The sequence below is a fragment of the Filicampus tigris genome, chromosome 13, assembly GCF_054856515.1.
Source record: "Filicampus tigris isolate MCC_2025a chromosome 13, RoL_Ftig_1.0, whole genome shotgun sequence".
Taxonomy (NCBI): domain Eukaryota; kingdom Metazoa; phylum Chordata; class Actinopteri; order Syngnathiformes; family Syngnathidae; genus Filicampus; species Filicampus tigris.
In genome coordinates, this window is record NC_141229.1 from 5,199,400 (window position 1) to 5,321,917 (window position 122,518).

At 41.9% G+C, this 122,518-nt stretch overlaps 9 protein-coding genes and 2 gene segments (V, D, J or C); 9 read left to right on the forward strand and 2 right to left on the reverse strand.

The window, feature by feature from the left end:
* arg2 (arginase 2) overlaps positions 1-3,645 on the reverse strand; it is an 8,020-nt gene extending 4,375 nt beyond the window's left edge. Inside the window, exons 1-2 of the mRNA XM_086049895.1 lie at positions 3,256-3,645; positions 3,080-3,152 (exon numbers count right to left, since the gene is read on the reverse strand). Coding sequence (XP_085906021.1) covers positions 3,080-3,152; positions 3,256-3,369 — 187 coding nt within the window. The 5' untranslated portion in view covers positions 3,370-3,645. The remainder of the gene's footprint in view (positions 1-3,079; positions 3,153-3,255) is intronic.
* A 2,638-nt stretch (positions 3,646-6,283) lies between these two features.
* On the forward strand, positions 6,284-17,296 carry rbm25a (RNA binding motif protein 25a). Of its 5 annotated transcripts, XM_086050470.1 has the most exons (18): positions 6,286-6,529; positions 6,791-6,914; positions 8,464-8,513; positions 8,592-8,750; positions 10,355-10,412; positions 10,540-10,700; positions 10,782-10,961; positions 11,045-11,128; positions 12,070-12,356; positions 12,813-12,924; positions 13,469-13,558; positions 13,637-13,710; positions 13,791-13,941; positions 14,347-15,049; positions 16,026-16,333; positions 16,413-16,511; positions 16,815-16,862; positions 16,936-17,296. In XM_086050470.1, the coding sequence occupies exons 2-18, from the start codon at positions 6,809-6,811 to the stop codon at positions 17,026-17,028; spliced, it is 2,763 nt and encodes a 920-aa protein (XP_085906596.1). In that variant the 5' UTR covers positions 6,286-6,529; positions 6,791-6,808; the 3' UTR covers positions 17,029-17,296. The 5 variants fall into 5 exon arrangements, with proteins under 5 accessions (XP_085906595.1, XP_085906598.1, XP_085906594.1 ...); XM_086050469.1 differs by having other exon boundaries at positions 6,284-6,529; positions 8,625-8,750; positions 13,469-13,710; XM_086050468.1 differs by having other exon boundaries at positions 6,285-6,529; positions 13,469-13,710.
* A 1,347-nt stretch (positions 17,297-18,643) lies between these two features.
* slc39a9 (solute carrier family 39 member 9) lies at positions 18,644-24,488 on the forward strand. The gene is made up of 7 exons (XM_086050489.1): positions 18,644-19,239; positions 19,434-19,542; positions 21,233-21,457; positions 21,694-21,762; positions 22,530-22,615; positions 23,085-23,219; positions 23,985-24,488. The coding sequence occupies exons 1-7, from the start codon at positions 19,144-19,146 to the stop codon at positions 24,210-24,212; spliced, it is 948 nt and encodes a 315-aa protein (XP_085906615.1). The 5' UTR covers positions 18,644-19,143; the 3' UTR covers positions 24,213-24,488.
* Positions 24,489-26,030: 1,542 nt separating this feature from the next.
* plekhd1 (pleckstrin homology and coiled-coil domain containing D1) lies at positions 26,031-34,623 on the forward strand. 3 transcript variants are annotated; one of them, XM_086050486.1, is made up of 13 exons: positions 26,031-26,371; positions 27,361-27,454; positions 27,527-27,616; positions 27,750-27,826; positions 28,473-28,564; positions 28,637-28,689; positions 29,206-29,300; positions 29,926-30,019; positions 30,144-30,349; positions 31,280-31,412; positions 32,153-32,514; positions 33,314-33,512; positions 34,072-34,623. In XM_086050486.1, the coding sequence occupies exons 1-12, from the start codon at positions 26,217-26,219 to the stop codon at positions 33,471-33,473; spliced, it is 1,611 nt and encodes a 536-aa protein (XP_085906612.1). In that variant the 5' UTR covers positions 26,031-26,216; the 3' UTR covers positions 33,474-33,512; positions 34,072-34,623. The 3 variants fall into 3 exon arrangements, with proteins under 3 accessions (XP_085906612.1, XP_085906611.1, XP_085906614.1); XM_086050488.1 differs by having other exon boundaries at positions 26,035-26,371; positions 32,153-32,297; positions 32,371-32,514; positions 33,314-34,623; XM_086050485.1 differs by having other exon boundaries at positions 33,314-34,623.
* On the reverse strand, positions 33,810-39,513 carry ccdc177 (coiled-coil domain containing 177). The gene is made up of 3 exons (XM_086050473.1): positions 38,888-39,513; positions 34,740-37,402; positions 33,810-34,098 (listed from the first exon to the last, which is right to left on the reverse strand). Exon 2 carries the CDS (start codon positions 37,394-37,396, stop codon positions 35,048-35,050), a length of 2,349 nt encoding a protein of 782 aa, XP_085906599.1. The 5' UTR covers positions 37,397-37,402; positions 38,888-39,513; the 3' UTR covers positions 33,810-34,098; positions 34,740-35,047.
* Positions 39,514-39,819: 306 nt separating this feature from the next.
* On the forward strand, positions 39,820-83,169 carry smoc1 (SPARC related modular calcium binding 1). 10 transcript variants are annotated; one of them, XM_086050484.1, is made up of 16 exons: positions 39,820-39,893; positions 40,767-40,814; positions 55,480-55,645; positions 56,451-56,534; positions 59,243-59,355; positions 59,456-59,555; positions 61,409-61,459; positions 62,080-62,127; positions 63,902-63,991; positions 64,880-64,960; positions 69,034-69,226; positions 70,397-70,479; positions 72,340-72,445; positions 73,362-73,609; positions 74,503-74,536; positions 79,766-83,169. In XM_086050484.1, the coding sequence occupies exons 3-16, from the start codon at positions 55,618-55,620 to the stop codon at positions 79,872-79,874; spliced, it is 1,368 nt and encodes a 455-aa protein (XP_085906610.1). In that variant the 5' UTR covers positions 39,820-39,893; positions 40,767-40,814; positions 55,480-55,617; the 3' UTR covers positions 79,875-83,169. The 10 variants fall into 10 exon arrangements, with proteins under 10 accessions (XP_085906610.1, XP_085906605.1, XP_085906607.1 ...); XM_086050479.1 differs by lacking the exons at positions 39,820-39,893; positions 40,767-40,814 and adding an exon at positions 46,305-46,628 and having other exon boundaries at positions 74,503-74,556; XM_086050481.1 differs by lacking the exons at positions 39,820-39,893; positions 40,767-40,814 and adding an exon at positions 46,305-46,628 and having other exon boundaries at positions 74,503-74,556; positions 79,769-83,169.
* A 3,928-nt stretch (positions 83,170-87,097) lies between these two features.
* On the forward strand, positions 87,098-97,362 carry slc2a1c (solute carrier family 2 member 1c). 3 transcript variants are annotated; one of them, XM_086050231.1, is made up of 11 exons: positions 87,098-87,244; positions 89,637-89,678; positions 90,678-90,776; positions 90,842-91,002; positions 92,061-92,301; positions 92,377-92,539; positions 93,765-93,949; positions 94,784-94,885; positions 94,966-95,067; positions 96,301-96,504; positions 96,595-97,362. In XM_086050231.1, exons 2-11 carry the CDS (start codon positions 89,664-89,666, stop codon positions 96,772-96,774), a joined length of 1,452 nt encoding a protein of 483 aa, XP_085906357.1. In that variant the 5' UTR covers positions 87,098-87,244; positions 89,637-89,663; the 3' UTR covers positions 96,775-97,362. The 3 variants fall into 3 exon arrangements, with proteins under 3 accessions (XP_085906357.1, XP_085906358.1, XP_085906359.1); XM_086050232.1 differs by having other exon boundaries at positions 87,114-87,244; positions 89,605-89,678; XM_086050233.1 differs by having other exon boundaries at positions 87,127-87,244; positions 89,608-89,678.
* Positions 97,363-97,515: 153 nt separating this feature from the next.
* LOC147137305 (T cell receptor beta variable 5-1-like) lies at positions 97,516-99,674 on the forward strand. The segment is given in 2 exon segments: positions 97,516-98,743; positions 98,833-99,674. Coding segments are annotated over 2 exon segments (456 nt in total).
* Positions 99,675-100,936: 1,262 nt separating this feature from the next.
* On the forward strand, positions 100,937-101,819 carry LOC147137306 (T cell receptor beta variable 5-1-like). The segment is given in 3 exon segments: positions 100,937-100,979; positions 101,066-101,382; positions 101,805-101,819. Coding segments are annotated over 3 exon segments (375 nt in total).
* On the forward strand, positions 101,071-110,321 carry LOC147137307 (M1-specific T cell receptor beta chain). The gene is made up of 8 exons (XM_086050238.1): positions 101,071-101,189; positions 102,440-102,577; positions 102,678-102,734; positions 102,806-103,078; positions 107,100-107,450; positions 107,523-107,540; positions 108,930-109,036; positions 109,734-110,321. The coding sequence occupies exons 2-8, from the start codon at positions 102,541-102,543 to the stop codon at positions 109,761-109,763; spliced, it is 873 nt and encodes a 290-aa protein (XP_085906364.1). The 5' UTR covers positions 101,071-101,189; positions 102,440-102,540; the 3' UTR covers positions 109,764-110,321.
* Positions 110,322-112,569: 2,248 nt separating this feature from the next.
* LOC147137308 (uncharacterized) lies at positions 112,570-120,932 on the forward strand. 3 transcript variants are annotated; one of them, XM_086050237.1, is made up of 10 exons: positions 112,570-113,678; positions 114,386-114,436; positions 115,128-115,547; positions 116,715-116,782; positions 117,684-117,758; positions 117,865-118,030; positions 118,109-118,216; positions 119,267-119,315; positions 119,425-119,612; positions 120,188-120,932. In XM_086050237.1, the coding sequence occupies exons 3-9, from the start codon at positions 115,164-115,166 to the stop codon at positions 119,565-119,567; spliced, it is 993 nt and encodes a 330-aa protein (XP_085906363.1). In that variant the 5' UTR covers positions 112,570-113,678; positions 114,386-114,436; positions 115,128-115,163; the 3' UTR covers positions 119,568-119,612; positions 120,188-120,932. The 3 variants fall into 3 exon arrangements, with proteins under 3 accessions (XP_085906363.1, XP_085906361.1, XP_085906362.1); XM_086050235.1 differs by having other exon boundaries at positions 112,571-113,678; positions 117,862-118,030; XM_086050236.1 differs by having other exon boundaries at positions 112,571-113,678; positions 117,862-118,030; positions 120,194-120,932.
* Positions 120,933-122,518: the final 1,586 nt, after the last annotated feature.

Here is a 122,518-nt window from a genome sequence, read left to right on the forward strand (position 1 = left end):
ATAGTGCCCATATGGCGGCCCTAAGCTTTTAATGGACACCGCACTCCGCTAAACGTCAGGTGAATAAATGGCGAGGTTTGTTTGCGCTACGACGTGGCTTTACTGTTATCGAGAAGACCGCCACGACGTGCATACAGAAAAGATGTGGCATCTGCAAAGCTGATGTCTACAGCAGGAATTTGTAGCGGAAGTATTAATAAAATGTAACAAAGTGTAAGCATTTAGACAATACATCAATTCTAAATTGAAATTATATACAATAATACAAATGTAAAATTAACCATTTAAAAATCCTGTTATATTTTCAACATGAAAAAAAATCCACACAACCAAAACAAACAAAAGCTAGCCCTGGTAGATGCCTGGTGCTCATAGTGTAGATTTTTAATTTTAAAATAATATTTTCTATTACTGTAGTACTCTGTGGTCTCCAACTAGTACCATCTGCATTCTATGTTTTTATTCGCAAACAGTCTTTTCAAAACAATTGGATGGAAAAAATTAAAACATTTTTAAATTAAAAAAGTGTTCAATCTGATTAAAATTCCTCACCACCAAAAAATAAATACATAAAAATAATTTTTTAAAAACTAAAAAAAACGTACCCCATACTCCGTGCATTATAATTGTGTTATAGCAAAGTAGTTTTTGAAGAATCGTATTAAATGATTTTAAAATACTGAAATTAAATGTACTTTTATTTTTTGACCATTTTTTAATCAAAATTCCAAATGACTAAAACACAACCAAAAAAACACTCTACAACCCCGGTAGATGTCTGTTACTCTCTGCAAAACTTTTTTTTTTTTATAAGCAAACAAAATATTTTTTAAACTGATGAAAACACATTTCAAGACATCAAAAATTTTTCAACATTGTAAAAGTTCCACACCACCCAAAAATACCACACCCCCAAGTATAGGTCTGGTTATCTTCAATCATAATGTATTAAAAAAAAAATATGTATATAAAATAGATATTTTTGACAAGTATTTAAAAATAAAAACCAAATTCTGGAAATTCAAATTCCCCTTGATCAATATTGTTAAAAATTCTTCACCACCACAAAAGCCACCTCACTTCCAGTAAACTGCATTTGAGTAACAACCGCCGACACAATTTTAAAGCATATTTTTTTCAAAAACAAATATTCTCAGTGTACCATTCACAGCATTTTGGCAATGCTAAATTAAGATACCTACAGCACATGTTTATGTATACCATATATCACAATGTTAGCCAAGTTCACAGAAGTTCAAGCGAGTGCAGGCACGTACACACGAGAACGTACAGTCTGGCCTTTTAATCGGACGCATTCCATTTTGAGGGTAATAATAGCTACCGCACTTGTACTGTAATTTGGAACTCACATGTGCTGTACTCCCAAACTATTCCACTATACTATTAAGTTGCTTTTTGCGAGTGACTATTTATAAGAAACATTGTGTAAAATTAAAGTGTGAATAAGGGTGTTTTTTATTTTTTTTGTAATAAACTATTTTATTGGCATTCTGTTTGCCTTGTTCAACTTCACTTTAATTAAAATTCAATTGTGTCCACCGAAGATCTTAGCTTTTTTTTACGATTTCGATTCAGGGAGAAAGGTTTGAGGTTCTGTCACTAGTTATTACACTATAAAAAATGATGGGTTGTTTTTCCTAACCCACTCGCTGCTTAGCTGTGGATTTTGAGCAGACAGGGTAACTTTTACTCAGGGCTGAGTTAATTATTTTGATGTAGCAGATTGGGTTGAAGATTGGCTTTGGGTGGGTTTTAATATCAAATTTTGAACATTCCTAGAGCAGGTTGGTGGTGGCTGCATGGCTCAGTGGCTAACACCGTTGACTTCGCATCGCACTCTGGGATCGGGATTCAAGTCCTGGTCTGGGTGGTCGGGTTATGCAAGTGACTTGCTGTCGCAACCCGGCTTTCGTGGTAACCTGGTAACCATTTTTTGGTAGCTTTAACCCACCTGTATGGTTAGTTTTTACCCCTTGTTGGATCAAAACCTTGACCCAACGTGCTGAGTCAAATCTTCAACTCAATGTGCTAGGTATGAATAACCAAGCATTTGGTTTGTCCTATTTCACGCTCCTTTTGACCCAGCAGTTTTAAGAGTTCTGGTACCATTCAGGATGGAGTATTGGGGGCCGATTATGATATTTGGCAGGATAAAATCCAGATCAAAGAGATAAATAAAGATAAAAAATATTTAATTCAGAAAATAACTTGGTTTTTGCTTGTGTGGTTTTTGGTCCCTCTAAATAAAAATAAACACCACATTCCCTTCTTTACGCACCCCGCCCCCACTGAGCCATTCAAAATTGCATCCAGCTCTAGCTCTTCAGCGCACCCAAATTCATTATTCAACCCAATCTGATGGGTCGAAATAATCAACCCAATTTTAGTTAAAAATAATACAGTCGGCTCAAAATCCACAGCTATGCAGATAGTGTTTTAGGAAAACAACCAAGCCAGCATTTTTTTTGTGTGCAGCAGATACTGCATCTGCAACTGGCATGAAGGGCAAACGTGGCGTCATTTTTCCTAGGCAACATGACTTAGCAGATTTTTGAAATGCTTACTGTGAATAGGAAGAATTACGGATATCTGATATGCTCTTTTCAACGAGGCAACATTGAATTACAGATATGCATACTCTGTACCACTTATCCGAGCTGTTCAATGTTAAATCGGCCTACACTGCTTTTTTTTTTTTTTTTACCCGAGTCCGTAAATCCCCTTTATGATGTTTTTGCGTGCGTGGGAGTGGGACGTGCCGCGACATCACGTCGGACAAATTGCACAAAAAAAGCACACAGTGTCCTCTTGCAGACTTCGGATTAGGAAGGAAGGAAGGGTGCACTTCATTGTCTTCAGTTTCTGAGCATGCGCAGTGCAAACACGTGGTGATGAGACGCCATTGCAGTTGATTGAAAATTAAAATGAATTAAAACAGATTACGTGGATAGGACAAAATGATATTGTAAGGAGAGAGAGAGAGAGAGTCCTTGTACGTGTGTACGAATACCCTGATGAGGTAACTGTGCAAAGCTGGTTATGTAACGCCGGTGCTCACCTAAACCGGAGAGCCGCTCGATTAGCCCCGCATCCCTGATGACTTTAGGCCCGTGTTCCACGCCTCTTCTTTTCTGGACAAAATAAAACATGTCATCACATATTATTTAATAAACGTCACATTAGCCCTCTTTGTCAGCTAAATAATAGACTAATACAATGTTGTTTATTTTCTACCTGTCCTTGTGAGAAGGGAGCCCCCAGCACGGCCACCGACTGGGCTCGGCTAGGCTGGCCGCCTGCGAGCGCCCGAGTGCGGGCAAGTCTAAGCAGATGTCCCCTGAGAGCCATGATTCTCCTTTCCTCTCCTCTCTTGAGTCCCAGCCGTGCGTCTGACGAAACACCGGCGCGATGTTGCCTCTTGTTCGGATGCCAAACGTGACAGTCCCGTCACAAGTTCTGGTTGGAAGGAAGCTTACAGTAGCTACTTAATATTTATGAGATGAGTAAACGGAAGAAACTCAGGTCCGTCCTGTATTATTTGTCTTTTCCAGTCGCGTTTGCTGGTTATATCCCACTCGTACGTCAAAGGCGTTCTTATGTCCACACACTGAGCGCGCACTTCTTAATTCCACAACCGGTGACGTCACCCCGTGACACACCTTCACGGCGACCAATGAAACGCGGCGAAATAAGTGGGTTCGGGGTTTTGGGCGTGGTTTGTTCCGAGGCAGAGGGGACACAACGGTGCGTGACAGAGTTGAAGGTGGAAATTTCCACGGAAGGACGCAGCCGAGCGGAGATTATTTACATTGTGACATCTGTTCCAAGCGCAGCTTTTAATCACGTGCTGGTCAAAAACATTGGAACACTTAACACAAAACACGCAAACACCTGTTGGTTCACCCTCACGCACACATACAGTAGCAGGACGTTTATATTGATTTTGTATTACGTCAAGTTCCACATGATCCCCCCACTAGTTATTGTCCACTATAAAAGTGCTCAACCTTTGATTATTGATTATAACATGAGTGTGAGCCACTATTTCCACTGAGGGCCTATAAGACAAGTACTGTTTCCCAACCTTTATTTAGCCAAGGCTATATTTGACATCTGAAAAATCTTGATGGCTCACCACCAAACGAAAATGTGAAAAAGTGACAGCTGTCATTTGCTTTTTTTTTTTGCTTTGATTTGCGAGCATAAATTTTAGACACGAGCACTGTATAGTGGCAGTGATCTCAAATCAACTAAATTAATAAACAGCACTTTGATAAATAGTGAACAATTCTCTCAAAAAAGCCTTAAAGGGCAAGTTAACGCAAACATTTTTTTAAAAGAATATGTTCTATGCAAGCCCACTAGTTGAAACGGGGCATTCTGATAAATATTGCGTTTATGGAATAAGTGTTACTCCACTCGTTTTTAGCCATCTCTGGAGGCGGCCATTTTGCCTTCTGTTGACTGAAAATTAAATCACCACTGCTCACAACGACCAATCACGGCTTGGATTCAGAAAACACAGTGGTTGGTCATTGTGAGCAATTGTGATGTCATTTTCAGTGGACAGAAGACAAAATGGCCGTCCCCAGAGATGGCTAAAAACTAGTGTATTTTGCTGCTTAACTTATATTCCACACACGCAAAATTAATCAGAATGCCGTGTTTCAACTAATGGGCCTGCTGGGAACATATTCTTGAAAAAAATATGTGGGGGTTGACTTCCGCTTTAAGCTGTTCAATGCCACTCCCAGTAGAATCGTACTGTCAAACTAAACATAAAAAAAAGACAATTTCACATTGTCCATTTTAAACAACTACATAGATTTGCCTTACGAGAGTCCGTTTAGTTTAATGCTAACATATTTACATGATTATATACATGATTTTAGAAGCAACCGATATTTGAGCACAAATGGTGGAGCAACACGTGCACAGATAATGTGACAATACTCCGAGGTATATATTTATCCTCAACATAAAATGACTATTATTACTGCATTTTACTGTGTCATTTAGTTGTGGTACAAGATGATGATTCGTTTGTGTTTGCATGACTGTGTTATACTGCCTCCCGGTGGCCAAGGCAGGCACACCAAGATGAGCATCACAATGAATAGGATTGCAGCATTCAATCATGATGTACAAACGGTTTAATTCTTTACACTCTAGTTAATTATGTAATTGACTATGTGTTTTTATAAAGTTTAATATTATAGTGTGCTATTTTCTTCATAAAAACATTTGAAAAAGAGTAGGAAAAAGTAAAAAAAAAACATAAGAATGCAATTTTAAAATTGCAAATACTGCAGTTTATATATATATATATATATATATATATATATATATATGTGTGTGTATATATATATATATATATATATATGTGTGTGTATATTGTTTGTTAGAAATGAAATTGTAATAGTAATATAAATGCCTAAAAGACTGAAAGCCAAAGAGGTTTGTAAGTTAGCAACTCCAATTGATGTAGATAAACTTTCTTTCATATAAATTCATGGTTCAATTGCCTTTAATTTAGCATGTAAAATAATTATATTTAAGTTGATTCTTTTTCCCCAAGTTTGTAGCGCCCCCTGGAGGCCCCGGCGCTATTTGCATTTGCGTCTAATACTGAATTGTTAAAATTGTAAGTTTTTTTTTTTTTTAAGTCATTACAGGTTTTCCAGTTCAGCAGTAAAGGCGTGTGATGTTGTTATCAGAGTTAACTTCGGAGCATAACTCAAAATGTGAACTTTACAACAAGCAGCACTTGGGCAGATAGTGAATAATTCGTCAAAAAAGACAAGGCAAGGTAGCTTTATTTATACAGCGCATTTAATAAACAAGGTAACTCAATGTACCTGTACTTCGCATAATTACGAAAGAACATTTAAGGCAGCATTTAAAGGCAACAACAATTTGATATTTCAAAATAGACGAATTTAAAGCCAAGTAGAGAAAAGCAGTTGACTAAAATGACTAAAAGAACATACAGAGAACACTAAAAAAATATCATAGAAATGCTCTAAAAGACCGTAATCATATGTATGCCAAAAAGTCATTTTTAACCTAGATTTTAAAGCATTTGGGGCTAACTTCAGTTCCGTTGGCATTTTATTCAGCGTGCCAGCTATATGCTGCTTTACCATGTTTGCTTTCAACGCCCCGAGTGCACTGGTTTCATAGCCTCGGTTTATCATCCATTCTTTGCGATTTGAATTTAACCTCTCGGCTACCGTGGCGTGATCTCTCAACCAAGGCTTTCCCACGCCCACCTGCGAGACGACGCCGAGGGCATGACTGTTCCCTAATCTCCACTGTTTTCCCATGATCCTCTTCGAGAAGAAAAAGGGTCCCTCTATTTTCTTGTGTTCCTGAAGACTACCGGTGTCATTACAAACGACGAAGCCGCACTCGCGATACGCTTTATTCCTCGTGTACGTTTAATGGGCTTGGGTTCGGGCGAACGCGCACCGTTGCCGGTTCGTCCCTTTTAAACCTCCTTTTATAGGTGAGTAACTCGGAACGTTAGCTTCTCTGTCGCTAACGTGAGCTAGCAAGGCCACGGAGCTAACACGAGCTATCTGTGCTAAAGCTAACTAGCACACTTGTAACATGGCCGGCCGCGGTTTTTTTTGTCTTCTTTTTTATTGACAGAAGAGCCGTGTTCTTTCAAAATAAGTTTATCTCTTACTGTATTGACGCTAAAATGCGTAGTTTAAGCGTATCTATGAACGAGTTGGCGTTGAGCTGGAATGTCTTTTCGTCACAGGTTCCTGTTGCCCTCACGATGTCGTTCCCTCCTCCGCTTAACCGCCAGCCGCTGAGCATCCCCCAGTTGCCCCCCGGAATCCCCCCTCCCCAGTTCGGCACCTTTGGCCCGCCCGTCCCACCAGGTATCCTATTAGGAGTGTAGCGAAACACCTTTAGAGCCGTAGATATTCTTGAAACTGTCAGTACCTCAAGTGAGCGTTTCCAACCTTTTATTGAGCCGAGGCACCCATTTTAGATGAGAAAACTCTCAAGGAACACCATCCATCAAAAAATGTTACTAAAAGTATGATTATTTACATAATTATGGTTTCGTCTCAAACTTACTAATCAACTAATCAACATACTGCATGTAAATTCTGGGCGTGTTTAATTGAATAAAAAGCTAAAATTATGATTGGTTAATTTTTCAATCAGCTTCAGTAAAAAAAAGAAAACAACAGGCTAGTTTTTCAGGGGGGAAAAAAGCCAGTTGAAAAGGTGTAGGGTGAAGCTACATCTTATCAAGCTTATGTCCCCCCCTTTTTTTTTTTTAACATGACAACACATTTCAGCAAAGAAAATCATTGACCACAACACGCGAACACAAAATGTATCTTCTCAAAGAGTACAAGTCATGAAAAGAAACATTTTTTTAAATCTAAAACAAAACTTAAAACTACAAAGTTACACCCCTGTCAAGCGACCAAAAATGTACAATTTTTATACACTTTATTTTTTCTTTGTGCTTTGTTCACATATTTTGCCAGTACTTTGTTTAATCATTCTTTTAAAACAGTGATTCTTAACCGGTGTGCCATGGGACAATAGTGTGATGTGAGAGATTAGGTGTGCCAACGAAAATTATCCAATGAAAATTATTTTGCCAAAAAAAGTGATCTATGCCAACCACGTATAGTAACAGTTTAGTATCAACTAAAACAATGAAATACTCCTCCACTAGATGACTGAAGGTAGATAATGAACCTGTATATCCACTTTTTTTTTAAAATTGTTTCGCTAAGTGGTGTGCCATGACATTCTTTTTCTGTAAAATATGTGGTTTGGCCCAATAAAGGTTGAGAAACACCTTTTTAAAATAAGTAATTGAACTCTACATTTCAAATCAGTGTAATAATTACTACATAAGTTTACCCCTTCAACAGAGACACATCTTTGCTTTCTTTGTCCTTTTCTTGTTTTTTAGAGGACACCGGTTCCCTCAAGGCATAAGTCTCTATTTTCAAACAGCTTCTAAATACCGGGACATAGTAAATTATGTACATCATACATTATTTGTATGTATTTTATTGAATTTGACTAAGTCATAGAACAATTTTTTTTGGTTAACAATATATTTGTTGTTTGTCTTTTATTAGTAAAGTTTAGTTTAGGGTTATTCTGGTCATTATAGAGGTACTTGAGAGCAAAGTAGTTTTTGTGGTGGTACTTGGTGTAAAAGGTTTTGCCAACTACTGATAAGCGGCAGATAATGGACGAATGGATGGACGGACGGATGGATGGATGGATGATATACATTGGCTGGCTGCTCTGTAGCCAAACTAAATGGGCCAGTGCACCATCTATTTATAATATAAAAATATCACTTTCTGTGTGTATTTTGTGTGCGTGTGTGCGTGTGTGTGTGTGTGTGTGTGTGTGTGTGTAATTTTTTTTTTTTCTTCCCAATTTCAGGTACTCCCATGATACCAGTTCACATGGGTGTCGTGACCCCCTCTCCCTCAGTGAGTCACAGCAGACCTATGCTATTGTAAATTAGATGTTGTTTGGCTTTCTGTTTACATTTTGTTTGTTTCGGGCAGGTTCTTGTCCCAACCACAGTTTCTGTTGCGCAGAAGCCGATGCTCCCAAACAAGATCAACTTCCGAGCCAAGGAGCCCGAGGACGGCCCCACCACCACAGTGTTTGTGGGCAACATCTCGGAGAAGGCCTCCGACATGCTGGTCAGACAGCTGCTGGCGGTGAGTTCGAAGGAGAAACGCACAAACCTTAGTAAAGCTATGTGGGCGACATTTGCCGTGAAAAAGGGACTCACAAAAGAGCTCTGTTCACAGCCATTCTCTTGATTTGCTTCTGTGTTTTGGATCATTGTCCGATTGCAACACCCATCCTCTTTTGAGCTTCAACTGCCAGACAAGATGGCTTTAAGTTCTTCTGTAAAATATCTTGATGAACTTGGGGATTCATTTTTTGCATTGATGAAGTTGTCCAGTCCCTGAAGTAACAAAGCATCCCCAAACCACGATGCTCCCTCCACCATGCTTGACAGTTGCGATAAAGGTTTGACGTTGGTGTGCTCTCCCATTTTTCCTCCACACATGGGGTTGTATGTTCTTTTCAAGCAATTCAACTTTTTTCTTCTGCCATAGAATATTTTGTCACATGGAACATCAAAGTGCTCTTTTGCAAACTTGAGATGTGTAAAAAAATTTTTTATTTTTTTTTTTTTTGGACAGTAACTGCTTCTTCCTTAGTGTTCGCCCATGAACATTTTGAGTCTGGTACATTTGTCAACAGATGTTGGCATGTGCCAGTGATTTCTGTAAATCTTCAGCTGGCATGTTTGTTTTGGGTTTTTTTTTAACCTCATTGAGCATTCTGCGCTGTAACCTCCTATCATTATTGTTTCCCTAGAGTTACTGCTTTAATAGGTGCTGACCATAATTAGTCGCCGCGTGCGACATCGACTCAAAAGCCGCCCGCACATAGATGCCTCTTTTCCCATGACGCTGTTGTTCACATGTGGACGTTAGCATGTTTGAAAGTCACGGCTAACTAACTAGCATCTCAACAATTGCTCAGCTTGAACACAGTTTGGTTGATTTTGGCATCATGTTGAGACGGTGTCTCCCATGATGATTAGCATTCCGATAAGCATGCAGAATTTATATTAGTATTTCACAAAATGGTGGTCATCACTCTATTATAGATGCCATTGCCCATATCAAGACAAATGAGTAGCCCAACACCCCCATCCCCCTCCTTTGAATTGTTGCTAACCTAAACAGTTGCACCTAAGCAGTCTCAAATGAATTGGTGTGGCTGTTAATCACTATTATTCATTATTTTAAAAAACTGCCTTGTCAAGACAGTGCCGTTTGTAGTGACTAGTGTTCCAGTAGACGTGTGGTCGATCCACAAAGTTGTATGCCCAACACGAGCATACGAGTATTTTCCCAAATAGTGGTCGTCGCTCACTTTGATGCCATGCCCCCAATTAAGTTAATCGCCTTCAAATAGACAACTCCCTTTTCCCTCTCACGAAAAGCGAGTAGGATGAATCACCTCAGTGGATGGACACTGCTGTTTCTCACATGGACGTTCGACCATTTGAACTACATTCCTAAAACCAATAATAGCACGTTTATGGTCTCTCAATGGAACTCAAGTGTGGTGTCCAATCACAGTATGAGAGATTGTTTTAGGTCTAAACTCTTAGAGAGAGAAAATACAATTTGGAAGAAGAAATTGAAAATGTAATTTGTTTTTTTTCACATAGGTCAATAACAGTGACAATTCTGTCATGCTAATTAATTGTCATTTTGTTGTCTTTTTGCTTTTTCAGAAATGTGGAATAGTTCTAAGCTGGAAGCGAGTGCAAGGCGCCTCCGGGAAACTTCAAGGTAAAAAAAAAAAAAAAAAAAGAAAGAAAACACATTGAGCTCATTTCAGTGTATACGAAATGACTGTCCTCACTCATGTGGATACATTCGGAGTGTTGAACTTGTATTCCCTCCCTCCTTCCACTAGCATTTGGCTTCTGCGAGTACAAGGAGCCCGAATCGACGCTGCGATCCCTGCGCCTGCTGCACGAGCTGATGCTGGGTGACAAGAAGCTGCTGGTCAAAGTGGATGCCAAGACCAAGGCGCAGCTGGACGAGTGGAAAGCCAAGAAAAGGAGCGCCAATGGCGTACGTGCAACAACCTCACACGTCAAGGATATACTTCACTGCTATTCTGTCAAAAACAACTTCTTTTTTTTTTCCCCCCAGGGGGCAAGCGGCGATGGCAAGGACGAGGACGAGGTGTTGGACGAAGAGACGCTCCGCCGCGACCAGGCGGCGAGGGGCGCCATCGAAGTGCTCATCCGGGAGTATTCCAGCGAACTCAACGCCACGTCTGCGGACGGCAATGGGCAACTTCGCAAGAAGCGGAAAGACAAGAAAGATGAGGTACGGACCACATACTGGGCAACATTTCCTAGGCCTCTGCTGGTCACTCTTCAAGTGTTTATGGTGTTTTGGTGAATTGTCAGGATGACATCAACGCCATGGAGTTGGAGGACGACAAGAGGGACTTGATTTCCAGAGAGATCAGCAAATTCCGTGACACACACAAGGTGAGCTATCGTAGCGGTGTTTTTTATGCAGTTACAGGGGTGTTGATAAGAAATGAAATAAAAAGCGTAATTGTTTTCCATAGTGTCACTAAATTAGTTACTAAATATTTTCTTACAATGTGTGTTGTTAATGCAAACTGCAGCTATTATTTAATACTTTGTTAATCTTAAAAGTCAATTTGAATTTAACAATATTATAACTGTGGTTGTAAGAATAAATTAACCATATTATTTTTGAACACCTGACAATGGACATTTGACATTAAAGTCTTGAGGCGTTCTACATAAAATACCCTCAGGAAATGTTTTCCTAAGGTCTTGCCATATTTGATGTGAAATACCTTCAAGAAGAATTGTGTGAAGTGGAGGCATTCTACATCCAAGTATTAAATTGAGATATTCTGTATAAAACGCCTTAAGAACATCTTTGAAAATGCCTGCAAAAGTATTATCACTAAGGTATTCTACTCCAAATTTTAATGAAAGAGAAACTCTAAAAGGCCTTCAAAAAAAAGTCTTCAACATTGATGTTTACTTAAAATGCAATTAAAAAGTCTTGTGGAGGGGAGACGGGCTCTATATATAGTACCTTAATTAATGTGTTCTACATAAAAAGCCTGCAAGAAGTTTAAAAATTGACATACATATATTCTTTTAAAATGTCTTGAGCAGGGGGGGCCTACATAAAATGCTTTAAAATTGTTGGGAAAATGACTTGTTCGACATAAAAGATGGTACCTTCAAAAAGTCTGAAAGTGTCAATATTCTACGCGAAGTGTCCCTTGAGGGCACTTGTCTTTTAGGTGTGTAGTTTGAGCTGGAGAAACCTGTTGACCTGTTAGCTACTTGTTTACCAAATAAGGCATGAGCCTTCACTTAAATATGACCTTCAATGTAACTACTGGTAATACCGTCGGGTTTTTCCGCTCTTCCTCCCAAAGAAATTGGAGGAGGAGAAAGGCAAGAAGGAGAAGGAGCGACAGGAGCTGGAGAAGGAGCGGCGGGAGAAGGACAAGGAGCGGGAGCGCGAAAGGGAGCGCCGCGACAGGGAGAAAGAGAAGGAACGGGAGCGGGACAAGGAGCGCGAGAGGGACCGGGAACGCGAGCGCGACCGGGACCGGGACCGTGAGCGGGAACGCGACCGTGAGCGGGAACGGGAGAGGACGAGGGAGCGCGAGCGCGAGAGGGAGAAGAGTCGAGACATCAGCGAAGCCCGCAGCCGCTCCAGGTCAGTTTATGTCGAAAGCAAGGGTGTCCAAACGTTTTCCTCTGAGGGCGTTTCACAGCAAAATCGAAGGATGTGAGGCCCATTTTGGGATTCCATTCAATTTCACAGTATTTTTTAGGATTTTTCATTATTTTGGGTAAGGATGAGTACCAAAGTCGGTACTTGTTTTTTTTTTTAAATATTTATTTATTTCAGTATGTTACCAATTTGGGTCAGTACTATCGAGCACCGGTTCATGTGAAGCCAAAAGCAGGAAATGCAAAAAAACATTTTTGCCTCTGAAATGGAATTGTTTTTGTTTTTTTCCACGGGTGTTCTATGAAGACACGTTGTTACCGTTTATGTATGAAACTAATCATACCAAATTAGTTGCCACACACTTTTCCGGCTAAATCTTTTCACGCTTAATTGTATTGTATTGTATTTGTATTGTTGAATTCTGTTTAATGTATGCAGAGAGAGGACCAGAGATGACAAAAAACGGGACCGCGACGAAGATGAGGAGGACGTGTACGAGCGCAGAAGACTAGAGAGGAGACTCCGAGATAAGGAGGCGGCCTATCAGGAGGTAATTTAAAAAAAAAAAAAAAAAAAAACATTTTAAATGGAGCAATTCTCCATGACAAGGCCTTAAAAGTCTTAAATTAACATTCTTCACAGACCGTCTTCAAAATGTCACATTCAATGTGAAATGCTTTCATTAAGTCAACACAAATTGCCTTCATGTAGTCTTAGAAAACCGCCATTATATATAAAATTCCATCTTGAAAGACGATGTGTTCTACACGATAGCTACAAAAAGTCTTACATATAAAAAAAAAAGTTAATGAAAATGGGCATTCCAAATGAAATGCTTTCATAAAGTCCTGAAAATGCAAGTATGCTACATAAACGAAAATGCCTTCAAAGGTTCAACACGCACACACGATGTGCACAACAGAAATAAACATGACTGGATCCAATCGCAAAATGTGCAATTCAATTCAGTATGATTGTGCCGTGGTCTCCTCCTGTTAACGACCTCTGTCCACAATTGAAACAAATGCGGCGACTAGAAAATAATGCACCTAGTTAGTGCGTTAACGTCAAGTCTTTTGTTTCCTCTCCGGAAGCGTCTGAAAAACTGGGAACTGCGGGAGAGGAAGAAGTCCCGCGACTACAGCAAGGAAATTGAGCGGGAGGACGAGCGCAGCCGCGAGACTGTAAGACAAACTCAGTATTTAAATTGTATCATTTCACCGGTTGGTTGTTACCCAAGAGTAATTGTTGTTTGTTGTCAGATGAAAGAAGCCAAAAGACTAAAAGAATTCCTTGAAGACTATGACGATGACCGGGATGATCCCAAATACTACAGGTTGGTGTCTTTTTATAATGTATTGACATGTTGGGCTTTTTTCCATTTGTCATCTCCTCCGTCCAATGTCCTCCCTGCAGGGGCAGTGCTCTGCAAAAGCGTCTCCGCGACCGTGAAAAGGAGATGGAGATGGACGAGCGGGACCGCAAGAGGGAGAAGGAAGAGCTGGAGGAGATCCGACAGCGGCTTCTGGCCGAGGGTCATCCCGACCCGGATGCCGAAATGCAAAGGGTGAGTTTACCCTGGAAGTTGAGCTGGCCGATAATGGTCCTAAAATACAATGTTTGTTTTTTTTTTTACAAAAATCTGAGTTCCTTTTGCTTCTGACATTTCTTCTGATACTAAACAAGCTTTGAAACCAACAGGTATATTTTCCACAGAAAATATTGTTTTTTCTGTACAGGTCATGTAAAACTAATCTTACACCCAATCCTTTATAAATTACTAAACCCGACCCATATGGATTTTTTTTTTCAGGCTAATTCCAATATTTGGCAGGATAAAATTCAGATAACCGATTAATCGGCCGATTTAATTTAAAATTATACATGTTGTGAATACAGTAACATGCCTTGAAGGGAATTATAGCTCCTTGCAAAAAGTAGCTAACCTTAAAAGTGGGTTCATTGTGCGCAGATGGAGGAGGAGGCAGAGCGCAGACGGAAGCCTCCTCTAAAGCTGGAACCCGAGGAGAAAGTCAAGCAGGAGAAAAAGGAGCGAGAATCCCACCGGGAGTCCCATCGCGAGTCCCACCGGGACTCCCACAGAGAGTCACACAGAGAGTCTCACAGAGAGTCTCACAGAGAGTCGCACAGAGATTCGCACAGAGAGTCCCACCGGGAGCGGGAGAAGAGGGCATCGGCAAAGCCCGCTGAGCCGACGCCTCGAGACCCTCCGCCGCATTCGGAAGAGGACGAACAGGACGAGGTGGAGGAGCGGCGGAGGCGGGAGGATGAAGAGGAAGAGCAGCAGCAGCAGCAACAGCAACAGGAGCAGCAGCAGCAGCAGCAGGAGGAGGAACAACAACAACAACAACAACAACAACAACAACCACCACCGCAAGAACAACAACCGCAACAACAACAACCACCACCACCACCGCAGCAGCAACAGCATGTGGCCCACAATGGTGGGGATTCACCTGAGGCTAGGCTGCACCTCAAAGCCCTCATGCGACCAATCAACACCGCTCCCTCTGTGTCCTCTGCCAGCGGGAATGCCACGCCCAACACGCCTGGCAACGACTCCCCGCGTGGCATCATCATTCCAGGCGAGCGAACGCCTGAGGTGCAGCCTCTCGAGGAGCACCGGCCCAAGATTGGCCTTAGTCTCAAGCTGGGTGGGTAAACCATCAAACCAAGACCACCCTCGTCAGATGCACGTGACTTGGCTTAAGTCGGACCAATTTATTGGATTTGGGACTTGCTTGATAAATCTAACGGAAGACTTGACTTTGACGTGGTATTCACGAGACGTGACTTGAGTTGGTCCGGCCACACGCTGAATAGTGCAGCTGACCTATACAGAACTGGACAAGCGGACGCAAATTAGTCGGTGAATTTCCCGCTTTACTGGGTTTTGAGTCGTAGCCCTCCCCCTTGCGTCGGCGAGCAGGTGGCATCTGTTCCTCCTTCACTCGGCTTGTCGCTCTTTTTCTGGTGCCGGGCGTCTTTTGGCGCCTATAGTGGGCTGCCATTGTGGCGTCCGCGTCCTCTGCCTTGTGCGTTTTTCACTAAAGCTCTTGCATGATAGTAATTTACAAAAACAAAGGACGTTTACTTTAGTTATAGTTGTCGTTAGTTTTATCAATTTAAAATATAGTAGTTTATTTTTTTTCAAAATCAGTATTGATTTTATTTATTTGTGTTGTGTTTTTTTTTACCCCTCAGTTTTACATTTTATTTCATTCGTTTTTGTTAACTATGTTAGCTGCATGTGAAATTATCACTACCGTAAAGTGTTATTGTAAACCGTGTTAGTACGGCTGGGTGACGGCCAGCTGGATCTCGTACCCAGAAACGTAATTTACCCGGTACGTTGCGATAGATCATGTGATACAACAAGTCATTTTTGATTGGCTAACGCTGCGAGGCCATTCACCTGCGATTCAGAATAGGAATCGCAGCAAAGCCGCTTGCGGACGATCGGCCGCTTACTAAAACCCGTCGCAGAACCCCCACACGCCGCGCGACGGTTCGGTCGCGTCGCTTGATGTGTGGCCGGGAACTCGGGAGACTTAACTTATGACTTGCACATGTGACTTACTCCCTCCTCTCGGCCCTTTGTTCACATTTAACTCACTTCTTCTTCTCCAGGTTCTACTAACAGCCCCAGCCAGCTGCACGCCGCCAAGCGCAAAAAGTTGGCAGCCGCCGACAGCATCTTCAACAAGTTCAACGACGAGGAGGAGGCTGACGATCAGCCACGCAAGAGGAAGCTAGTGCCGCTGGATTACGGCGACGACGACAAGAGCTTGGGCCTGGACGGCGCGGACATGTCGAGCACCAAGGGCGGCGTCAACACTGAGGAGAAGCGCAAGAACATCCGCAGCCTCATCGAGAAGATCCCCACGGCCCGCCCTGAGCTCTTCACCTACCCTTTGGACTGGTCCATGGTGGATTCGGTATAGTAGACATAATCTGCTTGTAACAAATATTTAGTTAGGAACACGATTAACCGGTCGAAACTTGTTTTCACGGCAGACTCTGATGGACCGCCGCATTAAACCGTGGATCAACAAGAAAATCATAGAATACATCGGCGAGGAGGAAGCAACGCTGGTCGATTTCGTCTGTTCAAAGGTTTGACGTCGCCTTGTCATGCAGTGTGGTGGGTCTGCTTGTCATGCTGAAGCGTGCGGTAGAAAATAGGACAGAAAAAGACAGGAAATAAGGCTGGACCATATTCTCTGAGAAACTGAAATGACGAGCTGAAATTTGGACAGGATGGAATAGGGCTGAACGATTTTGAAAAATGTTAATTTTCTTCAATATTGTGATTACGATTTGCAGGATGAGTAGTGGCTGGTTTGCATGAGATTACATTATACAAAATTACATTACTTTTTCTTTTTTTTAAATTTTATTATCGTTCCTTCCCTACAGGTGATGGCACACAGCACTCCTCAGGGTATTCTCGATGACGTCGCCATGGTAAGTCAGACAGTTTACAACTTTTTACTTGATTCTACAAGATGGCCAACCAAACGTGTTTTTGTGTGTTTAGGTTCTCGACGAGGAAGCGGAAGTGTTCATAGTAAAAATGTGGCGGTTGTTAATATTTGAAACGGAATTCAAGAAGATCGGACTGGCAAAATAAACATTCTCTCGGACCGCTTAGTTCACAGTTCCAGCTCGCCAGCCCCGGAATGACGGGAGCTGTCAACATGGAGAGAAATGATGACATCACGATATTGCATGAAGAAACCTTAAGTTGTATTTTTGTTGAGGTTTAAGAAAAAAACAAAATCAAACCAAAAAAAAAGACAAACAATTGTATTTCCCCATCTGTTCTCCAGTAAATCAGTAATGTTCAAGCACTGCTTAGCTCTGTTATCTAATAAATACTGTAAGTTTTTTTTTAAGGACATACTCTCTGTTGTACATGAGGTCCTCGGTTTTGGACGGAATTCCCTTCCTGTCATAATCCAAATTTGTCAAATATTTGTCATCTGAAAAAGTTGGAAGATGCCATAGTCTATCCCTAACATATGTTAGCACAGTATTCAATTGATATGTTATGTTAAATGCACTTTTGGGCCATAAATATAAAACAATTACATGAAAAAAAAAACAGGTATGGCAGTAATTTAGCATTACAATCGTAAGCCGAGACTGCGATGCTAACGGGTCGAGAACAAACAGCTATATCATAAAAACATTTGTCTTTTGTGATATTAGTAACAGGTTTGTGTGACATTCCATTACAGCTGATCCGTTCAAAAATATGAAAACGGGAAGACAGGACTTACATTAGGTCACAGGTGGTAAACTCACGGCCCGCGGGCCTGGTGTGGCCTGCCCAATCATTGTATGTGGCCCACAAAAAGCAAATCAAGCGTGTCTATGTAATGTCTCTTGCTACATGGATTTCATTTTGGCAGAAAATAAGCAGTCGCTGATCCCCACGGTTTTCAGCGACATCATCCTTTTTATCTAACATTAACAGGCACGAGTCGCACTATGATGCGAGTGACCAAATGTCTAATTAATTTCGCTGACATTGTAACCCAGGGTGCAACATTCACCGCCACCAAAGGTAGCATTAGCGCTGGTCAACGCATTTTTGCTAAGATTCAGAATCTGCCCTTGTTTTTTTTACTCTATCAGATCAGGTTTGTATAATATATGTAATACATTTGGTAATATTTATTAAGGGTTACTTTCAGAAACATAGTCCGTCTGTAACCTGGTTACCCCGCCGTCCTCGTCCCCTCCGTCCTTATTCATCAAAAATGATCGTCCTTTTAATGCGCTTCCGTCCTTGCATTCCGTCGCCCCACCCGCCCCCACTTCCACTTCCGGGTCGTTTAAATGTATACGCTGGTCGAGATTTTTACGGTTTCAAGCTGTCCCACACAAGGACATACTTTGCATGCAAAGAGATAAGGTACTAAATGTTAACACTTAACAAAACAAAAACGCTATCCCGATTACACACACAAGACAGGCTGGGGGTGTTTCTAAATGGCGTCCTGACTCCTGTAGCACTATCCATGGTATTACATGTGTTGAACCACTTAGGGGGCAGAATGTGCAACGTCACTACTGGGAAGCACATGAAAGAAGGCGGCTTTGTAGAAGAGAACATGCAGTGGTCTTGATTTTTAAAAGAACACAACACGTTCAGTCTATACTTGACCCTTACCCCTAAATTACTTTGTTATAACATGTAGCCATTATTATAAGCAAATTAATCTAAAGTATATACATCGCATTGTACGCTCCCAGCAAAACTAAAAAGTACAGCTTTCCACAGCTGGCTTCCACCTGCAGTAGTGACGTGGCAGTAAAACATCACGTGACCCGGAAGCACTGTCGCACTGCTCTCCGAGAGGCTGTGCTAATTAGCATGGTTGTTTGCTCGCCTTAGTCACGTCTCGGGTGGAAGAAGTACATAATATATTTTTGGGGGGGACGGGGCTGATACGGACGACATGAAGCCTGGTGTGGCCTGCTTGGACGTCGACGCGTCGAGTCGCCTCGCTCGGGAAACGCCGCCACGGGCCGGACAATAGCCCCCTCGAAGCTAGTTAGCTTAGCCTAGCGAGGAGGAGGCCATCAATTAAAATCACACGTCGTCGTTTTGCTGGCTGCTTGCTAAACTCGTTTGTGAAGACCGGCGGTGAGAGCACTGGGTGTGTCTTTTGCCCCTCCAAAAGTTTTCCTCAATTTTGGAGAGATTGCTTTTAGCCGGAACGTTCCAAGTGCAGCCATGGATGACTTCAGCTCCATCAGCTTGCTATCTCTTGCCATGCTGGTGGGCTGCTATGTGGCAGGGACCATTCCCTTGGCTGTCAACTTCTCAGAGGTAAGCATCGACTACAAACTTTTTTTTCTTCCAAGGGCCACTTTGACATTCTTTGATCCACAATTTACTGACAACTATTATTTTTCAGACTCATTCAGCCCTAATACTAAGCTATTTTTCTGTTGTATGAGCGGCAACAGGTGGATCCACAGCTTTAATTTATTTCTCTATTTCCTTGTAACGTGTCCAATTAGGAGAAGCTAAAGCTGGTAACCGTGTTGGGAGCAGGACTCCTGTGCGGCACGGCCCTCGCCGTCATCATTCCCGAAGGCGTCCACGCTCTTTACGAGGAGATCCTGGAAGGTAAACAAACTTAAACACAAAATAGTATAAACAGTCGCTGTCAGAGGTGTGTTAGTAGGGGGAGGTGCAACACCTTGTTCAACCGCAGCGACGAGTCCAAATGTTCATGTCTTTTAGTGAAAAGACCAGACCAGAGCTGGGCACACGACCAATTTTGGCCCTCCACCCCTGATTTGGGTACCCTTCCGGCCGCGACCCTCCGGCCATATTCATAAACATTGTCGGCCCCCGCCCCCCAAAAAAAAAAAAAAAAAAGCGTCCGTGATTGACGTCGCTGCGGGAGAGACGTTAACGGCAGAGGCTTTTAAGGGTCATTCGCTGGCTAATTTACTATTCGAACCCGCTGTGGACACGCTTGAAATGCGCCAGTAGTATTTACCCAAATGCATGCTTCCTTGCATTGCGAGCCCCGGGGTTTGGATTTGTCGTATTGTATAATTATTTGGGTCCAATAATTTTAGAGTCGTAGTAGAAGAAGTCGCAGAAGTCGTAGTCAAGTTATTTATTTTGCACACTTCCCCTCCTTCCCGGCCTTGAAAATAAAAGCATACCAGCAAACCACTATACACTGCAGGTTTGCTATGGAGCATTTCCGGAAGTAGTGAACGCCAGAAAAGTGCATGAACTCCACCTTGATGTGCTAGCGTCTGAAAATGCTCGTGGACACAAATTGTTTTGAAACAAGTCGGGTGGGCGTCGCTTCAAAAAGACAGCGACAACAATGCATATCGTGCCTGCTGCAACCACAAAGGGATGACTAGACGATGCATTTAATTTTATTGCAAAAACGATTTGGAAGGTGGCGGCTAAGGGGGAATGTGGGTGAGTAGCTTGTTTACTTTGAGAAGATTGCCAGCTGTGAGGCAATGGGAATTTGAGCTTTTACTTTCTAAAAAAAAAAAAAAAAGCCTTTGTTTTATTAAGATAAGATAATAAATAAACTTTATTGATCCCACAGTGGGGACATTTTCAGTGTTACAGCAGCAAAGATATAGGTCACACAGAGACGGCGGCATAATGTAGCCATTCATGTATCACATTAATTGCAGGAAACGTGGACAGATTAAAGTCACAGTATCTACATTCAGTTATAAAAGGGTTGCTCTATTTTCTTTCCCTTTTTCCATTTTCTAACCCCCCTCCCCCATTATTTATCATTTGAAAAGTGGGCAGTGGACTCCTTCATACTCATGGTTTGGCACCTGGAGATTCACAGATTTTTTTTTTTTATTTATTTTTTTTTTAAAATGTCTTAATTTTTTAAAATTCTCCCCCCATGTGTATATTTAAAAAAACAAATTTTCTCAAAACAGTGTTTTTTTAAAAAAAATGTGTGTATGTGTGTGTGTATATATATGTGTGTGCATGTATATATATGTATGTATATATATGTGTGTGTGTGTGTGTGTATATATATATATATATATATATATATATATATGTATATGTGTATATGTATATGTGTGTGTATGTATGTTTTCATTTTTGTTATATGTTTTGTTCATTTCAAGGACAGTTAATAGTGAGAACATCGTTCACATTCTCATTTTTTGATTTGTATTTATTTATCATATTGTATCTTTCATCTTTATGATGTACAGCACTTTGTTACAACCATGACTTTTTCTTTTTTTTTTGTCTGTGTAATGTCTTTGGCTTAGAACACATGTTTCTTAACATTTATGCGCAGGGGGCGGGCACCACACCCCCAGTCAGGTGGGCGTTGTTTCTGCGGCGTCTGAGGCCAAGGGCGAGGTGGTGGCGGCGGCAGCGGCGGCGGAGCTGACCGCGGACAGCCACCACGAGCACGGCCACGAGCAACTACACGCCTGCATCGGCGTGTCGCTGGTGCTGGGCTTCGTCTTCATGCTGCTCGTCGATCAGATCGGCTCGTCGCACATGCACAGCGCCGAGGGTGAGACGCGAACGTGGATGGGGACGTAGTGCCGCAACGCTGAATTGAATAACACAAGTCGTTTGATGACAAAGAAGGTTGACACAAAATATCTGCCACACAGCTTTGAGGGGGGGTTATTTTTCCGCGTGGGCTAACATATGAAACTTGCAAACGAAACACAGGAAGGCCGGGCTGGATTCACAATTTTTCGTCGTTTTCATGTTTGTGTGATCGTGTGTGGTGTGTGTTAACAGACTCAGAATCAGCCAGAGTGGCCTCCTCCAAAATTACCACCACCCTCGGTCTGGTGGTGCATGCTGCCGGTAAGTCAACATGTGGCTCTTCACCTTCCAAGCGTTAACTAGCTCACGGGTGGGCCAACGTCAACGTTCAAAGGCCACGTTTGATTTTTTTGAGATAGACAGAAGGGTCATTCGTAGATAGCATGTGTTGAACTGAATTTGTTGTCACTAACAGCGCTAACATAGTTACTAACATATTCTCTCTTACCTGTATTCTAGGGTGATGTGGCCTAAATCACCATATATCAAATAAAACTTATTCTGACTGCTGTAGTAAACACCCTTTTCTCATTCTGAGTTGGCAGTGGGAGACCAGTACTTACTGCAGCTCAAAATGTGATCATCTGTCATTTGGGAATAATAGGGGACATTCAATTCACATTAATATCCACAAAAATCAGTAAAAACAGTATATATATAGCCGAGACATTGAAGTTCATCGTTGTTAAATTTGGCCACAGGATTATAGTTGTAATGTTTTGCAGATATATGCCGCATTTTAAAATATAAACCAGCGCTGTTGTTTACGCTGTATATCCATAATTGAACTGTGAGGCAAGTGCAGCTTTACAATTTTTTTTTTTTTTGTAGAATATCGTCAAATAATCGTTATTGAGTTTTAGGAAAAAATAGAGATTTTTTTTTTTCTTTTGTTTTTTTTTTTTTTTTTTGCTCCTATCGCCCACCCCCGAATTGGATCCCATTGTGACGTTCAGGTGTAGCTAATGTTGTGGCCGGTGTGCGCATCTATTTGGGAGCCGCTAACCATCACGGTTTGTCGCTTGCAGCTGACGGCGTGGCCCTCGGAGCTGCAGCTTCCACCTCTCAAACCAGCGTCCAGCTCATCGTCTTTGTTGCTATCATGCTACACAAGGTATCGTCGTCATTATTTATTATATATATCTAATTGAAATGGATAAACGGACCTTCATTTGAATTTTTCATGTTTGTTTACTTTAGTGTAAGACTAAGACATTTATGTGTAATAAACCTCGAATTGTAATACAGATTAAATTTGTTAAAAAAAATACGTGGGAAGAGGAACTTGAAAAAATAATCGGCTATTAAATTGCGATTATTGAGGGGGAAAAAAAACTTGCAATTAGAGAAGTTCTCAAAATCGTTCAGCCTTTGTCTGGATGCCATTTTGATTTAAACAAAAACCTATTAACTCAATCCCTGCCAGACATTTTCAGACCCCCTTCTACCCTATGTTTGGAAAAAAATATAGAGAAAAATAGTAATAAATTCCTCGGATTGAATGGCTGGACTGTGAAAAGACAAATAAATACGTCAATGGCAGTGAATGAGTCAAAGAAGATGTGACGACGTCTTTTCCACAGGCCCCCGCCGCGTTTGGCCTGGTGTCCTTCCTCATGCACGCCGGGCTGGAGAGGAACCGGATCCGCAAGCACCTCCTGGTCTTCGCCCTGGCGGCGCCCGTCCTGGCCATGCTCACCTTCCTCGGACTCAGCCAGGTACAACCCACCTGAAAATGAAGGCAAGATGGACTTGTAGACCAAATTAACAAATTGCGTAATCACCACACCGATGGAGAAGTTAGTAAAATTCCCTTTGTGACAAACCGCATCAGGTCGTATGTCAAATTAAAGGCTAACGTGAGAGCTTTTCATATCAGTCATTAATTTTGATTTATGACCAAATACAATGACCAAAAATCTGCTTAGTTGTGATAGGGACTGACCCCTACCGAAAAAAAAAGTAATTCACACCCTGGTACCCAGATTTTGAATATCCTATATTGTTCAAATCATAAATTTACCACAAACTATGATCCCATAGACATTTAATATATATGATTTTATTAACATTAAATTCATTGGCCTACTGATGATTAGATTTAAAAAATGATCACTTTTGCTTATAAAGCCACAAAATCAACTTATTAGTAATATACCAGTTAGTTAAATAACCATCTTGTTACTATTTAATTGATCGACTGACTGGTAAATATTTGAGTTTAATATATGATGGTAAAATTTCACAAGCAACGAGTCAAAAATCACATCTCAGCATACCACATTGTCACACGTCAAATTAAAGGCCATGACGAGGCCTTTACTGATCTTTCGTGAATTTGTCTGCCATTGTATGTTGACGCAATGACCCCCCCCCCAAAAAAGTGCTTTAAAAAAAAAAAAAAAAAAAAAAAGATATATATATATATGTATGCATGCTTGAATACATTACATCTTCATCTTCCTTCTTTTGCGCGTCCACAGAGCAGCAAGGAGGCGCTGTCCAACATCAACGCCACCGGCGTGGCCATGCTCTTCTCAGCCGGCACCTTCCTCTACGTGGCGACCGTGCACGTGCTGCCCGAGGTGGGCGGCGTGGCGGGCCACAGCCACGGGGCGCCGGGCGGCAAAGGCCTGAGCAAGGTCGAGGTGGGCGCCCTGGTGCTGGGCTGCCTCATCCCGCTGCTGCTGTCGGTCGGCCATCACCATTAGGAGGACGGTGAAAACGAAAGACTCGTAAACGTGGAACTGTTAATGGTCACGGCATTTTTTTTTTTCTTTTTTTTTTTTTTTTATATATATATATATACACTGTACAGATCTCTTTGACGCAGATTTAAAGTGACGTTCAAGTGCCATAGTAGCTGGAAATCAGCCACTTTTTCCGGGACACGTGTACATTTTGTTCCTTTATGGGGGAATTTCTCGATTAACAAAGGTTTCTTTGATTCCCCTGGCCAATTAAAGGGATATTCCGTCGACGATAAATCGCACCACTATTTCTGGACTCTGGCTAAATTCACTTTCATCTGTAAAATGCAGTCACAGGAAATCATGACATTTTCCCAATTGGGACTGAGGAACTTCAGAAACATTTACGGCAGTGTTTGTGTGTGTATATATTTTGTCATTCCACAGCGAGTCTGACTCATATTTGATGGTGCAAAGTGACTTGTAAAGCGACATGTTTTATGACTAAATTAAATGTCTTTTTCTTTTTTTTAAACTGGTGCAAAAAAAAAAATATTGTCACGCCTCACTTTACTGAATAGGCTCGAAATGCTTTTGTCTTTCCCTTCTGGTGATATGTCATGAAAAAAAGTGTCACGAAAAGTGTTCAGGGGGAGCACGTGTGTGTGGCGGGGGGGGGGGCAGCAGCTTTAGTCAAGTGTGAGTGGGTCGGGATGGATAAACCCACGAGGAGGATTTGAGTTGTCGCTTTCAGCTTGATGTCCTCTGCTCGCTTCTTTGCTGTTAAACGCGTCATTAAAACATGCACGCCCTCGCTTCTCTAAAACCACTTTTCAAGGCATGTTTTTTTTTTTTTTTTTTTGAACCATTAACATTGCCGTCGTAAAAGAGAGCAAGCCATTTTCAACAGTTGAGATTGGTCAGTCATTTTTATGGAAAGAAACAACAGATGTGTGGAGACTGACCAATAATCTTTCACCAATTGTGGGGAAAAATGGACTAAATTTGGACACAGGAGGTTCCCGCCCAGCAGTGACGATACATAGATTATATACTGTCATGACAAACAAGGGGGAGAAAAGCTTTTAATATTCTTAATGCTGAGCTGTCAACATGATCTGTAATCCGACATCACTTTGCCACCTTCTGACATGCAGAATGTGTTCCACAGGGTTTTGCCCATGTCCCACTACACTTTATACGTTCTAAACCAGCATTTCCCAGACTTTATTGTGCCAAGGCGGCTGTCGTACATTCAAAATAAAAAATGTGAACTCCGAATGGCAACAGGTGGATGCTGGACACACAGGTTTCTGTTTTTTGTACTTTACCTCCTCGCCATCTAATGGAAGAAGAACATTCAGTTGCTCTGGCGGTCACGATATGTCTTAGATGGACAAAGATCAATTTGTAATTAAATTTCAGGCAAATAAAGTGAAAGAGGAATGACCGAATTCTGAATTGTCTTGACACATTATGACAATTGGTTTCGACCCATTTTCACGTGTTTTTCAACTCGTGTTTTCATACTGTATGTCTTTGGGTCTGACGAGTGCTGCTGGCCGAAGTTTTGGTACAATAGGACAGAGATTCTCTGACCCATGTTGTGACATGTTTTGCCATGTTCTCATCCATGTTGTGAGCGTTAATCCCGACAGTGCCTGCGTTTAGCCTCAGCGCAGTCATAATGCTGCTCTTAAACTGCTCTCCCATGCTGTAATCTGAAGCGTAGCTTTTACTGGCTGGAGCCCAATTGACTTTCCAGCATCCATGCTCATCACCCCCCCCCCCCCCCCCCCCACCTCTCCACTCTATCCTCCCACCATGCCTCCAGCTGATGAGCGTATTGGCATCTGCATCCTTTCGCCTCACTGACTTATTGAGGATTTGTTAGCATCCACGTGTGCAGCGGGTTAATTGTTATCGACGATTTTCTCTTTCAAATGGACTCACGTATGTGATTCAGTTTCCAGCGCCTCCCTCCTCCTCTTCCTCCCCCCTTTTTCCCCTCTTTAGCCGGGCGGGATGTTCCCGTCCTCGTCCAGAAGCTCGGCGTTCTCGCCCTGGTCGTCCATGGAGCAGTCGGACTCGGAAGCGTTGGACATCAGCGCCAAGGTGCAGCTGCACGGCGTCCTGTGGAAGAGACCCTTCGGACGGCCCTCGGCCAAGTGGTCCCGCAGGTCAGAAGAACTTCCCACAACTATTGCATTCGTTTATTCTTGAGATTCAAAATGTTACAAACTGCTCTCCCTAGAATTTGTGATCGATTTGGTATCCGCTATGAAAGATTTTCCGCTCCGCGCGAAGCAACAAATACTTCAGTTCATGTCATAATTGTCAACATGGTGAGAGGATGAACGTAAACACAACATCCTGGTGACGTAACCGTTTAGACGTCACAGCTCAGTCAATTTGCAAGCCTGCTCTTTGGGATCGTTCGTGCGGGTGGTGAAGGTCGCAGCATGTTTTTTTGTTTTTTTCGTCTCACTTTGTGTCATGCAATCGCGCACTTTTACTTAAGAGACTCCATCAATTTAATTTTGTTGAGTGGGAAAGGGTTACAACAACAAAAAAAGTAGTGAGCTTGAAGTGTTTGATTTAAAACTATGTATATTCAAAGACAACCATCCTCCAATTAGTTTTTTAGGAAATGTTGCAATATTAAAACAAGGTGTTAAAGTGCAAATAATTTAAGTATGAATAAGAAAAAAAAAAATCCTCATTCTTGGGTTGTGGGACAGTTGTGAAAATCGTGTTTATTGAGCTCTATTTTGTTGCTGTAGATATTTTTCCCCATAAAGAAAGTTAATATTGCCAGATTAAGTGTATTTTTTAGGGGGAAAATTTGTATTAAAACATTAAAATAGTATTTCTTCCGCCTCCCCTAACATTCATATTGCCAGATTAGTAAAGTAGATGATTAGAGATCAATTTTCAAGATGGGGAAAAGTAATATTGCAGCAGTTCTCGTTAGCTCTCTCTGATTCAACCACCGCAGACACTTAAGAATCTTTTACATATCTATTTTAGTTTTGTCTGTTTTTGTTATTGTATGACTATTTATTACTCCATGTACAGCACTTTGTATCCATCAAACATTGGTTATTTTAAAGTGCCCTATGAATAAAGTTGGGATGAGTTTGAGTGACACTTGCTTTGTCTTGCAAAGATTCTTTGTGATCAAAGACAGCTTTTTGCTCTACTACGCCGAGAGTGAGAAGAGAAGCTTTGAGAGCAGCAGGATCTTCAACATCCACCCCAAGGTCAACTTCTGTCACCTTGAGGCCTCCCCTCGGGGAAATGCGCTCACTCATTGTGCGCCTTTGTTGTTTCAGGGAGTGATTCCTCTGGGAGGATGCGTGGTGTCGGCAACAGAGGACATGGGCATGCCTTTCGGCCTCGTTATCAGCCTGGAAGACTTCTCGGTGACTGCTTTTAAATATGATCAACAATTATAACCCCGCATTGGAAGATGAATAATAGTAACGGAATCATTTTTGAAAGATTTCCTTCGAAATTACGTCAAGGCGGAGAGTGTAACATTGTCGTGTCAACCAGGGCACTGTCGTGGTGGCTGCTGAGTCTGAGGAGGAGCAGCTGCACTGGATGGAGATGCTGCAGGAGTCGGGCAAAGTGTAAGAAACTCCATTACGTTCGTTATTTAGACAGCGTTGCCTTTAGATAGGAGTTTAATTTGTTCTGTGACCACCCTGGTAACTCAAAACACTCATTTCACAAATCATCTTTCCCTATTGAAATGAATGGGAATGCCACTCAACAGTTTTTGTGGGGGTTTCATAAGAGAATTAGCGCGCTATAATATTGTCGTATGAAAATGTACACTAATGACATATTTCAAGTGAATGAAAATAATTTTAAAAATGTTTACAATTTTTTTTTTGCTTCACTTCAATGGAGATGGTGCTGTGCACCTTAGCCACCTGGGGGCAGCATAATACAGATACTCATGGAGACAGTAATATTAGTGGTTCTTCGTAGAGGATAAAGACTATATGTGACCCGGCACAGCCAAATGAGTCACTGTCACCCATATTTAAATAAATAAAGTTTTGGCATAACCAAAAACAGTCTGATCCATTAAGCTAGCAGACCCTTAAGCTAAAGTTATGCGGTTGTTTTAAATACACAAAGTGTAATTCCCTTTTTCTTCCCTTTAGTTTGATAATAAACTTCAATTGAGAGTGGTAATAAACAGCTTGCTTGCACACCACTGTGCATAACTTTTGTGCTTTAGATGATTGCGAGTGTTTTTGTCCACAGCACGTGGAAGAACGCTCAACTGGGGGAGGCCATGATTGAAAGTCTGGAGGCTCAGGGGCTTCAGCTGGCCAAGGAGAAGCAGGAGTACTTAGGTCATTTGTGCATGTGTATGTGTGCATAAGTCTTTTGAAAGCATGTTGCCATTCATTGGGTTGCTCCTGCAGATAAGCTGATGGAGGAGACGGAGGAGCTCACCCACCAGCGAGCACAGAGAGAAGTAAGATTTTTGTTCTGAAAGCGGGAGTCAACCTAAACAGATTTTTTTTCAAGAATATGTTCCCAGCAGTCTCACTACTTGAAACAGGGCATTCTGATTCATTTTGCGTTGGTGGGATAAGAGTTAATCCACTCGTTTTTAGCCATCTCCGGGGGCGGCCATTTTGTCTTCTGTCGACTGAAAATGACATCGCAACTGCTCACAACGACCAATCACGGCTGACCTGTTTTCTGAATCTGAGCCGTGATTGGTCGTTGTGAGCAGTTGTGATGTCATTTTCAGTCGGCAGAAGACAAAATGGCCGCCCCCAGAGATGGCTAAAACGAGTGGATTAACACTTATTCCACAAACGCAATATTTATCCGAATGCCCTGTTTCAATTAGTGGGCTTGCATAGAACATATTCTTGGAAAAAAAAAAGGTTGCGTTGACTTGCGCTTTAATGATTTCTCTTTTGTGCAACCATGTTTATATTTGTGTGTGTTTGTGTTTTTTTTTTGTTTTTTTTTTAAACAGGAACTGGAGCGTCTCAATCAGGTTCTGGAGGAGGAGAAAATGAAGTACGAGGAAGTAGTGATGGAGCTCAAGACCGAGCAGGAGCAAATTAAACTGTAAGGAAGTTACAGTAACAGATTTAAAGACCCTGTCAAGTGAAATGGATTTATTTCTTAGTAAATTATACAGTAGCCCCCCCCCCTCTTGGCGGGTGATTTTAAACGGGAAGTAAACCCAAACATATTGTATTTTTTTTTTTCCAGAATATGTTCTATGCATGCGGTTTAATATTGTGTTGACAAAATGGCCGCCCCCTGAGCTAGCTAAAAACGCTTGGATTTCTCATATTCCACTAACACAATATTAATCAGAATGCCATATTTTGATTAGTGGGCATGCATAGAACATATTCTGGGAAAAAAATATGTTTGGGTTAACTGCCATTTTAATATATGGAGTTTTTTTGAGTGCAAGATTATTAAAAAAAAAAAAAAAAGAAAAAAAGTGACTCAGTATTGTGTAATAAAGTAATTCTCAAACAACTGCTTGACCTTCTTCTACCGTACGAAGGTACAGCAATACCAAAAATAAATACAGTTGGAATGAATCACAAAAACTCATTTGTAATATTTAGTGACAAAGACAAAAACACAATTATAGTTCTAGTTTCATAAAGTATTGTTTCTACTTGTGTGGATGTCCAGCAGGACAAAACTGGTCATTTGCTTTTGGTTCCGACAGCGACCTGGACGGCACGACTCAGTCTCTGCGAGGTGTGGAGAGTGAGAAGGAGGAGCTGAGCGGCCTGACAGTCATGCTGCAGAAGTCCATCGAGGTACGTGACAACTTGATTAAAAACAGCGACGTAACACGTTATCCAACAACGCCGCCGTGACATCATTGCCGTTCAGGATCAATGAGATCGGTGGGGAAGGAAAACCTCTCGGTTGTTTTGGCAGCAACTCTCCCAGGAGAAGCGGCGAACTCTGGAGCTGTTGGAGGCCGAGGAGGAGGAGGGGGAGGAGGGGGAGGAGAAGGCAGAAGATGAGGAGCAGGTGGTGGAGAGCAGGAAGGAGCTGGGAAACGCGGACCTCCTGCAGGATCTGCACCACATCGAGGAGCAGATGAAGCTGCTGCTGAAGGAGAAGGAGCAGGCGGATGAGAAGTAAGACATTTTTTTTCATTCGTATTGATTTTGTTTTTATGCCGTCGTTTAAAAAAAGGTTTATTGTAAATAATGACAATTATTATCGGATAAACATTTAATATTTAATTGTATTAAGTAGTTGGTTCGTAACTGATAATGAACTTGTAAATGAGCATGAATTATGACCTTTCGTTTAGCCGTGTTTGCAAAGGTTGGTTATTTAAAAATGTTTATTCATTTAGATTCATTCACCTCAAGAATTTGAAATGAGCGAAGTGATGTCTTGCAAATAATAAAATAATGAAAATATTTCACATATATACAACTCTTGTTTTTGTGTTTTCTTAAATCTACAAGCTACTGAAAACGTAACTCCTAAATTAAAATAATACCAAAAAAGGTCCAATGTGTTACTTTTGTGTCTTTCTTTTCTATTTTTTTTTCCAGGGTTGCATATTAAAAAAAAAACGTTTATACATTTTGTATGAATAAAAACAATATATTTACTTGAATTTTAACTTGAAAAAAAATCCTCTATGATCGATCTTGCCCTTTTGTCGGTTCTCAAAATCAAATGTGGTTCTTACACACAAACGTTCGCCCGCCCCTGCTCGAAATCTACAACACACGCTGCTAATGCTAATGCTAATGGAAAAAACGCCATTGATCGCTACACAAGCACAAGCATCGAGTGTCAGCTTCCAGGCGTGTTTATATCGATTGGGAAGCACTGATCATGTGTTGTTGTTTTTGCTGTTACGTGTTGTGCACGTTTTGTCGAGGCACATGAAATTTAACGCACTGGCGCTGCGTCAGCTGTTAATGTAAAATTGACAAAAATTGTATTGTCATATTTTTTTTGATAAAGCGCTTGTATTGGATGGTAGCATCTCGGCGGTCCACTGTTTAAATCTCTTGATCTGATCTCCTGTTTTTGTATTTTCCCAGACTGCGCGAGAACCAGCAGCGGGCAGAAGTCCTGCAGCAGGAGCGGGAGTTTTACTCGTCGCAGGCCAATACGCTGCAGCAGTCGCTTTCTCAGCTCACCGCAGACAAGCAGCAAACGGAGGCCGAGCTGCAGGTAACACACACCCTCACGCATGTACCGCTAGCACAGTCACGTGTTGCCGCTTTAAATGGTATGGTCTTCCTAAACTAAAATCCAATGGCCAAATAAATACCATTGAAAATATCTGGTAGTATACCCGCTTCTCAAGGAATGCAGTAAAGTGCAAAGAATTGCTGAAAAGAAATGCTGATCCTTTATCGAGTAGAAGTGCTAATACTTTGTAAATAAACTGTTTTTAAAGGTTGAATTTTAGACACGCAAGCTTGTTAGCTTGATCTGAAGGCCTCAGTGTAAACATTAGGGTCACCATGTAAAAGTTGGCTCTGCGTGCTGAGCAATGAATGAAAAAATAAATCCTGAGGAAAATAAACTACAGAATCCCCTCAATAGCAATGAGGAAAATCTAAAGATAGATGGACTACAGATGGGAATGATCTTTGTACTATCTGTGGAGCAAACATCACAAGTCTGAAAATCGATCATTTTTACACCGATGTGACCCGGATGTTGTGAAGTCGCCTGCCGCCATCTTGTGGCAGAATGTCTGAAGTTCGTAATTTGAAAAACTTCCAAGTTAGGGCACTTGTAATGCCTGTCACTTGTAAAATTATATATGTCCCCCCACAAAAAGGTGCGGGAAGTCAATTTCTAGCTGTTTTTTTTTTCTATTTGCAGGCATTGCCTGGTTCCTATCTTAACTGTATTGTTATTAATGACTTCTTCACCTTCACCTTTAAACTCCTCGTTGCCAGGCAGAAATGGAGTCTCGCATGGAGCTGGAGAAGAGGCTGAAGCAGGCCGAGGAGGCCCTCCAAGACCTGGAGAAAGGCCTGGACTCTCTGGACCGCAGCAGCGAGCGAGACCAGAGGATGAGGGGTGACGTCACTCAGCTGAGGCGTGAGTTGAGCTCGCCCGCGTCGACGACGCGCGTTGTGAACCTCCTTCTGACGTTGTCGCCGATGTTGGTCAGGCTTCTTCGAGGAGTGCATCTGCGCGGCCGAGATCGAAGCCAAGCTGCCGGCGATCATGAAAAACGCCGTCTACCTCCACAAGGCGGCGGCGCGCAGGATCAAGAGCTGCCGCGTCCAGAGGAGATCCTCAAGACGACACTGGTGTAAGTCATACACTTATCATTAAGTCTAAAATAAGGCACGCAATTGATTAAGGCCCAAAATATTCAAGTATGGTAAATTGCAGGTGCGTCATTTGCTAAATTGGCACACCGGAGTTGCGTCAGCTGATAAATATTGGATATGTAAATATGTAATTAAATGAAACCAATGGTGTGTTGGGAGTTATATTTGGCACAATGGAAGGGTATCAACCATTAAATATGGTGCGCTGGAGCTGTATCGGATATTAAATACGTAATTGGTACACCAGAGATGCTCCAGCTGAGCCAGCCGTAGTGAAGACATTGAATATGTAAATACCGTAGATGTGTTGGAGGTTAAATTTGGCACATTGAGGTGCGTCAGCTGTTAGATTTGCTGCACTGGAAGTGCGTTGGCTGTTAAATTTGGGACGTCGGAGGTGTGTCATATCAAATAGCTAAATATGGTATATAGAAGATGCGTCAGATGTTAAATTTGGCACAGAAATTAAGGCCTCTAATTTTTGTAGATAGTGCAAACCACCTGTTTTTTTTCTTTCTTTTTTTTTTAAATACACAGACTTGCGCATGTCTGCAAAAATACCAATACCCAGTTTAACACGCCACCGCACAGGTTTGCGCGGCGCACCGGTCACAAAGATTTGAGCCCTATATGTGTAAATACGGTGCGCTGAAGATGTGTCGGATGTTAAATTTAGCACACTGTGAAGGTGCGCCAGACGTGAAATATACAGTATAAATATGGTACACTGGTGGTGCGTCACTATTGCGTGACTATTTTTTTTTTACTTTCCCCCAGTGAAACACTCCAAGTCATTTGCCACGGCGAGCCTGGACGGCGGCGTGGGCAGCAGCATGGAGGAGCTGAGGGAGACGGCGCGCCGCCTCACCTCCGACAGCAACTTCCGGGAGAGCGTCTACAAGATCATAGTGCGCAAGGACGCCACCACCAGCTTTGACCAAGACTGACGCCGGACGGACTATTTCTCCAAATGGAGGTAGACGTGACCGCGTTTGTTCAAGACGCCGGGGAAAACACGCCTGTGAGGTCAGAACGTAAACAACAAACATGGCCCCGCGTTAGCATTAGGGTTACATTGTAGTGGATTATTCCAGTAGATAGTCTAAAGTAGATTTCGGATGTGCGAGGGCCCTTGGGCAGTCAGACAGAAAAACTCGATTACATTTGATTAAGTGTAAAACAACTGAACCAAAACATATTCTTGAAAAAAATATGTTTGGGTCGACTTCCGCTTTAAGGTCGAAAATTGCTCCGGTTATTAAGATGAGGCAAATTCATCAAAGATTTTTTTTTTCTTTATTCTTTTGATTGGATTGTATTCTTGCCGTGACTGATTCCGTTTTGAATTGTAGCCACTCTTGAACCGAACTTGTGTACACAGGAACGGGGAAGGGTCGGGGGGCTTAGGGGGACACAAACGAAACTGCCTTGATGCTAATAAAGATGTCTTTTGAGCCTCGCACACCAAAAAACCGAAGTATAAACATGGTTCATTTGCATTTGTTCAGTTTGATGAGAGTTCTTCTTTTCCCCAGGATGACTAGGTTCATCATCTCACGGACCTGAAATGACACACAGGGGAACGCTGTTAGCCGCTAATGTTGTTTTGTTTTCAAAGATACACAAATTTGCAATATTGTTGGTCTTTTTATTTTGTTAGGAAAATGTCATATTCACAAAAAGCCAAATTCTTTAAATTCACGCCATGTTTTAAGTTTTTTTTTTTTTTGATTGATTTTGATTGTCACATTGAGTCTGTGAAGTTTGTAGATAATAAGAAAGGTAAAAAATTCGGTGCGATTTATTCTAAATTTTTTAATTGAAGTCTGTCGACATTTTGTTTATAGTGGAATTGTACTGGGGTGTCTGATTGTTTGTACATATTTTTTGGGGGTTAATTTTGTTTCCATTTATTGTTCATTGTTAAATTGGCAAAGAAAATGTTATGGAATTGTTAAATGGAATATTATGTCAATAAAAATAAGATAGAAATAATAATTAAAAAAAAAAAAGAGGGGGCGAGATTCAAACGGCAGACGACACATTCTGAATTGTATTGTAGCGATTAAACCGCTGTCTACCAACGACCTAATCGCATTTTAATCACAGTTATGCACATCAATGCTTGCGCCCTGACCTTTAAATATTGTCACTACGGAAAAGTACAGAGATGCTTCTCAGCCTTCCCAGACAAAGTGGTTACCTGTAGCACTTAGCTCGTGCGCTTGCGCATGGCAGACCGAGCGTACGAGGGAACGATGGGGACGTCCGGTGATTCATCATCCGGCCCCGAGCGTTATTTCCCGGAAGAATTCCTCCGTTATTTATTGATTTAATTTTTGTCCCTGTCCTTTAATGATGTTCTGCCTGCGGGAGTTCCCCTTTCGAGAGCCTCCTCCGTCGTCGCGGAGGCGCGAAAGAGGGCCGGGCTGTAGTTTCTGATGATATGGGAGCGTAAACGAAAAAGATTTTTAAGGGGCGAGGGGAAGTTAAAGCTTTGAAGAAGTGGTCCTATTTGTCATCCAGGCCAGCTTTGAGCTGAGCTTCCAGCGCCATCTTGTCAAAGGTGCGGCCGTTGGTCTCCTCGCGCACTTTATCCCGCACGTGGAAGGAGGCGCGCGCCACCGAGCGAGCGCTCTCCAGCACAGCGCGCTTCTCCTTGAAGATCTGCTCGCTCTTCTCCAGCTTGCGCTCGATGGACTGCAGCAGCTCGCGCCGCCGCCGCCGCTCCTCCTCCTCCACGCGTTGCCGGTTGAGGCGCTGCAGCCGCTCCTTCTCCCGCCGGCTCTCCACGGCGCGCCGGGCTCTCTCCTTGGCGCGCTCCTCGGCCGCCAGCGCCGCCTGCCGGCCCCGCTTGTCGGCCTCGCGGGCGCGGGCCTCCAGCTGCGTCTGCTGCTGCCGCTCCCGTTTCTCGGCGGCGCGGCGGGCTCGCTGGATCTGCTCCTCCTCGCGCCTGGCCTTCTCCCGCAGCTCCTGGCCCCGTCGCTCCACGATGTGCTCGTAGTTCCCCAGGGAGCGGCTGAGCTTCTCCCGCGCCAGCCGCTTGGCCTCCTCGCACTCCTCCTGCTCGCGCCGGGTGATCTCCTGGATGAGGGCGGCGTGGCGCCGCCGCTCCGCCTTGTTCAGGCCCCGCCGCTCCTCCTGGGACTGGTGCTCCTTCTCCTGCCGCTTCAGCTCGGCCATGGTGAGCTTCTCGCGCAGGAGCAGGCGCTCCTGCTCCAACACCGCCGCCCGTTCCTCCTCCAGGGCCTTGAGGTTCTGCTCCTGCAGGGATTTCTTGTGCTTCTCCTCCCGCGCCGCCTGCTGCAACCTGCGCAGGCGCTGGCGCTCCTGCTGCTCCGCCAGCTCGCGCCACTGCTTCTCGCTCTCCTCGGCTTGCCGCATCTTGGCGGCGGCCGAGCGGCGCTCCTCCCGGCTGAGCCGCCGTTGCCGCGTGGACACCTGCGTCTGCCACAGCCGCTGGCCTTCCCGCACCGCCCGTTGCTTGGTGCGCTCCTCGTGCTCCCGCCGGAGCTCCTCGGTCCGCCGCTCGCTGTCCCACTGCAGGTGGGCCACGTAGCGGGTCTGGCTCATGATGTCCTCCTCCTGGTACCGGGCCAGCATCAGCGCCGCGATCTTGCGGTCGCGCTCCGACACGGCGTTCAGGCCCCGCCGCTTCACCTCCTTCACGATGCGCTCCACCTTCTGCGTGGTTTGCGGCGAGTGGCTCAGGTCGCCCAGGCTGAGGCTGCGGCCCATCAGGGAGTTGAACGCGGCCAGGGTCCGAGCGCGGGGGCCGGACGCTTTGGCCCAGTGGTCCCGCGGCCCGTCCCAGCTGTACGACGAGGCTCCCGACTCCGAGGAGGTGCAGGTGGTCGTGTTGGAGGCGGACGAGCAGACGGGCTCGGTCCGCCTCTGCAGGGACTCCAAGGAGTGGCTTTTCGCTCGCCCCTTGGGCTGAAAGTGGCCGTTGTGCTGCGAAAACAACGCTCTCGCCATGCCGTTGGGCGGCTTCGACACCGACGGCGTCAGCGCCGACTTGGCTCTGACGAAGACGGGAGCTTTCGCCGTCGCTCTGGGGAACGTGCTGGAGGATTTGCCCCCAGAAGACTTGCGGACTACCGGTGGAGGACCGCCTGGCGCCAATCGCGGATTTTTACCTGAGCACTGCTTGGGACCTGTGGAAACGACTTTGCTTGGTTTAGCTTGGAGCGACGGTCCCGGTTTCGGAGGCGGAACCGAATCACTAGCTGAGCCGGAGGTCTCTTGTGTCGGAATCTGAGTGGTGACTTTGTGCTGCTCCGACGCCGGCGCGCAACTGTTGACCGCTGCCTGCGTCGCCCGCCGCTTCTCCTCCCTGACGATGCGCTCCCGCTCTTCCCTGCAGTGGCGCAGCTTGGCGTGACGATCCCGCTCGTAGACCTCGTATAGACCCGTCGCCACCCGCATGGAGCGACCCGGCGCCTCGCGGGCGAAGTCGGAAAGCGGGCGGGACAGCAGCTCCACCGGTTTGACGCCGCAGCGGGCGCACGCCTCCAGCGAGCGCGGGCTCGTCAACACGTAACGGCTGCCCTCGGCCGCCGGGGAGTCGAAGTTGTACAAATCCAGGTGAAGCTTGGGCGACAGGTGGCCGTCGGGTTCCGGAGGCGGGGGCGGCGGCGGCGGCGGCGGCGGGACCGCCGCAGACGAGGTGTGGCAGGGGCTGGGCTCCGAGCTGCCGGTGGGCGGAGTCTGGAAGTCGCCAACGTCGCCTTCCTCCTCTGCAATGGCGCCATCCGCCTGGTCCGGCAAACGTTGGTCTGCGGTGACCGCGGTGGAGGCGCCCACTTGCGGGGCGATGGACTTGGCGGTCTGCTCCTCAGCCTCGGAGGGGTCCACCATCGTTGGCTAAGATGGAGGAACAGCAAAGAGGGTTCAATTAGGTGGTCAGCGGGGGAGGGGTTGCCTCCTGCATGCATGCATGCATGCATGCTTGCACATGTGCATGCACTCAAATGATTTTTTTTTTTTTTTTTTTTTTTTTTACTGCAGATGAGACTTTCTGCCTCCAGGGAAGTGACAGCCTCCATCCTGTAACAGAAGCTCTATTTTTGGCTGATTTACTAGGCCAAGTGAATCATGAAAAAAAAAAAGGTTTCATCCTGCCATACGCAAGCCATGCCAACCCAAGCAATTTAAAACGGTACCCCAGGTGTTTTAATACCATGTTTACACTATAAGAACTGGGTCAAAAATGGACTTTGGGGTTTGCATAATAAAGCCAAAATGGTGGGTAAAATGAAAGCTAAACTACAGAACAACCTAATTTTTTTTTGTTGTTTTTTTTTTTGTTGATTATTCATTCGACCCAATTCTTGGGTTAAACAACCCAAAATATTGTGTCAAATTAATACTGAAAAACAAAACAAAACATGGATTGTATTTTTACCGGTGGAAGCAGCGCTTCATGACCAAACCCGCTAATTTCCATGTCAATTAACGAACAGGATCCATGCATATGGCAGCGTAGACGTCACAAAATACAAAATCGCTTCTGTGCTGCTGATAATGCTAACAACACTGCAGCTCTGCAGCTTTTGTTTTTGACACAGTGGCGTTTCTGTGGACAGTGATCCCTTGCATATTTGTGGGTCAGCATTTGCAAATTTGAAGATTTTTTTTTTTTTGGAGGGGTTGGCTGAAATTTGCTGAAATACTCACCTATTTGCTGTTTTATGTGCAAAGGCCAAAACCATGTCTAGTATAGAATTCATCCTTTGACGCCATCTCGTGGCATTTTGGGGCCAAGCACTTCTATTGAACAGAGGCAAGGAACTTCATTTTGTCATAGTCTTGAGTAACAGAAAAAAGTGCTTTGCCGCTACTTTGTGGCATCCATAAGCAATTGCAAACAGCTTTGATTGGGCGTCAATTACTTGCGTATTTTTCTGTTTTGCGATAAGCCTCGTTCCCTATCCATGAAATTAGTCCAATTATGACATATGTACATTTTGGGAACTAGGCATTTCACTAAAAATAGTACACTAAAAAGGGAGCTTCACAGAGAATAGGCACTGACACACCCAAAAGATTTGTAATTGCCCATGGCGGCAAAGCACTACTTGCGTCCAAATGAAACTCCTCAGCGACTTAACGGAGAATAGGTTCAAGGAAAACCCCACAAAAAAAAAAAATCCACGAATAGGCGAATTCAGTGACTATAATATGTCCCCAATAGAGAGGCCTAGCAGACGTTACTAGAACCTGCTACAGCAAAATGAAGGCCTCGGACCCCCACCCACACTCCCACTGACAAAACATGAAGAGGACAGTACATTTTCACATTCCAAATGAATCTTCTTTTTTTTTTTTTTTTGAAACAAGTATGCTGACCTGCCAGTGTGCAAGACGTCGCTTGAAGCAGTGCTTTGTTCCCCTTTAATCCGTCCAGCGGGCCACGTTCCCCGCATAATAACATCAGCTGGCTGTCGGCCCTCTTCTCCCCCACCACCGCTGTGCGTCACGCCGCCTCAGCATCTCGACAACCGGACGCGCAGGTGGCGGCGGATGATATTAAATGAATAGTTCCAGCTGATGTTCCACTCGACAGCAAAAACAGTCCAGCCAAATGCGTGCTTTTTCTACGATGGTGTCCCGAGTCCTCGCTGGTGCTGAAGCATCTCCCCGCTTCGCTTCAGCCTCCGCGGTGGCCCCGCCTGCTCTTAGCTCAATATGCTCACAATAGTGACGACTCTGGACCAATGCCTGCGCGGCTCTTGCATGCTTTTAACATGCAGCTCGCTTGACGCGTGCGGGCGAGATTCTTCCTACAATCAGAGATCCTTCCAGAAGATGATCTCTTGCTTACGTTAAAGTGAGAAGAATTACTCCACGTAGAGACCATTTAAATGCATTTCTCAAATTATGTGTGCATGATATGTTATGATATGAATGGATCGAACGAAACGATCGTGAAAGGCAGCAGCTGTCGTCCATCGCGCAAGACAAAACAACGATAGTGTAATACACCGAATGGCCACTAGAGAGAAGTAGAACACTAGTGTACAGTGTTCTGATTCAGCGGCGAAACGCGTAAGTTAAATAAAAAAAATCCTCTTTTTGTTTTTAGTTGTGAATGTGTTTTGCTGTTAAAAAAATCTATCTATCTATCCATCCATCCATCCATCCATTCATCCATCCATCCAATCATATACTTAAATTTTTTTTTTTTAAATCTGAAAACCTTTACACTTAAACATCTGGTGTGCCCACCTTGGCCACGGGGAGGCAGTGCTGTATAATATGGTCATGTAGACACAAACGAAGAACAATAGTATTTTTTTTTCTTCTCTTCTTCAGTAAGTTTCTGTAATATTCGTAGGGGATAAAGAATATGACAGTGAGTATTATATTGTTTGTCTACATGTGGGGCGAAAACCAAATTAAAACAAATACTGTAATTGTCATTTACTCAGTTGGGTTATATTCTACTTTTGGAGAGTCATCAACATGTAAGAGTGAGGGGAAACTCCAAAAGGTTTGTGGGTACACAAGCCAAAAAAAGCTGGGGAACCACTGGCTTAAAGGGTATTAAAACCACATCTGTAACTCTTAACCATTAGCATGTCGATGGTATTTGGTATATGTTAGCATGAAACAACAAGCAGGTCGTTCTTAAAATGGCAGTAAAAAAAAAAAGTTGTATACAATATGTTCTATGCGCCCCCACGAGTCTAAACATGGTATTGTAATTAATATTGTGTGGAATATGAATTAAACAGAAAAAGCCACCCGTTTTTATCTATCTCGGGGTTGCCAATTTGCCTTGTACTGCCACTTGCTGTCGACTACAGATGACATCACACTCTTGCTAATGTCACATGACCAAACCCAGAAAACAGGTGAACCGTTGTCGTTACCTTAGCATCATTTTCATTTGCCAGTAAGTGGCAGCCCCCTGAGAAGGATAAACATGGGTGGATTTTTTTTTTGCCTAATTCATATTCCACATATGCAATATTACTCAAATTGCTGTGTTTTGTGTAATTCTCTGTGTTTCTGTGTGTTTACGTTTAATTCAAAAGTAAACTTAAACTGGGAGTGCCATGATGAAACACCTTGAAGCCTCATTGATGACATGTACACTCTTTGCTACTGTCAACTTATACTGTAGCACTTGTCTATCGAATCATTTTATTATCTTTCTCATCTATTTAAACTAATCCAATATAGCTGGTCTTTCTGTCAAACAATATTGTTTTTTTTCTTGCAGATGGTTAACAACAGTAAGAAGTTCTGCAGTCTTTGACAAGGAGAAGCCGTATGTACAAAAAGTTCATTTGAGTGCATTTCCGATATAATATACATTCAAAGTAGATAAATTACAAACACATTAATAATCGTAAAATTAATCCGCCGTGTATTCTCCAGTGAGGGCTTCATAGTGACCCACTAAACTTGTGACAAGCCGAGGGGAACAGTGCCACTTTAATTGAGTTTTATCAGCAACAGAGAACGTGGTGGCTGGCTTGTTACCAGGGCTGAGTGGAGGTCATAGGGGTCGGGTCAAGTTTTGTTGTTGTTGTCGTTGTTGTCTTTGGAAGCCTGGACTGGTGAGTTCATGCAGAGGTGAACTCCATACCTGTTTTAGTGTCTAATCCCAGCATTCACACAGGGTAGTAAATGGATTGACAACAGTAACTTTGGGTGTAACCACAGATATTTATAGAAAATTAGATACAACAGCGTGCTGTGGCAACCTGCTAAATGATGTGCTTACGTGGCGGCCACCTTGGTGGGGTCAACGTTCTCATCAAAGGCATTGCAGGTACATTTGAAAATAAATCAGAACTTGCGTGTTTCTCAACCGAATTTCATGAGGTTTACTTTGTCAGTGTCAAAATGTGTGCTGTAAATACAGAACATTTCATTAATAAAAAAAAAAAGTAACCTGTACATGTAGCTATTCTACTCTTTAAAAAAACAAAAAGAAAAACGACAGTGTAATTTGCATGCCAGGCCAATAGGCGGCAATGTCAAATTGTCAAGAAACACGAATTTAAGTACAATTGGATAATTTGTCAGATTTTCCCTAAAAGCAATGCACTCACTAATTAGTAGAAAAGTGTCATTTTGAGGGGGGGGGGGGTATCTGAAAATTGCGATCATGTATACTCAACGACGATTACGCCCTCCATTTTACCTCAAAACGAGCCCTGCTTGTGTCCGTTTTCAGTTACAGAATGGTCACTAAATGCTGAGTGCAGGTGTTCAGCTTCACAAATGCACTCTTTTAAGCACTGAAAAGGGCCAACGGGTCAACCTTTATTTACCCCTGCACCCCTCACGCCTTTCAGTCCCCCCGCCCCACTCGACCCACACTCTTTGTCCCCGTAGATGTTTTCTACTTGTTGGCCGAGACGGTTCAGCAGCTTGTGGAAAGCCTCAGCCGAGGCCTCGTAATTAGAGCTATTGAGCTGCTGGAATTGGCACAATTAGGGTCAGCGTGAATGATTGCAAGCAGCGGCAAGGGGGGGGGGGTGTTTGGGGGGCGGGGTGGCACTCAGGCTCACGGGGGTGGTGGGACCGGGACAGGGGGGAAAGACGGTTTGGAGATCATTTAATGAGGTGAAAACAGAAAACCATCTGGAATTTTCGTTGTGGGATGGTAAAGACAAGAAATCCTTTAATCCACGGATGTTCCCCTTCCAGTCTGAACCTGTACTATGCCACCCAGTCCCCACCTGGTGCCAGCAGGTACCAGGAGGAGTGCAAGAAATGGGGGGGGGGGGGGGACAGTTTGGAGATCATTTAATCAGAGGTGTCAAATCCAGGTCTAGAAAGTAAAAATCCTGCCGCAGTTTGGCTGTAGCCATAGGTGCTTTTACTCAACCGGCAGATAAATGACCGGTTGAGTAGAAGCACTTAAAGCCAAACTGTTTATCCCAAGACAGAAAATCATCCTAATTTTTGGTTAGGTTTGGAATTTTTTTGGGATGATCCCAAGACAGAAAATCATCCTAATTTTTGGTTAGGTTACAGGAGAGTTTGGAGTTTTTTTTGGATGATCCCAAGACAGAAAATCATCCTAATTTTTGGTTAGCGCACAGCAAAGATTAGAATCCGTCGTCAAAGGATGCTACTCTTCCTAAGTTTGAACCCCAACCGTGCCAACCCGTCTCCACCCTGTGCTGGCAGGATTGAGAAGGGGGGCAAGACAGTTTGAGATCCTACAATGAAGCGGAAACAGAAATCCATCTGCATTCTTAGTTGTAGGACGGCAAAGACGATGCTACCCTTCCGCAGCTAAACCCGCCCACTCCACCAGAATCCAGGGGTAAACCAGTAAAGGGGGTGCTGGATAGTGTGCAGGCTTTCGGATGAAATCTGGATTTGTGCTTGTGACAATAAAGACTAGAATCCTCCATCGAGGGATTCTCCCCACCAGTCCGAATCTCTACCTGGTAACATTTATGTTGCTGGAGTGCAGAGATGTTCTGCGACGTGATTATGAGTGCGGGCCAACAGGAGCGTCTGAAGGAATGTTAACGAGATCACCTTAAGTGATCCCCCCCCACCCCCGGTACCATCCGCCGCCCGGCCCCCACAGGGATGGAAGTTTGCCGGGTGTAAAGCTGTTGTAGGCAAAGCAACACTTGAGGCTAAAAACAAAGTGCGGCGTGGGAGGGGTAGCGGGAGGCGCGGGTGTGAACTATTGCACCAGCCAGCGTCAGCAGACGGGCCTGCACCTGCGCCGCGCTATTCACCGCCATGTTTACACACTGTCAGTCGCAATTAAAAGCCCCCGCCGGGTTGGACGAGGGTGCCCGACCCTCCGCAGGGCCCCCTTGCGCCCATACCGGGCCCTTATGGATGCCCAATTGAGCGTAGTGCTTGGCTGATTGAATTAACAGCTCCGTCTCGGCATGGGAGCGCCAGGGTGGGTAAAAGGAGGGAGGTGGTCGAAGGCGGGGTTTGTTGGTGTTTGGAGAAAGGGTCAAAAGGGGGAGGGGGGATTTGTTGAAAGTGTCCAGCAAAGCTTTCTGTTGGCAAAGCAAAGCTGGAAATGTGAACTGGGGGCAAGCAGAGGTCTCACTCTTCACAGGACCAACGCTGGACGCCGTCGTGGCGTCGAAGCACTTGAGAACTGTGTTTCCCAACCTTGATTGAGCTATACTGTATTTTACATTTGAAATATATCACAGTACACCACCAGCAAAGAATAGCGGATGGGCAGTTTAATTAGGTATGTTTTGCCATCTAGTGGAAGAGAATGTAATTATTCTGCCTGTCAACATACGTTGCTGGCATAGATAGATCCGTCATAAAAGAATAATAATTCAGACCAAATTTTAGAATGGACAGATCATGAAATGCTTCAATGTGGATTCTTTCAGTTTTAGTGAGCTTTTGACCTTGTATTACATTTTGAACAGGAATTTCACATCTTGTTTCAATATTACTGTACATCTTGGTTTATTGCCTTAAAGAGGACACAAACATTTTTTTTTCAAGAATATGTTCTATGCGAGCCCACTGGTTGAAACAAGGCAATAGGATTAATATGACATATGAGTGAAGCAGCAAAATCCACCCGTTTTTAGCCATCTGCGGGGGCGGCCATTTTGTTACTTCCGTCGACTGAAAATGACAACACAACTGCTCAGGGCTCAAGTAACGACCAATCACGGCTCACCTGTTTTCTGAAGCTTAGCTATGATTGGTCGTTATCTGAGCCCTGTGGGTGTGTGATGTCATTTTCAGTCAACAGAAGTGACAAAATGGCCGCCCCAGAGATAGGCAACAAAATGCACTTGTTTTTAGCTAACTCACATTCCACAAACGCAATATCAAACAGAATGCTGTGTTTCATCTAGTGGGCCTGCATAGAACATATTCCTAAAAAAATCCACGTTTGGGTTGACTTTCGCTTTAAAGAATATCTTACAATACAATGCAATACATTTTTATTCATACAGCGCATTTAGGGACATCGTCTCATTTTCGCTTCCTCTAGTGGTAGGTGAAAGAATCACTGTATTAAATGTTCACGTAATGTTACAGTGGTTTAAACTGTACATTCACATTTACCATTTTTTTAGGTAATTTTTTTTTAATGGAACTTTTGTGTGCAATATATTTTAATGGAATCATTATTTAACTACTTTTATTTGAACACTTCGGCCAACTTTGCTACTGTATTTTAATGTTGATCATTCTCCTGGTTCGGGTCCGTGTATGAGGCGCATGTAGCGGACACATCGCCGAAAACAGTTTCTCTCAACAACTTCGCTGAATATTCAAGTATGTGCCACTGGTCCAGGCTTCGCTGAAGAATGCCAGATCTTCCCCCAGCCTAGCTACAAAGAATTACTTATACAAGCGAATAAAACGTAAAAAAAAAAAAAAAAAATTACAAAACCGGTCAATTTGACCAGCAACGTTAAAAAACACACATCATAAATCCAGCGAATATGTGTGACACTTCATTGGCTCTGCAGTGCATTTAACCCCCACCTCCCCCCCGCCCCTCCACAACAAAAGTACCTGCATGCGATCCAAAATGCTTTTTAAGCTTTCAAGCCAAATAAACAGAGCTTTTTTAATGTCTCTTTTATTTATTTATATGTATAAAAAAAATCCACTGCACTGCTGAGTTTCCCGCGTGGAGCTTCTCTGTGTTTATGTCACACGATAGCCAACGTTTAAACAACAATCAGTTAAAAATGTCCTTGATGGCCGACGCTGACGTGCTTGCTCTTCAACCGCAACACAGACACTCGGAGCGGACCTCTGGCAAGGCCCGACTAGCCGGATCAGCACCAAATTGAACAACTTTATTGTTTGCAGTTGTTTAAATCAAAACTTGAACATAGGCCTGGGCGGTACACCTTTAATTCCCCCCCACAAAAATCGAATTTCTGATTTCAATTGATTTTAAACATGTATATTAGAGGGTGACACGGAAGTGGATTTTCACTCCTGTCCCGTCCCACTCCCACAGAAAAAAAATCCCATACCATCCCGTCCCGGTGAAAATGACTCCCATCCCGTCCTGCTCCCGTTCAGAATAACTCCCACTCCCGTACCGCTCCTATTTATATCAGCTACATACAAATATATATATATACATATAATATAATTATATACAATATATATTTAAAATATAATATATATGATGTTATATATGGACAGTTTTAAATGAAAAAAATGATATAAACAATTCATCAATTATCAAATATAAATATCTATTAATTTGAGTAACAAATAGTTTAGTCTAAAATATACAGTACATACACGTCATTTGAAAAAAAGATTTGCAACAAAATAATAATCAAAGACTGTGAATGTTTTCTCTAGCTTATTAGGCTACAAATATACTTTTCCAACCCACTTAAGATCAAATTGGGTTGATTGTGGCTCCTGAGCTAAAATGAGTTTGACACCCCTGTTAATTGGCAGTGTGGTATTGCCAAATGCTAAAACTGATACCAAACTTAATTCTAATGTCAGCTTGTTCATTACAACCTGCTAGCTACTAATTTGTGTTTGGAATTGAAAGATATTACATATCTCCTTGAATTTTCCGGTACTGGCTAAATGCTACATTAACCAAAATGTTAACATGACGCATTTAAATTGTTACCGCAAATGCTTTTTCGACAATGAAACATACAAATATCCAATGTGGAGTGTTTCTTGTTTTCCACCAACCTGTGGTTGGGAGTGAGGGTGTGGCTTCGACCGAAACCCGCCGCCGCCCATTGGTCGAACCGGAACGTCAATCACTCTCTGGGCTCCTTTTTTTTCAACGAAAGTAAGCAATGAAAACTCTGCGGCGAGGAGAGAAAGTCAACCTGTGGATACGCTCAAACACTCAACACACTCAAGAGCTGTGGCGGCCACGGTCGTCCCGCGCGTGCCACTATTATGTGACTGCTGACGCGAGGAGGAGGTAGAAGAAGAAGAAGAAGAAGACGACGAACATATTTGAGACCCCGCTGCTGCCATGTTGTCTTCGCGCATTGTTGTTGTTTTTGTCGCGGCGACCTGTTGTTGTCACCTTATGGTGCCCCTGCTGTTCCTCTGCTACCTGCCCCACGTCCACGCCGGACACAACAAGCCGGCCAACCGGGTGAGTCGGAACAGGTCAAATTAAGAATATCTTCAATGTCATTATTTCACAGTGACAGTCATTTGTTTGACTTTCAGTAAAGTGACCTAAAATACATAATGTTTTGCGTCTACTTAAATGGATGTTACATTTTATCAGGACTGTAGACCCCCGATACTCGCGTTTCGCCGGCCGCGGATTGACCTTTTCGTGGACCCCCTAACATACTTAAAAAATATTTAAAATAGTTGGGGTGGGGGCGGGTTTACCAAGTAGTCAATAACAGCATTGATTCTAGAATTTGTTTTAGGGTTAAAAAAAATCGAATACAATTTTATCGATCAATCTAACTGTCAAAAATGTTCGCTGGGCTTACATTCCAGAGCACCCTTGCAATAAGCAAGTGCCTAGCGAGGTGATTAGATTGAATATCTTACTGTGCAACCGATGCCAAGAACACAATCGCCAATCAGCCGCTGGCAAAACTGTCGCGACGCTGTCATTGGCTGAATCAGTACTTATTTTAAGATGAGCGGGATGGAAACTCAAATTACGTCACAAAGTGGCTGAAAACGGCGAAAATACAAAATAACACACAAACAAAAGCCGTGATGGATGCATTTGCAATGCAATTATAATAGGCGTCAATTAAATGCTTTATATACTTAGCTATTCGTGGGCCGGCCCAGTCCCCAAACCCCGCGAATAACTGGAGTCATATGTGGGTGAGTCTTTTTGACACTGAACATTACGTAAATTTGTGAATTTATGATGGGACAGTGGCGACAGCCGAAAACACCCAAATTATTTACTATTGGCAGATGGCAATAGGGCTGAACAATTGATCAAATAGCAGCAAAATTAAGACCACTGTTCTCTTCTGCGATACCATGGAGCCAACTTTATTAACTGTCTGCAACAACACTGTAGAGTCCTTTTTTTTCTTTTTCTTTTTCATGTGTGTTTGCTAAAATAACAATGTACTCACAGGCATACTCGGCCCTCTAGTGGTTCAACACATGTAATACCATGGATTACGCCACAGGATGCCCATTTCACTGAAGGAAAAAGGTGGATAATATTGTTTTGTTAACTAAGTGTAAACATTTAGTACATACCTTACCCCTTTGCATGCCAAGTATGTCCTTTTCTGGGACATCTCGAGCGTAAAAATCTCTCCAAACCCCAAATTCATGCTCATGCCAGCGCTGCCGTACACTTAAAGCTAATTCCTGAGTCATTTGTCTTTATTTTAGTATAAGCCTAATTTATAAGACCAAAACCAACCAAAACATTTATGTGTAATAAATGTGATATTGCTTATTGTAAAGCAAATAAATGTACTGCTGCGCGTTAAAAATGACATGTAACAATTTCCTTGAAAAAGTAATTGTATTAAATCGCAATCACAAGATTGAGGGGAAAAAAACGCAATTAGATGATTTTTCAGAATCGTTCAGCCCTTGATGGAAAACTATCTTAATAATTCATTACCACGGTGCCACCAATTGCGGCATTATCCTTCCACTGCAAGGAAAGTAACGTGAATTGATAGTGGCCAATGTTGTGAATGTAATTAATTGATGCCATCTAGTGGTGGGGGTCTGAAGTGCACTCGCATCATAAATTTTGCTCGAATTTAAAGATAAAAAATCAGGCAAACAAAGGCTCATATCTCTAAAATGTAATTGATACATCTTTTAAGGTCACACTGACAATTGTTATGAGGATATTTTTGACTCAACATACAATGTGTCCATGGAAAATGAACCTGAGGCGAGGATAAAAGTAGGCATTATGATTGTTTTTTTTTGCTGCAAATCAAAACAGTTCCCAGGTGTCTTAACAACACGTTTGTGTCATGATTTCACCAAAATACCCCAGATAATCAAGAATTCTAGACATTTTTACAGCTTATTTCTTGCCGTGGGGAAATTGGCTCTGTCTCACGTAAGGTTGCAGGGAGTATCGGTACTACAAAAGTACAGCAATACTTTACCATAAAAAAAAAAAATTAGACAATACGTCATATTTTCAGTACCGGTATTTTTAAGAGTAACATCCCTAAAAGTTTTGACAGATAGCAAACGAACAAGATGCAAAATGTGTACACTATGTACAGTATTTCCTACAGTATGCTAAATACGTGTAGCACAAGCTATCCTCAAATACAATAAAAGCATAAGTGAAATAGTAACGGTGTAATGGAGAAATACTCATTTTTGGGGAAGCCTGGCTACGTCTTTAAAAAAAGAAAAAAAAAAGAGAGCCAGCCAATTTAGAGCATTCTGACTGATCTTTTCACAGATTCACAGAATATTGTGATTTATTTTTACGCAAAAAAATGAACAGCCCTTTTCTTCTGTAAAATACAAACAACAACAATGAAAATGTGCTTATGATGGCAAAATAATGTATTTACAAATAATCACCAGGGTAACAATTTTACATTTTATTTGACAAACTATAGAAACTAGTTGCACGTTATTTAGCAGTAGTAGTATTTAGTAGTGTGTGTGCGTGCATCATGCCATGCATGTGTGTATGCATGGACATTCAGTCATCGCTTCTACTTTAAATTGAAATAATCTGTGTTATCTTTTCTTTGTTTTGTGACACTCTTTGTATCAGATTTAACGTGACAAACACTTTGGTTAATCACAAGCCACTTGTAACGGTCGAATTCTCAGACGTCCACCGTGTTCAAAAGCCGACGCATTGTTTTTGATACACGGTGATGTCATCCAAAAGAGACCCAATCCTGCCATCTGCTGGCCATAGTTTATTTATTATTTATTTATTTATTTTTTAACTTTCCCATCTTAATGATCAAAGCAGAGTTGGCCAAGACTTTACCCCGCCCATTCCCATAAAAATATAGTTGACGACATTTGACATTTGACTCAAACTTAGTATTTTTATTGTGCATAAATGTGCCAATATGTGTTTTTACAGTCTGCATATCCTAAAGAGTCCTTCTCTTTTCTTTTGGATGAATGCCGAATCATTTTGCTGAATAATCATGAGTGCTTGTTGCGTTGAATCGCCAGTGTAATAGTTGTGGTCAACTGTCATACTTTGTCACACACTGGAACAATTTCACAACACATGTAAAATATAAAAAAAAAAAAAAAAAAAAAAAAGAATCGCTCAGGCCGCACGTAAGCACTTGTGTAACAACCTCTCTATCTGAAGGCCTCCAAACATAATAATAATGATAATATGATAATAATAGTACACGTTGGCTGATGAAGTTGAGCTTGGAGGCGAGTCTGGAGAATGAGAGGAAAAGCTATTTAAGGGCACTTAAGGCACTTGAATGCAACATTTGTCTCTTGGCTGATTCCCAAATAAAAGTGAAAGGCAACACTCCTCTCCTGTGATGCAATCGGTGCCCGGAATTTCCCCCTGAAAGTGGGATAACGGGAAGTTTTAGAAAGGCTTAGATGGTTTATTACTCGCGAGTTGCCGAGTTTCCGGGTTATAGACGGTACTGTAAAGTGACCGAACAAAAGCGCAAACAAACAAGGCGGGGTTCCTGGCGGCGCACCCACCATGAGCGCATACCCTCAGAAAATGTGCAGCGGGTGATGATGTTTTATTGTCGTGAAGTAAATGGCAACAGGTGTGTGGATGCAGGTATGCCTTGAGGGAAAGTCTGCTTTTGCGGGATGTTACCGCATGTCGGCATTTTGAGAGGAAGGATGAGAACACCGGTATACTTGGTTTTTTTTTTTCCCCCATAGGAAATGATGTCAACACAAACGAGCTGTCCCAGGGTCAAATTGTCGCCGCCCTTAAGCCATAGACAATTTCAACATGGTTAACTGTAAATACAAGTGTGAAAATTTGTCAACAGCTGATTATGGTAAAAACAATTGAGCACTCAGCCTTTTCGACGAAGGCACTAATTTGACCAGATGTGGCCCACGTCGCCTCGCTCATTTTTAAAGCTAATAAAAGCAGACATGATCGGCGGACTGCATTTAAATTGTAAGATTATACAGTAGCGGTACCATGGCTTGCGAGTTCAGTTTGTTACACGACCAAGCTCGTAACTGACTGAGTTACTCGTATATCAATTGAAAAAACTTGAAATGCATTTAAACCGTTCCAGCCCCCACTAAAAAAAAAAAAAAATTCTACGGTTGTATGTTTTTAGCAAAGAAAATAGCACCGTATTCTGTGAGAACGGAATGTTACAAAAACCGATTAGAATTGGAAAATTGGTTTTGATTTCGAAGATGTGGGTGTTGAATCGAAATGTTGTACCAACCTTGAATTGTGTTGAGATAAGGAGAGATGCACCCCCCCCAAAAAAAAATATATATATATATTGACAAGTTCGTTCATATTGTAAATTGACAACATGAAACTCATTGCATCATACCCTCTTGAACTGAGCCGTACCGCATTGAATTGACTCATAATCCCGCTGAATCGAACCGAATTGTTCCACTTTAAAGTAAACCGTCCTTGAATCACATGGCAGCGGGAATAGTCATGCTTTAATGCCTAAAAAAACAAATCCATGCCATGTATCATAGTGTGATGAAGTACCTCTTTAAATAGTGAATCATCAGCACCTTAGTGTAAATCAGTCAAATACTTTGGCCCAGCTTTTTTCGCAAATATTTTTTTTCACCCACAAAGCGATGCCGTTAGGCTTCTCAAAAAGACATTTCAGGGGAAGAATAAAAGCACCGAGGCAAAGAACGGACGGGGTAGAGGCAGAAATACTGAAAGACGTACAAATCATAACGTCTAAATTCCGCGAAATGCCAGCGAATCATTTTATCCCGGTGGAGGCGCACGCTCCAAAGCACACGCACGCTTTTTATGAGCCAAAACCTCTCATTAGGAATGCCGGGGCTCCACTTTTTGGGGCTTTTACGGGCCATTGACAGATGTCCTGGACGCCGACTCCATCAGTGACCAATCACACATGAGTTCACCCTCGGAAAATGCCTTTTCATGCTCAATTGTCTGCCGTTCCAATCAGGATAATGAAAGCCAGATCTGACATTTGCCTCTCCTGATGCTGGAAGCCTCTGCTCGTTTCATCAGAGTGCTACTAATATATGTCTGATGTTTTATGATGAGCGTTACTTTTTGCCCGTTGCTGTCTTTGGAAATTAGTCGGTTAAGGTACATTTGTATTGTCACTTCTCTGGTACTTTCAACACATCAACATTTACAATGTGTCCAAAAGGTATTCGCAGCAATTCACTCCCCTCCCCCCCCCGCCCACAAAAAAAATCGACATGTGATTTTCACAAATTTGTTTAAAATAGAAAAGCAAGAACTCATACTTGGATACATACTGTAAGTATTCACAGGCTGTACTTTAGAAGTCTTTTTGAATATATTATTGGGCGGTTTCACTCAATTTCCCTTTGCAGCACCTCTTAAGATTCAGCATTATGATATATTATTATGTATATACACTATAGAGGAAAAAACAAATCATTTTATTTTGGAGTAAGTCTATAATATAACAAACTCTGGAAACGGTGAAGTGCTGTCAATACTTTCTGGTATTTTCCAAATTTTTTCAAACGTTAGAGTAAAAGAGGGTCTGAAAATGTCTGGCAGTGAATGAGTTAATGCACCAACTGTCTTTCAGCAGACCACAATGCCAAAACAATTTCACTAATAGCCCTGCTTTTCCCTTTGTACCTTTTTACAAAACAAAGCAATAATTGGTAAAAACAAAACAAAAAAACAGCTTATTTTTTATAGCTCATCATAATGTGAAATAGTTGAAAACCCTTTAAAGTGAATTCAGAGATTTGTTTGTACTTTAATAAGTACTTTATACATGTTTGACAATTTCTGAAAACGTGCAAAGACTGAGAACTGTGTACTACTCACATGTGGAGAAATAGCATTAAACTGTTTTTCATTAATTTTCTCAGCCTTTTTTGATTTTTTTTAATTTATTTTTTTTGCCCAGTGATCCACTTCGAAATCTGGCATGAGTCTCACCTCCCCCACTAATTTAAGAACTTGAGCACCTTCATTCACATCAGTGGTTATCTGGCACAACTGTGAGTAACTATATTCTGCGCCCAAGCCTTTTAGCTTGCAAGCTAGCTGGTGGCTAGCACCTCGTGTCATGGCACGGAAAGCCTAGTGACGACCTGGTGGTATATATTCTCGCGACTGGACCAGAGACTTTAAGTGGATATATTGTCACGCCTCAAACATTTTTTTTTAGTTCCTAGCCGTGGCATTTGGTTGACAGTTGACATTTCAGTATTTAGCGGTCACGGCCACAACACTCAAATTTGGTAGCAATAAGATAGTGATCTATAACGTCCAAGTTTGTATTTGAAGGACATTCTGAGGGGAAAGAAAACAAAACTAAAATGGCTGCTTCAAACTAAAATGGCGGATTTCCTGTGTTTTTGCTGGCTTGGTTTCTTGATACTTTTTTTGGTGGGTTCTACCCATGATAAACTTGTCCTCCAAATTTTATTGATAAGTGAAACTGGATTTGGGGCTGGATTTTTAAACCGAATCAAGCCAAAATGTGCACTATAAACCAAAATGGCAAACTTCTTCCTTTGTCCTTTCAAACATGGCTTCTTCAGACGTTTTTTGTGGGAGTGCGCATGATAGACATGCCCAATAAATGTTATGTTGCTTTAGGGGCTTATTTATTTATTTATTTATTTATTTATTTATGTATTTATTTTAATTCTGGGGGTACCACCAAGCCTATTTGTAGGGTCTGATGCCCGCCCTCCCTACCAAATGTGAAGTTTTTACCAGGATCAAAATGTCTGCACAATTTGGTGAGTTTTTTTGAGTATGGAAAAGCCCTTTAAAGATGCATGGCTTTGGAACATTTTATGTGGAACGTCAATGACTCATGTCTCTATATTCAGTGTGTTAAGTCAAGCAGACCTGTGGGGAAAGTCACGTGTGTTTCGCTGACTAACACCAACCTTGAAACCTTTCTTTAAATATTCAACCAAAACCTGCCACCATCTGCCAGACAGTCTGCTTTCTTTTCTCTTCTTTCTTTTTTTTTTATCCTCATGAGCTTCAAGACACTTCCGTGGGTGCTGGGACTGTATGACTAAACTGCAAAGCTCATGTGGGAGACTTTTGTTTATTTCCACTCAATGCCGTTTCAAAAATCTGATGTGAGATTAAACGTTTTTTTTAAAATCCTTGCGTAGGTAGAAGAAGGGCTGCGTCCATTAAGGCGCTGAGTCAGGGTTGGTTGTGGGGGGGGGGGGCAGTCGGCGTGTGGGCAGGGGCCAGACTTTGTGGCTCGAAAGTAAACTGTAAATGGTCTTTCACTTGTATAATGCTTTTCCACTTCACTTTAATATCATCGCCTGATTCACCGACTGATGATGCTGCATCAGGACCAAACGCACCACCCCTGAATATATCGATATTAGGCCTTTTCAAAATAATATAATCGCCGGAGTTTAATTAAGTCATTCACTGCCATTGACGAATTTATTTGTCTTTTCACGGTCCACGCGGCATTCTGATTAATATTGCGTTTGTGGAATGGGAGTTAAGCAGCAAAGTCCACCGGTTTCTATCCATCGCAGGGGGTGGCCATTTTGTCTCTTCTGTTGACTGAAAATGACATCATAGTTGCCCAACGACCAATCAAGGCTCACCTGTTTTCTGAAGCTGAACCATGATTGGTTGTGACCTGAGCAATTTTTGCAATGCCATCCTCCCATGATGAATTGCAACGTCACAATTTTTTTAACCTTTGGGACGCTATAGTGTACGTCTTAAAAAAAAAAAAAAAAAAAAGAGTATTTAACAATACTGCTTTACAGTTACGACCATTTTCATGCAAACCTAATTTTATAGGCTGATCACACAATAAACTGAAACAACTTGTTTGTCAGGTAGTTGACTGTAAGTCGACTGCTGTACAGTAGGGAGCGCTATTCTGGTTTCATTTCTGGCTTCAGTCGCGTCTTTCCTCATCGTTTCCCAGTTTGAACAAACGCCGCATTCAGACGCATGCCAAAACCGACGTACAATTTTCTCTCATGCGCCACCTTTCATCCAAATATTTGTCACTTTTTGGCATTTTTCTGCACTCGTGACACACTGGCTAATTTATACAACCGCAGCTGCGGCAGGAGACGACTCCCGTCTCGATTGCATTGCCAGGCAGTCTTTAACTCCTGTCCACTGACATCTTCGCTCAACGTCTTTCCCAGGAGTTGGTTCTGTTTTGGTTTGTGTTTTTTTTTTTAGCCTTTCGGTCTAAAATCTTACTTGTGGTCTTAAAGCTTGGATGTCACCAGTGAGACGGACAGAGTTGTGGTTTGTGTGGGACGAGACACAGCAGGTGTACACCAAAAAATATATACAAAGACTGTTTTTCATTTGTCACTTGTCTAGGTGACTGTGAACAATGTTTCTTGTAAGATACATACACCTATCACTAAGTCACACCCCCAAGATACAGGTCGGCCAATCAGTGCAGAGAAGAGGTCCTACACTTTCCTGACGAAGCTTCGGTGAATTCAGTGCGAAATTATCCACAGAGTTGGGCTCCAGATAGCGTTTTATGGCCTTTCTGCATAGTCTGTTGAGGTCTCTGGATAAAGTTATGCAATCAACCTCACCAGTAGTTGAGCAGGACATTTTATCAATCAAGATAAATGCGGAGAATGCTAAGTGGTCGTCTACTTGGTTTATCAGCGTAAGTCAGCCAATTTCACCACGGCAAGAAATATGCTGTGGAAATATGTTGTTAATTCGTGATCCTTGGAGTATTTTGATGATAGCATGTCACAGATATGCCCTAAAGATCCCTTGGAATTATTTTTAATTGTGTAAAAGAAAAATGTCTTCTTTTTAATTTGTGTGACTTCAGTGGCTGATTGGCGACAGAGACAACCAGTGCGGCGGTGCCTGCACGCAACCGCAGGCCAAGCCGGTGTGCGGCTCGGATGGACGCAGCTACGAGAACGGATGCGAGCTGCAGAGGGCGCGATGCAAAGACAAGACGCTGATGCTAGCGCACCGCGGCCGCTGTCGAGGTGAGCGCACCACAAGGCGATTACACCTGTGATTCTCAGCCACAAAGGCTGAATTGTTTTGAAAAGTAATCTAATTGCGATTTAATATGCAATCTTTTTTTTTCAAGGCCCTCTTCCCATGTCTTTTTTCTTTTAACAAGCAAAAGTATTGCAATAAACTATAAGATGTATTATACATAAATGCAATTGAGCCATGAATTAATATGAAAGACAGTTTAGTTTATCTATCTATCTAATATCTAGCTAGCTAGCTTGTAGCTAATAGCTAGCTAGTAGCTAGTAGCTAGTAGCTACTAGCTAATAGCTAGTAGCTACTAGCTAGCTAGATATTAGATAATTAGATAGATGGATAAACTAAACTGTCTTTCATATTAATTCAAGGCTCAATAGCTAGCTATCTAGCTATATATAGCTTTCTGTTCAAGTAATCAAGCCTAGATTTTACACTAAGTACATTTTTGAACAAAAAAACGGTCATTATTATTTCATTATACAGTGAACCGCCACAATTTCACATTCAGCATTTGTGAATTTGACTATTCTTCGGGGAATTACAAGGCTTTCTGGGTGGACATCAATTGTATGTGTATTTTACAATACAATAGGCTCAAGTGCGCACTTTTTCTGATATTTTTTTGCTTAGGCGGTGTGCTGCGTGATTTTTTTAACGTAAAGTTTGATTAAAAACTTTGGAAATCATTCAAACAATGTTACATCCTAAACGAGTGCACTCAAGGGTGCCAGTTTAAGTCCTTTTGGCCACTGGGGGGCTGTCGGGCTAAGTGCCAAGTTTTTTTACTTTCAGGAAGATACCGGGCGAAAGTTGAGCAGTCAGCGGCGGTGCTCGCACCTACGCCGCCATCTGTGGGCAGAGACGCTGTGCAAACAGGTAAGCACTGTGCCCATAACGATATTTTATCCAATCACAAGATAGAAGAAAGTCATTTCTGGAAAAGACAAAACGACAACATTGGTGAATGGATACATTTCATAAAATCTAGCTCATATCTTGAGAAATACAGATTAAAAAACACAATAATAAAACAAGCAAATACACAAACACAGTAAAAAGCTAAAAAGAAAAAAACCCTGAGGGAAAAAATACTTTTTTATTTAGAATGTTTTTCAGTTGTAAAAATCTAATTTCAAAAGGGGATTGCAAACTCTGTGAAAAATATACTTTGTTTAAAATAGAAATGAAATGATTAGAAAAATATAAACAAAAGGAAATAATTCCTTGAGAAATACACATTTCTTTATTTTTAAATAAAATAAAGGTTTGAAATACAAAAATAAGGTCAGAAGTAAAATAAAAATCCAATATGCATTGAAAAAAGTATTGTTTATTTTTTAATGCAAATTTTAACATTACAAATGGGCCAAAACTGCATATTTTATCTATTTATTTATTTTTTTAATCTGAGCAAAATTTCTTAGAAAATAAATGTAATGTAACACAAAATACACTATGAAAATATAAAATTACTAATCAATTATAGTGAATAAATATAAAAAATTTTGAGAAAATGTTAAAGAACATTGTAAAGAGTGACAATTTAAATTTTAATTATTTTTTTAATTAAATCAATTTCTAATGTTTTTTGTGTATTTAAAAACAATTTCAAAAATCCTTCAAAAATATCCATATTTTCTTGATGTACTGAATTTCAAATATTTTTTCTGTAAAATAAGTAGCGATTAAAAAAACAAAACAAAAAAAACTTGAACAATATACAATTTACAAAATACATTTTGTTTTATTTAATTTATTCCTGACAAAAAATAGAAATACAACGGACTTGATTAAAAATCTTAAACCTTGGTATGAACTTAGCCAGAGACAAAAGAGTGTTTCTTTTTCAAATAAAAGTTCTCCTTTAGTGACCCAAGCAACAGACGTTTAGATTCAAATGAAACTTTTACGATCTCGTTAGCTTGGGCAAAAAGAAAAAAAAAAGGGAAGTGAATGAGGAGATGTCTTTCATTTTCCGCCACTTAGCTGGCGTGTAATTTTTCACAGACCTCCATCATTCACTCACTCAGCAGCACAGATTGATCGGTGTGGAGTAAAAAGGTCGCAACTTGGCATCTGCTTACTCGCCTCTCTCCCTTCCCCACACCTCCACCGTGACCTTTCGCAAAACAGCACCTCGCACCAGATCCATTTTTGGTAAAGCGGTGTCGTCTTTCCCGACGGTAATCGGCAGTTTTGTTCCATAAAATCATGCGCGCGTGGAGGAACGCTGGGCAAAGATCACGCGTTCTCGCAGGTCACACGGCTCTGCTTTGTTGCAGCTTCGATTGGAGTCGGCAGCTCACGGCCCTCGCTGGACTCGTCTGGACACTTTTTTTTAAACGCAATGCAACCAAACAGGAAGTGGAAGCAATACCAAAAGATTGATTTGGTCAATAACTGAGTTTGGCCATGAGACTTTCTCAAGCTGAGCCGTGATTGGTTGAGCCCTGAGGAACAGTGATGTCATCTTCAGTCGACAACAAGTGGCAAAATGGCTGCCCCATAAGATGGTTAAAAACGGGTGATTTTTCTGCTTGATATTAATCAGAATACCGTGTTCAAACTAGTGGTGCCGCATAGAACATATTATTACAAAGAAAATGTTTAACTTGACTTCCACTTAAACAATATATATACCCTATTTGTGCCATGTTGAGTTTAAATAAATAACAGTCCTCTTCTGTTTTAATTCTTCTTGGTAAGTCACAGTGTCCCATCACTGGCGAGCTATTTTTAGAACAGACCCATGGGGTACTCATGTTGTCCTTGAGGCCAACTAGTACCCGCTGGCACCGTTTAAAGAAAAACAAACAAAAAAAAAAAAAAACATTTAAAAACATTACGGCAATGCACATTAATCAACAAAGCTAGAAGGCATCCGTTTTTGCAGTGTCTCTTTTCTTCTTGGGCACTACCTCCTCTGTTCATAACTGCTCACCCCTCCCCTCGCTGCTTTCCGAGAAGGGGAAAGAAAAAGGGGAGGGAGGCAATTAACTTCAAAGAGGCGGCTCGTTTACTCGACTATTCAAACAGTCAATCATACTGTGTGCCCTGCTTCGACGCGCCCTCATCCTTACCGGTGACAGCCAGTAAACCGTCAAACCGCTAATCGGCCCATACCTAGTATTAGATACCTAGCAAAATAAAAATGAAACAAGCACCCCGCAAGGCACTTTAGTTCCTTCTTCCTGTTGTTTTTTTTCTAGCCTCAAAACAGTACTGGCGATAATCTGATAAATGACACTGATGACATCTGCTGGCGATTGCACGTCATAACAATGTTTCCCAAGCCTCATACTTTTTGATTAATTGCGTCAGACCCTTGAGCATAAAAAACCCCCACAAAAAACGAATTTCTCGAGTTAACCCGTGGATGGCGCTATACGATTGAATTATAAAAAACGAGTTAACACGAGGTAGGCATCAAATGAGTTAAAAGGGTTTTGTGGCTTCCAGTGTTATTTAAAAAAAAAAAAAAATCCCTTGTGCGAAAGGGCTCTTTGAGTATGTACGGTTGTATGTAAGGTTATAAGTATGTTCTTGCAGTGCCACCGATCGCTGAAGATCGTGTTTGGTTTCAGATGAGGGTCAGTCCAAGTGTCGTGTGGAGAGGAGCCAAGCTTTGGAGCAAGCCCGGAGGCCCCAAGAGTCCACGTTTGTTCCAGAATGCAACGAAGATGGTTCGTTTGCGCAGGTCTGCCAAGACGACGACGACGACAATGTTCGAATCAAAGGGTCCTGTAATGATCATTTAATTAAAAGTATTGTAACTGTGATTTTGTGTGGTTACAAAGGTGCAGTGTCACACTCTGACAGGCTACTGCTGGTGCGTCACCACCGACGGAAAGCCGGTGAGCGGTTCCTCGGTGCACAACAGGACTCCGGTGTGTTCAGGTACTGCCGACAATTAGCTTTGGCGGGGGGCTCTTTCGTGTTTTGCGGTTGGTCTTCAAACCTCCAATAGGGGAGGAACACATCAAGACGGATAATATAACAATAGTCACAGACATATATTCTTTATCCTATAAATACGTTTTAAAAAAACAATAGGGACCTCGCAGCAGTATTTACAGTAGTACTATAGTACTGTAGACAAGCTATTCTTCTTTGTTTGTGTCTGCATGACTGCACTATATTATACTGCCCCCCGGCGGCCAAGGGGGGGGGCACACCAGAAGGAGCAGCACAATGAATCGGATTGCAGCATTAAATCATCATGAATTTTAAATTCCGTTGTAAAGTTTCCAGCTTTGAAAATTCACAGAATTTTGCAATCCTGTTTTAGGAAAAATAATTTTCAGTCCAATTCAGTGAAATTGGATAATTTTGCCCAAATTCCAAGTCCGCGCAACCACGAATCACTAACCTGGCTGCCATGCTCTGCCCACACTCAACGACGAAAACTCATTCTTCGCCAGTTGTCATCGCCACTGTCTGAAGACTTTGCATCCTTGCAAATTGTTGTGACAAAATGTCTTTTTGTGCACAATCTGCTTTTGGCTGGCTGTAAAGTCACTACGCATGTACGTATTTTGCGGGCAAACATACACAGGTTTGGAAGATTTTCTTCATAAAAAAAGGCATCCTATCCCATTGACCAGACCTAGAAAGAATATGGGAGATTGTTGTCACATATGACACAGACAGTGCTTGCCAAAAATTCCAACTGCCACCATTAATGTTGCTTTTGGCCTCTTTTTGAAACCTCCCTGTCTGTTTTTCGTCTAGTCTTTTCGTCTATTTTAGAAGGACAGTCTTCACTGTGGTCTGTGTGGAAGAAAAAAAAAAAGGAGATTGTTGTCATATTTAGGACATAGCCAGCACTTGTCCAAAGTTACGAAAGCTCCTTTAATGTCACTTTAGGCCTCCTTTCACTTTTTTCACTTTTCAGTTTTCTTCTTCTTCTTTCTTCATCTTTTTATCTGTTTGAGAGGGACTGCCTTCACAGTGTTCCATGAAGAATACTGGAGATTGTTGTCACATGTAGGAAACATACAGGACTTGCCAGCAACTTCCTCAGCACCATTGTCATTGTAGTTCTTTTATGCTAAAGCTTCTTTAATTCTGCTACAGGCATCTTTTAGTAACCTCCGTGACCAGTTTCAATTCATTTTAGAGAGACTGTTTTCATGGTGTTCCATGAAGAATACAGGAGATTGTTGTCACATGTAGGATAGAGCCGGTACTTGGCAGAAATTACCGAAGCTTTATCAATGTTGCTACCATTTTTTTTTTTTTTGTAGCAGCTTCCTCAATCACTTTTCATCCATTTTAATGTGACTGTTGTTCCACGAAGAAAATGGATGATTGTTGTCCAATGTAGGAAACATATGGTACTTGCCAGAAATCACCACAGTTCCTTTAGTGTCACCAAAGGCCTCATTAAACTGGGTCATTGACCAGTTTTCTTCCAATCTTTTCACCTCTCTTAGAGGGGACTGTCTTCACTGTGTTCTTTGAAGAGATTGTTGTCACATGTAGGACAAAGGCAGTAGTTGACATAAACTTGTTAGCAGCCTCTTTGAATGGTTGTCCCCTCATATTTTCATCCATTTTGGAGGGAGTGTCTTCAGCGTGTTGCTAGAAGAATATGGGAGACTCTTGTCCCGTGTACGGCACTCGAGTACTGTGGAAACGAGACTTGAGCGGCAACCGTTCTCCATGTTTCCCTCCAGCTAGCGTAAGACATTCACCGACACGCGCATCATGTGACAGGCATCAATCATGTGCCATATATACGTTCGCAGGAAACTTCCATGAGTTTTTGGGAACTCACGCCGGGACGAGCGCATTGACAGGTAGTACATCTTCCGATCCAAATCGCGACTGCTCACCGTTTTTCTACCCTCTTTTTTTTTTTTTTTGGGTCCTTTTTATTCTGCTCTTTGCATCCACCAAGCATGTCGCCACCTGCATGACAAGGACCACAAACTCTCTAATTGATTTTCATTGCATCCCAATTTCCGGTCCCCCCATTCGGCAGCATACGACGGTGTAGCGGTGTAACGCTACGGCAAAAAATCACAGTTTGGTACATACAGAAGGGCCCTCAGTTTATGACATTCCAGACGTACAATAAAATAAAAACGTAATTGAATAATTAAAGATACGTAATGGGCCTCAATCTGTTCTTTTTAAAGTGCAACGTCAACACGGACGACTTCTTCCCCTAATTAGTCAGTTAAATGGAGGGTTCCACTGTATGTACCCTGCCGGAAAATCTGAACATCCTAAACTTGATCCCACAGTACTCACAGAATGTTCTTGCAACCATTCAGGTTGTTTCGTTGGTTTGTGGCCCGTTTGAACTCGGATCAATCCGTCCTGACCGCGAAAGGCCAGCAAATACTTTTGCGGGATCGTTGTCGTCGTTGCTGCCATTTTCTGCTTTGTACACGTTTGTGTTTTCGCTCTGCAGGGTCCGTGACCGACAGACCGCCCGGGCCGGCAAACTCCGGTCGAAAAGGTGAGTTGAGCTCGAGAAATGTTTTCATTTTGTTATCTTCAGTTGTGGTCAAATGACCAAAAGAAAGTTTTTTTTTCCCTAACTAAAAGCGTCAGTCCACTGGTCTGAGATGTGCTCTGTAAGCAACGTGGCAGTGTGTTGATACCTTATTTGATTCAAGGACCTTACATTTTTCTTTAAAAAAAAAAAATATCTACAATGTATTAACTGAATCCAATGCAGGTTGTCTGTGCTTTGCTTTTGACTCAATTGCTTCCTAAAGGAATGTTCCAGATGCTCCAAAACTGCACGTGGGTGAGTATTTTCCGGGGGGCGTTCATGGTTACGTAAGACGCACCCCGTCACATTTATTATACGACCTTGATTTTTTTTTTTTTTTAAGCTAAAATTCCAATGAATCCCTGAAAACTAATCTGCTGAGCCCCCCCAAAAAAGAGATCTTTGCAACAAATGGAGCCACGTTCAATTTATTATAAATTATACCTTGATTTCAAGCGCACCCCCTCTCAACAACACAGATCTAATGAAAAAGTAAAAACAAAATGTTTTGTTTTTTTTTTGTTAAAAGTTACATCTGTTTTATTTTGTGGAAAAAAATGATTGTCACCGCCATTATACTTTACGCGTACGCCCTTAGGGATAATTAATTTTCCGTATTGGAGATCTATCACTATCTACAATTTATTGGAATAACTTCTGGACCAAGGACAGTCCTGAAGCCACAAATATTGCCATCTACAAAGTATAATAGTGCAGAATGTCATTTTGATGTGCACCCTCTTAAATCATCCTAACAGGGATGCCTCCCTTCATATATAACATAATTAAAGTGGTAGGATTAGTACAAATAAATGACACCTTGAATGATTGCACACACCCTTTTCCTGTATCACATCAATGAAAAATGGTTAAAAAAAAACCCAACAACATACCATTATTTTTTTTTCTTTGTTAAAACATACTTTTTATAGAGGAAATCACTTGGTAGGTTTGTGTGTGGGGGGAAGGGGGGACTATTATACCAGTTTGCCATTAGACTCCTGGTGCACCCCCCCATCCATATTATTGGGATTAAAAGATTGCCGTTAGTAATCGTGCAAGTCTAGAATTGCCTTTTCCCAAACATTTTAAGATGCGCACCGCCACCACCTGGCTCGTAAAAAAAAAAAAAAGTCAATGCCAAAGCAAAAACAAAATATCATTGCCTCAAGTAAAACCAAGTAAGAGTTAAGTTTAAGTTTATTGTAAATTACCTTTATTGATGGTGCACCCCCTCTCCCTTGCACACTGTTAGTTTTTGAATTGGAAGATACTTTTTTTTGTGTGTGAAAAAGTTCATATTTTATAAGGGGGGGGAAAAAGTCACACTTGAGAAAAAAAACACAACGTCATAATTATTCAACCAGACCGCCATGATACTTTTAATATTGCACACTTCTATTTAGAGTGGGTGGTCCTTACTGACACGTCCTGCCTCTTGATAGGGGCTGTGGGGGTCCTCTAATGTAAGTGTGTGTGTGTGCTTCTTGGCCTTATCAAAAAAAGATTGTGTTAATGTGAGGCCGTTTGATGTCGCTGTGAGAGCTGTTTAATTATGTGTGTGAGTGTGAGGGACATCTAGAACATGTGGGTGGTCCTGCTTTGTTCTACTGTTCTTTTTGTGTGCGTGCGCGTGCGTGTGTACGTTTTTGTGTCCACCTTGGCCGGGCCATGTGCAAATCCCAACCATTCAACACTTGTGGAGAGTAGATTGTATTAACCTCAATAATGGTAGTCTCTTTCCGTTTCTTTCTCACCCTCAATCCAGACGACGGCTCCAAGCCTACGCCCACCTTGGAGACCCTTGTCCCCGCCGAAGGAGATGGTAGGGGTCCTCAAATTTCAGAATTTCCACAAGTACTCACCTCAGGCGTGTCACGGTTAAGAGGAATATTTGAGGCAGGTGTTGAAAACCGTTTTTCACAACTAAAGTGAGGATAAAACTGCATATACTGTTAAAATAAATAAATAAATAAAAAGAAAAAAAAAAGAAAAAAAAGAAAAAATATATATAAATGTATTTTATTACCTTTTATGTATTAAAAAACTATGGTGTGTTCAAAGCTTACTTTAAAATAAAATAGCCAATGTATACTTGAGTCCTCCTCATATTCATGAAATTAAAGACAAACTTTAAATCATCCATCAGCATCGAACCAAAAATTATTTCGTTACTTCACTGTGTGTGGATTGTGATCGAATTGAAAATGACTCTTTCAACCAACAATGTAAAATATTTATTTGCAAAATAATTGCCTATTAAAATATTTATTTTACCTGGTTAATGTGACTTATTTATTTTTTCCCCAGAACCTCAGCATACAGCGTCAAGCGCATCAGTGCAGCACTTATATTTTCAGCTGTCTCCTGTGACAGCTTACAAAAATTCAAATGGAAATGAAATACTCCTTATTTATCTTGCAAAATCAGAGAGCAACAGCAGAAGAATGAAAAGCCGCATGTGCCGTCGTTGCCAAACTGTTTATTTATTGTAATAAACAATAATAATCAAAAATTTGAAAAAAACAAAACAAAACTGTCATTATGAGGTGTTGTGGGTAGAATTTTGAGGGTTAAAAAAAATGGAACAAGGGTGTAACTGTAAATTAACCGTTAGTCAGCATCATGACTAAATAGTACCACTGTCAAGGTCGGCAGCAGTAGTTGTGAGTGAGTTTACCGTCGGTAACGTGACATCCATCTTTCGTTGCAGAGATAACCGCCCCCACGCTGTGGATCAAGCAGTTGGTTTACAAGGAGAACAAGCAAAACAGCTCCACGTCCAGGAAGCAAGGTGAGATTGAGAAAGGCGAATCATTTCAAGTAGACACTGGGCGCTTGGCAATCTTGTTTACATTCCTGTAGGTCCTGACATGTGGCCACTCCATAATGTTGTTTAATATCCCAGTAGACTCTTGACGTGTGGACGCCTACAACGTTGCATTTTTCAGACACGTGAACACGCCACAATGTTGTGCACACCCTTGTCGGTGTTCCAGTAGACTGATGTGGTCACTCCACAATGTTGTGAGTGGTTACCGTAGATTCCGACATGTGGCCGCTCCACAGCGTTGTTCGCGTCCCATGTTTATGTCGTCGTAAACTGACGCGGTCGCTCCGCAATGTTGTGCGCATCAAAGTTGCACGCGTCCACTTGTGTTTTAGTAGTTTGACGTGAGCGCTCCACATTGTTGTGCATAGCCGCGTTTATATTCCAGGACACTTTGGCTTTGACAACGTTGTGGGAGTCCATGTTTATTTCCCAGTACATTCTGACATGTCGTGTGCATCCACGTTTATAATCCAGTAGCCTCTGACATGTTCGCTCCACAGTGTTGCGAATGAGGTGCCTCGAAAAGAAACACAAACGTGGCTTCATTTTACGAGCAAACCGTTTTGTCCGTATGAACACAAAACGCTAGACCAACATGCAGCATTGCCTCCAATTTAACTGCTCGCTTTGAGAGAATTTCGCAGTGATTATGGCACAGCTGAAAGCCATTGGGGAGGCTTGCGGACAGGAGAAGCCTGGGTGGGGGTTAACTCCGGCAAAGAGGCTTTGAGGATGAAGGGAATCAGACGACGACGGAGGAGGAGGAAAGGTTAGGACTGAATGAGGATACGGACCGGGGTTTAAAAATGCACTTGGCTCAACGCCTGGAGGAGTGAAAAGCGTAAAATAGAGCCTGTCTGTTCTCGGCACGTCATCTTTTGTCTGCTATATCAAGAAGGAGCAAAATTGTTCCACTTTGTGGGTCTCAGGTGTCGGGTTGTTCTATTCCTGTCAAGGGACGAGAAGTAACACAAGTCATACAATAAAAAAAAATTTAAAAAAAAAATGAGAAGAAGAAATCAGTACAACACTAGATTAAATTACACTCCGTCTTTTTCCATTCACATGCCTGAAAAGGATTTTCTTCAGGGATTCCTATTGCTCGGCGCCAGTGTAATGTCGCTTGTATTAAACACGGGAAGTTTCGCCAGGACCTGGGCGACACACAGACAAAATGCAGACACCTCCGCCTACGTTATACGATGGAAATATTGTGCTCGCCACAGTGACAGGAAGCCCAAGGTAACCGTTTAGCCCTTTGCACAGATTCTCTGAAGACGCTTGACTGGACTGCTCACGCTACCTTCAGGCTGGGCTAGCGCTGGAAAATTTGGCGACTGTCAAACTGATGGAGCACAGTGCTCCCTGTGGCTACTCCACGACGATGTGACTAGTTGCTAACCACTTGATTCCGCGGTGCAACACTATTGTTTCGGGGTGTAACGGTACGCTAAATCACATTTCGGTTCGGTATATTATCGGTACAAAAAAAAAAACGTTTTTTTTTGTTGTTGTTGTTTTGTTTTTAAGAATATGTTTATTTTGAAAAGATGACAAGTAAATGGTACATTTTTTATTTTATTTTTTAGGAAAAAAAAAAAAGCGTACCATTCGGGTGACATTCTAAGAAATTACACCAGAATAAAAAATACACTAACAATAAAGATCTCTTAATTTTGTAAATTATTAAGACACTGAAATCTTTAAACACTCAGGCAGCAACAGCCTATGACACATCTAAGTATTCAAGTTCAAGACAAGTTGTCATTACAGTACATATACAGTTTTTGTGATGAAAAAAAAATACATACAATAACAGTTACAATTATTGCTAACTATTGTTATACTGGTGTCTTTTTTTTTGTTGTTTTTTTTTTCCTTTTTGAAGGCCTGACTTTACCGGCTTCGGGATGTTTACGCTGATGATGTGCCACTGAGCTGATGGTAGTTGTTGCCTGCGGGTGCTTTGTGCAATACACCTTGCTGTACGTTTGACCACCTTTGATACACAATGTGAGGCAATCACCAAAGTGGAAGGAATGCAGGAAATATATCTGAAGTTGTCATTCACAAAGATGTCCAGGAGCTCTGATACTGGACAAACACCATGTCTCCTTCAAGGACTGTTTATTTGCAATTGCGGCTCATCACTTAAACCTTCTCAAGAGCCTTACATTGCCTTTTCTCAGTCTCACTGACACAAAGACAATTTTTTTTTATTTTTTATTTTCAACCTTGGCGAAAACACGTCCTTGTTCGTTTGATCTTCGGACGTGACCCGAAACGCGCTCGGATGAAGAACACAAGGTGTCGTCCGAATGCCAAAAACATAAAGCTTTGAAGATACGACGTGTGACTCGATGGAAAAAAAAAAAACAAGTGAAGAAAACACGAAGCTGCCTCGCTGTTATGACATCTTCAAGGAAAATGAAACCGAAAAAGTTTGTCCTAATTCTCCTTTAATTGCACGCCGAGACCACCGGCGCTGCAGTGGGAATAATCAGCTCCATATTTTCTTACGAACACCATCTTGAAATGGAAAGGCACTAAACAGTTTCAGCTTAAGGCCTCACGTTTGTGAAACCCAAAATGGTCCAGGAGCCTTGGCACGCTGCTGTGCTCGTCTTCAGAGTGAGAAACGGCCCAAATGGATGCAAGTGTAAATACAGCGTGACAGGGACGAGATATCGCAGAAGCATTTTAAGAGCCCAGGTCGCTAATATGGTCATATTTTATAACTGCGTTTGGCAAAGTGTCACTCACGATGACAAAGTTCGGTCTCGGAAAAACACAGTAGCCTCTGCGGAAACGGCACAAGGTTACCGGATCCGCACGATTCTTCTCTCCAAAACACGCGGGTTCCGTTTATTGAAGATTTTGTCCATAGTTTCAATGTTTTCCCTGTGATTGGTTGGCGACCAATCCCTGGCGTCCTCGTCCTCTCGCGCTAAATAAATAGTGACAGGCTTCACCTCCTCTGGTCCATGTTTGGTGTGGTACACATCATGTCAATCAAGCAGCACAGTGACTACTTGTCTCTCTTTAAATAGGCCGGCTGACTGATTAAAAGTTTGATGACACCTGTGATCTTGGTTAAACATGTAACTATGTTTAAATTCTTTTCAATCTTTTCTAGGGGTACCAGCATTTTTGTCAAGGCTTTTTTCACGCGTTTTTTTTTTTTAAAATAATTGTGTTGTACCACAATTCAAAAGCAATGTGTCATTTTCATTGGTAGATTTGTATTTATTATTAGTTTAGTCAGATTAAAGATACTTGTATGACCACTGTGGGTTTTTCATTAACAGAGGGGCTACCAACAATTTTGTAAATCTTAATGATGACATAGCGCTATAGAGAATGGATGGGATGGATTTTCTGCTTTTCTGTTCTCTGTTAGGTTGAAGGGAGAGTGTGGCTTAAGAAGTTTGGGAAATGTTACTCTGTGAGGTAAAATCAAGAATCCAGCTATGCGGGCATATACCGTACATCATTTTTTAATAATTGTGTTATATTTGGGTGATTAAACACGTCTTTAATAAGATTTTTTGAGAATATGTTTGCTTTGCTGTTTGGCAAAGGAACATAAATTAACAAACAAGCTACACGCGTTTACATAACTCAAAATGATGTCTTCATTAGCTTTGTTTTGCTCTCTTGCCAGGAGAATCAGGATTTTTCAACCAGATGTGTGGTTTTAAAATGTCAGCAAAAATAGCCCTTTGACATAAAATCAATGATCGATCTACGAATGACGCCCTAAAATAAACTTCTTTTTTTTTAAATGTATTTTTTGTTACAGGGAGAAAAGGTTTGACAAATGTTCTACGATATAAAAATATGGCTTTGTTGGTGTTCATTTTTGAAGCTTTTAATCACTTTTGAATGATAATACACATTTTGTAGGGTGTGTACAAGGCAAAGGGGGTGTGCCACCATGTTGAAGGGTTTTGCTTGGCGCAAAATGTTTCAGGGTTGACCACATGACTCATCTGCTATGTCCAGAGTACTGAGTTTGTTCGTCATGCTTCTAGAGAAAGTTCCTTCTTGCGACCAGGAGCGACAGAGCGCCCTGGAAGAGGCCCGGCAGAACCCCCGCGAGGCCGTCTTCATCCCCGACTGCGGGCCCGGCGGCCTGTACAAGGCCGTCCAGTGCCACCAGTCCACCGGCTACTGCTGGTGCGTGCTTGTCGACACCGGACGACCCATCCCGGGAACCTCCACCAGGTAATGAACGCATATTATGTCACGTTGCTTTTGTCGGCAGTCCCGTGGGAGAACAATCAACCGATTGTAACTTTCCATTCGATTGGAGCATTGTGGAAGAAAAACAGTCATCCCATGTAAATTGGGTGGGAACAAATATTCACGCTCTGTATTTAACGAGGAAGTCAACCCAAAAATATTTTTTTCAAGAATATGTTCTATGCAACCCCACTAGTTGAAACAAGGCATTCTGATAAGTATTGCGTTTGTGGAATAAGAGTTAATCCACCTCTTTTTAGCCATCTCGGGGGGGCGGCCATTTTGTCACTTCTGTCGACTGAAAATGACATCATAACTGCTCAGGTAACGACCAATCACGGCTCACATGTTTTTTGAAGCTGAGCCCTGATTGGTCGTTACCTGAGCCCTGAGCAGTTGTGATGTCATTTCCAGTCGAAAGAAGTGACAAAATGGCCGCCCCCTGAGATGGCTAAAAATGGGTGCATTTTGCTGCTGCTTAACTCATATTCCACAAAAGCAGTGGAATATCAGAATGGCGTTTTTCAACTAGTGGGCCTGCATAGAACATATTCTTGAAAAAAATATGCTTGGGTTGATTTCCCTTTAAGTAAAGGTACAATGGACTCAACAGACGCCATAAAACCTTGGCCCAAGTTGGCACAAGGTGGTGTTAAAATGCTACTTTTGTCTAAATGAAGCTCCTCAATTCACATCAAAATAGTTCCTTGGGCCCAAGATCCCACAAGATGGTGCCAAAGTAACACTAAAAATTAGTTTTCTAGCCAATAACAAGAAAGGGTACAAAAAAAAAAAAAAAAGTATTACAGCTAAATCCTGCTTCACTGTTTGCTTTGAAACCTGGGCTTCATTAAGTCACGCGCGTCTGTTGGCCTCAGGCCATATCAACACGCTTTTTTACATGCAAAACAACCACAAGACATTTGAACACTCTTAAATTAAACACTATAAAGACACGGAATATGAAATAATCACTGGAATTAATCACATTATATCATGAATATACATTGCCAGCACTCTTTCAACAGGGCCACCACAACGTGGCCCCATGTCGGACGCTGGCGTAGTCATCAAGTATTTGTACCTTGTCAACATCTTCCCTTTTCATCCTTCTCACGCTCTGCTCCTGTCTTGTGTATCTTGTCCCAACAGGTACCAGACGCCAGAATGTGACAGCGCCGCACGTTCCCGCAGCTCCGACGTCGAAGATCCGTTCCAGGGCCGAGAGCTGACAGGTTTTTCCTTTGCTTTCTCCTACGGCAGTTAAAGTTCACCTTTTTGGACGTCGTTCCAATGAGCCACGTCGGAACGCCGTCATCGCGTTGTCGGTGTTATCCGACATGTTCCTCTCATACGCCAGAGCTTCTGTACGCCCAAAACCACGTTTCGTTCGTAAGGCTAACATGTAGCTACGTAGCATCGGAACATGAGGCTGTCATTTCCAACCACTCTGCTCTGAGAGATCAGCAGGTGATATTATCCAATTTCACTTATAGCTAATCGATATGAAAATAGGGCAGGGCGAAGTCTATCAACGATATAAGTACGGTATTTCATATCAGTCGATAACGAGATTATTTTTTACTCTTCAAAATAAGGACGCAAAAGAAAAAAGACTGAATTTATGTCATGTTATTTTCCAATAATAATTAACCTTTAGAGGTTGAAACAATTATGAAAAAATCAAATTAACTGGTCAGTTTAAAGACAATTAATGAATAAACAGAGTTTAAAACACAACTATCGAGAAGGGAAAATACCATTCAAGATATCTGGTAGCAAAACCCTCTTGTACTCTTAAATGTTCTATTTGATGCACAAATCTAACATCATACTGGAGCCTCAGCCTACAGCCCCCAGAATGATGGGGTCCTGATTTGTCTTTTTTTCTATCCATATTGTATTGAGTACAATCTCTATGAATATTGATCTGGTGTCTATTGCGATATATATTGATATCGTTTTATTGCCCAGCACTAGCTGAAAATTATTATTCATTTACTACCATTTGTTTTCCTATCTATGCCAGCGATGTGTTATAGTTTTAGTGTCTTAATAGTGACATGACAGAACAATTAAATTGCATTAGATGGGAGAAAGGGACATACTTAACCTGTTTATTTTTGCTTTTCCTAATGTAGAATATTTACCTTGGCTAGACCTAACGCAGTGCTTCTCAAACTTTTCACTCCAAGTACCACCTGAAAAAAAAAAAAAAAACCCTCTCCCCTCTCTCCAACGACCACCATCATAACCAAGATTACAAAACATCAGCGCACTAGGCCCATAAGTCTTGGTCACTACACATTCAAACTGCCAAATTGTCAACTCACAATATAGTACACTTTAAATTTAATAGGTGGTGATTTTGAACATATCCCATGCAACTCGTCACCGCTCACTTCCTGTTTTTTTTTTTCGGAGGCCGCGACGTTTGAGTCGCCATCTGTTGACTTTACGGAGTGGAGCGTGGCGGCTCCTGGCTGCGCCGCAGATGTGTGGCTTTGTTTTTATAGGAGGCCCGAGTGTTCTGGTGGCAGTGGCGCTGGTGTGGGTGTTGGAGGTGGCGCCGGGTGACAGCCTGTTCTGAGTTATTTTATGTCATCAAATATGACCTGTGTGCTGTGTCTACTAAAAATGTTTTTTAGCAGTTTGTGTTAAAACAAGGATGGGACGGCGGTCATAGTGTTAAAGTAGGTTGAACTGTTTTTGTCCCCACCACATTTGCACATGTTCCCACAGAAACATGCACCTGTTGAAATCAGGAAGTGTGTGTGTGTGTGTAAGTTTTTGCCGTTAAAGTTGACAAAATAGTAATTCCCTGTGAGTGTCATACATGTTTTTAATGACAACACGGCTACCCCAAAGTGTTTGGAATTGCGTCGTAAAATGTTTTACGGGTCCGTGCCGCCTCCGCATGTGACTCCCATCCATTTTCCTCGAATTAAAATAATGGTAATTTACCCATTGTCTGTGTGAAATTTTGGGCAACAATTTCTTTCCTCGTCATGCTCGTTGATCTGTCTCCAAAACCACCTGGGCGTAACCACAAAAATGAGACGTGGAAGGTAATGTCGCTGCTTGTGTTTTTCCAGGTTGCCCCGAGGGGAAAAAAGTGGAATTCATTACGAGTCTGTTGGACGCCTTGACCACAGACATGGTTCAAGCCATAAACTCACCAGCCCCCTCTGGTGGCGGGAGGTAGGTAACAACAATCTAAAAGGTCGTTTTTATTTTGTCTTGAGTTTAGTTTTTTTTACGGTAATTCAATTAGTTTAGATTAGTTTTTAGGCAGGTTTGTTGTAAAAACATTTTTTCGAAAATTCTTCCTTTTAGTTTATGATAGTTTTAGTATTCGTTTTTTTTTTTTTTTTTAATATGGCGTATTTGTCGAGTATAAGATTAAAAAAAATAAGTCATTAAGTTTTGGTAGTTACGTAAAGTAAATTACAATTCTCAAATGACTGTTGTTTCTTCTGTATGCACAGCAATACCAAACCCCCCCAAAAATAATATATGAACCCTGAAAGCTCATGTATGATATTAAGGACAAAGACGAAAACAAAGGACATTTTCGATATATAGTTATTTTTAGCTAGTTTTATAAACCTAAGATGCAGTTTCAGATAGATAGATATATATATAGATATATATATATATATATTTTCTTTTTAAAGAATCTTTGCTTTTATTTCATTAAAGAAAAAGTTTTACAATTTTACTTTTCGGTATTTCGTAAGTAACCCTGGTGTATAGATGTTTATTATGGTGCATTAGTGGTGTGTACAGATCACATATGCTACATTTAAAGAAACAAATACAGCTCATATTTCATGGCTATTGTCTCCCTTGACCACAATCCCTTTTTTTATAACACAATCCCATTCTTCCCATCTGTCATATTGCTTTTTCCTTGAAACGCGACAGCTTCAAGGAAGCGCTCATGGTTTTCATTTCACACTCTCACACATACAGTATTAGCAGAACCGATATGATTCAGATGGGTATCCAAAGACATTTGGATTCAAGTTGACAGTCTTTTATTGCAAATAACAAAAAAACAACAAAAAAAACAAGACAAGATTATTTCTGTGATTAATTTTACAATGACCGCCAGCAGGTTTGTGGAGCCGGATCCCAGCCACACGCTGGAGGAACGGGTGGTGCACTGGTACTTCGCCCAGCTGGACGCCAACGGCAGTCAGGATGTCGGCAAGAAAGAGCTGAAGCCCTTCAAGAGGTACCTGAAGAAGAAGGCCAAGCCCAAGAAGTGCGCTCGCAAGTTCACTGACTACTGCGACCTGAACAAGGACAAGGCCATCTCGCTGCACGAGCTCAAGGGCTGCCTCGGAGTCGCCAAGGACGGTAAGAAAAGAGACACGAGGTGATATGTAAGTAAGGAACTTCCAAAAAAAAAAAAAAAAAAAAAAGTTGAGCAGTGTGATTAATCAACCAGTGCAATGCAATGTACTTACACACTTGTACTTTAACTTTACGTGCACTTATTTTAAAGAAAAAGTAGTGATTTAACTTCTCTGAGCCCTGAGTAGTTGTGATGTCATTTTCAGTCGACAGAAATGACAAAATGGCCGACCCCTGAGATGGCTAAAAAACGGGTGGATTTTGCTGCTTAACTCACATTTCATATTAATCATATTGCCTTTTTTCAACCTGTGTGCTTGCATAGAACATATTCTTGAAAAAAATATGTTTGGGTTGACTTCCCTATAAGGCTCATGTTTACATACCCGGTCTTACGAAAGGGACACTTATTTCACCATTCTCTGTGGAAAAAACATTTTTTTAAAAATCATATTTTTGTGGAAGTTGATGGAAGTTAATGCTTGCCCGGCCCTACCTTGTACAGATTATTTTCATTACTGGACTTGAGGGCTTTCACTATGAGCTTCCTCAAGCTGCTCACCATCTCATAAAGTTTTTAATAGATTAGTCATTGCTGCGCTTTGTGAGAAAGCTATAAAGACGGATAGGCAAAAATGGTTCAGTCGTGTAAACATCATCCTGGAGGAGGATTTGGCTCTTATCGGGTCATCACTGGAGTCACTCAAAGTGGGTGAAAAAAAAAAAAAAAAACGGAACATAAAGTAACTTTGCTTGTTGCCAGAATAAAATATTCTCTAGAGTGCACACTGACAAGCTCAATAAATTTCATATTGCAATGTAAAAATTCAAAGCTTTGGTTCGTTAAATCTAAAACTATCATGTTAATGCTATTTATTCATTTGTTACTTTTGCAGGTGGTTCAACAGCAAGCAGCAACTACGGGACAAGGCAAGGGACAAATGTGTTCAGTAAGAGCAACTAATACGACTACTTTTACTAATATGTCTCTGCTTATAGTTATAGTGAATAGTTTTTTTTTTTTTTTTTTAACCCGATTAATATGCATATTAATCACAATAGTCATTTCTCCATATTTAGACACGAAGAGTATTCTTCATTATATAGGTGTCATGTTTGACTCCCAAAACTGTCTCCGTAGCACCTCTTGCAAGGTTTTAGAAATCAAGCCCTCAACCCATTTTCCTTCAGAAATGCACAATTTGCTCAATTTGCCCATCGTGAGTAAATTCACAAATTCACTCTCGCAACTCCAAACCTCCCCGTAGATCTCGTTTAGATGCGTCAAACCGAGCAAAACCTTATGCCGGTAGCAGATCGAGCCTGTGAGTAAGACCTTTTCACACTGCACTTATTTTTTCCTGTTCGCAACGGGGCAGCGCGCTAGTCCCTTCATGCTTGACCATATTTTGCCTAGCAGCCAGCCAGGAAGTAACAGGGAGGCTTTCCCTGTCAGTTGATCTATTGAGCACTCTGAAATCACTCGGCAAACGGCCACCTTGCCGTGCCATCTTCGCGCTTCGTCGACGGCAGGCTGCATGTCGCTATGTGTGCTGCGAAAAGGCCTTTTAGAGTACATTCTGATTCACTAACGCGCGCAATGGTGAGAAGACAATTGGACGCACGTGTCATGAATCCAACAGTGATTCGAGTATACACTAAACGTGTGCGTGTAAGAACATTTCTTCACATTTAATAGTTAATGAGGCCCACTGTGTTCAGACACGCCGCAATAATCCTAAACGGCCCACATCTTTTTAAGTCACTGTGACTTTGCGCTCCATGTCGCAATGTTGGGTTGCCGTTTTATTGAGCAGGCTTATTAAGAGCATGTGGCGGCCAAACACTACATATCCAAGTCATGGAAAAAGTCTTGAAGTGCTGAAGTTGTGGTGGTTTTTTTTGTTTTGTTTTTTTTTTCATTTTGATGAGTGGTCCCAGGGTGGCCATTTTCTCCACATAGCCTCCCGCCAACCCAGCAGGCATGCTGATAATATGGTTCCCTTGGTCCCGTGAATGAACATGACCACATTTTGTTTCGTTGGAAGATTTGGCTTCACTTGATCCTTTCGCAACAGGCTGTTGGCTAAGCCGGTGATTCCCAACCATTGTGCCGTTAGTGTGGTCAAGTAAAGTGACTCGCTCTTAAATTGTCTTGATTGGCTGAAGTATGAAAAGTCCCTGCTGGGAAGCTACCACCACCGAGAACAAGACATTTAAAGGGATATTAAAAAATCTACTCAATGAAAAATTGGTCAACACACTTCAGGTGTGCTGCAGGAAATTTCACTTATTTGTCCCAAAATTATTATTATTATGATGTTTATCTATCACCTCCAGTGACATTTAATGACTGGCAAAACATTTAAATGTCTTCAAATCTTCCACCACATGACAGGAAATACAGTTAACTCGTGTATTGAATGTATACTTGTTGCCATTCACATAAGATTAGCATTATATCGGTATACAGCTAGCAAGCGCAAGCTAGCGCTAGCTTCACTGGAGCCGTCCTAAAAACTGGCAACAGGCAGCGTACAGATACATTGTCATTGTAATTAAGTCATATTTTTAGCATCCATAAGCAAGCGCTCAAGCGCTCCATATAGGCTGGCGAGAGCCATCGGATTACTTTTTTTAAAAAATCCCAATACCCGATTATTCCATTCAAATTTTCAGTAGGATATCCTAATACCAAAATAAACGATAGCTGCAGCCCTAGTAAATAGTAATAGAAACCTGCGATATGGTGGAGGACAAAAGGGCTAATCACCTTATAGCGGGAGAACACTGTATGTACAGCACAGTTCAGTATATTTTCACAGGCTAATTTTGAACACTACGTCTTTCTTTATTGTTCTGATAAACTGTAAAAGTGGGTCGCCACTTAGCGACAATAGCAAAATGCCAGTGGCCACGGTTTAGCACAACTGCTTTAGATTATGTTGTTAGCTGAAAATGCTAACGCTAGCCTAGGCCAAGTTCCTATCGTAGCCATTTTATAAGGCTAGCTATGTGCTTCAGGTTGCTTAGGCGTATTTATCTTTTGACTTGTGGATAACAATCATCATAAACATGTTGCTAACAGTGGTGATCCTTTGTCTTGCTGGTTGCTCGACTTTGTCCTATGATCTATATGCTCTGCAAGCGTAGCATCTTGATTTGTTTGACATGATTTCCTTGGTGGATGTAAACTTTGGCAAAATGCATACAAGCATTGTCTTCTTGACAAACAAAGTGGATTCTAAATGTTCATTTTGTAATCTAACTTGGCGTCAGTAACTAAAGGGTGCGGATCATACAAAAGTGTTTTTACATTTATTAATATAATTTTTTCTATGAACCTTCAGGTTATTTACATAGCGTTCTGGTAGGACTGGTCCATGAATTTTTTTTTTGTGCATATTTTGTTCTCATTAACCGCACGCCATGTTTGTTTTTGTTGAATTTGTTGAAACGCAACTGTTAAGATGAGAGTCACTGCTTTTCTCAAGTGTATTATTTACATGGCAGTAAAGCAGCATTCTGAAAAACGAAACGAAACGCAGACCAGTTTCCGTGGAAGTCTGTTGCCATTGAGTGCAAACGTATCATAATTGAGTCAAGTGTCTTTTTACTTTCGCAGCATCCCAGATAAGGATAGGAAAAGACCCTAAAAACTTAAAACCAAAAATAAAGTGTAAGGCACGATTTGGAAACCATTTTAGTCCATTAAAATAATAATGGAACTAGGAACTATTTGTTTTATGAAACTTTTATTAAATGCATAGTTAGGCTGGAAAATATGGCCTTAAAATAAAATCTATGATTTTGGGGGGTTCACAAAAATCAGTTTACTGATTTTTTTTGTTTGTTTTTTTTTTTTTCTTCTTTACGTATAGAAAAAGCAAATGACAATGACGTTATCAAAACAAGTTTCGATTTAGGGTTTTTTCTCCCGATATATAATAAGCAAGGCTCTTGTTTCAAACTGTTTTTTTTTTTCATAACATTAACTTGCATCAACATCATTAAATAGTGGCACAGACTCTACAACCAAAAGTGTTAATTGTCTGATTTTCTATCTTTATATTTGGGGTCTGTTATAGATAAACAATGATTGGTCGTTATCTGAGCCCTGAGCAACTGTGATGTCATTTCCAGGGCACAACAGTTGGCAAAATGGCTGCCCCGAGATGGACCAAAATGGATTTGAATGCTTAACTCATATTCCACAAACGCAATATAGAAAACCTTCGGGTTGACTTCGTCTTTAAAGAATCAGTCCCATTTCTAATATAGGTTAAGTTACATAGGCCCTGGACACACAGAGGCTGAACTCTGATTGGACCAAAAAGTGTAACATTGATATTCACGTTGGGAATGGTATTGGGTATGGATCACTTAAAAATACATATAAATTTTATTTATAGTCAAATAACTGTATTGTTTATAGTCAATGGTCAAATTAAACTGTATATAGGCACTAAATGGGGAATAGGGTACTTAACCTGCAGTCGATATAGATCCAAGCCAAAGCTCTGGAATGTTAGTTATGTGAGTCATTTCGTCTCTTATGCTTTTTGGCTAACAAAACCATACTTAACATATCGAATGTCTAAAACGAGCGCTCGTTGCAAATAGTTGGCCGTAATATTTTATTTCCATGTGCGTAAAAGTGTACTCCGATGTGCCGCACGCGTGAGATTTATGGCCCCGCCGAGAGACGTTGAACGCTAAATCCAGGAGCTACCAAGAGAGCACCTGCATTAAAAATGTCGCAAAGTGCGCCTATGAACACAAACGTCCACATACCGACGTGCGGGCTTTTTTTCCGTAACATGTAACGCCACCCACACGCATGCACGCACCCACACAGCTGAACTATAATGTGGCCATCTGTAAGCAATCAAAGCTCATCTCTTTTCCTCCCAGGCCTCCGTATGTCCATTATTAAGAAAAAAAAGAAAAGAAAAAAAAAAGCCTATTTCCGTCCATCTGTAATGAGGGAAGGCATGCGAAGGCCTTCTTGAAATTGCTTTCAATTATAAGCCAAATCAATCCACAAACTCAAAACTTTATCAAATGTGTGTTGAAAATGTGCCTTTGGTAGGGCTACTAAAGGTAAAGCCACCAAAAAGTCTCAGGAAGCCATGCTTAAAAAGACACACAGAGATTTTAGGGTCTGACTCGTCCTTAAAAAAAAAAAAAAATCAGCCCCCAAAACCTGTGTCCCATACGCACCAGAAATTTCGTTAGCATGTCTATCATGAGTAAACTAACAATCGATCTTCGTTCTTCTATATGGACCTACAGAAAATACCAAAATCAGTACATTCAAAATGAACTCCGAAAGCTCATCTACGATAATCATTTTTGCTAGAATTATGGTTTTCGTTTTTTTACCCCCAAAAATTCCATTAACGAAAATGTCTTATTTTTCCAGTTTTAGTTATTTCATTAGTTTTAGTTTTAACTGTGATAACCTTGATAGCGTCAACTAGGGCTGTATGACATTGGAAAAACATGCGATATGGATGTTGACTATATCGATATTATCGCGATATTTAACATGTATCTAAGGGAATTATATTTTTATTCTCTTATGAAAGAAGTCTATTTTTTTTCATGCAGCAAAATAAGCAAGCTCAACGCGTTCTTAGCTAATTGCAATTCCCCTAGAAAATGTCCAACTGTTGGGTGGTCAAATTCGGATAAAAGCAGACGATACCATAAGAAAAAGATCGCATGTCCTTGCGATATGCATATCGCGAAGGCCATTATCTCAATATCGCAATATTTTTTTTCGATATATTGTGCAGTCCTAGCGTCTGTCAAAGTACGATTCCTTTAATTCACCCCAAAATGGCTGCTTCAAACCAAAACGCCAGACTTCCTGTTCAATTTCAGGTATCAGTCCTTGAGACTTCCATGCGTCCTGTTACGGAAGATATGTCCAGCCAGTTTAATAGTGATTGGTGAAACTGGAGTTGGGGGGGGGGGGGGGGGTCATTTTTTTCCCCTCACTTCCCAAGGAGTGTTACAGAGTGGAAGCTACGTTTTCTACAAGCTACACACACTTGCGATTCATACCTAAATGCATGTCCTATAATACAGAACCTCTATGATCGAATCGGCGCATGTCACACTTCAGCGTGTCTTTCCATGCTGTGATTGCAGCAGGTCGTCTGGTGTGAGAGGAGAACGGTCCAGGAGCCGAGACGAGAGCAGAGGGCACAGAAGGAAGGCATCAACGCGCTCGCTTGACGGTGAAAAAAAGACCGACTGATCGGAGAGGAAAATTAACTTCCTGACTTGTTGCATATACAGACACAGACACACACGCTAAACAGACGAAAACGAAGCGGCGCCAAAATATTTGCACTTTCTCCTCCCTGTGTTTGACATGTTATGTTTGCATTTTGGATTGTTTGCGGTTTTTAAGCGAGTGAAATGGCGCTCCGGTAAGAGTGAGAATATATATACAGTACATGTAAAAGTCGTCACATAACAAGTGGAGGATGTGAACCAAGTTAGCAGTTAGCAGGCTAAAATGCACATTGCTGTCAAATAGGGATGGGCATAATGCATCGACGAATTGATCGTTAAAAATTCTGTGGATTGTGTGGAAAACGCGTCTTGAAGCGACGCGGGGTGGACCTTTGTGGTCTAAAGAAGACCAACGTAACATCGGAACATCTATGGGCATCGAAAGGGATATCTAAAATATCTCAAGGGGATAATTTGATCGTAAGAACTCTGTCGGAAATGGCGCCTTGACGGAACGGAGGCGCGCAACCAGTTTCTTTGATAAGGAAGACCAACATAACGTGACAAAATGGCGGCGTGCACTATGACATTGCTCACTGAAGGACAACATGATGTCAACAATGAGTATCATCGATGGGCGGGCGTATTATACACGGGCGCGTATTATTCACAGGATTTTTTTTCACGATAGTATGAAAACAACAATTTAACGGTTACGTCATTGATGTTGAATCCCATCTTGAAGTAACTGAGTCGAAATCTAGCGCACTGCTAGTTTGCTGTCTAAAGAAGGACATCAGCAAAAATATCGGCATTGGAGCATCGAAATAGGCGTTCAGAACATTCCGGGAGAGATTTGTTCCATCTTAAAAAAAAAAAAAAAAAAAAAAAAAAGATCGATTAATTGTTGATAATTCTGTCGATAGCATGGAAACGCGTCTTGAATGAAATGGCATGACCTGCGAATTTGCTGACTACAGGACAACATGTCAGCTATGGGTGTCGAAACAGGAATTCAGGACATTCCGTCTTTAATTTTCTCCGTAGTTGTTCAAAGAAATGCCGCGGATTGCCCATCCCTACTAGCAACGGCGAAGGAATGTTTGTTGTACATATGAACGTGCGCAATGAATTAGAATTAAACTGTGACTGCCGAAGTTGAATTCATCAGCACGGAATTTTAGCTGTATGGATCCCCTCTTGCACTGTAAACTGGCTTGCAAAGGGATGGAACATTTCCGGAAAATTTCCCAAAAATTTCCATCGGAAATTAGCCAGGGGAATTTGGGAAATATTCCAAATCTTGACACTGCATGGGAATTGATGCGAAGTCACTGGGAAGGTATCGCAATCAAGTGTAACCATAAACATTTAGTTTTGTCAGAAATGTCCCTGAAAACAATAGAGGGCATTACTCTACAGTTGTGCCTTGAGATACGAGTGACCCAACTTACAAGTTTTTCAAGATATAAGCCGTCAGTTGGCCAATATTTTTGCTTTGACTTACTAGCATGAGCTCAACTCACTTCACAATAAGCAGCAGTTTAGCAAATATTGCACAATTAATCAATAAAACAGGCTTCAAGCTGTTGAATGTCACTCCCGCTTGACGTTGATTGTACATCACACCAAACTTGAAACAAAGAAAAGGACACTTTGTTTACTTCAGGCAACGTAGCTTTGCCCTATGGAAAAAAAAATCCGTCTAGCTCAAAGCTCACATGCTAACCGTTAGCATCGATAGTCACTGTTTTAGAAGCATATTTCCGAATAACTTACCGTAGCGGTAGTGGAAGAAGGTCAGGACGGGAGTTATGGAAAGTGGGCGGTTACTCAAGGGCACATCTCACCCCACTCTACCCAGCTGTGTGTTTTTTATTTTCTTTTGGGAGGGGGGGTGCTGGAATAGATGAATGCTATTTCCGATTCATTTCAATGGGCAAAAAGGATTTGAGATACACGTGGGCATGACCATGGAACAAATCAAACTCATCTCAAGGCACTACTGTAACCTAATGAAAATTAAAAAAAAAATCCCACTTCATTCGAGCAGCGGATTACTTTGATTCGACACAAAGCTTTCATGGGGATCTACAGAAATCGGACAATATTTTCTGTTGAGGTGCTAAAATCAACAATTAATTGATTATCGAAATAGTTGTCGATTGTGATAATCGGTTCGTTTTCGATTAATTGTTGCACCTCTAGTCAGCGTTATTGCCAAAAATATTTTCTCCAAATATGTTTCATTTAGTGAAAGCTTCAATTGCGTAAACTTCTGGTTCATTCCGGTTGATTCCCATAAATTCACGTTCATTCCCAGGAAAAGTTTCAGACTTTGGAAATTCCCGGAAATTTTCAACCCTAAACTGTAAGCAACCTTTCTAGAAACATTAGCGTGTTTTGCCAGTGTGATATCTGACTTGCATTGTGGCGGGGCGAAGTTTGCACAGAGTAAGGACTTCACTTCACTTTCCTGTCATGATGCACCAAAATGACGTTGGGCTGATTTTTAGAGCTGAAGCTGGGCATACGCCGGGTTACTTCCGACCTAATTCACCTGACTGAATTAATCAAGTTAATTGTGGGACAAAAAATTGGCGCAATTTTTCATGTTACGATTGGCCGATATGACTTGAACATAAAATCTCTGATTTTGTTTCCACAAAAAAAAAAAAAAAAAAAAAATCGGATTTATTTTAATCAATCCGCCCTTCGCTTATAGAAAACGCAAATGCAAATGACATTTTTCAAATTACTTTAATACCAGTTGCTTACAATGTAAAGTCGAACCCGGCGATTGAAGTGGGACCAAATATGGCGGTCGCGATGGAGCATCATTTTTGGCTCAGTCGTCTTTGAATCTAAAACTAATGTGTTCAAAATATCGCTATCGTTGAGGTGGCACGCCGTTTCCCTTTCAGTATGTTTTTTTTAACGGCCCAATGGAAACAAGTTTTTATCACTTACTACAAAACATCAAACATCCTAAATGATCTGATAGCTACGGAATAATTCCAAGCAAATCAAGAAATATAAGGCAAACGAAATTAATTTGCCCATTGTATGCCCAATTTAGCTTTGGATAAAATGTAAAGGTGACTGGCTACGTTTTGTCTCTAACATCAGACATAGGCAAGTGTCGGCTGAAGTTGAGTCTGTGCTACTCGTCCCTAAAGTCCAACCCAACATTTTCGAGCATTTTGTTTGCACACGATGCTTGGAGATCAATGTTTTTTGCTAACTTTTCTTGTAAATTCAAGTTCGTGCCAACCCTAAAGGTAATAATAATAAAAACAATAAAAAAAAAAAAAAAGCAACATTCTGTGAGTGTTTAATTACAAACCAGCACAAATGTTTCAACTGTATTTTGACTCCACTTAACTGTCGAAGATTTAGCAGTTACAATGAATGGAATACTATGTTTACATGCCTTCGTCCATTAATATTGGCAGCCCTACTCTGTTTAATCCTGCTTTTTGTACACACCGTGAGACGTGATACAAATCGCAATCCGTAAAATAAATATTTGAGTCTCCTGACGAATATCACAAGTCAACATGTTGATTGCTTTCCGGTGTTTCTTTGTAATACATTGTGTTCAGAAGCCGCGTTGACAAAAATTGTTGCTGTATAATTAAGACCCGAGCACAGCACTTTTTTTAAATTGCTGTTATTCTGAAGGCAAACAAAAAAAAAAAAAAACACAATTTAGAGGGTTTTCCCAGATTCAGAAACGCAGTAAATCTTTCAGGTATCAAGGTGAACAGTGGCCATTTTGTTTTGAAGACAACATTTTGACTCAACAATGTTAGCTAGCCTGTTTATCTTAGCAACATGAGATCTTGTCGGCTTGTCTATCTTGAGTAGACTCACAAAAAAAAAAGTCTCAAGAAATCCTGCCCCATAAGACACAAGTCGGCCATTTTGTTTTGAAGCCAACATTTTGACTCAACAATGTTAGCTAGCCTGTTTATCTTAGCAACATGAGATCTGGTAGGCATGTCTATAATGAGTCGACCCACCAAAAGGTTTCAATAAACCAGGCCCAGAAACACTCAGAAAGTTGTGCCAGTTTGATCAAATGCGGCCATTTTAAGGGTCATTTTGCCTATTTCCAAAGGTCCTTTAAAGACAAACTTGTCTGAGTCATTTTGTCCAATAGCTTCCAAATTTGAAAAACAAAGATTGGTCAGGTGGATGGTGCTCAGCATGGAGCATGGTGGAAAGTTGGATGGCAAAATAAAACTCTTTTTGTCAGATTTTATCTGATTGTTGCCAAATCTAAACCCCATCTAGGAGACAGGCAGACATCACTAAATGCCCCCCCCCCAAAAAAAATGTTTTGCAGCCCTGAAGTAATGTTTACTTGTTGAACTTGTTGTATATTCTGACAACTGCTTCACATCTGTGTTGCATGAACAAACTGGCACCCGTGAACTACTCTTCCAGCTCTTAACCATTGGACTACATTCCACAATTCTCTCCAAAAAGTGTCTCACTAAATGTTAAGAATGCAGAAAGTTTTGGCCAAGTACTTTTCTCAAATCTTCTAATTTGATCGGGACTGATTGGGAATGTGTCCGTCCTGGGTTTGAACACTGAACCTGTGTGTGTGTGTGTGCTCAAGTGCTTCCAGACAGCCTAAAGCGGTTTAAAGACGAAAGTAATCACTGCTAATGGTGATGGGTGATCCGCAAAGAAGCAGACCTAAAAAAAAAACACTGTCCGCCTCAAGACAAAACTCCTCACGAGAGGCTACTTTTCCTCAAAAAAAACTCCCAAACGGTCAAGACCATCTTGGCACCCTTAGACCTGTAGTGGTCCCCAACCAACAGTCCACGACCGAGCTGCACCGATATATAGTATCGAACATCCCAAGATTATTCTGGGACCGATTTCACAAGTGTTCAATATGTGAACCGCTCAAGAAGCCATGCGGGAAAAGGCAATCTGACAAAAATGATTTGAAGTAGGGCTGCAACTACCAAATACTTTAACTATCGATTCATGCGTGGAATATTTGATCGTTTAATCAATGAATTGCATTTTTAAAAAAAACATGTTTTAATTTCCATCCCTTCATTCAAAAAGTGGACACTATTATTCATTTGATAATGGATTAGTTGTCCATTTAATCGCTGAACTTCTAGTTTTAGTTAAAAAATGTTAAAAAAAAAATTTAAAAAGTGGGCGTTTTAGGGTCATTTTGGAGTCCTCCAAACACAAACTCCTCTTGGAGAGTTTTGTCCGATTGCTACCCAATTTGAACCAAGCATACTAGGCAGACGGGCAATGCGCAACTACGAAGCAAATCCGTTTTTGTCTTGTAGCGAAGTTCGGCGCACTCTGACCACACGAGACGTACGTCTTTGACTTACTGCCCGTATCCTTTTCGAGGGCAGACTGTGTGCATGAACGTTGCGGTACCAGGTGCCTTTGTTTGAAGCTGACATGCAATTAAAAGGTGCACTCTCACAATCAATGCTAATAGCTTCCATGCGTGGAGTTTAAAAAAAAAAAACAAAAAAAAACGTAACGACAAAGACACGCTCTGTTTTCGATGCGACGTACAGATGAGACTTTAAAGGCGCGGCCGTTGTCGGCGGGTGGGAGGGCGCTTAGGCGGGATTTGGGGGTCGGAGCTCGTATCACCGATGAAATCGGAGCCGCGAGGCAGCTGCAGCACATCTGGCTCATCCACGGACACATGTGGCACATTTGACTCGCAGTGTGGAGTTCAAAAGAGTTTTGTAATGACACGCGCACACGCCGTGTGTGGATTCCACAGGTGGCGACTGGAATCGGGGCTCGTGACCTGATGTCAAGTCAAGTCGGTTTTATTTATCTTGCGCCAATTCGCAACGGAAACTCCTTATACGTGATATCGTTGCTGTTCAGAGGAATCCTGGCATCTCCATAATTGGTACTTTTCAGGATATATTAAAAAAAAAAACACACAAAAAAAAACCGGATTGCTTCAGTAACCAAACAGCATAGTTTAAGTTGGTGCCTTATATCGCTATTTTATCACAATTGCGCATCTAAACAACACCACCCCAAAATCATGTTCAATCGCTAATTTAATACGGCCAAAAAAAAAACAAAAAAAATCGCTAATGTCAAGTCAGTGCTCACCTCGACCACCTGACTAGACAAAAAGATTAATATCTTCCTAAACTATTTTCCAAAGGTCTTAGAGCCATGAGTCGTGCAGTAAATAAAACGAGTTCTATTTTTTTTTAGCTAATATTTTGTACTATTTTATATTTTACAACACCCCCCCCCCCCTTCCTTCCCAAAATGGTTTATATTTTTACTACTGTCACCTAAACTCAGCTGGGATAGCCCCATGTGTGCATTGAAACACTTAAAATCACATGACACGCCTTAAGAAGTAATTGGAAAGGGCCATTAACGCCGGTTGGGGGTCAGGGTCGGTTCGAACCTGCCCAGGGGTCAAGGAGTTGCCGTGGCCTGGTGGAGGTCGAAGTTCATGTTCCAGACACGCATCAACAGCGTAAAACGAGCTCGCTGGTTGAGGTTACGCCGTTCTTTACACTTTCAAACGGTTTGGCTGAATAGTTCCGGACGACGACATGAACGACCGACGTGATCGAGTAATTTAGCAGAGACGGACACGCACGTGTGACTAATCTGGGTCTCTTTTTTTTTTTTTTTTTTTTTTTAAAAGGAAGATTTCAAGACTGGGTTAGGCGCTTCCTGTGTGCTTCCTTTGACTGCTTTCTCTGCAACTCCTCGGTCGCTACCAGACCTGCCAACGTGCCAGCGAGCATTCGCTAATTAGCATTAGCCGCTAACGTGTTAAAGCCCCCTCATTCTAATGTCAGCGTTTTCATTTCCTAGAAAGATACAAGTCATAGATAATCCTCACGCGGGCGACATCGTCGCATCCGCGCAGCAAAACGAAACAATCGAGCACGTGTCTTGTACGACTGGCGGCCAAAACGCCTTGGGGGTCAGTTGCCAGCGGTCCGCCAAAGTTGCAGCGGGGCGCGCCAACTGATCCTCGGTCAGCCCCTAAAAACATGTCTCGGATCAGCTGTTACATGGGAAGCTTCCCGGGAGGCCCGCGGCTGTTATTTTACCAGGCCGGACACAAATTCAACGACTGTGTGTGACTTCATCAGTAGTCTAACTGGTCCGGTAAGTGTGTGTTTGTGCCTTTTTGTATACTTGTGTGTGCACACGGCTCCACGGATGGAGTGCTCAGCCAAGAACACACTTGCACTTGAACCGCACGGGATGAGGATGGCATCGGGTGGCAGATAGTAAACGATAGAGTGTATATAAAAAAAGAAAAGAAAAAAAAAAAAAAAAACGTGTTCCGTTGTGATTACCTTGGACAAGCTTTACTCAGCAGTATTGGTGAGTACGCACTATATTCATGTATTTATTTTGATCTGGTTGAGTGATTGAGTCATTTTTCATGGGTTAGGTTTTCTGTAGGGCTGGACGATTACGGGGAAAATAATAATCACGATTATTTTGATTGAGATTGAAATCACGATTATTTATTGAGTTCAACGCTCAGTATTTATTCTACTGCTAAAACACAACTAACCTAAACTATCATCATCGCCTCATGCCCATTTATCCCTGCATTTTTTTCTTGGACACTCTTCTTTTTTGTCAAGTACAAGACGACCTTGTAAATATTGTGAAATTCGAGCCTCGTGCATTTTCATTCTGCTACATCCAAACTTTCGATGCCTTGCATTTGTGCATACATTTGAAGCCTTGAATAACACTTCTCTCCTTATCGTAATTATTTTATCTTGTGCTATTTTCACAAGTCTTGGGACTTGCTGGGCCAACCTGGGATCTCGCGGATTGCATTTCGTGCCATGCCGTGGAAAATGTGCGTTAAAAAAAAAAAAAATCCTTAGATCTTTGTATCCTTGAATTTGAATCCTTGAAAACTCAATCGTAAATATGACATGAAAGGTCAAATCAAAGGTCAAATAAGAATACACTAGAATGATAACAATTAAAAAACAAGTACTGGCTGTTCGCGCGCGTCTTGGCCTCTTGGGGGCAGCGTGGCGCTGAGCATGGTTGGAGAATGACAACAGAAGAAGTTGCGATTGGAATGAAATATGAAATGAAAGAAATATGTGTGCCTTTGAGTAGTGTTATCTAGTGATGGGATGATGATGCCTCAAAGTGTGTATCGACACATTTAACAAACTGTTTTGACACTGCGTCGGTCACTCAGTAGTGACCTCTACTGTAGATCTAAAATCAATGGAACAATATGCAAATACGATGGAACAACTTGCATGCCGACCCAACATTAGCTTGTGAAATATTAAATCTTTATTCAATTGCTAGTTTTGCACTTAAAATATGATCTTTGTCAATTCTATTTGCTCCTTTTGTTTGCTGAGTGAAGTTGTTGATGAGAAGAGTTCAAAATCTGCTTGTTTGTGTAAAGGCTCAAATGAGCATGTAATATATAACAAATTTATCTAATCAAATTTAGAGATGACGTTTACCTTTATATATGGAATTTTGTTAACCAAAGTGTTCAATCTCCATCCAACAAACCCACAACATGTCGATACAGTTTGTTTCCTTCTCAACACAATTTGACACGGCACGGCCAAACGACACACTTCCTGTATTGGTCACATGATTTTTTTCTTAAAGCGATACACGCACGAATGCGGGGTTTCGCACGTGAGAACTCGGCACAGTGCTGATGCACCAATGTTGCTCGTCCCATCACTAGTTTATCTTACCTGTGTGTGTTCCCACAGCGTTTGTGAGCGAATATCCGTTATTTGAAGGACTATCACTCCCGAAGTCGATGCTGATTTCCTGTTAGCATTTAAAAGGGATTCTCCATTAACTTTAGCATTAGCGCTAGCAATGTTTTCAAAACGAAGCATCTTTTGTATTTTAATAGAGAATGTGCGTAATTCTTTTTGTTGTGTGTTAACTTTTATGGTTTTATAGTAAACTCCAACGAGTGTGTCGTTAAACGGCTTAAAGCACGCCCAGGGACGGCAGAATCACATAGCCTACACGCTTGCTACGCAAGTAACATGTTACATTTAGGATACGTTCACAACGTTGGGAATTTGTAAATGCACCGCATTGTTCTGCACATTAATCGCCAAAATCACAGTTTCAATTTCGATTAATCGTCCAGCCCTTCTTTACTGGGTTATGGTTTACTGGCTTAGGTGGCCAAGACTGGTTGGGGTTTCAAGCCAGGGGAATTTGGGTTTCAAACCTGGGTTCAGGCTTTCAAGAAGTATTTCAGGTCAGAGAGTTTCAAGATAGGGTTTAATGTTAAACGGCATAACGGCGGGTTGGGGTTTCAAATTAGGAATTCAGGACTGGGTTTCAAGTTGCTTTCAAGCTTTGGTTTGCATTTCAGACCTGCCTTGCTTGGGGTTTCATGTAAGGGGTTTAAGACCGCGATAGGCTTTCAATTTGGGGTTTGAGGCCTGCGTTAGGGTTTCAAGCCAGAATTATAGCTTCAAAGTAATGTTTCAAGCCAGAGTTAAAGTTTTAAGTCAGGGTTTCAAGATGGGCTCTGTGTTTCAAGTTCAGCTTTGAAAGCTTGTTTTGGGTTAAATTTTCGAATTTGGTTTCAGATCAAAGTTAGGTTTGGTCGAGACAATCCACTTGCACTGGGGCCCCAAGGATTGTTCCCTGGCGGAGGTCTTTGAATTGCAATGATCTTGTGTTTGTTTGTTTGTTTGTTTGTTCCTCAGCAGTAAATAAATGCATTGTGATCACCTGACAGGAGACGAACGCCATCCGAAGCTGACAAATGGCCATACAGGAGGTTTGTGTTGTCGTCTGTTTCACCCTCCGGACACGTGAGAGCAGATCACTAACACTTGCTCGATGTAAATAGGAGTCAACATGTTAGCATTGTGTGAAAATACTTGACTGCGCCTTTAACCTCCAAGACCATCCATACTGTCATGTCCTCCACTACTATGTGCATACCAGGGGCCAGGCTTTTAAACTCTTGATACCCCAACATTGGCTTCTGGCTGGAGTTTGAAACACTAAACCTCAATTTACTCCCTAACCCACGCTTCAAACCCTGATTTGAAACCCAAACGCCGTCTTGACACCTTGATAAGAAGCCCTACCAGTGCTTTAAAGTGGAAAGTCAATTCAAACATATTTTTTTCAAGAATATGTTCTATGCAAGCCCACTAGTTGAAACATGGCAATCTGATGAATATTCCGTTTGTGGAATATGAGTTAAGCAGCAAAATCCACCCGTTTTTGTTCAGCTCAGGGGGCGGCCATTTTGTCACTTCTGTCGACTGTAAATGACATCACAACTACTCAGGGAACAGGTAACGACCGATCGCGGCTCAGCTTCAGAAAACAGGTCAGCCGTGATTGTGACGTCATCCTCAGTCGACAGAAGTGACAAAATGGCCGACCCCAGAGATGAACTCTGATTCCACAAACGCAATATTTATCGGAATGTCTTGACTAGTGGGTTTGCATAGAACATATTCTTGAAAAAAATATGTTTGAATTGACTTTCCCTTGAAACCCTCAGTTGAAGCCATACCATTGTCCGAAACCCAAATCAAGGCTTGAGACCCTAATTTGAATCCCTAACCTTTACTTGAAACCCTAGCCTTTGCTTCAAACCATAATTCTAGCCCCTTTCCATTGTTTGGAGTCTGAACGTGGGCTTGGAACCAAAACAAGAAACCGTACCCCCGTCTTGAACCCCTCATTTGAAATTCTAACCTTTACTTGACAACCATCGGTGACCGACAGCTGTCCGTCATCCTTTCACCGTCTGTTCCAGTGCCACCTGACGGCCTTACTCCTGGCCTCGGTGATGGCGGCCATTCTGGGCTCGTTGCAGGTGGGCTACCACACGGGGAACGTCAACGCTCCCGCCAAGGTGAGGCAGACGCCACCCGCGAGGGAGAGGCTTTTCCAAACAAATTACGCCATGTCTGCTTTTAGATCATCGAGGAGTTCTTCAACCAGACCTGGAGGGACCGATATAACGAAACAATGTCAGACCACAGCCTCACCCTGCTGTGGTCCCTCTCTGTCAGCATCAAGGACTTTGGAGCCCTAGTGGGCTGCCTGGGTGTCAAATACCTGGCAGACTCTTTTGGACGGTGAGAACGAAATATTAGGACCCCGTGTCGCTGGCCGATGCGGAAGGTACCGAGGGGGAGGGAGGGCCAATTTCCCAAGGTAGTATCAGGAGCGGAAATCCGGGACTAGAGGTGTGAAGTTTAACGCCTGACACTTCTTCCTAAAGGCACGAGCGACTCAATCTCTTCCATTATGTCTCTGAAGTTAAACTTCTACTGACTTAAGTGCACGCTTCTCCTCCTGGCATCTGGGATTTAGCAACTCTGATTTTTTTTTGTAAATAAAGACGCATAATAATCCAGAACTGGAGAATGCATGTCATATTTTCGCGTTCCCGCACGTTTAAAATATAACAAGAGTTTTGACATCTTGGGTTTAGTTCCACTTTAAGGTTGTCGTTTCCCGTGTTGCTGGAACGGTGCCGTCGCGGGGCTGCGGGGAATGAATATGACCCACAAACTTGCCCCGGTATGACTCGCACTTTTGTCTGACTGGAAGTAGTGGAACACCTGTGCTGCAAAATTGAATGTTGCCAAGTGAAACAGGCTTTGAGTGTCTTTTCAAAAAGACTTTTTTTTGCTGGGGTCACAGGAAATGGTCAAAATGAGCCATAAAAGGCCATCTTTGAAGAAAAAATATGGCAGACTTCCTGTATCTTTTACAGCATGGCCTACTTGGACTTTTTGGGTGGGATTACTCATGATAGACACGCTCACCAATTGGTAAGTGTAACTGGCTTTGGGGGCTGAATTTTTGAAAATTCAACTTGAGCAGTCTTAAAAGGTACCCTGGAAATGGCCAGAATGATCTATGAATAGCCGCTTAAAAGAAAAATGGCCGACTACCTGACCTTCTCAGACTTTTTTTGTGGGACTAATCGTGATAGACATGTCTACCAAATATCATGTTGCCAAGTGAAACTGGCTCTGGGGGCTGAATTTTCAAAATCTCACTCAGAGGAGTTTGTGTAGGAACACCGTAAACGTTCAAAGTACTCACTTCTCCAGGCAAATAAACGCCGACTCTACTGTCCCTGATGTACTTCAATTGAATCGTCATCGTTTACCCCCCCCTCCAGGCGTAACTCCATCTTGATCGTCAACTGCCTGTCGGTGGTGGGGGCATCCCTGATGGTGGTGTCCAAAGCCATTCAAGCGTTTGAGGCTCTGATCCTGGGCCGGCTGCTTTTCGGTCTCTTCTGCGGCCTGGTGATGAGCCTCAATCCGCTCTACATCCAGGAGGTGTCGCCCACCTTACTGAGGGGCGCCTTCGCCACCCTCAACCAGGTGGCCTTTGCCTCGGGAATCCTGCTGGGCATGGTGAGGTGGATTCGAATGCAGCGCTGCTGGAGAGACTAAATGAGCGCTTAAAGGTTTGCCGGGGGCTGGTCACAGGTGTCGGGACTGGAGACCATGCTGGGCACCAAGGAACTTTGGACCATGATGATGTCCCTGTCACTGATCCCGGCGCTGGCCCAGTACCTCATCCTGCCTTTCTGCCCCGAGAGCCCTCGATACCTGCTCATCAACAAGGGGCAGGAGGGCAAGGCCGACGCTGGTGGGACAACCCTAACTCGTAGCCTTATTGCTAACTTCTAAGATCAACCCTGGTTCAAAACCTTAACCTAGCTTCAAACCGTAACTTCAATTAAAAACTTCAAATTTGGAACCCTAGTTTGAAATCGTAAGCCAGGTTTGAAACTCTAAATCGAAAGCCTAACCGTCGTTTGGGAACCCTAACACAGATTTGAAACCTTAATTTGAAACCCCTGTAACCTATTTGAAAGGGTTAGCTTCAAACCTAACTTAAAAGCTTAAGCCTGGTCTGGAAAACCTCATTTGAAACCCTAACCGTGGCTTGGAACCATAATTTGAAACCATAACGCTAGTTTAAAACCCTAACCCAGGCAGGCTTAAAACTATCATTTGAAACCATAACCCTAGTTTAAAAAAAATATATATGATCTTGAAACCCTCAAATTTAAACCAGTACCCTAATTTGAAACCTAAACCCAGACTTGAATGCATATTTTGAAACCATAACCCTATTTTGAACCCTAATCTTTGCTTGAAACCTCAACCCAGTTTTGCAAAGCAAAACTTGAAACCCTTGCCCTATCCTGAATCACGACATTTAAACCCTAACTCTGGGTTGAAACCATAGTTTGTAACCATGTCCCTAATTTGAAACTCCAACCCAGGTTTGAAACCGTAATTTGAAATAAACCATAACCCAGGCTTGAAACCCCAATTTGACACCCTCAACTTTGTTTGAAACATTAACCTTGGTTTCAAGCATAACTCGAAACCCTTACCCTGATTTGAAACCCCAAGTATCTCTTCAAATCCTATCATTTTCTTGGAACCCTAACCCAGCCTTGAAACCCTAATTTGAAACCATAACCCTAGTTTGAAAGCTTAGCTTCTATGTGAAACCAGTTTGCAGTGCATGTCGCAATCCAACCTGGGAACTGAAGAGCATCCCAAAAGTACAGAAGTACCCAATCGGCGACGTTTTTTTTTTTCATCACAGGAACCGGTGACAGTTCGTTTGAAGTCCATACAACAATGGGCTCTTTCGAAAGAGCACTCATGTAGTCCTAGCACTCGTTTGTACCTTTACATGTAAACAAAAAGTCATGGTCCCTTTGCCAGTTTGAAACATTTATAAACCTTTTCTAACCATAATGATGAATTATTTGTAACTAAGGGTTCAAATCGGCAACTCTGTAGTAGCTTTTTTTCCCGACAGTGCGGCTCATTCCAATGTGACCATCCCGCAGCCCTGCTCAGACTGCGAGGATGTCCCGAGCCGGCGCTGGCCGAGCTGGAGGAGATGAAGAGTGAGGCGGCGCACACTCAGGCGTCCGTCGGCATCTTGGATTTTTTCCGGAAGCGAAGCTACAGGCAGCCAATCATCATCGTCCTCTGCGTCAACCTGGGCAGCCAGCTGTCAGGCTTCAACGCGGTAACCACTTAAAACGAGGCACAACACTCCAACTTGACACCAATTCAACACCCTAACCTTTGTTTGAAAGCATTTAAAACCCTAATTCTAGTTTAAAACACTGATTTGAAACTCAATGTTTCAAACTCAATGCCTCTAATCCAGGCTAGAAATCGTATCTTGGGATGTTAACCCAAGTTTGCAAGCCCAAATTGAAGCCCTAACCTTTGTCTGAAACATCAACCGTGGCTTGAAACCATAATTTGAAACCCCAACCCAGTCTTGAAACCCCAACTTGGAACCCCACCCCAAGCTTGAAAGCCAAAATTGACATGATAACTTTTGTTTAAAACCCTATCCCTGGCTTGAAACCTGTTTAAAAACCTATCCCTGGCTTGAAACCATAATTTGAAACCCTCACCTTTGTTTGAAACCCTAACCCTTGCCTGACACCATGACCCTAGTTCAAAATCTAAAGTTCATTTGAAACCCTAACTTGGAACCCAAACCTGATCTTTATTTGAAACCCCAACCATGGCTTGAAGCAACAGTTTGAAACCGTCACCTTTGTTTGAAACCCGAACCCTTGCCTGAAACCATGACCATAGAAACCTTGACCCAGGTTTGAAACACAACCTTGTAACCCAAACCTGAAAGACTAATTTGGAACCTTACCATTGCTCGAAACCATAACCCTTGTTTGAAACCATTAACTGAAGATAGAAAGCCTAATTTAAAACCCTAAACTATAGTTTTCAAAACCCCAACCCTGACTTGAAACGTTAATCTGAAAGCCGATCCTTTGACTGAAACCCTAACCCTATTTTGGGAGCCTCATGAAACTCTGTCTTTCAGATCATCAATTATTCCACCAGAATGTTCCAGGCTAATTTTGAGGAGGCCAAGTACCTGACTTTGGGCGTGGGGGCCGTCAACGTGATCTTCACTTTGGTGGCCGTGAGTCTTCATTGTCACGTGGCCGCCATCGCATCAAGTCCTTTTGTCATTTTTGTACGCTCTTCTTTACCCTTCTTCAGTTCTTCCTGATGGAAAAGGCCGGGAGAAGGCGACTGCTTCTGATCGGCTTCATCATCATCGCCGTGTGCAACCTTCTGATGACGGTCATAGATTGCGTGGTGGTAAGCTTCACTCTTTGATCACGAGCCCTGTGCTTTGACAGCAACGTGAACTGTCTTCATTTCCCTCAAGGGATACACGAAGCTACTCACCAACTGGTTTTCACTTTAGATAATCAGCATTTTTACTTGGAGGAAATCAACCCAAACATATTTTTTTCAAGAATATGTTCTATGCAAGGCCCACTAGTTGAAACAAGGCATTCTGATAAATATTGCGTTTGTGGAATAAGAGGTAATCCACACGTTTTTAGCCATCTCTGTGGGCGGCCATTTTGTCATTCCCTCGACTGAAAATGACATCACAGTTTCTCAGGTGACGACTAATCACGGCTGACCTGTTTTCTGAAGCTGAGCCGTGATTGGTCGTTATCTGAGCCCTGAGCAGTTGTGATGTCATTTTCAGTCGACAGAAGTGACAAAATGGCCGCCCCCTGAGATGGCTAAAAACGTGTCGATTAACTCTTATTCCACAAATGCGACGGTAATCATATTGCCGGGTTTCAACTAGTAAGTAGTAGTTTCAAAAATATGTTTGGGTTGATTTCCCCTCTAAATTCAACCTGTGTTTAGCAGCACACTATTTTCCTCTCTAGAAACATTAGGAAGTTCGGTTTGACACAAATCTCTCCCCATAGCTTTTGGTCTTTGAGAGATGTGACGTCAGAACCAGAGTAGCGATTTTGCCGGCTTAAAGACATTCAAGTAAGCCTGCTTTGTTAAAAAGTGATCAGTCGGAACGGCAACTCTGTCAGGCTGTCAGCATCAAAGTGTGCAGAGTCATTTTCGCCGATTAAATTCCCTTGATAAGGCAGACACAGCTAGCTAGCGCTTGCTTAGCCGCTAGCTAGCTCTAGCTAGCTCTAGCTAGCTAGCACCAAAAGTGAGCTAGCGCTTGCTTAGCGGCTACCTAGCTGTCTGTCAGTGTAATTAAGTATCTTTTTAGCAGCATTAATTATCGATTGAACTTGATTTCAGGCTGACGTGTTTGTCAACGTCAGTGGCAACAGTTTGTGTCGGCAATAAAAACACCCCAACTAGCGAGTCAAGTTAGCAGTTACGCCGCGACACACTGCCAGGAACTACTTCAAAACTAAAGCGTACCAAGACATTATGTCCATGTATTATTCGTAAGGTAAGGTTTACTTTTGTCTTTAATTGGCGAGATGCACACCAAGTGAAAAAACAAGTCATGAAGCGCCAAAAATGTTTTCTTTTGCGCCCTCCTTGCTGCAGCAAATGGTGCCCGAGCTGGGCAGCATTCAGGTCCTGCTGGTGTTCTGCCTGATCTCGGCGTACGAGCTCGGGCCGGGCCCCATCTCCTGGTTCATTGCGGGCGAGCTGTTCGACCAGCCCGGCAGGTCCATCGCCATGGCCTTCGCCAGCATGCTCAACTGGGGAGGCAAATTCCTCCTGGCGCTGCTCTTTCCTCCCATACTGGTGAGTGTCCAGTGCACATGGAGTCGGAGTTCTTGTCCGTTTTTTTGGGGTTTTTTTTTTACCACTTTTGCATCTGTCTCTTCCATGTAGAAAGTCATCGGCGGCTACTCTTACCTCCTCTTCATGGTCATGGCTCTGATGGGCTTCACCTTTACCTGGTTTCGAGTTCCCGAGACCAAGGGTCGCACGTTCGACGAAATTGCGGAGGCGTTCCGGGGGGCGGAAATCCTCCCTTTGCACAATAAGAACGGATTCAACACCTTCACCTAAGCCAACCTTTGGTGTACCTCTCCGTATGGTTAAAAAAAAAAAAAAAAAAAGTGGGTGGCTCACCACCGGTGGCCGCAGCTGTTTTTGCCAACCATCCAAAAATGTCACCTCACTCCACTGGATGTACTAGAAGCCGGGAAGTGCACCAAGGAACTCGTTAAGACTCAAAAACTGTTAACTGTGACTTTCAGGCCCCCTGTATCTCAATAGCACGGACACATTGCCACCTAGTGGATGGAAGTAAGAACTTTGAAACAAAAGTTTTGAAATCTTTTTGGAGCAGACAAGCGTTTGGTTTGCCCCTAACTAGTTCAATTAGTAAGCGCAAAGCATGGATAAAAAATATATAATGAGAATTGCAGAGTAACTGACACGTGACTTGACAAAGTGAGGTGATGAGAAGAAGTGATGATATGTTTCTCTTTTGAATATTTAAAAGATGAAGCGACGTGGCGGATGAAACATTTCGGAGTGTTTTCACGTGCTGATGATGAATGGACAACCAAACGTAACAAAAGGGACAAAAATGAGGAAGGCAAAGAAGTGATGTAATCAAATAAAGAGACACACTGAGGTGTCACAAGTAGAGCCTGACTGATCTGGAATTTTGGGGGCCTGGAACGATACCTATTAATATCGGGGATAAAAGAAAAAATGCTGATACCTGATTTATTGACGAATAACTGATGCCTCAGCCAACGTACAGTATGAAATAAGAACATTGATATACACAAACATAAATTCTTTTCACACCCACAGTATGATTAAAGACAGAAGCAGAGCACTACTAAATTGAAGAAAAGAACTTAGTGTCAACATAAGGACTGTAAACTGTAAGCCTTATAATAATCTTGTATTAGATAATGCTGGACACTCTAATTAACAGTTGCATACATTTTATCTCACAACATTAAAATAGGAAAATGGAAAATAAAGGTATTTAAGTGACTCAATTATAATGTATTGCGCATAAAAGCTTTGTAAAAAAAATAATAAAATAAAAAATTTAAAAAAGGATCTAAAATAAATATTTAAAACCAAATAGTTCTACAGATTCAACAACTGAATTATACTTGGGAATTGCTACTTGATTCTTTCGCATACCACTAGAGGGAGCCTGCATTCCACACTTTGAGAATGACTTGCTTGAAAAGAGAACTCAAGTCACAAATTTTCATTACAATAATACGTTCTATGCGGCCCCACTAGTCTAAACACGCTATTGTGATTAATACTGTGTTGAGGAATATGAATTAAGCAGTAGAATCAGCCCATTTTCATCCCATTTTATGGAGCGGCCATTTTGCCCTTGCCTGGAAACAACATAACAGTTGCTTTGGGCTTTACCTCCTTCAAGTTTGAAAATGCTCTCCTTTGTTGCAATTAACAAATGTGTTGGACACGTCATCTCAGTCCACTTGGTGCAATAACCCTCCAAGGTGTGATTACTCATGTTCTAACGGCATACGAACAAGCAGAACTAATCTGATGCTGGTGTTAGTTTTGAGAATGGAAATTTACAGGGTGACGATTACGTCGTTTTTTTTCTCTCTCTGCTTGATCTAAAGAATTAATTGTTTCTGACTAACTCTTTTTTTTTTTTTTTCTTGATTTCTTTGACTGTTTCTTACAGCCAGAAAGTGACTTGGTGATTTCATAATTTTTGCCCGAGGTTATAAATGTTGGAAGTTCAATTCAACTGACTTGAGCTTTCATTCACATACCACTAGAGGGAGCCTGCATACCGCATTTTGAGAATTACTGCTTTACACCAAAAGGGGGCGGCAAACATCAGCTTCAACGTCAAGGAGCATTCTAGATACTGTTCCTTTTGATAAATGGAAATCTGTCACACCTCTTGCGGGAAATCCGACTGCATCTTAAAGGACCGGACCAGCAAAGTGGGGCTCTGACATTTCAACTAACATGATCGCGACAGTGCTCATCCTCATCCTGCTGCAGACTAAAGGTGAGGAACCAAGAACACCCCAAGAAAAGAAAAATAAATAAATAAAGCAACACATTGCTTAACACCCCGTGCGTTCATTCCCACAGCAGCAGCGTCCGACGCCGTGAAGGTGCACCAAACACCGCCGTTCCTGATAAAGAGACTCGGGGAACGCACCGCCAATGAACTTATCTGCTCGCACAGCATCACGGATTACGACCGAATCCTCTGGTACAAACAAGATCGAGTTGGCACTATGGAGTATTTGGGCTACCTCACCCAGACGTTCCCTTTTCCCGAGGACCGCTTGAAAGGAAAGGTCGACTTTGGCGGAGACGGACGCCAACGATCCGACCTGATCATCGCCAACTTGAACTTCAATGACAGTGCGGTGTACTTTTGCACGACTCGCACGGTGCTGCATGTTGGACCTCCAGCCGTACACAAAACAGGCAACCCTTGCTTATCTGGGTTTAATATCAAAACCAACACCTGCGGCACCCGGCTCCATCGCTGCCATTGAGAATTCTCGCGTTAGTTTCACAGGGCAAAAAGGCATCCGAACGCAGGTACAATAGCGCAACAAAGTCAATAGAATCAAATTGATAGTCGATTCATCACGTCTCATGGTCGATTGAAAATTGACCAATGGAAAATCAGACATTGCAATTGTGCTTCCACACAATTATTAAAAAAAAACAAAAAACTAATGAAACACGCCTGGACCAAAATGAGATAACGCTAGAAAAGACATTAAAGCAGCAGTTGATCATGAAACAGTAACACACGAGCCCTGTGCTTTGACAGCAATGTGAACTGTCTTCATTTCCCTCAAGGGATACACGAGGCTACTCACCAACTGGTTTTTACTTTAGATAATCAGCATTTTTACTTAGATGAAATCAACCCAAACATTTTTTTTCGAGCATATGTTCTATGCCGGCCCACTAGTCTAAACACGGCATTCTGATTAATATTACTTTTGTGGAATATGAGTTAAGCAGCAAAATCCCCCCTGTTTTTAAGCCATCTCAGGGGGCGGCCATTTTGTCACTTCTGTCGACTGAAAATGACATCACAGTTTCTCAGGGCTCAGGTAACGACCAATCACGGCTCACCTGTTTTCTGAAGTTTGAGTCATGATTGGTCGTTACCTGAGCCCTGAGCAACTGTGATGTCATTTTCAGTCGGCAGAAAGCGGCAAAATGGCCGCCCCCTGTAGTGTACAAAAAAAGGTGGATTTTACTGCTGAACTCATATTCCACAAACACAATATTAATCAGAATGCCGTGTTTAGACTAGTGGGGCTGCATAGGACATAATTGTTTCGAAACGTTTGGGTTGACTTCCCCTTTAAACTAAACATGAAACTAAGAGAATTAATTTTTAAAACAACCACAACATCTTAGCCTTTAGTCCGTTAGCTTAATGCTGACGCTGAATAGCATCTATGTTGCGGTTCTATAACCATTTCATCAAAGGATTGAACTTTTCTGCTAGGGAAGATGTCATTTTCAAAGTGTGTGCAAAGTTAGCTAGCTAACTGCAAGCTCTAGTGGTAGAAAATTGGCCCAGTAATAAAAACTAAGCAACTTGAAATTGCGCCTGACAACACTAATGCGAACAAACTGGCGTTCAAGTTCTTATATGGCGGGGGAGGCGGGACTTATGACGGACTCAAAAGTCTGTCGCGCTTCATCGTTTTAGCCACGCCCCCACCCCACCCCCCCCAATCTAGAAAACTGAAGTGGTGAAAAACTGTTTTATCGCCATCCATCCACAATTTAGTACCGCGTATTTCTTAGACTTTGCATGTTTAGCATTCATCTTCAAACATGTAGAATATATTGAGACACAAATCTTTGATTTCGCCTTACACTGTCTTTATGTATTGCACATGATTTCAATAAAACTTGTATCTTAATAAAGGGTTAAAACAACCGCCCTTAAAGATTAAATGTAAAACGTTCAATACACCTGAACAAAACTTGCAGTGATTCTTTCACGTACCACTAGTGGGAGCCAGTGTACCACGTTTTGAGAATCACTGCTTTCCACCAAAAGGGGGAGGCAAACAGTCTCAAAAGTCAAGGAGAATTCTGGCTATACTGTTTCTGCTGATAAAAGGAAATCCGTCACACCTCTTACGGGAAAAATTCGACTGCATTTTGAAGGACCCGACCGACAAAGTGGAGCTACCGCATTCCAACGAACATGATCGTGACAGTGCTCATCCTCATCCTGCTGCAGACTAAAGGTGAGGAACCAAGAACACCCCAAGAAAAGAAAAATAAATAAATAAAGCAACACATTGCTTAACACCCCGTGCGTTCATTCCCACAGCAGCAGCGTCCGACGCCGCGAAGGTGCACCAAACACCGCCGTTCCTGATAAAGAGACTCGGGGAACGCACCGCCAATGAACTTATCTGCTCGCACAGCATCACGGATTACGACCGAATCCTCTGGTACAAACAAGATCGAGTTGGCACTATGGAGTATTTGGGCTATCTCAATCGGGGGTTCCCGTCGCCCGAGGGCCACTTGAAAGGGAAGGTCAACTTCGGCGGGGACGGCCAACAACGGTCCGACCTGATCATCGCCAACTTGAATTTCAATGACAGTGCGGTGTACTTCTGCGCGGCTCGCACGGTGCTGCACGTTGGCCCTTCAGTCGTCACAAAAATAAAAAACAAACAAAAAAAAACTTCCCCAAAACTCTCATCTTATCTGGGTTTAATATCAAAACCAACACCTGCGGCACCCGGGCTCCATAGCTGCCATTGAGAATTCTCACGTTAGTTTCACAAGGCAAAACAAAACATCTTCATATCAAACTAGCACAACGCGGAGTTCATAAAATCAAACTGATAGTTGATCAGAAACAAAATCAGAATCATCTTTATGGGTCGAGTATGTATGAACCCAAGGTGTTTGTCTCCGGCAGTATGAGCCACTCAAGCATTGCAGGATAAGCAACAATAAAACAAAAAGAAGATTTGAGAACAAACGGTGCAGTAACACGTGCAGACAGGCAATCTAATTAACTCAGTCATGTTTCTTTTATTCTCTGCTGCATCCAGGCGGGTGTGAACTAAGTATGACTTGGCTTAAGTGCTGCCACCAGATGGTCAAAATGCGCACACCAAAATGAGCAGCACAATGTGCATCGAATTGAATGGGAAAGTGACGTAATTCTGTTGCATTGTTTAATTATTAATTATAGTAGTGCTATTTTTACCATTAAAAAAATGTTTTGTTCTTTTTTTGTTTATGGGGGAGGCTGGAACTAGGGCTGCAACTAGTGACTATATTAGGAATTGATTAATCTGTCGATTGTTTTGGTGATTAATCGATGAATCGGAAAGAAACATTTTAAAATTTCCATCTCTTTATTCAAAACGGAATATTTCAAATTGCAGAAAACAAATTAGTTCAGTAGCTTGTTTGGTCCGTACATAACGTAACCGATGATCAAAAAACAATTATCGATCCAGTTGTTAATTGATAAATTGACGATTAATCGTTGCCACTGTTGCTGGAACAAATGAATGGTATTTCCATATTTCCATTCATTTCAATGGGAAAAGATGACTTGCGATACAAGTAATGGCCTTGGTCAGGGAACAAATTAAAATCGTATCTCTTAATGGTGCCCTTCTCGCAAATTTTTGCGGAGAAATTTCTATTTCTATTTCTCCTTTTCTATTTGCAACAGGCCTCGGTCCCTAACCCTGACGAAGATTGAAGTCCCGCTGTACGACCAAAACGGTCTTGATTGGCTTCGACCAACAGGGGGCGGCAAAGCACCTGTCAGCGATGGAGCCCCCACCCCCCTCCCCCCCAAATTCTCATGGTCAGTGTGAATGATCAAGTGGTGTCCTGTGTTCTTATGAGATGGTTTCACATCGTGGCTCAATTGAAGCTTTGATGTTTTCTCGGACAAATTTCTGCAGTCAACACAACGACGATGTCGAGCGCCCTGATCGGACTTCTTCTCATCTCCCTTCCAAGTAACACAATCGCCAAAGACGGCTAATTTGTCTACGTCGATAGTTGCTGACGCACGGCGTTCGGCCCGCAGGTCAAGTCGCGCTCGTACGCTTTCATCCGCCCGGACCCAAAATAGTCCACGAGGACTCCCGGGTGGACTTCAAGTGCAGCCACGACGACGACAGGCAGGAAAACATGCTGTGGTACCACCAGAGCAAAAGCCGCCGCTCCATCGAGCTGGTCGGGTTCAGCCGCGTGGGCAACGAGCCGGTCTACAAGCAGAACGACACTCGTCTAGAAATAGGCCGTGTGGACATACAGAGAGGCTTTCTCAGCATTCGCTCTGTCAGAGTGTCAGACACAGGTGTGTACTTCTGCGCAACCAGCACACAGTGACACGCTAGGACGGCGAGGTGCTCTAAAAAGCCTTGCCAGTCAACAGGCGCCTTAAGGCGGAAGTATAAGAATAGGTTCTATGCAGGCCCACTCGTTGAAACACAGCATTCTGATGAATATCGTGTTTGTGGAATAAGAGTTAATCCACCCGATCTGCGATGTCATTTTCAGTCGACAGAAGTGACAAAATGGCCGCCCCCTGAGATGGCTAAAAATGGGTGGATTTTGCTGCTTAGCGGAAGTCAACCCAAACCCATATTTTTTCCAAGAATATGTTCCCAGCAGGCCCACTAGTTGCGTTTGCGGAATATAAGTTAAGCAGCAAAATTAACTGTTTTTTTAGCCATCTCTGGGGGCGGCCATTTTGTCACTTCTCTCGACTGAAAATGACATCACACACCCTCCGGGCTCAGATAACGACCAACCATAGCTCAGCTTCATAAAACAGGTGATTGGTCATTACCTGAGCCCTGAGGGTCTGCGATGTCATTTTCAGTCGACGGAAGTGACAAAATGGCCGCCCCCTGAGATGGCTAAAAATGGGTGGATTTTGCTGCTTAGCGGAAGTCAATCCAAACCCATATTTTTTCCAAGAATATGTTCCCAGCAGGCCCACTAGTTGCGTTTGTAGAATATAAGTTAAGCAGCAAAATGCACTGTTTTTTTAGCCATCTCTGGGGGTGGCCATTTTGTCTTCTGTCGACTGAAAATGACGTCACAACTGCTCACAACGACCAATCACGGCTGCGATTCAGAAAACGGGCCAGCCGCGATTGGTCGTTGTGAGGAGTTGTGATGTTATTTTCAGTCAACGGAAAACAAAATGGCCGCCCCCAGTGATGGCTAAAAACGACTTTATTCCACAAACGCAATATTTATAGGAATGCCCTGTTTCAACTATTGCTTGCATAGAACATATTCTTGGAAAAAAATGTTTGCGTTGACTTCCTCTTTAACTCATATTTCATATTAATCACAATGCTGTTCAGGTTGACTTCCCGAATGTAAACAAATGGTGAAAATCAAAGCTTTTCCTCAAGAACTAAATCAACTTATTTTTCACATCTCCTCTATGGACATAATGGCTGCCTGGACAGAAGACCGCAAACAAAACAAAAAAATACATTAATGGTTAATTAATTAATTAAATTACGGTAGCTGACATTTTTTTAAATATGCGGGGGCGGGGGAAACGTTTGTGCTAGCAATGTAATCCCAACGGATTCTTAAAGCAGAGAAGCGGAGCTTTGCATCGAAACCACGAAAATAGACGATTACATAGACGCGGGTGGGGGGGAGTGGGTGTTGAGGACTTCCGACGATGCTTAGTCCAACTATCTTTTCAAGTTTCCCGTCAATCATTTATCGCCTACAAAATGGAGGTCCGTCACATATGCCCAGCTCTGATTATTTCTGTGGGAAATACACTGATGAATAATCGTTAAGTCCCGAGGCGGCCATTTTGCATGTTCGTGGCCGACAGCCGGGACACGTAAGACATCACCTTCCGACCGACTTCCTTAAAGGTTTCTTAGCCTCTACACAGGTGGCGTGACCCAACTCATCGCTCTCACGTGTATCCAGACCAGGCGCTGAGATACAATCTGTTTTGTGGCGAAAAAAACACGCTGCGTTTTTGAGCAAAGCGCTAACACTGTGGGAACAGGGTTACACGGTGGTACAAGCCCATAGAAGGGCTGAACAAAAACCTCCCCGCCTTACCTCGGTGTGACATCTCTCCTTTTTTTTTTTTATCAGCTTTTCACTTTTGCTTGTACAGTATGAGGACATTTGTTTGACTCTTTTGGACCCTTTTAAAGCCTCCTCTGGATCCTCAGCTTGCAACCAGCCAATTTGGAGCCTTTTTTTAAAAAGATTTTGTAGTTTGGGCTTAAAGTGTAACAGCAGCAACAGTTTTAGGTACTTCAAGGCGTGTGCGTCGAAAGTAAGGTCATGACTTTTTGCGACTTTTTGTTGGTCAGTTTAATCATGATAGATAGCTGTCACAAATGTGCTAAGTGAAACTAGCTCTCGGAGGTAAAACGGTTTTGAGCGGGCGCAACTTGAGAAGCTTCTCTGAACAAGGCGTGGAAACATTTTTAGCAGGGTAAGACATTGTTAATGTTATTGCACATAATGGCAGTAATTAAGCTTCAATACAGCACATCGGGGGCAAAATGCCGCACGGCAGCGTCATTTCCACGCTTCCATCGTGGACTGTTTGAGGCAAGGCACACGCGCAGTGTGCCACCAAAGCTTCGGAGGTTTGCTTTGACAGTGGAGCAATGCTAAGCGTGCTGGGTAAGAAATGCTTTTTCTAAATGAATCATCCCGCAATTGCGTTCAGGAGCTAAATCTGAGAATTGGAGAGTGTTACAAAAGCCTAGTCATGGAAAATCAACGGCTTAATAAAGGTAAAGAAGTTGTCGTGAGGTAAAAAGAAGATTTATTGATTCTTTTTTTCAAAGGGCATCATTAGTCCTCGTCTAGCAGTGGGAAGAGTTTTAGTCGCAGGGTAACGCCAACGTGCTATAAGTACGACACAGCTTACTTTGGACCAGGAACTAAATTGACCGTTTTAGGTAAGAACGAAAACTTCACATTTCAAAATGTCAATGCTTCTTAAGCTCCGTAGAGATGATAAATGTAGCGCCTGTCCTACGGGCTGGCTATGACCATACTATGTGAAATTAGCGTTAAATATTATGCGGTGATCTTAGAGTAAAAACAACATTCATGACGTCACTGTTAGGAATGTTAAAGATGTGATGTTAAACAATGTGACATAGTCAATCAATTTTGACCAAAAAGCAGTGTAAATCGGGTCTTGTTTGTAGTGTTGGTCACTATTGTGAATCATGCTACAGGTTTTGTCAGCATGAAGTGAACATGGCTGCTTAAAAGGATACTCCAAGTCAAAGTTAGCACTGTATATTTTTAAATTCCATAACGCTTTGAGCAAAATAAATATTACGGTGGAATATCAGTGTGAATCGACAGAAATTCTCTTTGAGGGCAAAGCGTTTGCGCATCGGAAAGAGGACTCAATGCTATTTCTGATCAACACTTGAGCAAATCCACTACTGTACATGAAACTAGAGTTTGATTAAAACTTATTAAAATGGAAACAATACAGTATGTGTAAAAGCAAAAGTTTAGTGAAAGTTTACACGGCTGTTTAATAAAAAACTATTATATAATATAATATATATATAATATAATATAATATAATATATATATATATATATATATATATAATTTTATAATTTTACTGTCTGTTTGTTACTCTATTTTGTTCTGCCTCGAGTTTATTCTGGGTGTAATTCCACTGTCAACCACTATTTGGTGGGGCGCTATTTTGTTTGACACTAAATTTGACTAAAGACGAAAACTGAAAACTGGAAGTATTTCAGCCCAGCCTAGTTTTTGCTGAAGATTAGTCAATGTCACAATCCTCTGCAATCCTACTTTTTGCGCCTACAAAACGTGCGTTTGTAGGATAATATTATCATGTACAGTACATGTTTGGGCATGATTATTGATTCTATTATGTGATGATGAGTTAAAGTTGTCAGTTTGGAGGGAAAAAAGGATTTACTGTTGACCTATCGGCTAGTCTGATGAATTTATGTTAGCTATTCACTTTATTTTATTCTCAGGTCCTCTGCGGTTTCATTCTTAGTCATTTGTTGATATTTTTTTAAATTGTGTTTAAAGACCTTAAAAAAAAAACAAGTGCTGGAAATGCTATAAAGAATATCTAATATATTTAATAGACTAACTCTATCACACGTATTTCCCTTATTGTGAGGGTGGCCTGGAACGTAATGGGGAGGTGGTTTACTGTACACACGTCGATTGAACGTCATATGTTGCTGGCTTCAGGAACAGAATTTCTACAAACCTTCCAAATACCAATTTCTTAGCTACCGGCAAGGGGACCAAACCAGGCTGCTTTGTTGTGATCAGTAAGTTTTGGGGTTTTACAGAACCGGATCGCAAGCCCGAGCTGCCCACAGTCACCTTGTTCCCGCCTTCGCAGAAGGAGTGTCGCAACCACAAGGACAAGCAGAGATTTAAGAAGACGCTAGTGTGCGTCGCCACGGGCTTCTTCCCGGACCACGTGCGTTTCTCTTGGCAGGTCGACGAGCAAAATGTCACCACGGGCGTGGCCACGGATGCCCACGGCATGCCGGACGGGGCCTTCTATAAAATGACCAGTCGGCTGCAGGTGGCGGCAGATGCGTGGTTCACGCCTGGCAGAGCCTTCACCTGCACGGTCAGCTTCTTTGACGGCAAAGACATCACCCCGCATTCGAAAACCGTGTATGGCATTGAAGGTAAGAGGGTAAGAACAGCGCCGGCTCCAAAGGTCACTGATGCTTTATTAACTCAACTTTGTCTTCCACCAGGTGAAAAAGGGGCGAGAGGTAAATATAATTTCCTGTGGGCATATTTGAGTAATTGCGTGAATATGAACAAATTCACCATGATGTCAAAAGTACTTCCGGGGGGCAAAAACCTTCGCAATCGTCAATGTAGTTAACGAGGCCTTACATTCCAATATTAACTCATTCACTCTTTCCAAAGCAGTTTTCCATATTAGCTGCCGTTTTTAGATCATTTTGACTGATATTTCGAGACCCGGTGAATAATGTGTTGTGGAACAATGTACAGAATTTTCCTGACTATAAGTCGCTCGGAGTACAAGTTGCACCAGCCATAAAATGCATAATAAAGGAGGAAAAAAAACGTATATGAGTCGCACTGGAGTATAAGTCGCACCAGCCATAACATGCATAATAAAGAAGGAAAAAACTTTTAGAAGTTGCACTGGAGTATAAGTTGCATTTTTGGGGGACATTTATTTGATAAAATCCAACACCAAGAACAGACATGTCATTTAAAATTTAAATGACAAACAATTTAAAATAAAAATAGAATTTAGGCAACAACAGGCTGAACGGTATGCTTAAATTACATTACACAACGTACACCCCCCCCCACCCCGCCGCCCCCGCCACCCCTCGGAAGCCAAGTTGTCTCTGTTGCATAACGCTAATATTAAATGCATAAGCTAGCAAATGAGTCAAAGAAATCGACGTATTGGGCCTGCAGTGACCTGCAGCCAATCAGAAAGCGAGATGGCGGGGCGGCCAGGAAGTGCGGTGGGAATCCAAAATCAAAACAGTCATGGCGCAACAGACCCCGACGTCTTTTCTTTTTATGTCACTTTTTTCCACTAAAATCATTCACAAACTAGCACCACCGTCAAGACACGATCCGAGACCCCTGCCGCCTCTAAATCCGCCACGTTTGTTTACTCCGAAGTCTCGTTTCATCTGGAGGGCTTTTGCGAAATTTTCCGTGTGACTTGAGAATATCCAGCCGACAATTTTGAAATCCTGCCACGTGAACCAGGCTTAACCCCTAATCTTTATCTTCAACTCCAAAACTGTGCTCATCTCAAATCCAAAGTGAAGCAACACCGCCATCTACGGAGATGAGTTAGGACGGCGGACGTCACGAGCTTTGACCGGGTCACCCACAGATTCTCATGGATTCATTTTGATAAATGATTGTACAATTATCTATAAGCATTATATTATTAATGGTACGTATCATAATACTAAAAACTTTGGAGTGTATCTGGCACCGCAATCCCTAACACTACAAGTTTTTGTCATCATTTCCATTCAGGTCCTCAGTAGTCTGTCACTTTTCTGCCACCTGGAAGTATTCTATTGTCTTACCTATTGTTTAAAAAAAAAAAAATGAAATGGTCTATATGACTAAAGCGTGTTGATGTTTGTGTGCAGTGGCATATTTGAGGGTGACTCAGAGTGCCAAGCTGTCATATGCCGTCCTCCTATTCAAGAGCAGCGTCTACGCCGCTTTTGTCGGCTTCTTGCTGTGGAAACGTCAGGTTGGTACTTCAAAACCCGTAAAGCGGCCATTTTGCTTTGAAGCGACCATTTTAGCCAGGTAGGACCCTCCGGATTTTTTTAATGCAGCCCACAAATCCAGTTTCACTTTGCAACATGAAATTTGGTAGACAACACATCACGAGTAGACTCAAAAAAGAGTCTCTAGAAGAAAGGGGAAGTCAGACATTTTGGTCTGAAGTTGCCATTTTGGCTTGGCAGCACCCTGAATGTCTTTAAAAATAATCAGCTGTCTGAAATTTGGTAGGCATGTCTATCTTGAGTATACTCCCAAAAAGTTCTGAAGTAATGCCCGAAAAGCCACAGGAAGTCTGCCATCTCGATAGCACCCTCAAGGAATGTTTTTCAAAATTCAGCCCCCAAAGGTAGTTTCACATTGCAATGTAAAATTTTGAATTCATGTCTGAGTAGACCCACAAAAAAGTCTCAAAAAGGAATACAGAAAGTCTGCGATTTTGCTTTGAAGCTGCCAGTTTAGGTTGATTTTGATCATTTATTTCTATGTTAACAAAAAAAAAAAGAGAATTTGCAAAACTACTACCAAATTTAAACCACCAACACCAGGCAAGATGCCCTTCCTAAATTGTGAACATGTTTTGTTTTCAACAACGCATGTGTGTGGAGAAAGCGGCAAAGTCAATTCAACTGCTTTTTCCTTTGTTCTTTTTTTTGTTTCAGGGTCGGTCCGCAAAGCTGAGGCCCTCATAGTTGAGTTGCATTGTGGATGTTATGTGTTGACGGGCAAAGTATCTACGTTTCAGCTCCAGGTCTAGACGTTGTTATTTTGAAAGTTTAAGTGTTATTGTTCTTGTTGAGTCAAATAATGTTGCAGAAGTAGACGGGATGTGGTCACAGTTGCTCATAGCGCTGAGAAACGACAAAGCACAAACTTTCCACTTCACCACAACCTCCGGCTTTGCACTGTGCACCTGCACACACCTCTCAGCAAAGCATAATAATATCGCCATTGTACACATGAGCTTGTTGTAAATGATTGTGTTCTTATTTGCTCCTACATGCTTGATTAGTCAATGCATTGCCATAAGTAATACGAGTAAAATATCTGTTTAAAAATACAATATACAGCAATAAATACAAATACTGTTAATTGATTTGATTTTTTGGATTAATTCTCCATTGTGACAAAATGAAAATGATCACAAATGAAAATAAACATAGATAGAAATAATTTTTAAAAATTACAATTATAGTACAGCTGCACACAATTTTATATAATAAAGCATCATTACTTTTTCTTTCCTTTTATTTCAATTGTATGCTTTTTTGTGTTCTGTTTATTGCTTTTATCAGTTTGAAGTTATTTGTTTTGACGAACAAAATATAATATATTTCTAACAAAATATAAAATTCACATCAGCTTTATTTCTAGAGCACTTTATCAACAACAGCAGCAGTAACAAAGTGCTCTACATAAAACATCACACAAGCATTTAAGAAAATTAAACGTTTCTCACTTGCACACGTGTATTAAAAAAATGCAAAGTATTACATAGAATTATTTTTATCAAATAATCTCTATTGCAAGAAGACATGCCGTATCAGAATTAAAGACCCAGCACCCTCCCGCCCCCCCTTATTCATTTATTCAGATTATATTAGTGCAAATGGCCTCTATTTTATGACAATTTCTACCATTGTGTGGCGACCCCTGTCGGGAAAAGCCGAAAGGATAACAACAACCGTATTCTTACTTTGGCCAATGCAGTGCCGATCACTCATAGAAAACTGTAGACCTATTACTACTCCCAAATATAGATCATAAAAATATCTCATTGGCAGAGGCTAAATGGTTAAAAAAAAAAAAAAAAAAAACTTGAAATATGTGCGCTGTCACACATCATTTTTTCTACATAGGCCACACTGTCACACACTGTCTATGCAGCTAGTGTACTCTGGTAGGCCTGATTGTGATCATGTGACCATAATGAGCCAATCAAACCATTTGGTCACTGGATGGCATTTGCCGGATTGATGACACAGTTGGCTTGTTCAAAAGTTCAGACAGTTGACTCAAAAAACAGACATTGAAAAAAAATGACTGGAAGGACAAGTGCATTTCTATCCTTCCAGTAGCCAGCGCAAAAACGTCGTCTCACTTGTTGCGAAAAGGCGTCTTTTATAAAAAGCAGAAATATTAGGCGGCACTTCCAAAACCAATCCATCTCCAAATATCTTCACGGAGGTGCAGACCACCCTCTCTCAGATCCGCCGGCCTGTGCTTGGCTGCGAAATTACAAATACTGGGTGTGACCTGCCTGCGGCACAATACGCCATACGCCCTGCATGATTGACGTGGTTCACAAAATAGAGCCTTAAATGTGCAAAATTTACCTTTATACATGAAAGTTAGGATCAATTTGCCTTTCAAATGTTGAGTCTTGAAATTCAGGTCCTTAAGGTGTCTGCGCTACTTTACCTTATATGTTGCCAGCCTTTCTTTTTTGAGTTGCAGGCTTCAAAATACAATTTGTACTGAAATGTTGGCCTGACATGTTGGGTCTTTGTTTTCCAAAGTAAAAGCTGATGTTTGCAAATGTCTTATTTGGATTCAACACAAAAAATACCAGTAATCGGTCTGCTTTCAAAACAGACTAAAGAAATGAGAATAATTACTGTTGAGAGGCTAAAAGATTACTTGATTTGTAAAATAGTTGTCAATTAATTTCATTATGGATTAGTTGTCAATTCATCAATTAATTTCGGCACATATAGTTTCGACCATTGCACTGGGAAAACCTTTGCAATCGGATCTCTTCGAAGTTTAAAGATCCGATAGAAAAAAATTCTCAGGTGCTTCTGGATTATAACTAAGTAAATCTTAATATGAAATTGTTTCAATCAAACGCTAAACCCGTAGATAATAGTCTCATTTTCCCCATTTAAAGATGCGTTAGGTATTTCAGTCTGTCTGTGTTTTGTCTGTAAGAATGTCAAAGAGCAACAATGTAACTTCTCACCCAATTAAAAAAAAAAAAAAAAAACTATTCTGAATTCATGGCTTCAAAGAGATTTACCCATTTTAAGCAGAGTCCTTTTGACAATGAATGTGTTTCCAGATTTGTGTCTCTTTCTCTTAAAGTTTGTGATTCTACCTGTAAAGCTACGCATAACATAGTAATAAAATAAAATAAATAAATAAATAAAACAAGCACTATCATTTTGGGGAAAAACTGTCCTCTTAAATTGGTCACAAATAAATAATGTGAAGCTTTGATGAACATTTATTCAGACGTTTTTAAACAATAATTGTCACGGAAATTAATAAAGTACTTTTCTTGCTTTTACTAGTTTTCGTTTCCTTTGTATCATCTCATTTATGCATTGTCTGAACGCACTTTGTTACTTTTATTGTATAACATTTCAGTAAAATCTTTGAGAAAAAAATACACTTTGAAAAAAAAAAATAGACACCGCAGTGCCTGACGTAATTGGCCGTCAATGCCGAGTCAGCCTTTCATACTGAGACGTCAACAATTGTACAACTTTTTTACACTTGGTTTGGTACACGTCATAAAAGACCAACGTTATTCACCGCAACCTACCTTCATTTGTGCAAGTTGACCAAGCGTGATGCAATATCAATACTATAATCTAAAAAGAAAACACGATAAATACAGTATATAAAAGTGTTTTTAACCGAGTAATGAAATCGTCGCGTCACCCACCTTTCTACGCACAACTGGACCAACGTATCTGTCATTATGGCTAAGAGTGTCGCAGAGGGCAGCATTGAAACTGGACCAACATGGCCGCCGTGGCGGTTCATTGTAGACGGCAGCAGGTGAAGCCGGACCACCTTGTCCGCCATTATGGCCCCAAGTGCAGCTGAGTGCAGCTTTCAAACTGGACCAACGTCTGCCATTATGGCTCATGGTTTACCAGCAGCGATGGTTACCAAATGTAATAATAATGATAATGATGATAATAATAATAATAATAATAATAATAATAATAATAATAATAATAATAATAATAATACATCATTAAATTCAACACATTTGTTTTAATGAAAGTTTCCACTTTAAAACTCAACTTCGACTAACGTTTGTTTATTAGTGGGTGGTACGAAACTAAGAATCTGCTAAGATTGACCGAATTATCATGGAGGTGAATGTGATAATTGTTACAATGTGACATAAGTTATGTTCCCGGCGTTTGACGACACAAATATGTCAGGCGTTTAGTTTGAACGTAAACGTCAATGTCACTTGAGTCGCCCAAAAGGCCAGCGGGGCAAACGGCGCGCTAGCATCTTAGCCACGAGCTAACTGTCGCTCTCAAACTCATTCAATTCGTTTTTAACTTTTCTCTCTTGACAACAAAATGAAAACAAATCAAGACCTTAAAATGTTAATGGCGTGTTCTGGCGCACCGGTTGCGCAGACTGCTAGGAGCTATAGTCCAAAAAAATTCAAATCGGGAATCTTTAAACCTAAAGGTCGGGTGACATAACAAAGCGCTTTGATGACTTTTAAGAGGCTTTTCGGGCTCAGTTTGTCCTACCACGTCCGTGGGTGGACGTCCACGCATCTCACCAAGCGAGTCCAGAAGGAGTTCCAACACTCCACAGGTTCGGGAGGAACCTTAATGAGAGCACAGCTGGTGAGTATAACAGCAGGTCCAATGTAACTCCACATATACTACAAGTTCTACTACTCACTACTAATTCCACTGGCATACTACCAATTCTACTTGTAATTCTAGTACTCATTTATAATTCATATAAATATTTTGATACAGCTTTTGTATTGGAACTCACAAGTAATTTGAGTGGGACTTATAATGTAGTGGTTCACAAAGATGGATTGAATGTATCTGGCATGGGATCAATTTCCCATTCATATTACACTGGATACAGCTAGTGTATTTACATGTCCGTGCAATTGTAGTGGATCTCAGATTGCTTTTGGAACATTGATAGTGAAGTGAGTTCCCAAAGTTCGCAATACTTTTGTCTATACTTTCAATATTTTGACAGGAACATCCAGCCACAAATAATAAAACTCATCTCATTCATCCCGAGAGATCATTTTTAAAAAAGTTAATGAGGGGTATTGCTGTCTTATGCCAGTTATTAACCTTTTATTCACCATATACTATGATGGTATTATGTCCAAATTTCATTGGCTGAACAATTACATTATAACCGACAATTTTTAAATTGCAAAGGATGCAATTTGGAAAAAAAAAAAACTTCATTTTGTCAGTTGGTAGGCTTGATATATACATAGTCAAATGTCAAATTATTTATATATTTTTATCTAGGGTCTGATTTACTGATTTGTGTTTATGCCACATTTGTTTGGTAGAGATTTGAAGTTGCCGAAGTGGACGCCTAGAAGACTGCAAGTCAGTGTTATGTAAGTTAACAACTCTTAATTGATTCAATGTTGCTCATATTAATTCACTTGTTAGACCAAAACATTTATGTATAATAAATTTTTTTATTGTAATACAGGCAACTGTATTCCTTTGTGTTTGTGAAAAAAAAATACATGGGAAGACGACCTTGGGGGAAAAAAAACTTTTAAATCGTAGTCGCAATATTGAGTGTGTGTGTGTGTGGGGGGGGGGGGATCACAATTACTTTATTTCTCTCTGTACAGTCGTTCAGCTATGTATTTTTATTTTATTTTAATTTGCTTTGTTGTCTTCAGCCAGATTGCAAATGAGAATCTGTTCTCAGTTGCCTTGCCGGGATAATTAAAGGTTCAATAAAAAACTATATATGTCAGGATTTTTGTTCAAAACCAACATGTTAGCTGCAGCTGGAAGACTTTTATATAGCCGACTTAAATGATGCTAGAATGGGCTCAGTTCCGGTATAACGCAGGCATAATTTCAGTTATAGATTTTGTATGAAATCTTTTGTGTTTCATAGGTAGTGTTGTGTTTCTAGCATTTGCATCGAATCTCATGACTAGCTTGTGCGGTCCATTGGTAGTGTCATGGTTCACGTAGCTGACCCGAATGCAGCCAGCGTGGGCTCAATCTCCAATCAAAATGTGATTTTTTTTTTAAAAAAAAATTTTTTTTATTTTGCTCTCCCAGGAGATTATAAGTGCCTGGCAGTCAGGAGTGAACAGCATGGAGCACCTTCAGACGCTGCCCACCGACGAGGACGTCAAGTGGGACAAGCTGCTGGACAACATCCTGAAGTCGGCCGACGCCATCTTGTGGGGCAACACGTCCGCCAGCACCCCTTTGCCGCTGCCGCCGCCGCCGCCGCCGCCGCCGCCACCGCCTCCGTCCCCTAAAGAAGATGCCCGGCCCCTGCCCACTACGACTGAGGCAAGCGAGCCCAAAGCGGCGACAGACTTGCTGCCCCTTGCAAGCGGTCAAGATCACATGGAGCTGCTGATGGAAGAGCAGCCCCTGGATATAGACGATGAACTCTCCAATGTTCTGGATGACTTTTGGTTGCCCGATTACCTGGGCGGCCAACCGGGCCCCATCGACATCCAAGACCAGGTAACCAGACTCCTTTCACGCCGTCCTGCATTTTTTTATGGCTCTAATGCTACTCACCCCCAAAGAAGGTGTGGAGAAAAAAAAATGCCGCAGTAGGCATGCACTCTAAAAAACTGTTGGGTCAAAAATAACCCAAATTGTGTCAAAAAGGGACTGACCAAACTTTTTGGGGTTATTCATTTACCCCAAAAGGTTGGATCAACTGTAGAACCCACAAAACAACTCAAAAGATTTGGTTGTTTTGCACAAAAAAAGGTTGTTTTGCTGGTTGTACATTTAACCCAATTTTTTGGGTTCAATAAATAACCCAAAAAGTTGGTCGGTCACGTGTGACCCAATTTGGGTTGTTTTTGTCGTAACTGCTTTTTGAGTGTGCACCTTAAAAATGCTGGGTCAAAAAAAAATAGTCAAAAATTGAACCAACCCACTACCTGGGTCAAAACAAAACATGTCTTGTCCAATAAATTGGGTTGTTTTGCACAAACAAAAGTTGGGTCAAATTCACCCAAGTAGCAGGTTGGCCCAATTTTTTTTTTACCCAAATTGGGTTTTTGACCCAGCAGGTTTAAGAGTGATAGTGAAAAAACAAAAGTAATTAACCCCCCCCCAAAAAAAATAAACTTGCACACATTAAAAGTTAAAACCATAAATAAATCAATTTCAAACTCATCTTACATTATATTTACAAATAATTGTCTTACATATGATTTATGTGCTTGTGAAGATTCTCATAACTCCTTCAAAACTTGATTCTCATTGGAGATGGAAATTACATTTTAGAAAAATTTAATTTCACGTGTGCATTAAAGATTAACGGCAATTAAAGTTTCGGTAACTAAATTTCAAATAGTGAATATACACTTTTCTTAAACATTGTAACCATATTTTAAAAAAGAAAAAATAATCAAATTGCAAGCGTGAAATGTGTGTGAAAAAAAGTGCACGTTTTTGTCGTTTATATGAGCCTTTAAGAGGCGGGACCTGTTGTGGCGCGTGAGCTGTGGCCGTCAGCAGCTGCGGCATGATTTTACCGTTGTACGGAATACTAGGCGAAGAGGCGCGAGGGATTCATGTAGAGCGAAAGGGGCTTATGGCAATATAAGTTTCTCGTGCTTGTGTGTGTATGCGTTTTGTTCCCCCCCCCCCCCCCCCCCCCGCCCCCCGCAGGATCAGGATGACGACGTCACGATGATGCCGGCGCACGAAGGCGCGAGCCAGCCGCTTCTTGGAAGATTGTAAGTGACACGCAAACACTTGTGATGAAAACTTTTAATGTGTTAAAGGTTGGTAAGTGAGGTCATGAGGCACATTGGGTGTGTAGTGGTTCACATAGCTGCCTTTGATTCGGCTGTCATGAGCTCAATTCCCATTCAGAACAGGCATAGATCTTAGGACTAGTTTGTGTCCGCCGCTAGCGATTCACATTTGCTCTTTTTCATGTAGCTGGTGCGGGTATGATTTGCAAGAGGCACACATCTATGTGGAACGTGATTTGTTTGTTCGAACCACTGGTAGCATAGTCAACCACATTGGCAGAGTAAAATTCTGATACGATTAATCAGCCGGTTATTTAAAAATAATGTATATTGAATAAACTAACTTGTTTTGGGGTTCCTTAACCCTTACAACAATAGAATATATGAATTACAGGCAGAACATTTTGATTATTTTATAATGCTTTATCCTTTAAATCGGCAGATTTTTTTTGCCGATTTTTTTTTTGTGGTGGGGTGGGGATTTGAACGGTACAATTTTTGGATTATGTTGTAATGCGTTATTAAAGGAGGGGGAAAGATTTGACAAAAGTAGTGTAAAACGGTCAAAATTTGACTGTTATCAATGTAAGCATTTTTGACGATTTTAGAAGCTGCCATCGGCCGATTAATGGGCCGGGCCTTACTTTGATATAACTGCCGCTGGCCCAGTTCCCATAAAACATTTTTACATGCAATTCTTGCATGTGACCTCATTTGTTGTATTGGTAAGAACGGTTTCACTTCTCTTGTCACTTGCTTTTTAAGTTTTTTAAAAGTTCTTTTTTTCATTTTTTTTATGTTTTGATGTTCAAATTGGCTAACTTGTTTTATTTTTGACACAAGAGTCTAGTCTTATGTATGCGCGTGTATGCATGTGCAGTAATGGCGAGATGATGTATGGGGCGTCCTCGTCATCCGACTCCGTTGACCCTCCGACAGAAGCCTCGCAGTCCATGTAAGTATAAAAACAAAGTAAAATCAAATTCTGCAGCACTCTTATCGTGTGTGTGTGTGTGTGTGTGTGTGTGTGTGTGTGTGTTTTGTGTGTGCGTGCCTAGTAGCAGCAAAAGCCAGTGTTACGGCCACAGCCAGCAGGATGCCGATCGGCCGTACATCAAGAAGCCGCCCAATGCCTTCATGCTCTTCCGCAAGGAGCAGAGTCCCAACGTTGTCGCCCAGTTCAACATCACCAACTCTGCAGCAGTCAATAAAATCCTAGGAAGGATGGTAAAGTACCGCTTCAACCCGTCTCGGTATTTTCATGCGGTGTCACGGCATTTGAGGACCTCTTTTGGGCTTCCGCAGTGGAAGTCGCTGCCCAAAAAGCTACAAGCCAAGTATTACCAACAAGCCGAGGAGCACAAAATCCTCCACAGCCTGCAGCATCCAGACTGGTCCTGCACAGAAAACTATGTAAGACCGAACACCAGAGCTGGGCGCTTGACCCTTTTTTTGCCCCTCCGCCCGCGACCCTCCGGCCATATTCATAAACGTTGTCGACCCCCGAGGATGAAAGAAAAAAAAAAAAAACGTGCGGGAGAGATGCTAACGGAAGAGGTTTATTTAAAAACAATTAGCTGGCTAACTTACTATTCCGATCCGTAGGGGCCGACCGGTCCGGCCCGGCCCAGGGACGGACTGTCCAGCTCTGCTGAACACCGTGTAAAGTTTTGATGGGACGTAACATGTAAGGCAGTGTTTTTCAAACTCTTAGTGCCGGGGGATCTTGTCAGGAGCGCCGTGGGAAATTAACAAATTTGTGTGCCTAAGCAGCCTAGGGCCTGGCACCGTAATCATGTCTTTACTACATTGTAGTACTCTTCCATACCAGCAGGTGGCAGCAGCAGGTAGCAGTAATTTGTTTAAAGACAAGCGAATTAGTGACGCATGTTTATCCAAACAGGCCCATGTTTCACACTGAGTAAGTATCAATATGAAACATTATAAAATACTTTTTAGTGTCTTTAATTCCTATTCAAGAGATTATAATATAATGTTAAAAAATACTTATATAATCAATATAACACTTATATTGTTAAAAGAAGCTTTTTTTTTTCACAATTTCAGCTGGTGGTGTGCCTCGGGATTTTTTCAATGAAATAAATGTGCCTAGACTCAACGGCACAAAGCTCGGGCTCAGGTAACGACCAATCACAGCTCAGCTTCAGAAAACAGGTCAGCCGTGATTGGTCGTTACCTGAGCCCTGAGTAGTTGTGATGTTATTTTCAATCGACAGCAGTGACAAAATGGCCTCCCCCAGAGATGGCTAAAAACGGGTGGATTAACTCTTATTCCACAAACGCGATATTTATCAGAATGCCTTGTTTCAACCAGTGGGCTTGCATAGAACATATTCTTGAAAAAAAAAAACGCGTTGACTTCACTTTTAAGCATTTTTTTTCCCAGTGTTGTACATTCAATGGCAACGGTTTGGAACCGACGGTTTTGCTTCTGTTTGGTAGGGCAAAAAGAGGAAGCGCGATCGCAGCAGGCATGGCGCCAGCGGCCCAAGTAAGTCAGGCGCCCTGCACCCGATGGCGTAACATTAGGTACCCCTGCACAAATGCGTGTTGTCATCTCTCCACTCCCCCCCCCCAACACACACACATTCCATGCAAAGAGTCACTGGAGGACGTCGGCCCGGTGGTGGAACGTTGCTGCGGCGGCATGGGCCACGCCCCCGGCGATGACACGCTGTGCCGTCACTACCACAAGAGCGTCGTTGGGGAGACGCACACGTACGCGCACACGCATGGATGCTGACACCACCACGGATTGGGTTCACGCTCCCCCCGGCCGTAACGTTAGGTACTCCTGCACACGCGCTACCCTAACTTTTGTGTTCAACAGTTGTTTTGTTGAGAATTTACTTTCGTTTTGGAAAATGAATATTTCTTGAAATGAACAACTATTTAAATTTCCAGGTTTTTTTCAAACAACTATTTAAATTTCTTTTTTTTTTTCCTCCATTTTTTTTATAATAACAATCACACAGTTGTACCTAATACACTACATTTTCTAAATCTACACACTACTTTTTCTAAATCTGCTTTTTATCTAATAAAAACCAAAACTAGAGGGTTGTTCAACTTGTTTTCCTAACCCACTCGCTAAGAAGATTGGGTTATTTATTTTGACCCAGCAGATTGGGTTGAAGATTGGTACTTTTTTTAGCTCGTCAGTTTGCAACATCCATCCATTATCTTAACATTTTTTTCTTAAAAAAAAAAGACATTCACTTGACAAAGTGCAACTTTTTTTATTTTATTTTTTTAAAGTTTCTTTTACATTTGTCCACTGGATGGCGCTATTGTTTCAATGCATGCAGAAAAGTGTCTCAGCTTTCTGCTGAAATAATAACTGTGTGCGTTTATCTTGTTTATGTGGAGGACGCATGACGCAGGTTAGGAGGTGGACGCTCGGGTCCAAGACACATTCATGAGTGGCGCTTGGAAAGCGAGACAATGGTGATGGACACCATGAGGTCCTCACTGCTGTTGTTCACGATGAGAAGATAAACATGGCAGCATCTGCAGGAACAAAGGAATGAATCCCAACTATTTTCATAGGCCACTCATTACATGAAGCACACTTATTCATAGCAGTGTCATGCTCCAAAGTTTCAAAACCACCTTTTTTGAATGCAAGACAGATGATATTTTTTTAGGGATTTTTTGGTCTCAAAAATACATTTTTGGTCAAATACACATTGTGTTCAACCTTTTTTCCTTCCTGCAACTTTTCCTCAAAATAAATGTCTTGGAGAGGGCCTCAAGATTTTCTTTCAAAAAAATCTTGTACATTTTCATTTTACTTTAAAGTATACAAAAAGTTGGATCTGAAAGAAAGGTTTTTTTTTTTTTTTTTTTTTATTATTATACAACCTTTCTACAAATGATCAACTTCACTTACCAAAATACATAGCGTGTTCCTCAAGTCAACTTTGTTTAAAAAAATATTTTTTAGAAAAGCAATTCTTGGGTCATAATATGACAACTTTTTAAATGTACAACTTGATTGAAAATGTTTACTCTGAACTTGACAAGTTTGTCCCATGTACATGTCGAACTCAACTTTTCAACTCGAATAGGCAACTTTTCATGAATATTAAAACAATTCCAAAACGTGTTTTCTCTATTCTGCTTTTTTTTTGTTGTTGTTGTTGCATAAAATATAAATCGAATTTTTTTTTTTTTTTAATTCTCTGAAATACACAACTGAGCTGATGAGATGACTGATAAGGAACCTTGCGGTATCACACCGCGTCATACTGATGACGCACCCTTTCAGATGCCACTTTGGAGGATGTGGGTGGGGAGGGGGCTCTCACTTGTCACTCACCCCCCCCCGCCGTCTGCCTGCTTGTCGTATGTCTGCTCTGCGGCGTTGCTGGTGAGAATCCGCATGTTATCTGACGATGGTGAATACATAAGCACACGTTAATTGGCTGGATTGCTTCCAGGAGAAGGCCGCGGGGTCCGTCAGATGTCAGATTTGATGGTCCGGTTAGGCCTGACCGCCCGCATTGACTGCAGCCATGACCTGGGCGGCAGCTACTTGATCATGTCCTGGTACCGGAAAACTCCGGGAGAGGGCGTCAAGAACATCCTCAGCGTCACGCCCTTCAAGAGCCGACCCGAATTCGGAGAGGTCATCCCGGACCGCTTCTGGGCCGAGCAGGCGGAGCCCGAGAGCGGGTTCTTGACGGTGAGGAAGGTGCGGCCCAATGACACCGGAGTCTACTTGTGTGCCGTCGGCACGCTTCACGGTGATGAGTAACTTTGCGAGGGCACGCAAAAAATGAGTTGACACACTTTACATGATGATGCCAACCGCACGCTGAAACACACCCACAGCCTGAGGGCAACCTTGCCTCAACGCTTAGAAATCCTGATTTACCGATAGATTAGTATGAGGTAAAACAGCTGATGAAGTGGAATTGGACACCCTTGGTGACAAATAACAAAATCGTTCTCAACGGGTTGTTGTGAAAGTTAATCACCACTTTTTTGCAATCGATTCGACTTGGTGTTGTACGTTACAAAAATACAACAAACCAGTAACATTTCGTGTTTGGCAACTTTCTAACATGCATAAACCATGCTACCAATTTAGCAGCCTTGGCTAACAAATTAAGTACAGGCGCAAATCGTGTACATGTTAGTGAGGGTAGCTTTAGTCAGGGCTGTGTGAGTTGGGTGGAGGACGGTCATGTCAATTAAAAAATACTGTCTATGCAAAAAAAAAAAAACGTCCTGGTCTTAAATAGGAACTCAACCCAAATATATATTTTTTCAAGAATATGTTCCCAGCAGGCCCACTAGTTGAAACACGGCATTCCGATTAATTTTGCGTTTGTGTAATATAAGTTAAGCAGCAAAATGCACTCGTTCTTAGCCATCTCTGGGGGCGGCCATTTTGTCTTCTGTCGACTGAAAATGACATCACAACTGCTCACAACGACCAATCACGGCTGACCTGTCTTCTGAATCTGAGCCGTGATTGGTCATTGTGAGCAGTTGTGATGTCATTTTGAAAAAATGTCCTTCTGAGCCTTTTTTCGTTTTTTTCCCCAAAAGACGCCTTACGATGGATGGTCGGGAGTTGTTTTTCTCCCCAAAAAAGTCCTTACTATACATGGTTGTTTTTTTACCCCCAAAAAACACCTTACTTTACATGATGTTTTTTTTCCCCAAAAACGCCCAACGCCAAAG

Coding starts and splice junctions, on each gene's coding strand:
- rbm25a (XM_086050468.1), top strand. CDS start 6,809: ATGTCGTTCCCTCCTCCGCTTAACCGCCAGCCGCTGAGCATCCCCCAG. Junction 12,357..12,812: donor GAAGCCCGCAGCCGCTCCAG/GTCAGTTTATGT, acceptor TAATGTATGCAG/AGAGAGGACCAGAGATGACA. Junction 15,050..16,025: donor TGGCCTTAGTCTCAAGCTGG/GTGGGTAAACCA, acceptor CTTCTTCTCCAG/GTTCTACTAACAGCCCCAGC.
- slc39a9 (XM_086050489.1), top strand. CDS start 19,144: ATGGATGACTTCAGCTCCATCAGCTTGCTATCTCTTGCCATGCTGGTG. Junction 22,616..23,084: donor TTGCTATCATGCTACACAAG/GTATCGTCGTCA, acceptor TCTTTTCCACAG/GCCCCCGCCGCGTTTGGCCT. Junction 23,220..23,984: donor CCTTCCTCGGACTCAGCCAG/GTACAACCCACC, acceptor GCGCGTCCACAG/AGCAGCAAGGAGGCGCTGTC.
- plekhd1 (XM_086050485.1), top strand. CDS start 26,217: ATGTTCCCGTCCTCGTCCAGAAGCTCGGCGTTCTCGCCCTGGTCGTCC. Junction 26,372..27,360: donor TCGGCCAAGTGGTCCCGCAG/GTCAGAAGAACT, acceptor TGTCTTGCAAAG/ATTCTTTGTGATCAAAGACA. Junction 31,413..32,152: donor AAACGGAGGCCGAGCTGCAG/GTAACACACACC, acceptor CCTCGTTGCCAG/GCAGAAATGGAGTCTCGCAT.
- ccdc177 (XM_086050473.1), bottom strand. CDS start 37,396: ATGGTGGACCCCTCCGAGGCTGAGGAGCAGACCGCCAAGTCCATCGCC.
- smoc1 (XM_086050474.1), top strand. CDS start 46,503: ATGTTGTCTTCGCGCATTGTTGTTGTTTTTGTCGCGGCGACCTGTTGT. Junction 55,646..56,450: donor GCACCGCGGCCGCTGTCGAG/GTGAGCGCACCA, acceptor TTTTACTTTCAG/GAAGATACCGGGCGAAAGTT. Junction 61,460..62,079: donor CGGGACGAGCGCATTGACAG/GTAGTACATCTT, acceptor TTCGCTCTGCAG/GGTCCGTGACCGACAGACCG.
- slc2a1c (XM_086050231.1), top strand. Junction 91,003..92,060: donor CTGGCAGACTCTTTTGGACG/GTGAGAACGAAA, acceptor CCCCCCCTCCAG/GCGTAACTCCATCTTGATCG. Junction 93,950..94,783: donor AGCTGTCAGGCTTCAACGCG/GTAACCACTTAA, acceptor TCTGTCTTTCAG/ATCATCAATTATTCCACCAG.
- LOC147137307 (XM_086050238.1), top strand. CDS start 102,541: ATGGAGCCCCCACCCCCCTCCCCCCCAAATTCTCATG. Junction 102,735..102,805: donor TCTTCTCATCTCCCTTCCAA/GTAACACAATCG, acceptor TTCGGCCCGCAG/GTCAAGTCGCGCTCGTACGC. Junction 103,079..107,099: donor TGTCAGAGTGTCAGACACAG/GTGTGTACTTCT, acceptor GGGGTTTTACAG/AACCGGATCGCAAGCCCGAG.
- LOC147137308 (XM_086050235.1), top strand. CDS start 115,164: ATGGAGCACCTTCAGACGCTGCCCACCGACGAGGACGTCAAGTGGGAC. Junction 116,783..117,683: donor CAGCCGCTTCTTGGAAGATT/GTAAGTGACACG, acceptor ATGCATGTGCAG/TAATGGCGAGATGATGTATG. Junction 117,759..117,861: donor ACAGAAGCCTCGCAGTCCAT/GTAAGTATAAAA, acceptor GTGCGTGCCTAG/TAGCAGCAAAAGCCAGTGTT.